Source organism: Triticum dicoccoides, chromosome 1B (genome assembly GCF_002162155.2).
Source record: "Triticum dicoccoides isolate Atlit2015 ecotype Zavitan chromosome 1B, WEW_v2.0, whole genome shotgun sequence".
Lineage (NCBI taxonomy): Eukaryota > Viridiplantae > Streptophyta > Magnoliopsida > Poales > Poaceae > Triticum > Triticum dicoccoides.
This window is the reverse complement of record NC_041381.1, coordinates 301,902,292-302,046,470: the sequence shown is the minus strand read 5'-3', so window position 1 is coordinate 302,046,470 and position 144,179 is coordinate 301,902,292. Positions and strand designations below refer to the sequence as shown.

Genomic DNA, 144,179 nt, shown 5'->3' with positions numbered 1-144,179 from the left:
AAACATAATAACCGCGTTGCGTCCTGTGAAAACCTAGCGCGCAGCAATGCGGTAGCGCGAGGCCGAGCCACATGTGTACTTTGTGTGTATTTGAATTTTGAACTTCTATATTGTTTTTAGGTTGTGTATTTTAGTTAGATGTGGACTTCATCTGTTTTTGTACTTGAACTTCTTCTTTTTGTTTCTTAGTGTTTATTTATTCATATGCCTTTACTTATGTGATTAGTGTACTTGAACTTCTGTTCTTTATTTTTTGAACTTCTTTCTCTTGTTTTTGTACGTGCATATTTGTTTATTTTATTTTTCTTCCCTTGGTAGAGTACTTGACCTTTCTGCTTGCAATCAATTTTTTGTGTGTAGGATACCAACATATTTTTTATGTGATCTTAACTTTCAAAAAATAGATGCATTCAAATGGTGCATTTATTTACCAATAGATGCATTTACTTTTTAAGTTGTTGGGGGGGGGGGTAAAATTGTAATTACCTTGGTGCTGCAACGCCCCACTACAGTAGATGGTGCATTTATTTACCAATAGATGCATTAAGTGTCTGTCTCCCTTGCCACCACCTGTCAGAAAACCCCCTCCCTCTCGCACGCTCTCTCCCCCCTCTTCGTCGCTCCGCTGCCTTCGTCCCCTCCAACTCCCCCTGATTTCTCCGCTGTTGTCCCCTGCCCTCGTGAGTGGAGTAACCGGCGCACGCCCTCGCTCCTATTTCTGGCACACGCCCTGCTCTCCCTCCCTTAGCCCGCTCTGTTTTGCTCTGAAGCGAGGGCGGCAACTACCTGTGCAGTTCCAAGGTGCGTGTGACATCGTGGGGAGTGGAAGAACCGCCGCGGATTTGTGCGCCAGGGTCGTTTGGAGAGGTTCAAATGCTGCCTCCCCCCAATCCTTGCTCTTAGTGTTCGCCAGATCTGAAGAGGCCTCTCTATTTCTTCTGTGTGCTCTCGCATCCACCTCCTACCCGTTCTTCTGATGGTTGGGTTGGGGATTAGGTAGGGTTCTTGTGCGTGTGGTGGGTGGATTCCATTTTCCCCTTCTGTGATTTCCCCCTTTAGACTTGTGTGTATTTCATTTTCCCCTTCTGTGATTTCACCAGTTAGATGCATGTAAGAAGGGTGTGGTGTTACTTTTGATACGGGATCTGATGCATCTAAATGCATTAGTGCTATTGATTTTGTAGTCTAGATTGTGTCCGTCACATGCTTTCATTAGTTTATGAGTACTTTTTGTTGTGCTTGCCTAGATGTGCTTTTGTTCTTCTATCATAATTGTTGGTGTGTTTTAGTTGTTTCAACCTAGGGTTTGATTTAGTTGCTCTTTTGCATTTTTGTATGATTCTGTACTTCCTAACTATATGTAATTTCTCCTCTGTTTTTTGTAGGTTGATCTAGTGTTTGAAGTACCAATCATCAAGGGGGTTGTGTTGTCATGGCTTCAAAACCTTCTCCAAGTATTTTACTGTAGTTGTATATCAGAGGGGGATGTGTGTATTTTAAGTAGAAGTTTTGTTGTATATGTCTGCCCATATCTTCGCTTGGTTGTCTTGTTGGACTGCCCATTCTTAAAAGTGTGAAATTCTAGCAAAGTTGATGTGTATGCATTTTACCCTTAGTTTAAGTTAGTAGAGTGTTGCTTAATTTTTATTTGATGAATTGCTGGTGAACTATGTCACCAAGTGTTGTTGGGCTTCCCACATGTTTTATGTTTTTATAGTGTATATCTTTGTTTTTTGTGTGTGATCATTTTCATGGTATTGATATTTAGTTTGCCTGTGAAATAGTATTTCTGCTCATGCTACATCTTTTTTATGTGGTACTTGCTTGGGCCACATAGTTAAACTTCTGGTTTTAATTATTGTTTGTTTTATAGTGAAATTTGGTTGAACTTCTATTTTGTGTATTTTGTTTTACTGCTTTGTTATATATTGTTGAACTTCTGGACATTCATCTTATATGTAGTACCCTCTCTAGTGTAGATTGTTCTATATTTAGTATGTAAATTGTAAATTGTTCATTTGTGTTTACTTCTTTGTTGGGTATTGTTGAACTTCTTGGTATTATATGTTGATACAGTAGTAGAACCCCCTTTTGGTGTAGGATTGTTGATTAGGACTCAACTTCCTTTTTTTACTTGCATTTTTTGTAGTTGATGATGAATTGAATAGTTCTGAAAAAATGTCTATGATCAAGATGGAGCTTCAGACGTTAATACTGATGCTCCAATATCTGATGCGGCTAAATCACCTGTTATTCCTTTGTCTTTGATTGCTGAGGTTGCTTCGAGCCTTGAGAATAATTCAAGCCTCGAGGAACTTGCTTCTGTAGCTCTTGCTTCACCTAGTATGTGCAACTCCTTTTCTTTTTATTTTAAATTCTCGAGCCATGTTTTTTAACTTATTCCTGTCGTGTGTTTTTTGTTTTTTGTTGCTGACTATTTTTGTTATTTGCTATGCTTTTTGTGTTCTTTGTAGATGTGTCCACAGGAGAGGAAGCTGTGAACACCATCAACGATATTCTATCTGAGATTCGTTTATCAGAAAACACTGTTGCTGCCAAGCTGGGGGCTCCGTTAGTCGAAGGTTCTGATTGCGTTCCGGATCCTTTGTGCTCTGTTCAGATGTCAGAGACGCAGTCGCAGTCTGTTGATGGCACTGAACCTGTCATGCAACCTAAGGATGTGCCTTTTCAGCTTCTTCTGGAGGACCAGCGCAAGAGGAAGAAGCAAGAAGATTTTGACAAGAAGATGGCGGCCCGCCTTCAGAAAGGTTCTGATGTTCCTGAAACTATTAATGTTGTTGAGCTCACTGTTGGGTATTGCTCTATTGTTGAGGAAGATGTGTCGTGTGGCGCTGATGCCGTGGTTGCCCCCGTGAAGAAGAAAATCAAGAAGACCGCTGCCAGGAAGAATTTAGTTGGTGAACTTACTCCTCTGAGGATCCCACGTGTGTCAAAGTCTGCAGAAATACTTGAAGAGGAAGGGCTAGCCCTCGATGGAATGCCATGCTGTAGTCCTCGTGTGCTTGCCACTGCTGCGCCTGCGCCTTCTTCGCTTGGTGCTGGTGCATCTGGTAAGGGGAAGAAATGCGGTGTTAAGCGCAAGGTTGCACCTGCAAAGGTCAATTAGGGTGTGAAGAAGCATTCTCGTGTTAATCCGGAGGACAAGGATGATGCTGATTTCAATGCTGATGACGAGGATGATGAATATGCTACCGCTAATCAGGTATGAATCTCTCATGTTTACTGCTTTTGAGAGCATTTGTAGATTTGTTGTAGTTTTTGTGTTTGTAGCACTGCCTTTGTGTGCATGGTTGAACTTCTGTTATGTACATAGCTGACCTTCTGGTTCATATAGACGAGTAAATTAGCTGAACTGCTTGGCTTATATGGTATTACTGCCTTTGTGTACATAGCTGAACTTCTGGATAAATACATAAGAAATTAGCTTAACTTGTTGTTGTACATGTTTTATTACTACCTTGGTGTACATGGTTGAACTTCTGCTATGTACATTTCTAACATTTTGAAAGCATGCTAACTTATAGTCATACATGGTTGTGCTGCCTATGTAGACATAGTTGGACTTCTGGTCATACATGGTTGTACTGCCTATGTAGACATAGTTGGACTTCTGAAATGTACTTTGTATGTAGGCATTAGTTAAATTTTTTTGTAGTTTGTGTATCTCATTTTTCTTCCTTTTTTTCCTTGTCATTGTATTTTTTCAGTATCAGATTGTGAAGAGGCCTGAGAGGAGGAAGAGAGCAGGCAAAGTGCCCGAAGAAGGTGACGAAGGAGGAGATGCGGCGAAACGTTTTAACAAGACGGTTCGCTGCTCACTGAAAGAGGTCAAGACGTGTGTGAAAATGCTAAAACTTAGGCACAGGAAGAGGGTTATCAATGCTGGTTTTGGTTGTGTGTTTGACTTGATTGTTGATTCCAACATTTCTCGTCCTTTGATGGGCAACATCTACACGAGGATTGACCCTACAACCATGATTCTGGACATGGGTGAGGCGAACAAGGTTCTGCGTATTACAAGTGATGTTATTCACCATCTTTTTGGATTCCCTCAAGGTGATCGTACCCCTCCAAGGCCCTCGAATGAATGGTTTGATGATGCTGTCATGAGGCTGAAGTCCAAACTTGGCTACGGTAGGAGTGACGACATCAAGACAAAGGATCTGTGAAATATCCTTGTGAAACTTGTGGAGGATGAGACGAATGATGATCTGGCTCTGCGGGCATTTTACCTGATTCTATTCATGAAGGTGGTTATCCCTGGTACGTCTACACGAGTGTCCAGGGAGGCAGAAATGGCTGAGAACGTTGTCTCTGAAGATATGGCAGAAATGGACTACTGCCAGTTGGTTGTTGATGACATTCGAAGGGCTGTTATTAGGTATCAGCTAGGGACTAGCAGAGGAAAAGCTGTCACAGGATGTGCCATCACGCCGCTTCTTATGTATTTGGACTGCGTTTTCATTGGCAAGAAGCATGTTGTTGACTTGAGGACCCCTCGCATAAGTTTCATGGATCAGGCCAATCTTCTTGAGCTTGCTGCTGCTGACTTGGTCAGGAAGGGTGATGATGACCCAGCCACCTGACTGTTTGGAAAACTGCATGTGAGTGTTTCTTCTTTCCTGTGTAGTTAGCACTGCCTTTGTGTGCATGGTTGAACTTCTGTTATGTACATAGCTGACCTTCTGGTTCATATAGACGAGTAAATTAGCTGAACTGCTTGGCTTATATGGTATTACCGCCTTTGTGTACATAGGTGAACTTCTGGATAGATACATAAGAAGTTAGCTAAACTTGTTGTTGTACATGGTTGAACTTCCGCTATGTAAATTTATAATAGTTTAAAAGCATGTTAACTTTTGGTCATACATGTTTGTACTACCTATGTAGACATAGTTGGACTTCTGAAATGTATTGCGTGTGTAGGCATTAGTGGAATTTTTGGTGTAGTTTGTGTATATGATTATTCTGCCTTTTTTCCTTGTCATTGTCTTTTTTTCCAGTATCAGCTTGTGGTACTAACTTGAACTTCTGCTACTGTCTTCTGTATTTCTGCTTCCATGTTCTTTCATTTGTTCTTCGACGTGTTGACTTTTGTTTTTGTATATGCAGTGGAAGACACATGCTGAGGTTGTGTTCTTTAGGGTTATTGACCGTCCTGTTCTTACAATGCCTCGTGCCTCCGGCCTAGGGAGTGGAACTTCCCCAAGATTTGAAGATGTTAACATTGGTGCCCCCCTGTAGATCCAGGAGGTTCTTCTGCCCGTGCGAGTGCTGTAGGTGGCGTGTCCTCTGAGGGTTTGTTTGATGCTGCGAATGTTTCCCTTGCTAGGATTGATGGACTTCTGGAAACTGTTTGTGGAGAGATGGCTCGTGTTCTGACAACGGTTGAGCGTCTTAGTCGCGTGGATGGGATTCTTCCTCCCGGCCACAGTTTTGATGTGAGTCTTCGAAGGAGCTTTTGTCGATTGAAGCTAAATATCTTGTTGAGATTCGTGAGAGCACTTCCCACCTCCGTTCTAGCTTTTGGCTGTTCAAGGAAATGCAGGATGTTCGTTGCAAGCCGTTTGAAGATGAGGCAAGTGTTGTTGTGAGTCAGATTCAGAGGCAAGATCCTGTTTGTTTGGGTCGTGAAGGAGGCCATGTGGATCATACCAAAGAGGTTTGTTTGTGTTTGCTTTTTGATATTTTCTGTGCATTGATGTTCATTGTTAGCTTTTCAGTTATTACTGTTTTGTAGTCATAGGTGACCCTTATTGATTTCATGTGTCCTAAACCTTTTCCTGTTAGCACTAATGTTTCCTAGGAGACCTTCTCTGTTTACAGTACCTGAACTTCAGGGGCTACAGCACCTGAACTTCTGTCATTTCCATAAGTGGCCTTTTTTGTTCCCTTTTGCATTATAGTAGTTTGCTATCTGACCTTCTAATTTTACTGTAGTTAGACTTCCACTATGTGTCATTTTGTCATAGCTGACCTTCTTTATTATGTAATGTAAACTTCTGCTGATTAGGCATTTGTGTTTTACATGATTTGTTTGTAGGTTGTTGATGATGATGCTAGGGTTGAGGAGGATGTTTTACCTGAAAGCGCAACTGCTCCTGTGCACGAACCTGTTCCCCCGAGTGATGTATCGGTTGATGAGGTTCATGGCAGTGAAAATAAAGTACCATTTTTCTTGTCCATTTGTCTCATTTTTTTATTGTACTTGTTTTTGCATTTTATCACTGTGTGCCCATTTATAATGACTTTCTGTTCTTTTCTGCAGAATGATGATTCTAGTGTTTCTCCAGAGAAGGTTGAAGACAAGACTGTGTCAAGTACCGACTGCTCTGACGGGGTGGAGCCAACTGAACCTCAGTCGTCCATTGGCGATGTGGTTTCTGATGCTGAGCAGTGCAAGACAGCTGGAGATATCATTTTGGAGACAGATCCCGTCGAGGCTGCTGTTGAGGCTGGTGGTAGTGCTGCTGTAGGCCCGGAGAAGTCTCCTATAGCAGAGCCATCGGTTGTTGTTGATGCTGGTTCTCCAGCTGCTCCAACTGCTCCAACAGTTTTTATTGTTTCAGATTCTCCAGCTGGTCCAACTGTTGCTGCTGTCCTCTTTGATGCTGCTGCAATGTCTACTGGAGTTGACGAGGATGACGAGGAAGAGACCGAAAGTGATAGTGTGGGAGAGGAGGTTGATCATTCTAGTGCTGAGACTGGAATAGGCAAGAATCCATAAAGAGAGGAGCATGCTTCTCTCTTCTTTCCCCATCCCCGTTCCTTTTGTTTTTGGTTTTGGTTCATGATATCCCTGTGAACTGCCTGTGTGGTGCAAGTTGAACTTCTGGTTTGTGCTTTCTCGGTTGGTTTGTAAATAAAGTTAAGTGAACCTGTTTCTATGTGGGGGGAGTTCTGTAATGCATGGGTTGTGATGTTTATAATCCTGTTGTTTTATCTTTTCTGGTGTAGCAGCTGAGATGTGCTTGTGTTTGAATATTGTGCTGGAATGTTGCTCTTATTTTCTGTTTCTTTTGCTGAGGAGATAGTGAACTTGCTGTCGTCAGAAAGAAGGTTGATGACTTTTATTTCAGTGTTACTAGGCTTAAGAATGACCGTTCTAAGAGGTGAGTGCAGCTGGCTAGAATTTACATCCATCCACCACTATGAACTGCCTGTTTTTTCATACCTGAACTTCTTTACACTTTGTTGCTGAACTTCTAATATCTTCTCCGTGCTTAACATCTAGTCTTTTTTTACAGCCTACCACTATGACTCTCTGTTGTTTCATACCTGAACTTCTTTACATTTTGTTGCTGAACTTCTAATTTCTTCATCTGTGCTGAACATGTAGTCTTTTTTACTGCCTATTGTGATGTAGTTGAACTTTTGTGCTTATATGTGTGATGACTTTCTTGAGTTCCTAATGCTTAAGTTCTTTTTTACTTTCTATTGCTTGTTTTAGATCAAAGATCATGTTCCAAAACAATGAGTGTGAAGCTACTATTGAAGATGTAGCAATATCTTTTTCTCCTTGCGGAATGCTTCGATCTAATGTAGCTGAGATTGCACTGTATTGTCTACGTGCGAAGTACCAGAAATCAGATAAACTCATTCTGCCGTATTGGGTTTGTGTAAGTCAACCCTATAGTGATTTCTTTTCTGTTTTGTTCCTTAACCTTTTATTTAAAACTTGTTTGTCTCATTTTGTATTTCCATATGTTGGCGTTGTCTGGATTATTTTAGGACAAGATTTTGAGAGGTCAATTTGATTCCCGTGTGAGGAAATACTTCATGGCGACTAGTCCAGATAGCATGGATGCACATGATTCTATAAGCAATATCTTGTTCTTTGTCTCTGTATTAGTTTGCACTGCGATCCACTCTGTTTACATTGTTTTCTTTTTCTTTGTACTGTTTGATATTAATTTTCAGTTTTCAATGATTCGTGTGTTTATGTTGCTTCAGGTTGTTTTCCCCACTTTTGACCCGCCTGAGATTCCTACTAACCTGGGTGTTGTTGGTCAGTGGGTTTCGATATTTCTTGACCTGAAGGATTCAAGGTTCCAACTTCTCAACTCCCACTATGGACCAGAAGATGACTGTGCGGTACGCCTATTTCGGCGGATGACTAATAACATCAAGAAGCTTTGGAACGATGCCAGGAACGACAGGGAGACACCCTTCAGTCCAGTTACTATTGACCATTTCCAATTGGATTGGATTGATGTCCCCCGGCAGAATAACAAGTATGAGTTCCAGTTTGTCTCTATCACTTTTGTTTATCTGTAGTTGTATGTAAGCTGCGACTTATTTTATTTATTGGCTTTCTTTTTTGTTCTAACACTGTTCTTTTTTGTGTTTGATGGCAATATCGACTACGGATTCTTCATGCTTACGAATGTTAATTCGTTTCATGATGGGGTTCTTGCAAACTACTCCCATCATAATATCGCGGATGTCAGAAAGACGTGGTTGTACTCTATTGCTTCTTCTAACCTGTTTGAAACAGACTTCCAAATCTGTTTGGCTACTATACATGTAAGCCTTGACACTTGGACTGCTTGCCTGTACTTCATCTTTTATTGTACATGAACTTCAGGATATGATGCCTTTTTATGCATTTTAGTTAGCTCTAGTTGATTGTTTTCCATCTTCATCAGTTTATGTTGAACTATGCCTTTGGTTGTGCCTGAACTTCATTTAGTTTTTAAATGCAACACATTTTTTAGGTCGGCTTTAGTAGTGACCATGTCATCTATATTAGTTGGACTGTACAATGTGTTGTACCTGAACTTCAGTTATAACTAATGGTCTTTTTTGTCTTCCTTTTCTTTGACAGTGGATCCGTTGGACTTGACCGATTACCACTATTCATTCCTCGGGTCACAGGAATACCAACCTAGGGAGGAATTGATGAGTGCAACTCCGAGAGAAGATGATAGCGCTCGAATTCTTATTCCTTCCAAGTTGGGGAAGCAGGCTGTCGGTATTTCTGGTGCTCCAAACACCCCTTTCTCCAGGAAGGTTGGTGCAGTCGCAACAGATGAAGCAGAGGTGATTTCGTCGGATGCTGATTTTGAGAAGATTGTTTACCCAAAGAATGGTAAATCTGCTGTTGGTACTGTAGCTGGGAGAGATGGGAAGAATGTTGTCTTCACCAGGACGAAACCAGCAGTTGAGTCTGGCAACGTAACTTCCTCCAAGAGAGCATCGAGATTGCCTTTGAAGTGGCGTTCTGCTGTCGCTCCCCTAAATAAGTACATTTACCCTCATCTATCCAAGGCCCGAAGAGTGAACGAGTTTGTTCTTAGTGATGAAGGTCTGGAGAAGTATTCTGAGTAAGTTTTCTTCTTCTTATTTTTGTTGCTGCCAAAGATGCTATTTTGTTCTGAACTTCTGTTTTATTAGTATGTGAACTTCTGTGAATTTCTCCCTGCCTTTTGGAGTTATAGTTTCTGAACTTCTGTTGTATTAGTGTCTGAACTTCTGTTGTATTAGTGTCTGAACTTCTGTTGTGTTAGTATCTGAACTTCTATTGTATTAGTGTATGAACTTCTAATATATTTTTCCCATCCTTTTAAATCTGCAGCACAAGCTACTGCATGTTTAACATCCCTGGGAATGTGATTGACCTCACAGGGCGTGTCCTTTATACTCTTTTTGGTGAAGGGCAGCAGATGGAAAGAGATATAATGGATTATCTCATAAGCTTGTGGAAGGATAAGCCGGAGACCTCTGATATCTTCTCTTCTCCTGACAGGGTTGTACTTAGTCCCTACTTCAAATAGGTTTCAGTTCTTTGCACCCCTGTCTCCCTTTTTTGCTCTAATTTTGGTGTAGCGGCATTTGGGAGGTTGTTTTAGTTCTATTTTTGTGAATGCACAGTACTGCCTGGAGTATGATTTCTTCGCTGCAACAGTTCCAAAGTTCGATGCAAAAAATTTGGCTAAACTCCTCCCAATGTTTGTTCGCAAGGGAGAAGACCTTCTTAATGCAAAGCTGGTTAGGTTTTGATAACTCTTTGCTTTTTTAATTTTATGTACATCCTTTTGCCGAGTTTGTTGAGAAGTTTGTGTTCACCATGGTTATTCAATACCTATGATTTATAGTTTGTGTTCACCATTTCTTTCATTTTTGGCAGGTTTTTTTATACTATTCAAGCCAATTGACACAATAGCGCACTATAGTGTGTATGTGCTGAATAGATATCGTGGGAGCATTGACATCCTTGATTCACTTCCTTACAGTAATAAAAGAATATCACGAACATCTTTCGATGGAGACTGCCAAAATATCGTGAGTGTTTCTTAGCTTGAACCTCCTTTCATATTTTCTTGTTTGAAACGAAGTTTATTATGCCTTCTATTGATAAAATATCTTTCTGCCTCTGCTTTGGTAATACTTCTTGAACTGTCTGTCATTTGATAGTTGAACTTCTGGTATTTGTTTAGCTGTATCTTATGCAAGTGTCACTTTTACGTACCTGAACTTAACTATTTTTGGTTAACATGTTTCTGATTTCATCTTATTTTGTCATTTCTTGTAGATCAAGAGATTTTTTGGGTTGCTCGAGGAGGTGTATGGCAAGGCTGCGTACAAAGCGAGCAAGCTGCCTAACTAGGTGACTATTGCAAAGAGGCCGACCTTTATCGATGTTCCAAAGCAAGTGAATAATAATTGTGGTTTCTTTGCCGTGAAGTTCTGCTCTACATATGATGGCGATGAGCTTGTTGATGATTTCAGTGATGTGGAGGTATGTTTTGTCTCATCGTCCTTTTCATTTTTGTTGTGTGTTTTTGCCGAGACGCTCCTGTTGTAGTTTTAGTTATCCTTGACAAAAGCATCATTTTTATTTCTTGCTTGCAGGCTGCTGCAAATGACTAGAAGGCCGAGTTCATCCACACTCTAATCTTTAGTGACAAGAATGAAGTATTTCGTACAGAGCTTCCTAAAGAGATCCGGTCCTTGTGCCCATGAATTCATAGCATTAGTTTCAGTGTAGATTTGATTTCGTAAATATTTAGGTTTGATAGTGATTGGAACGATTCAGTAAAGATTTGATTGTTAGAATGGTTTAGTAATTTGTGTATCTATAGCTGCAGAACTATTATTTATGATAGTGAGGACAAATGTATCTAGTGTGAAGAATGATTTGGCTTTATGAATTTCAATGTACTGCATAGTTTGTCAGTATCCATGTGTTGTGTGTTTTTTCCCTGACATATGTACTTGAACGTCTCTCTGGGCTATGGTTGAACTGTTGGGTTTTTTATGTGCCCGAGCATATGATCTTTGACTTGACTTGATGCTTGAGACCTCGCTGGACTGCTGGTTTGAGATGGGAGAGGATTTTCTGTGGCGTGTAATGTATTGTTATTTTTCAATCCAACCAATATGTGGCCTTTTGCAGAGAATCTATATGTGATCTTTTGTGATTTTTCAACTGCAAATGGTTTTCAAATATAACTTCGTGCAAAAATAGTAGTATACACTCCTTTATGTTTCTTTATCTTTTTGTCAGCATTCAACATGAATTTCTGCACGTATCCAAACAGAAACTTCACTTCTGAACGTGTTTTATTAGGCTTGCTAACCTTAGTTCATAGGGCAATACTTTTTTTGTAAACATATATTTTCCTACATCAATTTATATACCAGAACTTCTTCTGCAAGCTGACCTGAACTTCAGACTGTATAATTATTCCTGCTTGCTTGAACTTCTTATGGATTACAACACCAGCACATCATGTCATAATATACCAGAACTTCCATTGTAAGCTTACTTGAACTTCATAGTGTATATTTTTTCATTTGTGTTCCATCTTACACATTTATTGAATACATCACTTCCTCTCATTATATACCAGGACTTCTGCAAAAATATTAGTTGAACTTCACAATGTATTTTTTTCATTTGTATTACTACTTGCTCTTTCATGCAATACTTCACCAGCACCTCCTGTCATACTATAACAGGACTTCTGCTGTAAGCTTACTTGAACTTCTACTGTATAATTTCTTTGAAAGTTCAACAATAGAAGTTCAAGTAAGCTTCTTCTCCCTAAAATATTGTTTGAAAAGTGGAATAACACCGCACATTGACATGACATAATTTTGCTTTGTTTAATTGACCTAGTCTAATTGTTCATCAGCCTTGCGCCCCTCCTAGGCTTTGGTTCTTCTCTGGCTTTTTGCTTGTCTTTTCACCATCAGCACGCTTCGGGCATGTTCTTGCATTATGTGGTTCATACTTCTTGTATATGCTACAATGTCTGCTGCTTGCTTTCTGTGGGTGTGGTCCCTTGTTTTGTTCTATAACTTTGGGTTGTTGTTTTTGAACTTTTGGTTGCTTGACCTCCTCTGTATTGTTTCTTTCTACGAGTGTTGGACAGGTGAGCTTGTTGTGTCCTGCAACCTTTTTGCACACACTACATTGCCTGTGTCCAAGTGGCACTCCGTTCCCATCGAGCATGACGACTCTTCCTGCAGGTGGTGCCTTTATTTGAGCTCTCTCACTTTTCTTTGCTGCAGAAATTTTCTTCCTACCCTTTGTTTCATAGTACAGACGCAGTTTCATCGTCTCTTGCTGCCGCTGCTGCATTAATTGGTCAGCACCCTGCTTGGATTGGTTGGCTTGAGCATCGTCCTGGAGCATTTCAGCTGTATAATAATGAAGTTCATCTTCAATTTCAGCATCCTCTTCAGCCATCCTTTGGTCAGCATCCGCTCGATTTGCTGAATGTATTGCATCAAGCTCTTCCACTAGCCTCTTGAGAACATAGAAGGCTCTGTCATATTGCTGGTCACATCTCATCGCTTTCTTGTTAACCATCAAATTTAACTGCAGCAAGATGTCTTGCTTCGATAATCTTGAGCTACCATCCGATGCAGTCGTGTTGTACGCCCTTATATCAAATGTTGGTTGTGATCTTGCAGTATTTGCGTACCGTTTGAGGATATACTTGTCTAGAAATTTTTTAGGCTTCAGGTGGTCCAGTATGTTCATGATGTGAAGGCAGAAGAGGCCTCCATTTTTGTGATGAATGCAGAATACATAGTTTGTGAGCCAGCAATGAGTTTCATCTATTTGATATGATACTACTAGTTTAGGTATTTAATGAATTTGTTTTTCCGCTCACCTGTGTGTGTCCATAGCTTGCATTCACACTTGTATATTTCATTATTAGGGTCAGCTACAACCTGGAATTCATGCTTTGACCAGGCAAATCTTTCTTCATCATCATGGCCAGCCTTGTTGTGGTAGTACACATGGTACTTAGTGGGCTCTGTTGTAGGCTTTGCGTGAAATAGCGTCGCTTTTCTCATCCTAGTCCTCATCTCGGTGTACACGGCTCTCGTGTACTTGATAGCCATGTCTTCCTCGTAGCCGTAGGTTGTTTTTGTCATAGGATTGGTCTGCAGACATGTCAGGAAATAAGATATTAGTCCAAGCAGAGTCATTTTTTTAATATGGTATGCACATGTTGAAGGAAGTCACAATATGATGGGGGTGTTTTTTGTCTTTAATACCATGTTGGTCATTGTTTGCTCGTTCTCCTTCTGCATCCGAGTTTGTATGCATGCATTTACCTGCCTAGCAAACTTGTGTAGGTTCTGGGTCCCCTTGACAAACCCTCTCTTGAGCACGTGATTCATGCTCTCGCTTCGTTGTGTGGAATTCATTCTAGCACAGAAAATATTCTTGTAGTATGCTGAAATCCACATCTTCCTATCATTCCAGAGCTACATCATCATCTGGTCGTTCTATAGGTTGAACTTCTGCACAAGTGTAGCCCAGGCAGTTTCAAACTCTGTAGGCATTAGCGGCCAGTTCAAGATCGCTCTAATCTCCTGTTTGAATGTGTCATACTTTTTGTACAGCAATGCGAGGTATTCCTTGAACTTCTTTAGGATGTGCCATCGGCATAGCTTGTGGACAGTGTTTGGGAATGATTGAGGTATGGCTTTCACCATCGACGGGCACTGGTCTGCATGAATTAAAAAAAAGTGAAGCTTTGCTTCTTTTTACTGATGGTGAAATTATGCTGTACAAGTACTTGAACTTCACAGGTAGCAGTAGGACAAACAAATAATGTGACATATATTTTTTCTTACAGCAGTGTTGTTGAACTTCTGTGGTACCAGTGCTTGAACTTCACGTACATAACTATATATTTCCTGAACATGTTTCATGTGTTTTTTCTTGCAGCAGTGTCCTTGAACTTGTATGGTCCTCTATTTGAACTTCACATCCTGAACTATATTTTTTCTAAACATGTGACATATAATTCTGCTTCTTATACTGTTTTTGTTGGACTTATGTGCTAACAGTGGTTGAACTGCTTGCTTAACATTTTTTTAGAAAAAACCAGTGTACGCAAATACAGACTCATAGAAAAAACCAGTGTATGCAAGTTGGATGTTTCTTGTTCATGCACCGTACAAATGTATCGAACAGCCACTTGAATGACTTTGCATCTTCGTCTCTAATCAGGGCAACATCAAATATCGTTGACTACAAGTGATGGTTTGTTCCAACAAACACTCCCAAAGGCATATGAAATCTGTTGGTCTTGTAAGTTGTGTCGAATGTGACGCAATTGCCAAAGTCTTGATATGCTCCTCGACAGCTTGCATTGGACCAGAAATTTTTTTAACTGTTTTGTCGTTGTCTACTTGTATGTCATAGAAAAACTTATCATTGATGGCCTTCATGTCTTTAAAGAAATATACAAGTTTCAATATGTCATCCAAATCATCTTTCCTTGCATTCATTGCTTTCCTGCAAATTATATGCAAACATGCATTTTGTTATCTTTGCTAGCAAAGGGTTGTGATTGAGGATGCTATGTACATTGCAGTGTGTGCATTTTTTGAAATACTTACTGGTTTAATAGGTCTCGTCCGGTCATGCTTAGGAAGTAGCTTCCATCTTCATTTCCAGATAGCATGGACATGATTGTTGTATGCTTGACATCGTGGTACTGCAGGCTTTACGTACTCAAGAATAGTGGGTCATAATTCTTGTGTGAGTGCAAGAATACCAGCATGTCATCAGATTGCATGAGGTGGTGATTATGATTGTACTCAATGTCCACTACCACACATGTGTCATCCTCCTGCACCTTCACCCTCATTTTTGCATTGCATCCTGTCCTCTATGATGTTTTTTTTCGTTTCCTGTCAGCCTCTAAAACAGAAGTTGTGTGTTTCCCTTGGAACGCGCAAACAAAATACTTGTGATTTTCATTCCCTCTCGTCTTCCTGATTCCAAAACCTGCGTGTCTAGCGTATCTGTTATAAAACTCCCTTGCTTTCTCTACATTCTGGAATTGCATTTTTAGTCTTGGTATTAGATAATCTGGGAGATCCGCATCTGCAGAAAAAGAAAAAATAATGCAAACGGCACGCTAAAAGTAGTTTATGATCTCGTTATCCTGGAGGGAGTATAAAATTGGCAGATAATACATGATACATATATCAACACCTAAATTTTTGTTTCACTTACGTGCGTGTATGATCGCAACTCCACTGGAGTCTGCTGCTGGCCCTCTGGGATGGGGCACGGCGGAGTTATCATAGCAGGATGCAGGAGTGGGTCACGAGGAGGAAGGAGGGCTGAAGACGGCCTCTCTCTTGTTTGCGTCCTTTTTGCTTGAGGTGGTTGTGGAGGCATTGCGATCCTGGTTTTTGTTTGCTCTCTTGTTTTGTGAAGCAATCCATCTACCTTTCTTCCCGTACAATTTTGAGTTGTAGCAGCAGCAGCATCATCCAACGGTGGTAGTGTGCAGAGCACTCTTCTCTGTGTGTGTGTTCCTGTTGGATTTGTCCTGTGATCCGGTTTAGTTGCTTCCCTTCGGCATTGTCGAGGCACACCAGGATAACCTCCAGAGTTACACGCAGGACTTGAGGTAACCCCCTCCTCCATCAGCGTGCTTGAGAGTCTGCTAGTGAATACAAAGAATCCGCGTGGGATTTCCAGCGTCACCCAATTAGGTGGAGGCACAAAATTGTCTCCATGTGTTTCTGGTGTCATCCAATTTTGGTGTGGAGCAGGTGGTGTGGCCCATTAAGGGGGTGGTGCAACGCGTACAGGCTTAGGATTGTGTATTTGCTGCTAGGAACTTCTAAGCTTCTTCATGCGTCTCTCGTCTTGCTGACATAAAAGGAAACAATGTTTATTAGCACATAGGTTACATCTACCTATAACTTTGTGACTGAACTGAGCATTATTCACACCATGAACTTCTAGTTTGCAAAGGGGAAATATTGTCTACAGCTAAAAAAAGGCTGAACCTTCATAAATTTGAATGCTTGAACCACTAGTGCATACAAACCTGACCTTCATGTGATCACATGTATGTTTTCTTTTCTATTTTATTTTTTCACACAACTAGGTACATATCAACCTGGACTGAGGCTCACTTAATAGTTGAACTTCACATGGCTATTCACATGTGAATGCAGGCAGGGGTTCTTCTCCTTTGTAACCTGGACTGAGCCTCACTTACTAATTGAACTTCACATGCCCTCGCATACTAATTGAAATTCACATGCCCTCACATACTAATTGAACTTCACATGGCCTGACATACTAATTGAACTTCACATGGCCTCACATGGCTTTAAGAAAATAACAACAGAAGGAAGGAAGTTCAACCATACCCTGGCTAGAAGTTCGGCCAACCTTTTTCCGACAGTAGATAGGCCACCTTGAGAGCAATTCGTTGGGGGGCTAGGGGAGGAATTCTGTGTCAATCCATGTATTGCAGAGGGCGTGAAGTTCGTCTGCACGAAGAAAGAAGGTCAGGCAAGGCAAGATTGAAGGAGAAGGCAAGAAGTGGGAGGAAGTTCATCTATCGTTGTTGGATTTGAAGGCGTCGCCGATGCCGCCTCCACCTTGGAGTTGCTCCGTTCGCCGCAGCTTGCGTCGGGGCCATCATCTGCTTTGCGAAGGCGTCGTGATGTGAGGATGGAAGGAGGATGAGGCTTGCGGAAGTCCATGGCGGCTTCGCCGCATCCAGGCGATGCGGTCTCCCTCGCGCCAGCGTCCGCCGTCGCTCGCTCGCCCGCGCTGGTGGTCGGCCAGGAGGTGGGACGGAGGTGTGGTGGCAGATCCGGTCGATCAGGAGCTGGAGAAGGAGGGGAGGCCGCGGATCTGGTCGGCCCAGAGCTGGAGACGGGGGGAGTCTCCGGATCCGGCGAAGTTCTGCGGCGAACCACGACGGGAGGTCGGGGATCGAGGGGAGGAGCAGCGAGGAGGGGGTCGGGAGGGGCAGCTCGATCGGGATCGGTGTCCCAGGTGGATTCTGTCGGGATCGGATCGGGCTGGGCCGGCAGTCCAGGGAAGTTCGGGAACCTGTCTTTCGGGCCCTATATAGGGCGCTGCATGATCCAAATAGTTATTCTAATCCCGGGATTAGAATAGTGTTGTCCTATATATATATATATATATATATATATATATATATATATATATATATATATATTGCTTACAAATGAAGGGTCCAACATGGACAAGAAGAATGACATTGGAGCATGATCAAACGTGGAGACGCGCACAAGGGGAATAAGAACAGAGTTTTTAGTGGAGTTTTCAGCACTTTAAAACCACCATGATAACACACAAGGACATGGACGAAATATACAAAATAACATTTCATAAATTTCGTCCATAGTTTTTTAGACACATTTTGTCCTTAGCATAATATAGGTGTTGCGCCACCTTATTTTTGGGGCAGTGTGACAGCCTGATTTTGGCCCTTTCTTTTTCTTTTGTTTTTCTGAGGTTTTTGCTTGAGTTTTCCTTTTCCATGGCTTTGTGGTCTGGAAACTGAAGAAGATGCCCTCTTCTTTGTTTCCAGAGTGGCTTGTTGAAAGGATCGATATGGTTGACTAGAGGGGGGTGAATAGGCAACTAACAATTTTTAAGCTTTTCTTTACCAAATTAAACTTTGCAACAAAATAGGTTGTCTAGATGTGCAACTAAGTGAGCAACCTATATGATGCAATAACAACTAGCACACAAGCAAGCAAAGGATGTAAAACAAGTAGGCTTGCAAAAGTAAAGGCACGAAATAACCAAGAGTGGAGCCGGTGGAGACGAGGATGTGTTACCGGAGTTCCTTCCTTTTAAAGGGAAGTACATCTCCGTTAGAGCGGTGTGGAGGCACAATGCTCCCCAAGAAGCCACTAGGGCCACCGTATTCTCCTCACGCCCTCACACAATGCGAGATGCCGTGATTCCACTATTGGTGACCTTGAAGGCGGCGACCGAACCTTTACAAGCAAGGTTGGGGCAATCTCCACAACAATCGGAGGCTCCCAACAACAACAACAACACCACGAAGCTTCACCACAATGGAGTATGGCTTCGAGGTGACCTCAACCATCTAGGGTGCTCAACACCCAAGAGTAACAAGATCCACAAGGGATAAGTGGGGGAATCAAATTTCTCTTGGTGGAAGTGTAGATCTGGGCCTTCTCAACCAACCCCGAGCAAATCAACAAGTTTGATTGGCTAGGGAGAGAGATCGGGCGAAAATGGAGCTTTGAGCAACAATGGAGCTTTGGGGGAAAGAGGTAAGTCAACTTAGAGGAAGAAGACACCTTTATATAGTGGGGGAACAAATCCAACCGTTACCCCACTGAGCAGCCCCGCACAGAGCGGTACTACCGCTAGGGCAGGGCGGTATTACCGCTGAGAGCGGTACTAACGCTCCCTACCTAGCGGTACTACCGTGCTGGCGAGGAAGTCAGGCCACTGGCCCCAGAGCGGTACTACCGCGGGAGTAGGAGCGGTACTACTGCTCGGAGCGGTACTACCGCTTCTACTGCCGCTTATAGTGCCGCAAAACCCGACACGAGAAAACACAGTATCGAATCGAGGCAGCAGTAACGCGGTACAGCTGCGGTACTACGGCCGAAGCCCGCGAGCGGTACTACCGCTCTGCGGAACGGTACTACCGCTGAGAGCGGTACTACCGCTTCGTGGAGCGGTACTACCGTTGGAGGGCTTCGGCGGTACTACCGCTGAATACCGTGGTACTACCGCTGGCACAGGGTGAAGCAGGTATGCAAGAGAAGTTGCAGCTCCAAAGATGCGAAAGGAAGACGACGGGTGTGATTGGGATGTGTACGTGTTGATTCCACCCTAGTCTTACCAAAGCGGATCCCCTCTTAATAGTACGATGACTCCTACGAAACTAGTCCACCAACAACGAAACGAAGGAGCTACACCGTCTTGAATAAAACACCGAGGGGAGGAAATCGTCTTGTGCCAATGGATGATTCTCTGAAAGTACTTAACGCACATGATTAGTCCGCAAAAGCATTGTCATCAATCACCAAAACCACTAGGGGATAAATATGCCCTTACAATCTCCCCCTTTTTGGTGGATTGATGACAATACGGGATTTGCACAAGCAAGATATAGAGTAAGCATACAAACCCCACGGTCCTAACATGTAGATGGGCTCCCCCTAGATGTGTGCTATCTAGATAAGTGCTTTGGACTGCACAGCACACATACTAGGATCAATGCTCCCCCTACATTTTAGAGACCAACAATCTAAGCAAGGTATATGAGAGCAGCATAAATGATATAACAAGAAAAGCAAGCAACTCATAAGCTAGATAGTGACATAGATAATGATACTGGAAAGATAAGGTAGCATATGTCTCACACCATATGACTCGAACTTAGGTCTCACTCGAACTTAGGTCTCACAGACAAACCAACCAAAGCAAATGCGAGGAAAACATGAACAAGAGACGAAAGACACAACTCGCAAATCCCTAAACTCTCTCCCCCTTTGGCATCGAGACACCAAAAAGGAGAGGGAGTGTTGCTACGGCTCCAGGGTGAGAGCAAATGAGGGACACATGCATTAGAGCCCAGCGGAATCATCGGCACCACCGTCGTCAGTCTGGAAGTGCTCGGCATCAGAATCGGTCCACGGGCAGTGCTGCTGAATCCACTCCTCCTCCTCAGTAAGCTGGTCCTCAGATCCACTGTTGACTGTAGCACCCAACTGACGCATGAGCTCCTTGTGACGACCTCGAGCCTTCTTCTCAGCCACATGAGTCATGTACTGACCGTGAGCCTCCATGCAGAACAACTTCTTCATCTTAGACTAGAGCTTCTTAGCCCAAGAGGGCTCTGTCTCAGAAGGCATGTAGTCATCATCCTCATCATCATCAGCTCCAGGCTCCTCCTCGGTCTCCATGGCAGTAGCAGACGAAGGAACTCCAGTCCTAGGGGCCTGAGTTCCCCAGTTATCCTTCTTCCTCAGACGCTTGACATCGTGAGAGATAAACTCTCCAGTCTCCAGAGGCACCTTGGGATAGACATGATCCCAGGCCTTCTCAATGAGCAGCATGATGAAAGGGCCATAAATCGGGCACTTGCGCTCGGAGATAGCAGACAGCAGCTCAGACCACATAACATGAGAGATATCCAAGGACTCTTCGGTGTGCTGTCCCTTCTCACGCTGGCAGAAAAGAAGCATGTCCACGAGATCAGAGTGAACCTGGTCCAGATTCCCGATGTGAGGGAAAAGAGTCGCTCTGAAGATGCGGTGAAGGATATCCAGATAAGCAGGCAGCTCATATGTTTCCTTCTTTGTCTCCTGGTTGATCCTCAGAGTGCAGTAGGGCCAGAGAGCTTGCTTGTGAGTGGAATTGGGGCAGCCGTGAGGGCGAAAGCCAACAGGAGACTCAAGACCTAAATCTTGTACCCCAATCAACTGCATGAACGCTTTCCACTTGACTGAAAGCAACTTGCCATTGGTCATCCAGGTGAGTGTCCTGTCCTCATCAGTCCCAAGGTGAACCGTGGCATAGAATTGGGCCACCATGTCAGCATCAAAGTCCTTGTTGAATTTCATAATCCCAAGAATATTCAGTTGAGTGCACATCTAAAGAGCTTCACCAAAATAGTCAGGATCTTGCTCCATATGGTCGGTGTCGATGGAGTGCACGTTGACATAGAGATTCTTCTTGGCTTTGAGAACATCGAAGAAGATGGCAAACTGGAACCTGTTCCAGAACGGACGGTTAACCAAACTGGGCTCTTGGTCTGCCTCATAGGGGTTGCGGCGGCTCCTTGCCTAGAACTCCTTGGGCTGCATTTCTGGCACTATTTTTCCTGGCTTTGGCTTGACCCCAGACTTCTTCTGGAGTTGAGGTGGAGGTGGAGGTGGAGGAGGAGCACTTGAAGATCCTCCGGCAGGCTCGGTGGTGCGGTAGCGCTTGGATGTGGCACGTCCGGGATTGACACGACGAGCCTGATGCTCAGGGACCTCATCACCTAGAACCACACACAAGAACACGCAAACAACCAGAAAGAACGAGCATAAGCCACAAAACACGAACAAAAAGATCACTGAAAGGTAGAAGTACAGTGGAAGTTGGTAGGGAGCGGTAGTACCGCGACCTGCTAGCGGTAGTACCGCCCCGAGCAGTAGTACCGCCCCGAGCAGTAGTACCGCTCCACAGGGAGCGGTAGTACCGCCTTGGAGAGGGCGGTAGTACCGCTCGAGACGGGGAAACAGCCATTTCCTACTACCATGGTCAGATCCGGCACTACCGTCCTACCAAATTCAAAAATACTCTAACCAAACATCAATCTAAACTGCCTAGAAGCATTCTCCATCCTACTCAAGCCTAGATTTGGCCAAAAATCTAGAGATGCAACTGCTACTGTGAAGGAAATATGCCCTAGAGACAATAATAAAGTTATTATTTATTTCCTTATTTCATGATAAATGTTTATTATTCATGCTAGAATTGTATTAACCGGAAACATAATACATGTGTGAATACATAGACAAACATAGTGTCACTAGTATGCCTCTACTTGACTAGCTCGTTTATCAGAGATGGTTATGTTTCCTGGCCATGGACAAAAGAGTTGTCATTTGATTAACGGGATCACATCATTAGGAGAATGATGTGATTGACTTGACCCATTCCGTTAGCTTAGCACTTGATCGTTTAGTATGTTGCTATTGCTTTCTTCATGACTTATACATGTTCCTGTAACTATGAGATTATGCAACTCCCGTTTACCGGAGGAACACTTTGGGTACTACCAAACGTCACAACGTAACTGGGTGATTATAAAGGAGTACTACAGGTGTCTCTGAAGGTACATGTTGAGTTGGTGTATTTCGAGATTAGATTTTGTCACTCCGATTGTCGGAGAGGTATCTCTGGGCCCTCTCGGTAATGCACATCATTATAAGCCTTGCAAGCAGTGTGACCAATGAGTTGGTTACGGGATGATGCATTACAGAACGAGTAAAGAGACTTTTCGGTGACGAGATTGAACTAGGTATTGGATACCGACGATCGAATCTCGGGCAAGTAACATACCGATGACAAAGGGAACAACGTATGTTGTTATGCGGTTTGACCGATAAAGATCTTCGTAGAATATGTAGGATCCAATATGGGCATCTAGGTCCCTCTATTGGTTATTGACCGAGAATAGTTCTAGGTCATGTCTACATAGTTCTCGAACCCGTAGGGTCCGCACGGTTAAGGTTTCGATGACAGTTATATTATGAGTTTATGAGTTTTGATTTACCGAAGGAGTTCAGAGTCCCGGATGAGATCGGGGACATGACGAGGAGTCTCGAAATGGTCGAGACGTATAGATCGATATATTGGACGACTATATTCGGAGTTCGGAAAGGTTCCGAGTGATTCGGGTATTTTTGGAGTACCGGAGAGTTACGGGAATTCGCCGGGGAGAAGTATTGGGCCTTATTGGGCCCTGCGGGAAAGAGAGAGGAGCTGCCTGGGGCAGGCCGCGCGCCCCCCAAGGCCTAGTCCGAATTGGACTAGGGGGAGGGGCCGCACCCCCTCCTTCCTTCCCTTCTCTCTTCCCCTTCCTTGTCTCCTACTCCTACTACATGGAAGGACTCCTAGTTGGACTAGGAAAGGGGAAATCCTACTCCCGGTGGGAGTAGGACTCCCCATGGCGCACCCCTCATAGGGCCGGCCTCCTCCTCTCTCCCTCCTTTATATACGGGGGCGGGGGGCACCCCAAAGACACACAAGTTGATCTACGGATCGTTCCTTAGCCGTGTGCGGTGCCCCCTTCCACCATATTCCACCTCGGTCATATCGTCGCGGAGTTTAGGCGAAGCCTTGCGCCGGTAGAACATCATCATCGTCACCACGCCGTCGTGCTGACGGAACTCATCTCCGGAGCTCGGCTGGATCGGAGGCCGGAGATCGTCATCGAGCTGAACATGTGCTGAACTCGGAGGCTCCGTACGTTCGGTGCTTGGATCGGTCAAATCGTGAAGACGTACGACTACATCAACCGCGTTGTGTTAACGCTTCCGCTTACGGTCTACGAGGGTACGTGGACGAACACTCTCCCCTCTCGTTGCTATGCCATCACCATGATCTTGCATGTGCGTAGGAAAATTTTGCAATTACTACGTTCCCCAACAGTGGCATCCGAGCCTAGGTTTTATGCGTTGATGTTATATGCACGAGTAGAACACAAGTGAGTTGTGGACGATATAAGTCATACTGCCTACCAGCATGTCATACTTTGGTTCGGCGGTATTGTTGGATGAAGCGGCCTGTCACATCCCTAGCTTCTGGTAATGCACTAGGCTAGACCTCTTGCTGCATCATGTTTAAATTCAAATGAAATTTGAATTGAGGAATTTTCAAAGCCTCAGAAACCTCTAAAAATAACCAACAATTAAATCTTCTCAAATGTGTCCAAGAAAATGTTCCTGTTATTCTATAGAAATATTGGTAAGAGGTAACATTCAAACCAATATTTTGGAGTCACAGAAATATTTGTTTTGGCCATTTGAATTAATTCAATAATTAATTGCATTGGATTTATATTTTATATATAATTAATATATGTCCAATAATTCTGGAACATTTTATGTGGTTTGGTATATTTTAGTTCTAGCCACATAATTATTTTCAGGATTTTATAAAATGGTTTAGTATTTTTACTAAACCAAAACAAAACAGAACAAAATAGAAAACAGAAATATAAAACAGAAAGCAGAGAGAGAGAAGGAATCTCACCTGGGCTTACCTGGCGGCCCAAGTGGCCGGCCCAGCCCACCACCACAGCCTCCCTGTCGTCTTCCTCCCTGGACAGAAGGACGAGGGCGTGTGGCCGCCGTGCGCGCACACGCGCCTCGGCCACCTCCTGCTTGCCGCTCCCCCTCGACGCCCTGGCCTTCTCTCGTGGTGCCACGCATCTCCCTGCCTCTCTCCCTCACTCTTCTTCGCTCCTCCCCCTCCTCTGTTCTCCCCACCGAGAGCCGCCGCCGCCGCCGCTCGCAACCACCGCAACCACAGCCACTCCCTCGCCCCCTCTCTGCGTACCTGAGCTCCGCCACGACCCCGTGGAGCAACACACTCGATGCACGCGACCAGAAGAGGCCCCAGCCGACCGGAGCATCGTCGTCTTCACCTCCGGTGCCCGGAGATCGACTCCACCGATTCGGCGCGTCCAGAGCTTCTCCGACTTCGTTGTCTCCTCCGCTAGCCCCTCCGTGAGCTCTCCTACGTTTCCCCTCTCTCCCCGTTGGTTTCCCGTGCAGTAGCCATGCTAGCCATCGTACCGAGCGCCGCCGTCCGCCATGGACGCCGGGCATGGCACTGACGTGCTGTTGCGGCCAGTCCGACGAGCCTAGCGTGCTCCTAGCTGCCCCAGGAGTCCGCATAGCCCCTCAGCCAGCCCCCTAGCGCCCCGTAACCTCGCTCCGGCGGCCGCAAAAGAGCTCGCCGCCGTTAACTCCGGCCACCCCAGCACCAAACACCGCCACCGTTGGATGCGCCACATCGCCAGCTACTCGTAGCACCCACCCGCGCATCAAACCGTGGCCGGAGCAGCGTTTCCGACGCCCTCCGCCATTGCTGGCGTCGCCGGCGACAAGCCGCGGGTCAACTCCGGCGGGTTTGACCCGGGGTTTGACCCCCTGACGTGTGGGCCCAGGCGCCTGCTTAGTTAGTGCTAGGTTAGCTAGTGTTAACTAACTTAGTTAATTAGGTAGGCCACTGACATGCGGGCCCCGCCCGGCTAACTAAGTTAGTTAGGACTAACTAACCTGGTTAGTTGACTGAGACACTGACGTGTGGACCCCACACGTCAGGTTTGACCTGGAGGCGCCCAGTTGACCTGCTGACGTCATGATGACGTCAGGCTGGCGCATTAATTCAATTACTGGATTATTTTTATTCAGAAAATTCCAGAAAATGGTATAAACTTCTAAAATTCATAGAAAATTAACCGTAACTCCAAATTAAATAATTTATATATGAAAAATTATCAGAAAAATTCAAGGAATCCATCTGTACCATTTCCATGCATGTTAGAACAACTTATCACTACTGTTTAGGGCAAATGAAGTGAATGGCATTAAATAACCACATATGGAGTTTGAATTTGAATCTTGGATTCAAACCAACTTCATTTAATCTGGTTTTAGGTGCATTAGCCCAAAACACATTCATATTGCCATGTTATGAGCATGCATCATATTGTGCATTGCATTGATTGTGTTCCTTTCTGTGTTGCCGGTATTTGTCCCCTCTCGATAGACGCGATACCGATGATGTGATCGTTGACACTGATGAAGACTCAATGTTATCTTCAGAAGTGCCAGGCAAGCAAAACCCCCCTTGTTCATTCCGATACAATCCTACTCTCTCGCTCCTGCTCTCTTTTACTGCATTAGGACAACAACGACATATTTGTTATTTGCTGCGGTAGCTGAACCCCTTTATCCTTTGCATGACCTGTCATTCCACAGTAATTAGATGAAACCCACTAGCATGAGTAGGAGTTGTTTGAGCCCTTTTGTGCCTACTTATTCTTGCTTGTTTGTCATGCCTGCTACTGCTTAGAGTTGAGTCAGGTCTGATTCATCGGGGATGAATCAGAGGCGTGTGAACATGACCTACTGTGTGTGAGCTAAGTGTGTGAACACGTTTTGGTAAAGGTAGCGGTGAGAGGCCATGTAGGAGTACATGGTGGGTTGTCTCATTGAAGCCGTCCTCAGGAACTGAGTTCTGTGTTTGTGATCCATGATTCAGCTACTACCATACATTGGGCCCTGAAATATGACCCCGCTCGACTTCTTATTCACCCTAGTCCTCTGTCCAGGAGTTGCAAGTAGTTTCTGGTGTTTGTAGTATGCTGGAGGCTGTGGACAGCGCTGACCATAGGGGTGGGCTGTGATGCGGTAGGCACGTGGCCGGGTAAACCGGGCACCCGTTTGGTGTCACGGAACCCTGTTCACATCGTTTGGGGCTGTGAGCGAAACTCCGGCCGGATCTCCTCATGGATGGAACCCGAATAGGCGATAAACCTGGACTAGAGACTTGAGTGTTTAGGTAGGTCGTGGTCTACACCCACGTCGGCTTTCGCTTGAAGTCTGCCGAGCACATGTCGTGTGCAGACGCTAAGTGGTGGAAACATGTATAAAGAAGTACACCCCTGCAGGGTTAACATCATCTATTCGAATAGCCGTGTCCGCGGAAAAGGACTTCTGGGTTGCTTATATCAGTTCATAGAAAAGTGAAAGTGGATACTCTAAAATACGCAAGATAAGCGTGAGTGCTATGGATGGCGCCCTCGTAGGGAGACGGGAGCGGATCCATAGTGGTGTATTGATATGGTGAATATGTGGACTCGTGTGCGCCACCTCAAAAGAGTTACATTGCAGTCGTAGTTTAGGATAGCCACCGAGTCAAAGCTGGCTTGCTGCAGTCAAACTCCACCATCCCCTTTGTTGATAATGATGCATATGTAGTTAGGTCTGATGTAAGTCTTGCTGGGTACATTTGTACTCACGTTTGCCCATTTTATGTTTTGCAGAGAGACTTCGGTCTCACTAGTAGTTTCGCGTGGACTTCGACGTTTAGCTTGATACCTCAGCTACGATCTTGTGCCCTCGGCAGGATCTGATAGATAGTCAGGCTTCTCAGCCTTTTTCATTTATAGATGTCTGTACTCAGACATGATAGCTTCCGCTTGTGCTTTGATTGTATGCTCTGAGTGTTGGGTCATGAGACCCATGTTTGTAATATCTCGCTCCTCGGAGCCTAATGAATAATTGCTTGAGTCTTAGAGTCATGTTGTGATGCCATGTTGTATTTGCACATATCGAGCATATTGTGTGTATGTTATTGAAATGCTTGGTATGTGTGGGATCTGACCATCTAGTTGTTTATCTTTAGTAGCCTCTCTTACGGGGAAATGTCTCCTAGTGTTTCCACTGAGCCATGGTAGCTTGCTACTGCTCCGGAACACTTAGGCTGGCCGGCATGTGTCCTTCTTCGTTCCTGTGTCTGTCCCTTCGGGGAAATGTCACGCGATGAATACCGGAGTCCTGTTAGCCCGCTACAGCCCGGTTCACCGGAGTCCTGCTAGCCCAGTGCTACAGCCTGGATTCACTCGCTGATGACCGACACGTTCGATGCTGGGTCATGGATGCCTGTCCCTGTAAGTCTGTGCCACTTTGGGTTTACGACTAGTCATGTCAGCCCGGGCTCCTTATCATATGGATGCTAGCGACACTATCATATACGTGAGCCAAAAGGCGTAAACGGTCCCGGGCAAAGGTAAGGCGACACCCGTGGGGATACCGTGCGTGAGGCCGCAAAGTGATATGAGGTGCTACAGGCTAGATCGATGTGACATCGAGTCGGGGTCCTGACAGCGTTGGTATCAGAGCTTGACTGCCTGTAGGATTACCAAGCCAAACTGGTCGAAGTTGAGTCTAGAAATTCTTTAGTTATATAAGGGAATCGATTGTGGGATGGAACGTAAGGCTCTTTTTACTCCTTATACCTCATGGCCTTCTGATCTGAGTCATCATCTTCTCTTCTACGGGGATTAGAAACTAGGCTTTCTCTTCTTTCTATCAGGATCACGTATTACTAGTCCGTAGACTTATAAGATTGTTGGATTTAAGTCTTAGTTCGGTTCCTGCTACTTCCGTATATTAATTGTTGATCCCGAAACCTTGATATTATGCTTCTGAGTGGTTATGCCACCATTTTTGTGAATATCACAAATCTTTTCTGAGCATTTACAACCGTTATGCTGTCCGAGTCATCCCAGGTTTCTAAGTAGTCTGATGCATTTGCAAATCCTTTCTTCCGTTTCAATGTTCCCATGGGCCAGATTAACCACACTAATCAGTGAGTTGAGGTACTCCGTTACCTTGACATTATGTTGGAGTTACTATTATGGCCCTAGGTGTTTAGGGAGTCACCTAGTAATCTAGCAATGTTTTGTGATCCCAGTGTGAGGATTCTGGCTTTTATTCTCGAAAGCATCCCGTGATGCCACTTAGTAGTAGGTATTCTACTCCTTGGGTTTTGAACCCAAGATTCACCCTACTTGCTTCATGTTGATAGTTTTGCTCGTTCCTTTAGGTTATTAGTAACCTTTGCATTAGTCCTCGATGTTCGTGGTATTCCTTTCTTCCAAACACTATGAACCGCTTATGGCAGATGTTCCTCGCTGATCGAAAGATCACAATCAGAGTGCTCTCGATGGGTTCTCGATTCTACATTGTGACTCTGCCAGTTCCACCTTTCTGCATGGGTTATCCGGAAGAAATATGTTGAACTTCGTTCGACATGCTAATCCATGCATCCACAACTCAGAAAATCATATGTTCTTTTGAGTTGTCCCATCTTAGTTGTTTCTGACCCTCGCCTATCAATTGATAGTCAAGAGTATGCGTGCGATCGTTTATCGATGCCTATTACTCTTATGGTCCATCAAGCCATTCTATCGCGGAATGACTAGAAGAAACAAACTCCAGTACCTCATTCATATCTAGGATTGGGTCAAAGTAGTTGTACTCTGCAGATCAAGTTGCTAACCCAACTTTTGTTCTGTTCTACCTTGGAGTATTACCATCTTTATATCAAGAATTTCATGAGAATTGCACCACCTTTTGTGAATTCTTGACGTAGTAATACTTCTCACCATCATTAGTCATTCCTCGGCCATCGTGTTGATGCAACCGGAGTACCGACAAATGAATTGTGATGTGTGAAATCAATACTCCCAGCAACCTCGTTGCTTGGTAGTTAAGGGACAATAATTTCATTCTTAGCGTGTTGGTTTTTGAATCATCCCTCTAAGACTGATCGTGCTACCTAGTCCTTATTTCGGTGCACCCTTCGATTGATGAGTTAGGATCTTGTCAAGTCCTCACTCATTTGATCATATCGTCTTACCCTCAAAAGCGAGATTGTTCTCGAGCTTAGTAACATACCGGTGGTTCGTGATTTTCTGGATGTCTTCTCGGAAGTATTACCAGGTTGTCACCTGACTGTTATGTTGAGCTCGTGATCAAGTTGGTTTCTTGTGAACCACCTTCTCTCCAAGAATCAGTGTTAGATATCCCTGAGCTAGTTGGTTAAGCTAAACGATAACTTGGAGGGTTGGAAGATAAAAGCTTGCCTGACTTAGTTCGTTCCAAAGGGATATTCTTGTGTAGTGTGTGTTGAAGAAAGATGATATCTTCATCGATTGGTCCCTGTGATCAGTTGCTGGACCTATCGTCTTATCAATCCTTTGATTTGAGTGTGGGCTATCGTCAAATCAAGTCGGAACCAACGATGTTCGTAGTGTTGTCTTCCTCGTGGTTGATCCCTCGAGCATACACCATTATATCTTTTGGGTCTGACCAATGCTATCACCGTGTTCACACGATGGTGGAAGTCCAGTGATATGGAAATTCCGGTGAGTTGTTGTTGAGCCCATTGACAACATCCTTATCTCCTCCATGATGTTGTTGAACATTAAGTTAGTGTTAGAAACTTTTGAAAGCATTTTCTTCATGCTAGCTCATGAAGTACTTGTTTGATGAAAGGAGTGACTTCCTTTGATTCACGTGCATTTTGATGTAAGCTGCCGTCGTGAATTCGAGAAAGTTTGTTTTTGCTCCTTTGGAATCATCCCAAGTCGGTCATGCACGTGCGAAGAATTCTGTGGTCTGTTAGACTGATCATCTTCATTCCATATGTGTCCCGAGCACACCAAGCCACTGATTGATTTGTTCAAGGAGAAGAAGTTCCTTTATAAGAGCTAATCATATGACTTATGCAAGGACTTCGTTATCCACGGCGATGGTTCCCAACCAGAACTCGGTAGTGTTTTATTGTAAGACTACCATGTGATCATGTTTGTCTGAGACAACATGTTCACACGTACGTAGCAGAACCAGCTCATGTTTTGGAGCTTGCTATCATAGTTCATTTCCCAAGAATCTCGCAACGTCATCTCGCCGATTTGTGTTGCAAACTTTCATTTTTCTTCCTAGACTCGATGAGTCTGGAATATCCTAACACCAACCAGATCTGAATCTCAGGCAGATATGATGGTTGGAACATTTCCCAAGAACTATAATATCGGTCCCTTGGAAACCGGTAATGTGGATGTCATGGTCAACACACCCAGCCGGAAGACCTGTTATTATAATATCTTGATTGAAGAAGTTGGCCACCTCCCCTAAGGATTTCGTAGGATTTACTCCCTAGTTGCCCCTATGGATTTTTGTGTTCCCGAAGTCCGACCTTTTACTTGATGTTTTAGATATCAAACCATATCTATGAATGGGTTATACTAGCACATCAAGGAGAACATTAGAAGCGGAGTGCTAAATGTCTCTCGGTCGATCATCCAGATTTTATTTGCTTGGCCTCGCTAAGGTGAAATCTGAGAAAGTGTTATCCTCCTTCGCATCTGCATCGTCCATCGTTGTTCATCATGGTGGTATGTTGTGTTGCCAGGATCCTTGACACGGATGTTGGTAAAACCTTGATGAATATGGAAATGCTCAAGTTCTTGAGAGCACGCTCAAGCGCTAGGTGTTATCTTCGGCACTAACTGGGGATCCTCTCCGTTTCCTCGACATGCTATGACCTACTCAAACAGTGAATTCACTCTCTATTGATGGGTTCTTCCCCAGTTACCAGAATCATTCCCAGCATTTGCATTTTGTTCCCAGCTTGCACCGTCAATATGCCATTCTACCATGGGTCTCTTCCATTTCCGATGGTAAGCAAGTTCATCCATTACGTTGTCTTCAACAAGGTAATCCACATCATCCAAGTCCAAGTATGCCATTCTACCGACCCCGCCAATCGATTGCTGTGATTTGCCTTAGGCTGATATAGAGAGTCTCAATGATCTTTATATCAAAGGTAATTCTTTTTGCCACTTAAGATAATAATCTACGAATCACCCTTCTCCAGGATGTTTCGTTATGGTATCATGGCAATTCAACTCCTCGCTACGTTGACAACCGATCACCACATTCTTAAGTCTGGAATTATTGTCCACCTAGTGAACCTTCGTCACCCGTTTCTTTCCACCCCTCTTGATGTGTATCTCGTGTCTCCACCCGAGAGATGATCCTATGTCTCATGCCGTGAGTTGTTCGATCTTCGAGAAGATCGACCCTTCTAGAGTCTCCCTCTTCCCTCCATGTCATGTTGACAGGATTTCTCAGAGCAAGACGACAAGACAATAATGGTGATCGAATCAACGTTCCTATGAAGTGCAACCTGGATCGTGAAGATTGTACCAGTTGCGTTCCCCCTTCACCTTACCCTACGCTTGAATCTCGAGACGAGATTCTTGTTTAGTGGGGGTGAGTTGTCACATCCCTAGCTTCTGGTAATGCACTAGGCTAGACCTCTTGCTGCATCATGTTTAAATTCAAATGAAATTTGAATTGAGGAATTTTCAAAGCCTCAGAAACCTCTAAAAATAACCAACAATTAAATCTTCTCAAATGTGTCCAAGAAAATGTTCCTGTTATTCTATAGAAATATTGGTAAGAGGTAACATTCAAACCAATATTTTGGAGTCACAGAAATATTTGTTTTGGCCATTTGAATTAATTCAATAATTAATTGCATTGGATTTATATTTTATATATAATTAATATATGTCCAATAATTCTGGAACATTTTATGTGGTTTGGTATATTTTAGTTCTAGCCACATAATTATTTTCAGGATTTTATAAAATGGTTTAGTATTTTTACTAAACCAAAACAAAAACAGAACAAAATAGAAAACAGAAATATAAAACAGAAAGCAGAGAGAGAGAAGGAATCTCACCTGGGCTTACCTGGCGGCCCAAGTGGCCGGCCCAGCCCACCACCACAGCCTCCCTGTCGTCTTCCTCCCTGGACAGAAGGACGAGGGCGTGTGGCTGCCGTGCGCGCACACGCGCCTCGGCCACCTCCTGCTTGCCGCTCCCCCTCGACGCCCTGGCCTTCTCTGGTGGTGCCACGCATCTCCCTGCCTCTCTCCCTCACTCTTCTTCGCTCCTCCCCCTCCTCTGTTCTCCCCACCGAGAGCCGCCGCCGCCGCCGCTCGCAACCACAGCCACTCCCTCGCCCCCTCTCTGCGTACCCGAGCTCCGCCATGACCCCGTGGAGCAACACACTCGATGCACGCGACTAGAAGAGGCCCCAGCCGACCGGAGCATCGTCGTCTTCACCTCCGGTGCCCGGAGATCGACTCCACCGATTCGGCGCGTCCAGAGCTTCCCCGACTTCGTCGTCTCCTCCGCTAGCCCCTCCGTGAGCTCTCCTACGTTTCCCCTCTCTCCCCGTTGGTTTCCCGTGCAGTAGCCATGCTAGCCACCGTACCGAGCGCCGCCGTCCGCCATGGACGCCGGGCATGGCACTGACGTGCTGTTGCGGCCAGTCCGACGAGCCTAGCGTGCTCCTAGCTGCCCCAGGAGTCCGCATAGCCCCTCAGCCAGCCCCCTAGCGCCCCGTAACCTCGCTCCGCCCAAACCCGAGCTCCGGCGGCCGCAAAAGAGCTCGCCGCCGTTAACTCCGGCCACCCCAGCACCAAACACCGCCACCGTTGGATGCGCCACATCGCCAGCTACTCGTAGCACCCACCCGCGCATCAAACCGTGGCCGGAGCAGCGTTTCCGACGCCCTCCGCCGTTGCTGGCGTCGCCGGCGACAAGCCGCCGGTCAACTCCGGCGGGTTTGACCCGGGGTTTGACCCCCTGACGTGTGGGCCCAGGCGCCTGCTTAGTTAGTGCTAGGTTAGCTAGTGTTAACTAACTTAGTTAATTAGGTAGGCCACTGACATGCGGGCCCCGCCCGGCTAACTAAGTTAGTTAGGACTAACTAACCTGGTTAGTTGACTGATACACTGACGTGTGGACCCCACACGTCAGGTTTGACCTGGAGGCGCCCAGTTGACCTGCTGACGTCATGATGACGTCAGGCTGCCGCATTAATTCAATTACTGGATTATTTTTATTCAGAAAATTCCAGAAAATGGTATAAACTTCTAAAATTCATAGAAAATTAACCGTAACTCCAAATTAAATAATTTATATATGAAAAATTATCAGAAAAATTCAAGGAATCCATCTGTACCATTTCCATGCATGTTAGAACAACTTATCACTACTGTTTAGGGCAAATGAAGTGAATGGCATTAAATAACCACATATGGAGTTTGAATTTGAATCTTGGATTCAAACCAACTTCATTTAATCTGGTTTTAGGTGCATTAGCCCAAAACACATTCATATTGCCATGTTATGAGCATGCATCATATTGTGCATTGCATTGATTGTGTTCCTTTCTGTGTTGCCGGTATTTGTCCCCTCTCGATAGACGCGATACCGATGATGTGATCGTTGACACTGATGAAGACTCAATGTTATCTTCAGAAGTGCCAGGCAAGCAAAACCCCCCTTGTTCATTCCGATACAATCCTACTCTCTCGCTCCTGCTCTCTTTTACTGCATTAGGACAACAACGACATATTTGTTATTTGCTGCGGTAGCTGAACCCCTTTATCCTTTGCATGCCCTGTCATTCCACAGTAATTAGATGAAACCCACTAGCATGAGTAGGAGTTGTTTGAGCCCTGTTGTGCCTACTCATTCTTGCTTGTTTGTCATGCCTGCTACTGCTTAGAGTTGAGTCAGGTCTGATTCATCGGGGATGAATCAGAGGCGTGTGAACATGACCTACTGTGTGTGAGCTAAGTGTGTGAACACGTTTTGGTAAAGGTAGCGGTGAGAGGCCATGTAGGAGTACATGGTGGGTTGTCTCATTGAAGCCGTCCTCAGGAACTGAGTTCTGTGTTTGTGATCCATGATTCAGCTACTACCATACATTGGGCCCTGAAATATGACCCCGCTCGACTTCTTATTCACCCTAGTCCTCTGTCCAGGAGTTGCAAGTAGTTTCTGGTGTTTGTAGTATGCTGGAGGCCGTGGACAGCGCTGACCGTAGGGGTGGGCTGTGATGCGGTAGGCACGTGGCCGGGTAAACCGGGCACCCGTTTGGTGTCACGGAACCCTGTTCACATCGTTTGGGGCTGTGAGCGAAACTCCGGCCGGATCTCCTCATGGATGGAACCCGAATAGGCGATAAACCTGGACTAGAGACTTGAGTGTTTAGGTAGGTCGTGGTCTACACCCACGTCGGCTTTCGCTTGAAGTCTGCCGAGCACATGTCGTGTGCAGACGCTAAGTGGTGGAAACATGTATGAAGAAGTACACCCCTGCAGGGTTAACATCATCTATTCGAATAGCCGTGTCCGCGGAAAAGGACTTCTGGGTTGCTTATATCAGTTCATAGAAAAGTGAAAGTGGATACTCTAAAATACGCAAGATAAGCGTGAGTGCTATGGATGGCGCCCTCGTAGGGAGACGGGAGCGGATCCATAGTGGTGTATTGATATGGTGAATATGTGGACTCGTGTGCGCCACCTCAAAAGATTTACATTGCAGTCGTAGTTTAGGATAGCCACCGAGTCAAAGCTGGCTTGCTGCAATCAAACTCCACCATCCCCTTTGTTGATAATGATGCATATGTAGTTAGGTCTGATGTAAGTCTTGCTGGGTACATTTGTACTCACGTTTGCCCATTTTATGTTTTGTAGAGAGACTTCGGTATCACTAGTAGTTTCGCGTGGACTTCGACGTTTAGCTTGATACCTCAGCTACGATCTTGTGCCCTCGGCAGGATCTGATAGATAGTCAGGCTTCTCAGCCTTTTTCATTTATAGATGTCTGTACTCAGACATGATAGCTTCCGCTTGTGCTTTGATTGTATGCTCTGAGTGTTGGGTCATGAGACCCATGTTTGTAATATCTCGCTCCTCGGAGCCTAATGAATAATTGCTTGAGTCTTAGAGTCATGTTGTGATGCCATGTTGTATTTGCACATATCGAGCATATTGTGTGTATGTTATTGAAATGCTTGGTATGTGTGGGATCTGACCATCTAGTTGTTTATCTTTAGTAGCCTCTCTTACGGGGAAATGTCTCCTAGTGTTTCCACTGAGCCATGGTAGCTTGCTACTGCTCCGGAACACTTAGGCTGGCCGGCATGTGTCCTTCTTCGTTCCTGTGTCTGTCCCTTCGGGGAAATGTCACGCGATGAATACCGGAGTCCTGTTAGCCCGCTACAGCCCGGTTCACCGGAGTCCTGCTAGCCCAGTGCTACAGCCTGGATTCACTCGCTGATGACCGACACGTTCGATGCTGGGTCATGGATGCCTGTCCCTCTAAGTCTGTGCCACTTTGGGTTTATGACTAGTCATGTCAGCCCGGGCTCCTTATCATATGGATGCTAGCGACACTATCATATACGTGAGCCAAAAGGCGCAAAAGGTCCCGGGCAAAGGTAAGGCGACACCCGTGGGGATACCGTGCGTGAGGCCGCAAAGTGATATGAGGTGCTACAGGCTAGATCGATGTGACATCGAGTCGGGGTCCTGACACGGCCCGGACCGACATTACGCGTACGCTTACGCGAGACTGGTTCTACCGCCGTCCTTTGCACACAGGTGGCTGGCGGGTGTCAGTTTCTCCAACTTTAGTTGAACTAAGTATGGCTACGCCCGGTCCTTGCGAAGGTTAAAACGGAGTCTATTTGACAAACTATCATTGTGGTTTTGATGCGTAGGTGAGATTGGTTCTTGCTTAAGCCCGTAGCAGCCAAGTAAAACTTGCAACGACAAAGTAGAGGACGTCTAACTTGTTTTTGCAGGGCATGTTGTGATGTGATATGGTCCAAACGTGATGAGATATAAGTTGTTGTATGAGATGATCATGTTTTGTTGAAGCTATCGGTGACTGGCAGAAGCTCTATGGTTGTCTCTTTGTTGCATAAGATGCAAGTGCCAAATAATTGCTTTACTTTATCGCTATGCGATAGCAATAGTTGCAAGACCAATAGTTGGTGAGACGATCATGTGATGACACATTGATATAGATCAAGATGATGAAGATCATGGTGTCGTGCCGGTGACCATAGAGATCATGACAGTACTTTGGAGATGGAGATCAAAGGCGCAAGATGATCATGGCCATATCATGTCACATATTTTGATTGCATATGATGTTTATCTGTTATACATCTTATTATGTTTTGTTTGACGGTAGCATTTTAAGATGATCTCTCACTAATTATCAAGAAGTGTTCTCCCTGAGTATGCACCGTTGCGAAAGTTCTTCGTGCTGAGACACCACGTGATGATCGGGTGTGATAGGCTCTACGTTCAAATACAACGGGTGCAAAACAGTTGCACACGCGGAATACTCAGGTTAAACTTAACGAGCCTAGCATATACAGATATGGCCTCGAAACACGGAGACCGAAAGGTCGAGCGTGAATCATATAGTAGATATGATCAACATAGTGATGTTCACCATTGAAACTACTCCATCTCACGTGATGATCGGACATGGTTTAGTTGATTTGGATCACGTGATCACTTAGAGGATTAGAGGGATGTCTATCTAAGTGCGAGTTCTTAAGTAATATGATTAATTGAACTTTAATTTATCATGAACTTAGTCCTAGTAGTATTTTGCAAATTATGTTGTAGATCAATAGCTCACGTTGTTGCTTTCATATGTTTATTTTGATATGTTCCTAGAGAAAACTGTGTTGAAAGATGTTAGTAGCAATGATGCGGATTAGATCCGTGACATGAGGTTTATCCTCATTGCTGCATAGAAGAATTATGTCCCTGATGCACCGCTAGGTGACAGACCTATTGCAGGAGCAGACGCAGACGTTATGAACGTTTAGCTAGCTCAATATGATGACTACTTGATAGTTTAGTGCGCCATGCTTAACGGCTTAGAATCGGGACTTCAAAGACGTTTTTGAACGTCATGGACCATATAAGATGTTCCAGGAGTTGAAGTTAATATTTCAAGCAAATACCCGAGTTGAGAGATATGAAGTCTCCAACAAGTTCTATAGCTAAAAGATGGAGGAGAATCGCTCAACTAGTGAGCATGTGCTCAGATTGTCTGGGTACTTCAATCGCTTGAATCAAGTGGGAGTTAATCTTCCAGATAAGATAGTGATTGACAGAATTCTCTAGTCACCATCACTAAGTTACTAGAACTTTGTGATGAACTATAATATGCAAGGGATGACGAAAGTTATTCCTGAGCTCTTCGCGATGTTGAGATCGGCGAAGGTAGAAATCAAGAAAAGAGCATCAAGTGTTGATGGTTAACAAGATCACTAGTTTCAAGAAAAAGGCAAAGGGAAAAGAAGGGGAACTTCAAGAAAAACGGCAAGCAAGTTGCTGCTCAAGTGAAAAAAAACCAAGTCTGGTCCTAAGCCTGAGACTAAGTGCTTCTACTGCAAAGAGACTGGTCACTGGAAGAGGTACTACCCCAAGTGATTGGCGGATAAGAAGGATGGCAAAGTGAACATAAGTATATTTGATATACATGTTATTGATGTGTATGTTACTAGTGTTTATAGCAACCCCTTAGTATTTGATACTAGTTCAGTTGCTGAGATTAGTAACTCGAAACGGGAGTTGCAGAATAAACAGAGACTAGTTAAGGGTGAAGTGACGATGTGTGTTGGAAATAGTTCCAAGATTGATATGATCATCATCGCACACTCCGTATACTTTCGGGATTAGTGTTAAACCTAAATAAGTGTTATTTGGTGTTTGCGTTGAGCATGAATATGATTTGATCATGTTTATTGCAAAACGGTTATTCATGTAAGTTAGAGAATAATTGTTGTTCTGTTTTCATGAATAAAACCTTCTATGGTCATACACCCAATGAAAATGGTTTGTTGGATCTCGATCGTGTGATACACACATTCATAATATTGAGGCCAAAAGATGCAAAGTTAATAATGATAGTGCAACTTATTTGTGGCACTGCCATTTGGGTCATATCGGTGTAAAGCGCATGAAGAAACTCCATAAAGATGGATTTTCAGAATCACTTGGTTATGAATCATTTGATGCTTGCGAACCGTGCCTTTTGGGCAAGATGACTAAAACTCCGTTCTTCGGAACAATGGAACGAGTTACTGACTTATTGGAAATAATACATACTGATGTATGCAGACCAATGAGTATGAAGGCTCGTGGCAAGTATCGTTATTTTCTGACCTTCACAAGATGATTTGAGCAGATATGGGTATATCTACTTGATGAAACATAAGTCTGAAATAGTTGAAAGGTTCAAAGAATTTCAGAGTGAAGTGGAAAAATCATCGTAACAAGAAAATAAAGTTTCTGCGATCTGATCGCGGAGACGAATATTTGAGTTACGAGTTTGGTCTTCAATTAAAACAATGTGGAATAGTTTCACAGCTCACGCCACCTGGAACACCACAACGTTATGGTGTGTCCGAACGTCGTAACCGCACTTTATTGGATATGGTGCGATCTATGATGTCTCTTACTGATTTACCAATATTGTTTTGGGGTTATGCATTAGAGATAGCTGCATTCACATTAAAAGGGCACCATCTAAATCCGTTGAGACGACAACATATGAATTGTGGTTTAGCAAGAAACCCAAGTTGTAGTTTCTTAAAGTTTGGGGCTGTGATGCTTATGTGAAATTTTTTCATCCTGATAAGCTCGAACCCAAATCGGAGAAGTGCGTCTTCATAGAATACCCAAAGGAAATTGTTGGGTACACCTTCTATCACAGATCCGAAGGCAAGATATTTGTTGCTAAAAATGGATCCTTTCTAGAGAAGGAGTTTTCTCTCGAAAGAAGTGAGTGGGAGGAAAGTAGAGCTTGATAAGGTAATTTGTACCTTCTCCCGAATTGGAAAGTAGTTCATCACGGAAATCAGTTCCAGTGATTCCTACACCAATTAGTGAGGAAGCTAATGATGATGATCATGAAACTTCTGATCAAGTTGCTATAGAACCTCGTAGATCTTCCAGAGTACGGTCCGCACCAGAGTGGTACGGTAATCCTGTTCTGAAAGTCATGTTACTAGACCATGATAAACCTACGAACTATGAGGAAGCGATGATGAGCCCAGATTCCGCGAAATGGCTCGAGGCCATAAAATCTGAGATATGACCATGTATGAGAACAAAGTATGGACTTTGATTGACTTGCTCGATGATCAGCAAGCCATGTTAAATGAATGGATCTTCAAGAGGAAGACGGACACTGATAGTAGTATTACTATCTTCCAAGCTCGACTTGTTGCGAAAGGTTTTCAACAAGTTCAAGGTGTTGAATACGATGAGATTTTCTCACTCATATCGATGCTTAAGTCTGTCTGAATCATGTTAGAAATTGCCACATTTTATGAAATCTGGCAAATGGATGTCAAAACTGCATTCCTTAATGGATTTATTAAAGAAGAGTTGTATATGATGCAACCAGAAGGTTTTGTCAATCTTAAAGGTGCTAACAAAATGTGCAAGCTCCAGCGATCCATCTATGGACTGGTGCAAGCATCTCGGAGTTGGAATATACGCTTTGATAAGTTGATCAAAGCATATAGTTTTATATGGACTTACGATGAAGCCTGTATTTACAATAAAGTGAGTGGGAGCACTACAACCTTTCTGATTAGTATATGTGAGTGACATATTGTTGATCAGAAATGATGTAGAATTTTTCTACAAAGCATAAAGGAGTGTTTTAAAGGAGTTCTTTAAAAAGAAAAGACCTCAGTAAAAGCTACTTACATATTGAGCATCAAGATCTATTGGGATAGATCAAGACGCTTGATAAGATTTTCAATGAGTACATACCTTGGCAAGATTTTGAAATAGTTCAAAATGGAACAGTCAAAGAAAGAGTTCTTGCCTGTGTTGCAAAGGTATGAAATTGAGTAAGACTCAAATTCCGACCACAGCAGAAAATAGAAAGAGAATGAAAAGTCATTCCCTATGCCTCAGTCATAGGTTCTATAAAGTATGCTATGCTATGTACCAGACCTATTGTATACCTTGCTCTGAATTTGGCAAGGGAGTACAATAGTGATCTAGGAGTAGATCACTGGACATTGGTCAAGAATATCCTTAGTAAGGACTAAGGAGATGTTTCTCGATTATGGAGGTGATAAAAGAGTTTGTTGTAAAAGTTACATCAGTGCAAACTTTTACACTGATCCAGATGACTTTAAGTCTCAACCTGGATACATATTGAAAGTGGGAGCAATTAGCTAGAGTAGCTCCGTGCAGAGCATTGTGGACATAAAATATTTGCAAAATACATACGGCTCTGAATGTGACAGACCCGTTGACTAAGCTTCTCTCACGAGCAAAACATGATCACACCTTAGTACTCTTTGGGTGTTAATCACATAGCGATGTGAACTAGATTATTGACTCTAGTAAACCCTTTGGATGTTGGTCACATGATGATGTGAACTATGGGTGTTAATCATATACAGATATGAATATTGGTGTTAAATCACATGGCGATGTGAACTAGATTATTGACTCTAGTGCAAGTGGGAGACTGAAGGAAATATACCCTAGAGACAATAATAAAGTTATTATTTATTTCCTTATTTCATGATAAATGTTTATTATTCATGCTAGAATTGTATTAACCGGAAACATAATACATGTGTGAATACATAGACAAACATAGTGTCACTAGTATGCCTCTACTTGACTAGCTCGTTTATCAGAGATGGTTATGTTTCCTGGCCATGGACAAAAGAGTTGTCATTTGATTAACGGGATCACATCATTAGGAGAATGATGTGATTGACTTGACCCATTCCGTTAGCTTAGCACTTGATCGTTTAGTATGTTGCTATTGCTTTCTTCATGACTTATACATGTTCCTGTAACTATGAGATTATGCAACTCCCGTTTACCGGAGGAACACTTTGGGTACTACCAAATGTCACAACGTAACTGGGTGATTATAAAGGAGTACTACAGGTGTCTCTGAAGGTACATGTTGAGTTGGTATATTTCGAGATTAGATTTTGTCACTCCGATTGTCGGAGAGGTATCTCTGGGCCCTCTCGGTAATGCACATCATTATAAGCCTTGCAAGCAATGTGACCAATGAGTTGGTTACGGGATGATGCATTACAGAACGAGTAAAGAGACTTGCCAGTGACGAGATTGAACTAGGTATTGGATACCGACGATCGAATCTCGGGCAAGTAACATACCGATGACAAAGGGAACAACGTATGTTGTTATGCGGTTTGACCGATAAAGATCTTCGTAGAATATGTAGGAGCCAATATGGGCATCCAGGTCCCGCTATTGGTTATTGACCGAGAATAGTTCTAGGTCATGTCTACATAGTTCTCGAACCCGTAGGGTCCGCACGCTTAAGGTTTCGATGACAGTTATATTATGAGTTTATGAGTTTTGATGTACCGAAGGAGTTCGGAGTTCCGGATGAGATCGGGGACATGACGAGGAGTCTCGAAATGGTCGAGACGTAAAGATCGATATATTGGATGACTATGTTCGGAGTTCGGAAAGGTTCCGAGTGATTCGGGTATTTTTCGGAGTACCGGAGAGTTACGGGAATTCGCCGGGGAGAAGTATTGGGCCTTATTGGGCCCTGCGGGAAAGAGAGAGGAGCTGTCTGGGGCAGGCCGCGCGCCCCCCCAAGGCCTAGTCCGAATTGGACTAGGGGGAGGGGCCGCACCCCCTCCTTCCTTCCCTTATCTCTTCCCCTTCCTTGTCTCCTACTCCTACTACATGGAAGGACTCCTAGTTGGACTAGGAAAGGGGGAATCCTACTCCCGGTGGGAGTAGGACTCCCCATGGCGCGCCCCTCCTAGGGCCGGCCTCCTCCTCCCTCCCTCCTTTATATATGGGGGCGGGGGGCACCCCAAAGACACACAAGTTGATCTACGGATCGTTCCTTAGCCGTGTGCGGTGCCCCCTTCCACCATATTCCACCTCGGTCATATCATCGCGGAGTTTAGGCGAAGCCCTGCACCGGTAGAACAGCATCATCGTCACCACGCCATCATGCTGACGGAACTCATCTCCGGAGCTCAGCTGGATCGGAGGCCGGAGATCGTCATCGAGCTGAACGTGTGCTGAACTCGGAGGCTCCGTACGTTCGGTGCTTGGATCGGTCGAATCGTGAAGACGTACGACTACATCAACCGCGTTGTGTTAACGCTTCCGCTTACGGTCTACGAGGGTACATGGACGAACACTCTCCCCTCTCGTTGCTATGCCATCACCATGATCTTGCGTGTGCGTAGGAAAATTTTGAAATTACTACGTTCCCCAACATACTGCCCCTAAGATGCTAGGTTGGAAATCTAGACAAAATGAACGAGAGAACGGGGGCAATACCGGCATCCATGGCAAGAGGACAAGGTGGGGATCGTCTCCACCGAAGGGAATGGAGAGGGACGCCCCGGAGAGGGAGATCCGCCAGAGCCCTCCCGCGGCGCCGGTTGCTGGAGAGAGAGAGGAACAGACGAGGGGGCGTGCGAATGGGTATGGGGGAGAAGAAACTTCCCCTGCCCCCGATATAACCCCTGCCCGCGCCTCTCAGCGGTAGTACCGCGCTGGAGGGCGGTAGTACCGCTTGGAGCGGTAGTACCGCTCGCCAGCGGCGGTAGTACAGCCAGCAACCATAAAAATGCTTCTAGAATAAAAACTCAAACACACCAAGAAGAACGGTAAGGCAAAGACAAGAAAAAGACCAACAAGACAACACACACACGAACAACGAACTGGAACCCACTCCTTAAAAGCAACCAAACGAAAGAAGAGCGAGCTCTGGCATCTCTCAAGAGAGGGCGGTGGCCGGAGCAACCTATGTTTGAGTCAATTGGTATGGCAGCGCGAAGAATTATCCTTGGGCCCATGACCAGAACTCGTCTTTGAAGCACAAGTACCATAAAAAATGGCTAATGTGAAAGAGTTGATCGTTTTATGCATAATGGGGGGAGGGAGAGTTCATTGAGAGAACAACACTCCCCCTATGTCCATGCCTACACCTAAACTAGACAACAAGTTGAGTGTGATGGGTGGTGCACGGGTTCAAGTCACATTGCTCAAATCAATGATATTTAGCTCATGCCTTAACTCGCGAAATCTTGCTTCATCCAAGGGCTTCGTGAAAATATCTGCAAGGTTATCATGAGTGTTGACATACTTGAGCTCGATCTCCCCTCTCCTAATGTGATCCCGGATGAAGTGATACCGAATCTCAATGTGCTTCGTCTTGAAGTGTTGCACCGGGTTGAGAGAAATCTTGATGGCACTTTCATTATCACACCAAAGAGGCACTTTGTCTCAAATGACGCCGTACTCCTTTAAAGTTTGCCTCATCCATAAGAGTTGAGCACAAAAACTACCGGCCGCCACATACTCCGCTTCGGTGGACGAGAGAGATACATAACTTTGCTTCTTGGAAGACCAACTTACCAAAGAGCAGCCAAGAAATTTGCACCCTCCGGAAGTGGACTTCCTATCCACTTTATCTCCCGCCCAATCGGAATCCGTGAAACCTTCAAGCTTGAAGTTTGCTCCTCTTGGGTACCATAAGCCAAAGTTTGGGGTATGAGCCAAATATTGAAAGATTCGCTTGACCGCCACAAAGTGACTTTCCTTTGGTGCGGCTTGAAAACGTGCACACATCCCAACACTCAACATGATATCCGGTCTAGATGCACAAAGGTAAAGCAAGGAGCTAATCATGGAGCGATATACCTTTTGATCCACCGCTTTACCATTGGGATCAATGTCAAGTTGGCACTTGGTAGGCATTGGAGTAGTATCCGGCTTGACATCACTTAGCTTGAATCTCTTAAGCATGTCTTGAGTGTATTTGGCTTGGTTGATGAAGGTTCCTTCTCTTCTTTGTTTGATGTCAAAACCAAGGAAGAACTTCAACTCTCCCATCGAATACATCTTAAACTTGGAGGTCATGAGAGCGGCAAATTCCTCATTGAAAGCTTTGTTAGGAGAAAACCAAAGATAATATCATCAACATATAGTTGGCATACAAACAACTCCCTGTTGACCTTCTTAGTAAAAAGAGTGGGATCGATTTGTCCTACTTCAAATCCACGATCTTGTAGCAACTCGGTAAGGTGGTCATACCATGCACGTGGGGCTTGTTTAAGGCCATAGAGTGCCTTATCGAGTTGATACACATGATCCGGGAAGTAGGGGTCCTCGAACCCGGGGGGTTGCTTGACATAAACCAACTCATTAATAGGACCATTAAGAAAAGCACATTTCACATCCATTTGTTGCAACTTAAAGTTGTGATGGGAAGCATAGGCAATCAACAAACGTATGGATTCAAGACGAGCAACGGGTGCAAAGGTTTCACCGTAGTCGATACCCTCGACTTGGGAGTAGCCTTGTGCTACCAATCTTGCCTTGTTGCGAAAGATGTTCCCATGAGCATCTTGCTTGTTCTTGAAGATCCACTTGGTTCCAATGACATTGTGGTCCCCCGATGGCCTTGGCACCAATCTCCATACTTTGTTGTACTCGAAGTTGTTGAGTTCTTCATGCATGGCATTGAGCCAATCCGAGTCTTCGAGCGCTTCATAGACCTTTTGGGGTTCAACACAAGAGACAAACGTGTGATGTTCACAATAGTTTGCTAATTGTCTATGAGTGCTTACCCCCTTTCTTAGGCTTCCAACCACATTTTCCATGAGATGGCCTTGGGTGGTGAGCTTGGAAGCAATCTTCGCGGCACGACGCTCTAATTCCTCCTCGGATGTGGAGGGAGGAGGGTTGACTTGATCATCTTGAGCGCCGTCTTGAGCTTGTTCTTGATCTTGAGCTTGCTCTTGATCTTGAGATTGCTCTTGATCTTGAACTTGCTCGAGGGGGAGAACTTGACCTTGGGCATCATTTAGAGGTTCACCACCATCTTGAGGTTGATCTTGCCCTTGGTCTTGTTCACAAGGTTGAGGGCCTTCACTTTGTTCTTCGGAAGCATGTGGGTCTTGATGAGGTGATGGCTCTACTTGAGTAGAGCATTGTCCTTCTCCTTCGGTCACAAGGGGTTCCTCAATGGGTAGAATTTGACCAATACCCATTCTTCTTATGGCTTGGGGAGGAATTTCATCACCTACATCACAAGTACCCCTTTTCTCCACTTGGGAGCCGTTATTTTCGTCAAACTCCACGTTACACGTCTCCTCAATGAGTACGGTGGACTTGTTGAGGACACGGTAAGCATGAGAGTTTGTAGCATAACCAACAAATATGCCCTCATGAGCTCTAGCCTCAAATTTTGACAAACGAACACCTTTCTTGAGAATGAAACACTTACAACCAAACACCCGGAAGTACTTGAGGTTGGGCTTGTTGCCGGTGAGTATCTCATACTGAGTCTTGTTCAAGCCTTTGCGGAGATAGAGCCGATTGGATGCATGACATGCGGTGTTGATGGCTTCGGCCCAAAAGTTGTATGGAGACTTGAACTCCGCCATCATGGTCCTAGCCGCATCCATCAACGTCCGGTTCTTCCTCTCTGCCACACCATTTTGTTGAGGGGTATAAGGAGCAGCATATTGATGCTTGATCCCCTCATCACTGAGAAACTCATCCAAGGTGTAGTTCTTGAACTCGGTGCCGTTGTCACTTCTTATTGTCAAGATCTTTGCATCATGTTGACGTTGAGCTTCATTTGCAAAGTTGATGACGGTTTGTTGAGTCTCACTCTTCCTCTTGAAGAAGTATACCCAAGTGTATCTTGAATAGTCATCCACAATCACCAAGCAATACTTTCTTCCTCCAAGACTATCAAAAGATGGAGGCCCAAAGAGATCCATGTGAAGGAGCTCCAAGGGTCTCTTCGAATAGATGATGGTTGAAGGAGGGTGAGCCTTTTCATGAAGCTTTCCTTTGATACAAGCACTGCAAGCACGATCTTTGGCAAAACTAACATTTGTTAGTCCACGGACATGGTCCCCCTTGAGAAGACTTTGCAAAGATCTCATATTGACGTGGGCTAAACGGCGATGCCAAAGCCATCCCATGTCAACTTTAGCCATTAGGCATGTCGCGGTCTTAGTGGGTCGCTCTGAAAAGTTAATCACGTAGAGATCGTTCTCGACATGCCCAACAAAGGCTACTTTAAGAGTCTTGCTCCACAAGAGGGCCACGGTATCAATGTCAAAGAATGTGGCAAAACCCATGAGTGCAAGTTGACGAACAGAAAGCAAATTGTATGCAAGGGACTCAACAAGCATGACTTTCTCGATCATTAGATCATGAGAAATGACAACCTTGCCGAGACCCAATACCTTAGAATGTGATGCATCACCCCACTCGACATTGGTGGGCATAGATGGAATCTCTTGCACGTCCACCACCAAGTCTTTTCTCCCGGTCATATGATTTGTTGCTCCACTATCAAGCAACCATGATCCTCCACCGAAAGCAAACACCTACAAGAGATCAATGCTTGGTTTTAGGTACCCATTTAGTAATGGGTCCTTTGATGTTAGTAACAAGGGTCTTGGGAACCCAAATGGACCATTCAATGTACTCATAAGGAGAACCAACAAATTTAGCAAAGACATGTCCATCACTAGCACGGCACAACACATATGACGGGTTAAAGTCGCCGGCTTTGTTTGAGGAAATGCCTTTGCCCCTTTTGGCATCAACTCCCTTTACTTTTTCCTTCTTCTCCTTAGGAGCACCCTCTCCCTCTTTCACAAATGTTTGTTTGAGAGGAGGACGTTTGGTCTTGTTGTTCTTCTTCTTCTTGCTCTTGGACTTGGGTGCAAACCCAATTCCTTCTTTGGCCACAACTTCCTTTTGATTGCTCAAAAGGTCGTTGAGATTCTTCTCACCTTGAATGCAAGTCACAAGGCCTTTCTCAAGTTGATCCTTCAACTTGGCATTCTCCTCCACAAGATGCACATTCTCACAACACGGGTTAGTAGCACATGCATTATCAATAAATACCATATGAGGAAAGGTAGCCTTTTCCTTGATTAGCTTGACTTGGAGTTGAGCATGAGACTCTTTGAGGTTAGCACGAGTACCCTTCAAGACTTTGTGGGCCTTGTCAAGTATCTCAATCTCCTCTTTGAGTCTAGCATGATCAATCCCAAGTTTAGCCTTCTCGGAGGTTAGCACACGAGACACGACAAGAGCATGATCAAGATCTTTCTTTAACTTAGCATGGTCATCATTGTGTGACTCCTCAAGAGTCAAACTATGCACACGCTCTTCCTCGAGAGCATTAGAGAGATCCGATATTTCATCGGCATAGTCGGGACTATGACCTTCCATCTTGGAGATGGTTTCTTCATGAGCCTCGATCAAGTCATTGGCCTCACCAAGTTGTTCCAAGAGAGCAACAAAGTGCCTCTTGGACTTACCCTTAAGCTTGTTCATAAAAGACTCAAGTTCATTCACTTCCTCATTAGACTCGACATGTTCATCAATGCAATCCTCCAAGGAGGGATTAGTAATGATGGTGGTTGTGATGTTGGGGGTTACCTTGTTTGAAGCTTTAGCCATGAGGCATTTGGCGGTGATGTTTTCGTTGGGTGAATCAAAGAGAGACACCCGGGAAGGAGTAGCAATGGCAACGGATGCCATGGCCATAGCTTCTTCATTTTCATCATCATTGTCATCCTCTTGGTATTCTTCTTGAACCACCAACCCACGAGTGGGAGTCTTCTTGGCGAAGTTGTTCTTGTTTGGGAAGGACTTGAATTTGTCTTTTCTGATGAACTTGCCACCATTGTCTTCCCGCTTCTCGTAAGGACAATCCGCAACAAAATGGCTCACATTGCCACAGTTGAAGCAAGTTCTAACTCGTTGCTTGCCCTTGACGCCACTTGAGTTGTTCTTGTTGAAGTTGGGTCTTGAACTCTTCTTGCTCCAAAATTGTCTTGAAGCAAGGGCCATGTGCTCATGGTAGTCAAATTTGGTGTCTTCGGGGTTGCTTTCCTCATCTTCCACTTCTTCCTCTTCTTCCATAATAACCTTGGCCTTCAAAGTAAGGTTGGGCTTCTTTGCCCTTTGAGAACGGAGCACCGCATTGTCGGCGGTCTTGTCCAAGATGCTCATTGCAACGAACTCATCCAACACTTCACTTGAGGTCATGGAGTGGAAGTCCGGTCGTTGACGAATGACGGAGGACATGGCCTTGTTGTAAGGCATCATGGCCTTGAGGAACTTCCGCTTGATCCAATTGTCATCCGTGTCCTTGCTTCCATGATCTCGGAGTGCGACCGCGAGTTTGGTCACTCTTCGAAAGAGATCACGAGGTTCTTCATCTTCTTTCATTGCAAACTCATTGGCTTCATCTTGCACCACTTCATAGTTGGAACGTTGAATGCTAGCACTTCCACGATAGAGACCCTCAACACATTTCCATGCTTCCTTAGCCATGACATGTGGTCAAAGGTGAGGAAGATCTTCGGGAAGGATAGCATCTTGGATGATCAAGAGAGCACTCTCATTGAATTGATTGTCCACGCCTTCTCGAGGGGTGAAGTTGCTTGGGTCATGAGGATAAAAACTTTCTTCAATGATTCTCCAAAGGTTAGTGTTCACATGTTTTAAATGACGCTTAAAGCGATAGACCCAAGAATCAAAATCTTCATGTTTCTCATATTTAGTAGGAGGACCGGCATGATTCAAATGAGTGGATGGGATTGGCCCTCCATAAATTGGAGGTTCCACATGGGCAAAGATGTCGGTACCATTTCTACCACTAATAGAAGGACTCTTATCAATGTTAGCTTCCCCCTTGTCGGAGGGAGCATCCGTCACCTTGTTGGTGGGATCACCCACTTTCATCGGCGAGGTAGATTGTTTAAGTCCTTCTAGGAATTCCTTAAACATGTCCTTGACCTCGGTCGTCATGGAGGTTTTCGATGTTTCCAAAGCCACATTGAATTCCTCACAAGAGATCGAGTTACCCCCATCTCCCGTAGATGAGATCGGATTCGCACCGGAGTGCTCTCCCACCTCATCTACGACATCAACCATACTCTTTGGACGGTAAAGTCCTTAAAAAGAGACGAGGCTCTGATACCAATTGAAAGGATCGATATGGTTGACTAGGGGGGTGAATAGGCAACTAACAATTTTTAAGCTTTTCTTTACCAAATTAAAATTTGCAACAAAATAGGTTGTCTAGATGTGAAACTAAGTGAGCAACCTATATGATGCAATAACAACTAGCACACAAGCAAGCAAAGGATGTAAAACAAGTAGGCTTGCAAAAGTAAAGGCACGAAATAACCAAGAGTGGAGCCGGTGGAGACGAGGATGTGTTACCGGAGTTCCTTCCTTTTAAAGGGAAGTACGTCTCTGTTAGAGCGGTGTGGAGGCACAATGCTCCCCAAGAAGCCACTAGGGCCACCGTATTCTCCTCACGCCCTCACACAATGCGAGATGTCGTGATTCCACTATTGGTGCCCTTGAAGGCAGCGACCGAACCTTTATAAGCAAGGTTGGGGCAATCTCCACAACAATCGGAGGCTCCCAACAACAACAACAACAACAACAACAACAACACGAAGCTTCACCACAATGGAGTATGGCTTCGAGGTGACCTCAACCGTCTAGGGTGCTCAACACCCAAGAGTAACAAGATCCGCAAGGGATAAGTGGGGGGAATCAAATTTCTCTTGGTGGAAATGTAAATCTGGGCCTTCTCAACCAACCCCGAGCAAATCAACAAGTTTGATTGGCTAGGGAGAGAGATCGGGCGAAAATTGAGCTTTGAGCAACAATGGAGCTTTGGGGGAAAGAGGTAAGTCAACTTAGAGGAAGAAGACACCTTTATATAGTGGGGGAACAAATCCAACCGTTACCCCACTGAGCAGCCCCGCACAGAGCGGTACTACCGCTAGGGCAGGGCGGTACTACCGCTGAGAGCGGTACTACCGCTCCCTACCTAGCGGTACTACCGTGCTGGCGAGGAAGTCAGGCCACTGGCCCCAGACCGGTACTACCGCGGGAGTAGGAGCGGTACTACCGCTCGGAGCGGTACTACCGCTTCTACTGCCGCTTCTAGTGCCGCAAAACCCGACATGAGAAAACACAGTCTCGAATCAAGGCAGCAGTAGCGCGGTACATCTGCGGTACTACGGCCGAAGCCCGCGAGCGGTACTACCGCTCTGCGGAGCGGTACTACCGCTGAGAGCGGTACTGCCGCTTCGTGGAGCGGTACTAGCGCTGGAGGGCTTCGGCGGTACTATCGCTGAAGACCGCGGTACTACCGCTGGCACAGGGTGAAGCAGGTATGGAAGAGAAGTTGCAGCTCCAAAGATGCGAAAGGAAGACGACGGGTGTGATTGGGATGTGTACGTGTTGATTCCACCCTAGTCTTACCAAAGCGGATCCCCTCTTAATAGTACGGTGACTCCTACGAAACTAGTCCACCAACAACAAAACGAAGGAGCTACACCGTCTTGAATAAAACACCGAGGGGAGGAAATCGTCTCGTGCCAATGGATGATTCTCTGAAAGAACTTAACGCACACGATTAGTCCGCAAAAGCATTGTCATCAATCACCAAAACCACTAGGGGATAAATATGCCCTTACACTTGTCCTATCCAAATCCTTCCCTAGACCTTTCCATTTTCACATTGGACCAAATCTCAATATTCTTTTTATTGGGAATATTCCTTTTCTATTAAAGGAATAACTCAAATTGCCCTAGGTTGTGAAGCAACCTATATTTCCATCACTCCTAAAATTCCCAAATAATTCTCATAAATTGTTTGGGTCATATCTTCATCAAATATGGAAAAATATTTCATTTGTCATGTTTATCATCATCCTCCAATAATTCATTTCCTATTCTTCCCTAAATGGCACATTGTGAAGCAAGTGCTATTTTCCTTTTCCCAATTGACCTCAAACTCCTTGGACATCTTTTCTTGCCCATATCATTGCCACATGCCAAAAGGCAACCTCATTTGCCTAGTAATTATTTAAATATGATTTTCCAAAGTTTCTGTCTAGAAAGAAGCTTTGTGAAGGAGGTGCAAGCTAGGCATATCCCAATGAGTTGCAATTTTGCATGGCCCTTAATATCATCATTTTTATAGCCCTCCACCAAAGTAGAGCTCATGTCATGCCTCCATGTGATCTCATCTTCTATTCTTAGATTCTGCCCAAAATTTTAGTTTGTTAAACAAGTATATTTTATCTTACTCCATTATGGCTGCAAATTTTTCTAGGCCTTCTAGTATCCTTATAACCTCTCTCCACCCATTTTTGGGCACAATTCATCAAGCCATTATTCCTCTAGAATTTTTGCAAGTTTCTGTCCAAAGGGGATGTTTGCGAAGCAAGTACCAGTTTGGCTTGGCCAATTGGTGTGAGACTTTTTGAGCATCTTCATAGGACCAAATGACTCTGCCTTCACCAATTTGAGCTCAATTTGACACTCCATGTGAGTGCACCTTCCTGAAGAGGTTTCTGGACCAGATTATGCAGTTACAAAGCAAGTACATTAAATCTTGGTCCATTTCCTGCCAAACTCCCCAGGACTGTAGTCCTTCCTAAGCTAATCACCCAGACAACTCCATTGACCACAATCACTTCCCTGATGATCACCAGTGCACGGCCAAGTTTACTGCAGTAAACTTCAGACGATGACTACCATTTAACTGTTGGGGAACGTAGTAATTTCAAAAAAATTCCTACGCACACGCAAGATCATGGTGATGGCATAGCAACGAGAGAGGAGAGTGTATGTCCACGTACCCTCGTAGACCGTAAGCGGAAGCGTTAGAACAACGCGGTTGATGTAGTCGTACATCTTCACGATCCGACCGATCCAAGCACCGAATGTACGGAGCCTCCGAGTTCAGCACACGTTCAGCTCGATGACGTCCCTCGAACTCCGATCCAGCCGAGTGTCGAGGGAGAGTTCCGTCAGCATGACGGCGTGGTGACGATCTTGATGTTCTACCGGCGCAGGGCTTCGCCTAAGCTTCGCGACGATATGACCGAGGTGGAATATGGTGGAAGGGGGCACCGCACACGGCTAAGGAACGATCCGTAGATCAACTTGTGTGTCTATGGGGTGCCCCCTGCCCCCGTATATAAAGGAGGGAGGGAGGAGGAGGCCGGCCCTAGGAGGGGCGCGCCATGGGGAGTCCTACTCCCACCGGGAGTAGGATTCCCCCTTTCCTAGTCCAACTAGGGGTCCTTCCATGTAGTAGGAGTAGGAGACTAGGAAGGGGAAGAGAGAAGGGAAGGAAGGAGGGGGTGCGGCCCCTCCCCCTAGTCCAATTCGGACTAGGCCTTGGGGGGCGCGCGGCCTGCCCTAGGCAGCCCCTCTCTCTTTCCCGCAGGGCCCAATAAGGCCCAATACTTCTCCCCGGCGAATTCCCGTAACTCTCCGGTACTCCGAAAAATACCCGAATCACTCGGAACCTTTCCGAACTCCAAATATAGTCGTCCAATATATCGATCTTTACGTCTCGACCATTTAGAGACTCCTCGTCATGTCCCCGATCTCATCCGGGACTCTGAACTCCTTCGATACTTCAAAACTCATAAACTCATAATATAACTGTCATCGAAACCTTAAGCGTGCGGACCCTACGGGTTCGAGAACTATGTAGACATGACCTAGAACTATTCTCGGTCAATAACCAATAGCGGGACCTGGATGCCCATATTGGCTCCTACATATTCTACGAAGATCTTTATCGGTCAAACCGCATAACAACATACGTTGTTCCCTTTGTCATCGGTATGTTACTTGCCCGAGATTCGATCGTCGGTATCCAATACCTAGTTCAATCTCGTCACCGGCAAGTCCCTTTACTCGTTCTATAATGCATCATCCCGTAACCAACTCATTGGTTACATTGCTTGCAAGGCTTATAATGATGTGCATTACCGAGAGGGCCCAGAGATACCTCTCCGACAATCGGAGTGACAAAACCTAATCTCGAAATACGCCAACTCAACATGTACCTTCGGAGACACCTGTAGTACTCCTTTATAATCACCCAGTTACGTTGTGACGTTTGGTAGTACCCAAAGTGTTCCTCCGGTAAACGGGAGTTGCATAATCTCATAGTTACAGGAACATGTATAAGTCATGAAGAAAGCAATAGCAACATACTAAACGATCAAGTGCTAAGCTAACGGAATGGGTCAAGTCAATCACATCATTCTCCTAATGATGTGATCCCGTTAATCAAATGACAACTCTTTTGTCCATGGCTAGGAAACATAACCATCTCTGATAAACGAGCTAGTCAAGTAGAGGCATACTAGTGACACTATGTTTGTCTATGTATTCACACATGTATTATGTTTCCGGTTAATACAATTCTAGCATGAATAATAAACATTTATCATGAAATAAGGAAATAAATAATAACTTTATTATTGCTTCTAGGGCATATTTCCTTCAGTCTCCCACTTGCACTAGAGTCAATAATCTAGTTCACATCGCCATGTGATTTAACACCAATATTCATATCTGTATATGATTAACACCCATAGTTCACATCATCATGTGACCAACATCAAAAGGGTTTACTAGAGTCAATAATCTAGTTCACATCGCTATGTGAATAACACCCAAAGAGTACTAAGGTGTGATCATGTTTTGCTCGTGAGAGAAGCTTAGTCAACGGGTCTGTCACATTCAGAACCGTATGTATTTGCAAATATTTTATGTTCACAATGCTCTGCACGGAGCTACTCTAGCTAATTGCTCCCACTTTCAATATGTATCCAGGTTGAGACTTAGAGTCATCTGGATCAGTGTAAAAGTTTGCACTGATTTAACTTTTACAACAAACTCTTTTGTCACCTCCATAATCGAGAAACATCTCCTTAGTCCTTACTAAGGATATTCTTGACCAATGTCCAGTGATCTACTCCTAGATCACTATTGTACTCCCTTGCCAAATACAAAGCAAGGTATACAATAGGTCTGGTACATAGCATAGCACACTTTATAGAACCTATGACTGAGGCATAGGGAATGACTTTTCATTCTCTTTCTATTTTATGCTGTGGTCGGGATTTGAGTCTTACTCAATTTCATACCTTTGCAACACAGGCAAGAACTCTTTCTTTGACTGTTCCATTTTGAACTACTTCAAAATCTTGTCAAGGTATGTACTCATTGAAAATCTTATCAAGCGTCTTGATCTATCTCAATAGATCTTGATGCTCAATATGTAAGCAGCTTCACTTAGGTCTTTCTTTGAAAAACTCTTATTCAAGTATCCTTTCATGCTTTGCAGAATAATTCTACATTATTTCCGATCAATAATATGTCATTCATATATACTTATCAGAAATGCTGTAGTGCTCCCACTCACTTTCTTGTAAATACAGGCTTCACCGCAAGTCTGTATAAAACAATATGCTTTGATCAACTTATGAAAGCGTATATTCCAACTCCGAGATGCTCGCACCAGTCCATAGATGGATTGCTGGAGCTTGCACACTTTGTTAGCATCTTTAGGATTGACAAAACCTTCTGGTTGCATCATATACCACTCTTCTTTAATGAATCCATTAAGGAATGTAGTTTTGACATCCATTTGCCAGATTTCATAAAATGTGGCAATTGCTAACATGATTCAGACAGACTTAAGCATCGTACGAGTGAGAAAATCTCATCGTATTCATTACCTTGAACTTGTTGAAAACCTTTTGCAACAAGTCGAGCTTGGTAGATAGTAACACTACTATCAGTGTCCGTCTTCCTCTTGAAGATCCATTTATTTAACATGGCTTGCTGATCATCGAGCAAGTCAATCAAAGTCCATACTTTGTTCTCATACATGGATCATATCTCAGATTTTATGGCCTCAAGCCATTTCGCGGAATCTAGGCTCATCATCGCTTCCTCATAGTTCGTAGGTTCATCATGGTCAAGTAACATGACTTCCAGAATAGGATTGCCGTACCACTCTAGTGCGGATCTTACTCTGGTAGACCTACGAGGTTCAGTAGAAACTTGATCTGAAGTTTCATGATCAATATCATTAGCTTCCTCACTAATTGGTGTAGTTGTCACAGGAACCGGTTCTTGTGTTGAACTACCTTCCAATAAGGGAGTAGATATAATTATCTCATCAAGTTCTACTTTCCTCCCACTCACTTCTTTCGAGAGAAACTCCTTCTCTAGAAAGGATCCAAATTTAGCAACGAAAATCTTGCCTTCAGATCTGTGATAGAAGGTGTACCCAATAGTCTCCTTTGGGTATCCTATGAAGACACATTTCTCCGATTTGGGTTCGAGCTTATCTGGTTGAAGTTTCTTCACATAAGCATCGCAGCCCCAAACTTTAAGAAATGACAACTTTGGTTTCTTGCCAAACCACAGTTCATAAGGCGTCGTCTCAACGGATTTTGATGGTGCCCTATTTAACGTGAATGCGGCCGTCTCTAAAGCATAACCCCAAAACGATAGCGGTAAATCGGTAAGAGACATCATAGATCGTACCATATCCAATAAAGTGCGGTTACGATGTTCGGACACACCATAACGTTGTGGTGTTCCAGGTGGCGTGAGCTGTGAAACTATTCCACATTGTTTTAATTGAAGACCAAACTCGTAACTCAAATATTCGTCTCCGTGATCAAATCGCAGAAACTTTATTTTCTTGTTACGATGATTTTTCCACTTCACTCTGAAATTCTTTGAACCTTTCAACTATTTCAGACTTATGTTTCATCAAGTAGATATACCCATATCTTCTCAAATCATCTTGTGAAGGTCAGAAAATAACGATACTTGCCACGAGCCTTCATACTCATTGGTCTGCATACATCAGTATGTATTATTTCCAATAAGTCGGTAGCTCGTTCCATTGTTCCGAAGAACGGAGTTTTATTCATCTTGCCCAAAAGGCACGGTTCGCAAGCATCAAATGATTCATAACCAAGTGATTCTGAAAATCCATCTTTATGGAGTTTCTTCATGCGCTTTACACCGATATGACCCAAACAGCAGTGCCACAAATAAGTTGCACTATCATTATTAACTTTGCATCTTTTGGCATCAATATTATGAATATGTGTATCACTACGATCGAGATCCAACAAACTATGTTCATTGGGTGTATGACCATCGAAGGTCTTATTCATATAAACAGAACAACAATTATTCTCTGACTTTAAATGAATAACCGTATTGCAATAAACATGATCAAATCATATTCATGCTCAACGCAAACGCCAAATAACATTTATTTAGGTTTAACACTAATCCCGAAAGTGTAGGGAGTGTGCGATGATGATCATATCAATCTTGGAACTATTTCCAACACACATCGTCACTTCACCCTTAACTAGTCTCTGTTTATTCTGCAACTCCCGTTTCGAGTTACTAATCTTAGCAACTGAACTAGTATCAAATACTGAGGGGTTGCTATAAACACTAGTAACGTACACATCAATAACATGTATATCAAATATACTTATGTTCACTTTGCCATCCTTCTTATCCGCCAATCACTTGGGGTAGTACCTCTTCCAGTGACCAGTCTCTTTGCAATAGAAGCACTTAGTCTCAGGATTAGGACCAGACTTGGGTTTTTTCACTTGAGCAGCAACTTGCTTGCCGTTCTTCTTGAAGTTCCCCTTCTTTTCCCTTTGCCTTTTTCTTGAAACTAGTGATCTTGTTAACCATCAACACTTGATGCTCTTTTCTTGATTTCTACCTTCGCCGATCTCAACATCGCGAAGAGCTCAGGAATAACTTTCGTCATCCCTTGCATATTATAGTTCATCACAAAGTTCTAGTAACTTAGTGATGGTGACTAGAGAATTATGTCAATCACTATCTTATCTGGAAGATTAACTCCCACTTGATTCAAGTGATTGAAGTACCCAGACAATCTGAGCACATGCTCACTAGTTGAGCGATTCTCCTCCATCTTTTAGCTATAGAACTTGTTGGAGACTTCATATCTCTCAACTCAGGTATTTGCTTGAAATATTAACTTCAACTCCTGGAACATCTTATATGGTCCATGACGTTCAAAAACGTCTTTGAAGTCCCGATTCTAAGCCGTTAAGCATGGTGCACTTAAACTATCAAGTAGTCATCATATTGAGCTAGCTAAACGTTCATAACGTCTGCATATGCTCCTGCCATAGGTCTGTCACCTAGCGGTGCATCAGGGACATAATTCTTCTGTGCAGCAATGAGGATAAACCTCATGTCACGGATCTAATCCACATCATTGCTACTAACATCTTTCAACACAGTTTTCTCTAGGAACATATCAAAATAAACATATGAAAGCAACAACGTGAGCTATTGATCTACAATATAATTTGCAAAATACTACTAGGACTAAGTTCATGATAAATTAAAGTTCAATTAATCATATTACTTAAGAACTCCCACTTAGATAGACATCCCTCTAATCCTCTAAGTGATCACGTGATCCAAATCAACTAAACCATGTCCGATCATCACGTGAGATGGAGTAGTTTCAATGGTGAACATCACTATGTTGATCATATCTACTATATGATTCACGCTCGACCTTTCGATCTCCGTGTTCCGAGGCCATATCTGTATATGCTAGGATCGTCAAGTTTAACCTGAGTATTCCGCGTGTGCAACTGTTTTGCACCCGTTGTATTTGAACGTAGAGCCTATCACACCCGATCATCACGTGGTGTCTCAGCACGAAGAACTTTCGCAACGGTGCATACTCAGGGAGAACACTTCTTGATAATTAGTGAGAGATCATCTTAAAATGCTACCATCAATCAAAGCAAGATAAGATGCATAAAGGATAAACATCACATGCAATCAATATAAGTGATATGATATGGCCATCATCATCTTGTGCTTGTGATCTCCATCTTCGAAGCACCGTCATGATCACCATCGTCACCGTCGCGACACCTTGATCTCCATCGTAGCATCATTGTCGTTTACGCCATCTATTGCTTCTACGACTATCGCTACCGCTTAGTGATAAAGTAAAGCAATTACAGGACGTTTGCATTTCATACAATAAAGCGACAACCATATGGCTCCTGCCAGTTGCCGATAACTTAAGTTACAAAACATGATCATCTCATACAATAAAATATAGCATCACGTCTTAACCATATCACATCACAACATGCCCTGCAAAAATAAGTTAGACGTCCTCTACTTTGTTGTTGCAAATTTTACGTGGCTGCTACGGGCTTAGCAAGAACCGTTCTTACCTACGCATCAAAACCACAATGATAGTTTGTCAAATAGACTCCGTTTTAACCTTCACAAGGACCGGGCGTAGCCACACTCGGTTCAACTAAAGTGAGAGAGACAGACACCCGCCAGTCACCTTTAAGCACGAGTGCTCGTAACGGTGAAACCAGTCTTGCGAAAGCGTACGCGTAATGTCGGTCCGGGCCGCTTCATCTCACAATACCACTGAACCAAAGTATGACATGCTGGTAGGCAGTATGACTTATATCATCCACAACTCACTTGTGTTCTACTCGTGCATATAACATCAACACATAAAACCTAGGCTCGGATGCCACTGTTGGGGAACGTAGTAATTTCAAAAAATTTCCTACGCACACGCAAGATCATGGTGATGGCATAGCAACAAGAGAGGAGAGTGTATGTCCACGTACCCTCGTAGACCGTAAGCGGAAGCGTTAGCACAACGCGGTTGATGTAGTCGTACATCTTCACGATCCGACCGATCCATGCACCGAATGTACGGAGCCTCCGAGTTCAGCACACCTTCAGCTCGATGACGTCCCTCGAACTCCGATCCAGCCGAGTGTCGAGGGAGAGTTCCGTCAGCATGACGGTGTGGTGACGATCTTGATGTTCTACCGGCGCAGGGCTTCGCCTATGCTTCGTGACGATATGATCGAGGTGGAATATGGTGGAAGGGGGCACCGCACACGGCTAAGGAACGATCCGTAGATCAACTTGTGTGTCTATGGGGTGCCCCCTGCCCCCGTATATAAAGGAGGGAGGGAGGAGGAGGCCGGCCCTAGGAGGGGCGCCCCATGGGGAGTCCTACTCCCACCGGGAGTAGGATTCCCCCTTTCCTAGTCCAACTAGGGGTCCTTCCATGTAGTAGGAGTAGGAGACTAGGAAGGGGAAGAGAGAAGGGAAGGAAGGAGGGGGTGCGGCCCCTCCCCCTAGTCCAATTCGGACTAGGCCTTGGGGGGGCGCGCGGCCTACCCTAGGCAGCCCCTCTCTCTTTCCCGCAGGGCCCAATAAGGCCCAATACTCCTCCCCGGCGAATTCCCGCAACTCTCCGGTACTCCGAAAAATACCCGAATCACTCGGAACCTTTCCGAACTCCGAATATAGTCGTCCAATATATCGATCTTTACGTCTCGACCATTTCGAGACTCCTCGTCATGTCCCCGATCTCATCCGGGACTCCAAACTCTTTCGGTACATCAAAACTCATAAACTCATAATATAACTGTCATCGAAACCTTAAGCGTGCGGACCCTACGGGTTCGAGAACTATGTAGACATGACCTAGAACTATTCTCGGTCAATAACCAATAGCGGGACCTGGATGCCCATATTGGCTCCTACATATTCTATGAAGATCTTTATCGGTCAAACCGCATAACAACATACATTGTTCCCTTTGTCATCGGTATGTTACTTGCCCGAGATTCGATCGTCGGTATCCAATACCTAGTTCAATCTCGTCACCGGCAAGTCTCTTTACTCGTTCTATAATGCATCATCCCGTAACCAACTCATTGGTTACATTGCTTGCAAGGCTTATAATGATGTGCATTACCGAGAGGGTCCAGAGATACCTCTCCGACAATCGGAGTGACAAAACCTAATCTCGAAATATGCCAACTCAACATGTACCTTCGGAGACACCTGTAGTACTCCTTTATAATCACCCAGTTACGTTGTGATGTTTGGTAGTACCCAAAGTGTTCCTCCGGTAAACGGGAGTTGCATAATCTCATAGTTACAGGAACATGTATAAGTCATGAAGAAAGCAATAGCAACATACTAAACGATCAAGTGCTAAGCTAACGGAATGGGTCAAGTCAATCACATCATTCTACTAATGATGTGATCCCGTTAATCAAATGACAACTCTTTTGTCCATGGCTAGGAAACATAACCATCTCTGATAAACGAGCTAGTCAAGTAGAGGCATACTAGTGACACTATGTTTGTCTATGTATTCACACATGTATTATGTTTCCGGTTAATACAATTCTAGCATGAATAATAAACATTTATCATGAAATAAGGAAATAAATAATAACTTTATTATTGCCTCTAGGGCATATTTCCTTCATTAACCACTGCGTATTTAACCAAGTTAGAATTTCAGTTGTAACCTACCCAGGAAGGACTCCACCCCAGACATCGTTTGGCATCGCTTATGGCACTGTGTGCACCAGTGCGCACGGTGACCACCTCTCTGGCATGCCATGGACGCGAGTTGGATGGCTTCTTGCTCGGGCCCCTCCCCCTCTCGTCGTCTTCACGCGCTTGAGCATGTCCAGCAGCTTCACCGCGTCGTCGCTGCCCTCCTAGAACCATCTCCCCATCTGTTAGCCCCTTCGTCAGCGCTTGTCGCCGCGCGCCCACGGGAAACCTGTAGCCGACCGTCTCTGTTCGCGTCGTGGCTTCTTCCTTCTCTTGTCCCTGAGCTCTGCTCGTCTCCGTGACCTCTGCGGCTCGTCCGTTGCCTCCATCATCGCCTTCCTGCGCCCTCCCGTGATTGCAGGTCGTCGCCGGAGTGTTGGTCGGATCCCCACGGCGACACCTGAGCCGGCCTCCCTCGCCCAGCTATAAATAGCCATCCCCGGCCTCGTCCGAGCACCTCACCAGCCTCGCCTTGCTCCTCTAGTCTTTCCTAGTGCCTTGCCCGAGCTCGAGCCGCTCTCCTCGACCCCCATCGCCACCATGGCCGCCGCAGCCTCCCTCCTAAATTAGCTCAACTCCGAGCCTGCCTCTCCCTCTTTCCACCTCCAGTAGACAACCCGGAGCATCCCGAACCTCCCCACGTCTTCTCCTCCTCCTCGGGTGGCCTGGAATGCCAAGTCCATCATTGCCCATAGCCACCGTCCGTCGTCCTCGAAACTGCCATCGCCTCGACCTATCCCTCAGGATGCGGCTCTCCTCGACGAGCTCATCCATGGGCGGAGCCTCGCCGGAGGTGCCCTGTAGCCCCGGCGACCGTTGCCGGAGCGCTCGGCCTCCTCTTCTCTACGGGCGCGCATCGGGGTAGAAGAAGGAGAAGGCAAGGAGGAGAGAGAGAGTGCGGTGGGACCCCTTGGTCAGCCACCCGCGCGTTGACCCGCCCGGTCCAGCGTGGATAAGTGACGGGCCCCACCCGCGTGGGACCCGCACGTCAGTGTTTACCAGCTCCGGCCCCGCCTTGCCATGTCAGATAAGTGGAGACGCATTTGGGGTGTGCGTTTTCATCTTCAGAAAGCGTATTTCTAAAAATATGTTTCTGTCCTATCCACTCGAGGACTTGTTTGTGATGATACTTTTGCAGAAAAGTCCCTGATCTTCCACACCTCATAACTCCGCAATCGTAACTCCGTTTGAGGTGAATCCAACGCTCACTTCTTCCTTTCGTCGAGCCCGTTCTCCTGGTCACACTTTCACCATGTGTTAACATTCTTAAAATGACCATTTTGCCCTTGCACGTAAACAGCCCCTCCGGGAGAGGACTGTTTCCGGTGAATCTTTCCGTGGCTTTACCGCACTTTTCCCTAGTGCCTTCTTCATCCCCAGGCAAGCCACAATACCCACTTGCATGATAGTCATGCAGTAGCCATGGTTTTCAACTTGAATCTTTATTAAATGTTTGCTTGTTGAAAAGATGGTTACCGTTGTTCCGGTAATGCTTAGAGTTGCATGTTCCCTTTTGTGCTATGTTGTCTTACACTCTATTATCATGTTCTACCTGCTAGTATTCCTTTCATATGCTTATGCTTGCTAGTAGTACATGTTGATATTAGTGATGGTTTCGGTGCATGACTATCGTCTGTTCTGAGTGTCGTCGTATGCATGTTCCATTGCATTCAGTTGGTTAAATGCTTGAATGGTAGCATCATTGATATGTTCTTGCTAGGTTTCTATGAGTAGTGTTGTACTTGTGATATTTATGCACGTCATTATGCCATGCTCAGTTGGATATGATTCGTTGTTGATATGGTCGATAGTTATGTTGTACCCTCATGCTTATGTTGATATCATGCTCATGCATTGTAATTGCATCATGTTATTTTATCATGGCTCAGCATATTTGCATTCAAGTTTAATCAGATTAAATTGAACTTGAACAACTGTTGGCTGAGTCATGGTGCCACCATATCGAGCTGACCAGTGCAACCACACTTACCTTTATGGGAGGGTCCTAACTAGGTATATTGTCATGCCTCTCACCGGTGCCTCCAACGAGGGAAGGTTATGGGCATGCGGTACCCTGGCCCGGTAAGTAGACATAACCTTGTGTGCCCGTAGTTGGATGATAAGCACTTTTGTCCCCATTTGGGACCGTTCTGCCACGATGTGGCCGTTTTGCCACAACGGTGGTCGTTAGTGTCTGGGGTAGACACGGGGCCACCCATGACTTAGCCCAGTGGGGAGTGAGTCGGAGTGGCCGGGAGAGTGTCATGGCAGTAGGACGGTTTTTCCGGAACGCCATTGGTCCACCCGAATGGGAGTGCGAGGCCATGGGTTCCATGGTGTGGGTACAGTGTGCTAATCTCTGCAGAGTGTGTGTTAAATCTATCGATAGCCGTGCACGTGGATAAGGGCCCAGTTCGTTGTCGGTCACACTATGGGTCAACAGTAATAATGATGATGTGCTTAATAACAACCCGGGTTCGATGATGGGATAAGTTGGTTATGTGATCCGTGAATGATCACCGTTTGGTTACGAGGTAACCCGTTGAACCAAGAGTGGTTCTGTTTGTGATCCGTGAATGATCACCGTTTGGTTACAAGGTAACCCGTTGAACCAATTGTGGTTTCGTTTCTGATCCGCGAGTGATCATTGTGGTATCGAGGATACCGAGTTGTTGGATATTCATGATGTTGTGCGAGAATCGTGGGTAAAGATCAAGCTCCTTGTGGTCATTTGATGATTACTGCAGTATTGTTTATACCAAGCTTGATTTGATCCTAAGATGATCATGTGATGTCCGAGGATGGTAAGTGATGCATGTGTTGGTTATGAGGTAGCCCGAGCAGAATAAGTGGTGCATATAGTGTCATCATGTTGCATGCTAGTATCGTCAGATTCATATGTTCATGCCATGCTCATATTGTGCTAGCTGTATCATGCTCATGTTGCTCATGCCATGTTATTCTGTTGATATCATGTTAATTCCTGATTAACCTGTAATTGCCATGCTGTTGTTTTCCTTGAATGCTTCTGGTTATTGTGAGCTTGCAAGTACATTCAATGTACTGACCTGGCGTGTCATGCCAGTTTGCAGGTCATGCCGGATTTGATTGCTTGTTTGTTGTGGATCCCTTGTTTGCGAGCTAGGATAAGCGTTCCAGCCAGAGTCCCTGCGGAGTAGAGTTCACCATCGTCGTCGTTGTTCCGCTGCTAGAGTTATTCCGTTGCTTCGAGTTGTCTGCTACTTGCATAGAGCAACAGTGGCAGGCGTAGTGTCGCCGTGCCGATGTAACCCTTGTACCCAAATAGATTGTAATAAAGAGCTAGTTTGTTCTATGCTAAGCAGTGTCATATTCCAGAAGACTTCATATCGATCTCTAGGCTGGAATACGAGGCGTTCTGGTTTTCTCTGAGCCGGGGTGCCATAGGCAGACACATGTATTTTTGAAATACACATAATAGGTTGTTTTTAGAGTCTGTATTAACAGGGAAATGACTTAGGACATAATTTAGTTCCACTTTGCCAAAGGTGGACGAAATTCCCATCTGTCTCAAGTACAGCTCTTAGGGCGTCGTTTTAGACTTGGGTTTTGTTTAGACGAAAGTTCACCATAGTTGCAACTTGCGTCCTTCGTTTATGTTCAACGACCAGACAAAGATGTCACAGAACTTCACTTGGATCAATAATTTTTTTCTCTTAAATTCGCAATATCCTGATTGCAACCTCAATTTTTTACTTGCTCCAGCACGGACAATGACTTCTCAAGGTTAGTTTAGCGATTGCTAAGACGCGATGATCATATGTTCACCGTCGAATCGTCCAAGTCGACTTCCACCAAAAATGATAGTTACCATCTCATCGAAAGACGAGAAACTTCCACCTCTATCAAGAGCACTGCCCCTGCTTGGCCGCCATCATGGAGGCTCCTCCTCGCGTGCCTCCCCATCCGCCTCCTCCCACTAGAACTCCGACACCGTAGTGTACAGGCCATTCAACGCCGCAAGATCGGTTCCTGCTGAATTTTCACTCGCGCCAACCATTTTCGTGTGATAGAGGAAACCAAAAGGAGTGGGCAAAAACCAAAAGGTACGAGGTTTTTTTAGGGGGAGCAGACTGTTCTGCGGGATCTGAAATGAACCTTTTTTTCAAAACCATAAAGCAGGGGTTATTTTACAGATTGAAGCCTTTTACAAGGGATCTGGCTAGGCAAGATTTCTTGCAGACGACTCTCAGCCGTGGCTATCTGGAAGGGACTCGAAAGAAGTCAATAAAATTTATTATTTTACCAAATATTAAAGAGTTGAATCTGAAAACTTGAAATGTTGGAAGGGGTAAACTGAAGAGTACTACCCTTTACCCATGGCGTTATTATCCACTAGCAAATGTGCCCGTGTGTTGCAACGGGAAAAAATTGGTGTGCTTCGTTCTGAAGAAAACGCCATTCAGGCTGGACATGTAGATGATAAGTTTGATGATTACGAAAATGATGGATCATTTAACAATAGGATTCTTTGGAGGCCTAGTTTGAAACTTATGACATGAATCGTAGTCAACTATTTTTCTTTTTCTTTTCTTACTTCATTGGCCATCCATCATCTACTGCTCTATATTTCTTTTCGCCCTTTGTTCCTTAGCATCCATGACTGGGGATTACGATCCAATTGCTGGCCTTCATGAGAGTTTTCTACAATGTAGGAATTCGTTGTTGATTAAAAAAGAAATTGATTAGATTCTACATCATAAGTAAAGCATACATAGCTGCTCATAAACTAATTTAATTAGCCTGGAGATAAGCATAAAAAACATGTTCTTTATATGGTAATGTTTTACTTCCTCTCGGCAATCCTTTTTTAAAATTGTGCAACCATTTTGGCTTGCAGTATAAGTTTATATTAGCCAACTATGATATTCTGTCTATCTCGTTTTAGATGGTTATCACCAAGTAAAAGTTAATTCCTTTTTTAGAATAAGTAAAGTTAATTCTCTCATGCATAGAAGTATTAATGTCTTCAAATCATGGTGTAGGATATAACAACTTCTGTAATTACCTTTGTTTAAGAAAGTAAGCTATTTTTGTTTACTATATTCTTTTGTTTAAATAATACTCCCTCCGTTTCTAAATATTTGTCTTTCTAGATATTTCAACAAGTGACTACATACGGAGCAAAATAAATGAATCTACACTCTAAAATATGTCTACATACATCCGTATGTGGTAGTCCATTTGAAATGTCTAGAAAGACAAATATTTAGGAATGGAGGGAGTACTTTATTACCATGGTATCCCTAAACATAGTTTCAGATAAGCATGAGGGAGTTAATTAATGATGTTTGGAGACAATTTATTTTGAATTTAGTTTACTGGATGTGTAAGCATAGATGTTTTCGCCATATATACCCTAACATGTGTATATATGTTAGTCAAACATTACTTAATCATTATCCTTTTATGTATGATGTTTGTTTTCTTTCCAGTTTTCGTGTTCTAATAGCTAGTAAGTATGAGTTTGTGAGGGATATAAACAGGGACGCGTCTAGCCGGTGGCCGTTGGCCCGCTAGCGCTCCGTAGTGGCCGGCCAAAACAGGAAATATTTTGTCCCCTAATCCATATTAGGAAAAGTAAACAAGTGTGAACATGATATAAATACAAATTAATTGCAAAGCACCCGCGTGAAATGTGAACGCACTTAATTCGGGTTTTCAAATTTTTAAAAAACCATAACTTTCAGACCGCGTATCGAAATTAAGATCCGTTTTCACTTTTGGAACCCACGTGGCGTGCTCTTCAAAACTAGATCCCGCATGGCTATGTTTTGAAGAAAATTTTGTTGTGCAATTTTCTCCCCGTTTTGTGCAACTGTCTAGCCGTCGGTGTGCAACTAACTGACAGGGATGTACAACTTTTCTCCTATACCTTAAACGCGCAGTTTTCAATGATGGTGCCAAACTACCTCCTTCCAATGAGATGTGCAACTCCGTCTGTTGCCCAGGCCAACTGCATAGTAGTTGATCGGCAACTTTCCCCTGCCCGTGGATGTGTTTGCTGCATCGGCCAACAACCTAATAGTGGATGTGCATCTTCGTATACTGCCATGGCCAACTGTCTAACTGCGATTTGCAACTTTCTCTCATACCCCATGGATGTGTAGTTTCCCTGCTAGCACATGGCTCAAACCATCCCCCTAGTGGGTTTTGCAACTTTAGCACTCTGTTTATATGCAACTTTTTACCACCCTCATGAATGTCAATGTTTTACCATTCAACTGTCCCTACCTATGAGATGTGCAACTTTGTATATTGTCCCTGGCCAACTACCTAGCAGACTATGTGCAACTCTGTTTGTTGCCCCCGCCAACTAAAAATACATGTCCACAAAATAGAGAGGGGGAGGAGTTACACATTGACTAATAGGCAGTTGGCTTGAACAATAGACTAAGTTGCACATATCGCTTGCAGGGGAGGTGGGGGTAGGGTGTGCCAACAGTGAAAAACTACATATCCATGAGTAGGGAGCATGGTTGCACAACGACTACTAGGTAGTTGGTCGGGACAGTAGACTAGTTGCACCATACTGCACGAAAGTTGGCATCAAAAAAATTTCAATGAAACATACCCATGTGGGATCTAGTTTCAAATATCTCGTCATGAGAAATCCAATGGTGAAGACGGATCTGAATTTCGACGCATGGTTTGAAAGATATAACTTTTTAAAAATTTGAAAAACCGAAATAAATAGACGTGGATCTGTTTCTTCCTCACATGTGACAAGTCTGACCGCATTTAATGCTAGTACTCACATGCACTAGCAGACAAAACATGTATATACGCACGCGAGTGACAAAGCGGCCGCTCCTTCTCTCCAACGAGCGCGCGTGCACTTTTAAGATTTCAGGTATAAACAGAGTCAAATTCAACTTCTCTTTTTTGAGATGAGTCAAAGTTCAACCTTGAAATAAAAAGGTGTGAACCAACCTGTGATTGGATGGTTCGAAGGATCGATCGTGTTATGCCCAGGCCATAAGGTTTAAGTTTTGGTGCTCGCATTTTTCTGGATTTATTTTTCGATTTTCGGTGATGCGAATTCAGTGGAGAAGATGTTTCCGTTGAATATGAGCCGCCCACGGTGACTTTGTAAATCATCTAGATGATATATCAGCTCATTTCTTGCATGTGCTCGTAGGGATAGGGTATCGTGTGTCCATAAAGATGAGTATATGCGTGTATATATGAGCGTATGCGTTTGTACTGTGTTAAAAAAAGCAATGTGAAAACGGAGAACAAACAGATCACGCTAACACGTCCGTGTAAAGTTTTTTTATCCGTGCACGCTAGCCTCACACCCGACTGGTCTACAAGAAACGAGCCACCTCGCTGGCGCTCGTCCAGCCGCATACGGGCTCGTCGGTCACAACCATCCATGTTGACCGCGGTTCGTTCTCTTCCGAACGGCTCGGCTCTCGCAACATCCCGACCCAGATCCACGACCACTGGGACACGCTGCCGCTCGTGGCTTGCGCCCACGGCAGCCGGGATCACCCCCAAGCTCCACCCACCGCCGGATCCCCCCGCCCCCAAGCTCCACCGCCGCTGGATCCGCCACTCCACCGGCCATGGTACGGGCTACACACCCGCGCGCCATCAGGACGCCGCTCCCCCGTATCCCGTGCGCCACCGGGGAATCCCACGACAGCCCATGAGGAGTTGGCTCAGGCCGTGCGCTCGAGGCCGCCTTCGCTCTAGCACCGACGGCTGTCTCGTACTCGGGCGGCCATGCTCATGTGCCACCACAACGCCCCCTCCCCGCCACCAGCTCTGGATCCAGATGGCATCAAGGCCACCACCGAGCCTCGCGAGTGTCTCCTCTTTCCTCCACGGGCTCAGCGCCCGCCCAATCCCTCGCGCACGCCGACCCACACCGGAGCTCCAGCGCCTGTCCTTCTCCTTGTTCATGTCTCCTCCTCACCTGCATCTTAGCCTTTTCTTTTTCCCTTGGTCATGCAGGGAGCACACAAGGAGCCTCGTCGCTGCCGCCAGCACCCGGACGTCGTCGCGCCGCCGCCACCTCCGAGTTAGCCGGACGCTGAGGCCCGTCCTCCCCTGCGTCCGGCACCGCCACTCTCTGGCTTGCCTCCAAGCGGATCCGGCCGCCCTTGACCGTCCCCAACCTTGTCTACTCTTCTCGTTGTCGTTGCCGGACCAGCAAGATCGAGAGAGATCGGACGAGAGGAAGACGAACGAGAAGTCTACGAGAGAGTTTTGTGCTGCCTAACTGTCGCAGCATTTTCCGTTTTTCTCTTTCCTTTTATCTGAATACAAAACGAGCTACGCTACCCTCCCGGTCTGGCCGCCATGATCCGCGCAGATCGCGCTGCCCCGCGATCACGTCCATAGCTAGATCCCAACGACCAGGAGGAGTAACAGAAAAGGAAACGGGAGTGCGCTCTAGGCAGGGACTCCACGATCTACGTGCATGCATGGGTCACATCCGATCCTGCTGCCAATTATTCAAAACGGAAAAGAAAAACTTCCTAGTCTTGTTGCGTGGACTTGAGCTTATATGGGCTAACACCCGTCGCCGGATTTGACACGCGCCGCCAGATCTGCCTCCATCGGACCGGATCCGTTCGGATCAGGCTGCCCTCAACCGTCCCCGGCCTCGTCTGCTCTTCCCGTCGAACTGAAATACGGAGTACGAAACATTTTTTTCCACATATATAATGGACTGCGGGTTAATTACTTAAAACCACAGGGGGCTTTTCGCAAAAAGTGCATGACGACGGACTATTAATACTAGCAAAAATGCCCGTGTGTTGCAACGGAAGAAAAACAATATCATAGGACATAGTGCAATAAACATGACCCAATAAATATGTGCATGCCCTAATATTTGAACATAGGTAGCCATATGTATCGTTCACTTCAAAAAAAAACGTGTTATAGCACTGCTAATAGAACATTATAACATTCTGAGTAATGTCTCGCTAATAGCATGCTATTGTTGCTTATCCTCCTTGTCTCGCCTCCTTGTCTCGCTGACCAATGGTCATGATATACACTTGCAAATATAACAAATGTACCTCACTACATGTACGGTGAATCAAGGAACTTCTGCAATTGACATGAGCAGATGAACAATATATGCTCACCTCAAGGAACAAAGTCAGGTCCATTTAGATGCTACCTCCAGGTTAATATGTCATAGCGTCACACCTTGTGAAAGGAACATCGCGTTAAACCGTGAGCCACAAACAATCTAGTTTATTGACATAATTAAAGTAATTAATTATATTATTTGTTCCAGAACCAATGCAAGGTAGCCAACCGTTGCAGACCTCTCTTCCTTATAAATAATTCAAAGTAGAATGAATTTTTGGGCAAAAAGTCTAGTTTATTGACATAATTAGAGTAAATTAATTATTTACTTGATCCAGAACCTATGCAAGGTAGCCATCCGTCGCAAACCATTCCTATAAATAATCCGAAGAAGACAAATTACCAAGTTTTGGGCAAGCAAATTACCGTTGAAACGGTGCCGTTATAAATAACTCTCAAGTGGTTGCTTGTTTATTTTTGATGAAATGCAACAGGCACTGCTTTTCATTCGTTAAGAGCGAAACGGACAGGTTACAGGGTATATAGGCCATTGTAAAGTGACCGAAACAGAAGGGAAAAAGCAAACACTATTAGTTACAAGCTAGAAGGTTCACTACAGACCATAAGACGACTACCCATTCCATTTCACTCCTTTCATTATCTGCATGATGGAAGGCTCAGAGCTCTTCCGAGATTAAGGTGAATCATTAACCCACATGTCACTGCTATCTAAAATGAAGATCAATGGAACCAATGTTTTGTTAGGCTTGGCACTAATTTTAAAAATTATTAACATGCATGATAATAGCATATTTGGAATCTACACATTTTTCTGATGGGTTTTCATATATGACATGTTAGATTTGGAGCTAGGATTTAAAAGGTATGAATATTTAAGTATTTGATCTTCTTAAAAAAAGAAAAGAAAAAGGTTGCAAGGGGGTTCGAACCCGCGATCGCCAGCATAGTAGCCAAAGGCCCCAACCACTGGGCTACATGCATGGTTGTTTTACTAGATAGGATTCGGCCCTATTGACCTAAGCTGACCGCGGCAAAATAAATATAAGAAACGAAACGTTTTTTTCTACTTACCGGTGGCATGGTTGGTAATTATTCACAACTTCAGGGGTAATTTAGATGACGGATGACCAAAAATACTATTTGCTTTATTATTAGGTAGAGATTAATATTAATATCAATATTATATATATATAATACTAGCAAAAAAGCCCGTGCATTGCAACGGAAGAAAAAGATAGGTTCACCCACCCACCCTTCTCTCCCTCTCCTTCTTTCTCTGTTTCTTCCCCACAATGCCGGCGCGTGCGACCTCGTCCAGTTACGTCGGACCCGCACCACAACGTGCATCCTCAGCCGGTGATTCAGCTCCGGCTCGAGCTGTCGCATCTCCGCGTCATCGTAGTCGTCGTCGAGCCGGGGGTTGGCGTCCAAAACCACCCCGCCTTGGTTGAACACTGAAGGAAATATGCCCTAGAGGCAATAGTAAAGTTATTATTTATTTCCTTATTTCATGATAAATGTTTATTATTCATGCTAGAATTGTATTAACCGGAAACATAATACATGTGTGAATACATAGACAAACATAGTGTCACTAGTATGCCTCTACTTGACTAGCTCATTAATCAAAGATGGTTAAGTTTCCTAACCATAGACATGAGTTGTCATTTGATTAACGGGATCACATCATTAGGAGAATGATGTGATTGACTTGACCCATTCCGTTAGCTTAGCACTTGATCGTTTAGTATGTTGCTATTGCTTTCTTCATGACTTATACATGTTCCTATAACTATGAGATTATGCAACTCCCGTTTACCGGAGGAACACTTTGTGTGCTACCAAACATCACAATGTAACTGGGTGATTATAAAGGTGCTCTACAGGTGTCTCCGAAGGTACTTGTTGGGTTGGCGTATTTCGAGATTAGGATTTGTCACTCCGATTGTCGGAGAGGTATCTCTCGGGCCACTCGGTAATGCACATCACTATAAGCCTTGCAAGCATTGTAACTAATGAGTTAGTTGCAGGATGATGTATTACGGAACGAGTAAAGAGACTTGCTGGTAACGAGATTGAACTAGGTATTGAGATACCGATGATCGAATCTCGGGCAAGTAAGATACCGATGACAAAGGGAACAGCGTATGTTGTTATGCGGTTTGACCGATAAAGATCTTCGTAGAATATGTGGGAGCCAATATGAGCATCCAGGTTCTGGTATTGGTTATTGACCGGAGACGTGTCTCGGTCATGTCTACATAGTTCTCGAACCCGTAGGGTCCGCACGCTTAAAGTTCGATAACGGTTATATTACGAGTTTATGTGTTTTGATGTACCGAAGGTAGTTCGGAGTCCCAGATGAGACCGGGGACATAACGAGGAGTCTCGAAATGGTCGAGACGTAAAGATCGATATATTGTACGACTATATTCGGACTTCAGAAAGGTTCCGAGTGATTCGGGTATTTTTCGGAGTACCAGAGAGTTACGGGAATTCGCCGGGGAGTATATGGGCCTTATTGGGTTTTAGGGGAAAGAGAGAGGGGAGGCTGCACGCCCCCCAAGGCTTAGTCCGAATTGGACTAAGGGGAGGGGCGGTGCCCCCTCCTTCCTTCTCTTCTCTTTTCCCCTTCTCTTCTACTCCTACTACTTGGAAGGGCTCCTAGTTCTACTAGGAAAGGGGGAATCCTACTTCCGGTGGGAGTAGGACTCCCCTAGGGCGTGCCATAGAGAGGGACGGCCCTCCCCCTCCTCCACTCCTTTATATACGGGGAGGGGGCACCCCTTGGAGACACAACAATTGATCATTGATCTCTTAGCTGTGTGCGGTGCCCCCCTCCACCATAGTCCTCCTTGATATTATCGTAGCGGTGCTTAGGTGAAGCCCTGCGACGGTAGAACATCATCATCGTCACCACGCCGTCGTGCTGATGGAACTCTCCCTCGACACTCGGCTGGATCAGAATTCGAGGGACGTCATCGAGCTGGACGTGTGCAAGAACTCGGAGGTGTCGTGCTTTCGGTGCTTGATCGGTCGAGCCGTGAAGACGTACGACTACATCAACCGTGTTGCGCTAACGCTTCCACTTACGGTCTATGAGGGTACGTAGACAACAGTCTCCCCTCTCGTTGCTATGCATCACCATGATCTTGCGTGTGCATAGGAATTTTTTTGAAATTACTACGTTCCCCAACAGTGGCATCCGAGCCAGGTTTTTATGCGTTGATGTTATATGCACGAGTAGAACACAAGTGAGTTGTGGGCGATACAACTCATACTGCTTCCCAGCATGTCATACTTTGGTTCGGCGGTATTGTTGGATGAAGCGGCCCGGACCGACATTACGCGTACGCTTACGCGAGACTGGTTCTACCGACATGCTTTGCACACAGGTGGCTGGCTGGTGTCAGTTTCTCCAACTTTAGTTGAACCGAGTGTGGCTACGCTCGGTTCTTGAGAAGGTTAAAACAGCACTAACTTGACGAACTATCGTTGTGGTTTTGATGCGTAGATAAGAACGATTCTTGCTAAGCCCGTAGCAGCCACGTAAAACTTGCAACAACAAAAGAGAGGATGTCTAACATGTTTTTGCAGGGCATGTTGTGATGTGATATGGTCAAGACGTGATGCTATATTTTATTGTTTGAGATGATCATGTTTTGTAACCGAGTTATCGGCAACTGGCAGGAGCGATATGGTTGTCACTTTATTGTATGCAATGCAATCGCCCAGTAATTGCTTTACTTTATCACTAAGCGGTAGCGATAGTCGTAGAAGCAATAGGTGGCGAGACGACAACGATGCTGCGATGGAGATCACGCCGGTGATGATGGTGATCATGACGGTGCCTCGGAGATGGAGATCACAAGCACAAGATGATGATGGCCATATCATATCACTTATATCGATTGCATGTGATGTTTATCTTTTATGCATCTTATCTTGCTTTGATTGACGGTAGCATTATAAGATGATCTCTCACTAAATTTCAAGATAAAAGTGTTCTCCCTGAGTATGCACTGTTGCTAAAGTTCGTCGTTCCCAGACACCACGTGATGATCGGGTGTGATAAGCTCTACGTCCATCTACAACGGTTGCAAGCCAGTTTTGCACACGCAGAATACTCAGGTTAAACTTGACGAGCCTAGCATATGCAGATATGGACTCGAAACACTGAGACCGAAAGGTCGAGCGTGAATCATATAGTAGATATGATCAACATAGTGATGTTCACCATTGGAAACTACTCCATTTCACGTGATGATCGGTTATGGTTTAGTTGATTTGGATCACGTGATCACTTAGATGATTAGAGAGATGTCTATCTAAGTGGGAGTTCTTAAGTAATATGATTAATTGAACTTAAAATTTATCATGAACTTAGTCCTGGTAGTATTTTGCAAATTATGTTGTAGATCAATAGCTCACGTTTGTTGCTTTCATATGTTTATTTTGATATGTTCCTAGAGAAAACTGTGTTGAAAGATGTTAGTAGCAATGATGCGGATTGGATCCGTGATCTGAGGATTGTCCTCATTGCTGCACAGAAGAATTATGTCCTTGATGCACCGCTAGGTGACGGACCTATTGTAGGAGCAGATGCAGACGTTATGAACATTTGGCTAGCTCAATATGATGACTACTTGATAGTTTAGTGCACCATGCTTAACATCTTAGAATCGGGACTTCAAAGACGTTTTGAACGTCATGGGCCATATGAGATGTTCCAGGAGTTAAAGTTAATATTTCAAGCAAATACCCGAGTTGAGAGATATGAAGTCTCCAACAAGTTCTATAGCTAAAAGATGGAGGAGAATTGCTCAACTAGTGAGCATGTGCTCAGATTATCTGGGTACTACAATCGCTTGAATCAAGTGGGAGTTGATCTTCCAGATAAGATAGTGATTGACAGAGTTCTCTATTCACCATCACCAAGTTAATAGAACTTCGTGATGAACTATAGTATGCAAAGGATGACGAAAACGATTCTCGAGCTCTTCGCGATGTTGAATTCAACGAAGTAGAAATCAAGAAAGAGCATCAAGTGTTGATGATTGACAAGACCACTAGTTTCAAGAAAAGGGCAAAGGGAAAGAAAGGGAACTTCAAGTAGAATGACAAGCAAGTTGTTACTCCCACGAAGAAGCCCAAAGGTGGACCAAAGCCTAAAACTGATTGCTTACGCTGCAAAGGAAATGGTCACTGGAAGCGGAAATGCCCTGAATATTTGGTAGATATGTAGGATGGCAAAGTGAACAAGGGTATATTTGATATGCAAGTTATTGATGTGTACCTTACTAGTGTTTATAGTAGCCCCTCGGTATTTGATACTTGTTCGGTTGCTAAGATTAGTAACTCGAAACAGGAGTTACATAATAAACAGAGACTAGTTGAGGGGAAGTGACGATGAGTGTTGGAAGTAGTTCCAAGATTGATATGATCATCATCACACACTCCCTATACTTTCGGGATTAGTGTTAAACCGAAATAAATGTTATTTGGCGTTTGCGTTGAGCATGAATATGATTTTATCATGTTTATAGCAATATGGTTATTCATTTAAAGTCAAAGAATAATTGTTGTTCTATTTACATGAATAAAGCCTTCAATGGTCATACACCCAATGAAAATAGTTTGTTGGATCTCGATCGTAGTGATACACATATTCATAATATTGATGCCAAAAGATGCAAAGTTAGTAATGATAGTGCAACTTATTTGTGGCACTGCCGTTTGGGTCATATCGGTGTAAAGCGCATGAAGAAACTCCATAAAGATGGACTTTTGGAATCACTTGGTTATGAATCATTTTATGCTTGCGAACCGTGCCTTTTGGGCAAGATGACTAAACTCCGTTCTCCGAAACAATGGAACGAGCTACTGATTTGTTGGAAATAATGCATACTGATGTATGCACACCAATGATTATTAAGGCTCGTGGCGGGTATCGTTATTTTCTGACCTTGACAGATGATTTGAGCAGATATGGGTATATCTACTTGATGAAACATAAGTCTGAAATAGTTGAAAGGTTCAAAGAATTTCAGAATGAAGTGGAAAATAATCGTAACAAGAAAATAAAGTTTCTGCGATCTGATCGTGGAGATGAATATTTGAGTTACGAGTTTGGTCTTCAATTAAAACAATGTGGAATAGTTTCACAAACTAATGCCACCTGGAACACCACAGCATAATTTTGACCAATGTCCAGTGATCTACTCGTAGATCACTATTGTACTCCCTTGCCAAACCAGGGTAGGGTATACAATAGGTCTGGTCCATAACATGGCATACTTTTATAGAACCTATGCCTGAGGAATAGGGAATGACTTTCATTCTCTTTCTATTTTCTGCTGTGGTCGGGATTTGAGTCTTACTCAATTTCATACCTTTGCAACACAAGCAAGAACTCTTTCTTTGACTGTTCCATTTTGAACTATTTCAAAATCTTGCCAAGGTATGTACTCATTGAAAATCTTATCAAGCGTCTTGATCTATCTCAGTAGATCTTGATGCTCAATATGTAAGTAGCTTTACTGAGGTCTTTCTTCGAAAAACTCCTTTCAAATACTCCTTTATGCTTTGCAGAAAAATTCTACATCATTTCTGATCAACAATATGTCACCCACATATACTAATCAGAAAGGCTGTAGTGCTCCCACTCACTTTATTGTAAATACAGGCTTCATCGTAAGTCCATATAAAACTATATGCTTTGATCAACTTATCAAAGCATATATTCCAACTCCGAGATGCTTGCACCAGTCCATAGATGGATCGCTGGAGCTTGCACATTTTGTTAGCACCTTTAGGATTGACAAAACTTTCTGGTTGCATCATATACAACTCTTCTTCAATAAATCCATTAAGGAATGCAGTTTTGACATCCATTTGTCAGATTTCATAAAATGTGGCAATTGCTAACATGATTCAGACAGACTTAAGCATCGATACGAGTGAGAAAATCTCATCGTATTCAATACTTTGAACTTGTTTGAAAACCTTTCACAACAATCGAGCTTGGTAGATAGTAACACTACTATCAACGTCCGTCTTCCTCTTGAAGATCCATTTATTTAACATGGCTTGCTGATCATCGAGCAAGTCAATCAAAGTCATACTTTGTTCTCATACATGGATCATATCTCAGATTTTATGGCCTCGAGCCATTTCGCGGAATCTGGGCTCATCATCGCTTCCTCATAGTTCGTAGGTTTATCATGGTCTAGTAACATGACTTCCAGAACATGATTACTACACCACTCTGGTGCGGATCTTATTCTGGAAGACCTACGAGGTTCTATAGTAACTTGATCTGAAGTTTCATGATCAATATCATTAGCTTCCTCACTAATTGGTGTATTTGTCACAGTAACTGATTTCTGTGATGAACTACTTTCCAATAAGGGTACAGGTACAGTTACCTCATCAAGTTCTACTTTCCTCCCACTCACTTCTTTAGAGAGAAACTCCTTCTCTAGAAAGGATCCATTTTTAGCAACGAATATCTTGCCTTCGGATCTGTGATAGAAGGTGTACCCAACTATTTCCTTTGGGTATTCTATGAAGACGCACTTCTCCGATTTGGGTTCGAGCTTATCAGGATGAAACTTTTCACATAAGCATCGCAGCCCCAAACTTTAAGAAACGACAACTTGGGTTTCTTGCTAAACCACAGTTCATATGTTGTCGCCTCAACGGATTTAGATGGTGCCCTTTTAATGTGAACGCAGCTGTCTCTAATGCATAACCCCAAAACTATATTGGTAAATCAGTAAGAGACATCATAGATCGCACCATATCCAATAAAGTGCGGTTACGACGTTCGGACACACCATAACATTGTGGTGTTCCAGGTGGCGTGAGCTGTGAAACTATTCCACATTGTTTTAATTGAAGACCAAACTCGTAACTCAAATATTCCTCTCCGCGATCAGATCGAAGAAACTTTATTTTCTTGTTACGATGATTTTCCACTTCACTCTAAAATTCTTTGAACCTTTCAACTATTTCAGACTTATGTTTCATCAAGTAGATATACCCATATCTGCTCAAATCATCTTGTGAAGGTCAGAAAATAACGATACTTGCCACGAGCCTTCATACTCATTGGTCTGCATACATCAGTATGTATTATTTCCAATAAGTCGGTAGCTCGTTCCATTGTTCCGAAGAACGGAGTTTTAGTCATCTTGCCCAAAAGGCACGATTCGCAAGCATCAAATGATTCATAACCAAGTGATTCTGAAAATCCATCTTTATGGAGTTTCTTCATGCGCTTTACACCGATATGACCCAAACGGCAGTGCCACAAATAAGTTGCACTATCATTATTAACTTTGCATCTTTTGGCCTCAATATTATGAATATGTGTATCACTACGATCGAGATCCAACAAACTATTTTCATTGGGTGTATGACCATTGAAGGTTTTATTCATGTAAACAGAACAACAATTATTCTCTGATTTTAAATGAATAATCGTATTGCAATAAACATGATCAAATCATATTCATGCTCAACGCAAACGCCAAATAACATTTATTTAGGTTTAACACTAATCCCGAAAATATAGGGAGTGTGCGATGATGATCATATCAATCTTGGAACTACTTCCAACACTCATCGTTACTTTCCCTTCAACTAGTCTCTGTTTATTCTGTAACTCCTGTTTCGAGTTACTAATCTTAGCAACCGAACAAGTATCAAATACTCAAGGGCTACTATAAACACTAGTAAGGCACACATCAATAATCTGTATATCAAATATACCCTTGTTCACTTTGCCATCCTTTTTATCCACCAAATATTCAGGGCATTTCCGCTTCCAGTGACCATTTCCTTTGCAGTGTAAACACTCAGTTTTAGGCTATGGTCCAGCTTTGGGCTTCTTCGCAGGAGTGACAACTTGCTTGTCTTTCCACTTGAAGTTCCCTTTCTTTCCCTTTGCCCTTCTCTTGAAACTAGTGGTCTTGTCAATCATCAACACTTGATGGTCTTTTCTTGATCTCTACCTTCGTCGATTTCAACATCACGAAGAGCTCGGGAATCATTTTCGTCATCCCTTGCGTACTATAGATCATCAGGAAGTTCTAGTAATTTAGTGATGGTGACTAGAGAATTCTGTCAATCACTATCTTATCTGGAAGATTAACTCCCACTTGATTCAAGTGATTGAAGTACCCAGACAATCTGAGCACATGCTCACTAGTTGAGCGATTCTCCTCCATCTTTTAGCTTTAGAACTTGATGGAGACTTCATATCTCTCAACTCGGGTATTTGCTGGAAATATTAACTTCAACTCCTGGAACATCTCATATGGTCCATGACGTTCAAAACGTCTTTGAAGTCCCAATTCTAAGCCGTTTAAGCATGGTGCACTAAACTATCAAGTAGTCATCCTTTTGAGCTCGCTAAACGTTCATAACGTCTGCATTTGCTCCTGCAATAGGTTTGTCACCTAGCGGTGCATTAAGGACATAATTCTTCTGTGCAGCAATGAGGATAAACCTCAGATCACGGATCCAATCCGCATCATTGCTACTAACACAATTTTCTCTAGGAACATATCAAAATAAACATATGAAAGCAACAACGCAAGCTATTGATCTACAACATAATTTGCAAAATACTACCAGGACTAAGTTCATGATAAATTTAAGTTCAATTAATCATATTACTTAAGAACTCCCACTTAGACAGACATCTCTCTAATCATCTAAGTGATCACGTGATCCAAATCAACTAAACCATAACCGATCATCACGTGAGATGGAGTAGTTTTCAATGGTGAACATCATTATGTTGATCATATCTACTATATGATTCACGCTCGACCTTTCGGTCTCCGTGTTCCGAGGCCATATCTGCATATGCTAGGCTCGTCAAGTTTAACCTGAGTATTCTGCGTGTGCAAAACTGGCTTGCACCCGTTGTAGATGGACGTAGAGCTTATCACACCCGATCATCACGTGGTGTCTCGGCACGACGAACTTTGGCAACGGTGCATACTCAGGGAGAACACTACTTGATAATTTTAGTGAGAGATCATCTTAAAATGCTACCGTCAATCAAAGCAAGATAAGATGCATAAAGGATAAACATCACATGCAATCAATATAAGTGATATGATATGGCCATCATCATCTTGTGCTTGTGATCTCCATCTTCGAAGCACCGTCATGACCACCATCGTCACCGGCGCGACACCTTGATCTCCATCGTAGCATCGTTGTCATTTACGCCATCTATTGCTTCTACGACTATCGCTACCGCTTAGTGATAAAGTAAAGCAATTACAGGGCGTTTGCATTTCATACAATAAAGCGACAACCATATGGCTCCTGCCAGTTGCCGATAACTTCGGTTACAAAACATGATCATCTCATGCAATAAAATATAGCATCACGTCTTGACCATATCACATCACAACATGCCCTGCAAAAACAAGTTAGACGTCCTCTACTTTGTTGTTGCAAATTTTACGTGGCTGCTACGGGCTTAGCAAGAACCGTTCTTACCTACGCATCAAAACCACAACGATAGTTTGTCAAATAGACTCTGTTTTAACCTTCACAAGGACTGGGCGTAGCCACACTCGGTTCAACTAAAGTGAGAGAGACAGACACCCACCAGCCACCTTTAAGCACAAGTGCTCGTAACGGTGAAACCAGTCTCGCGTAAGCGTACGCGTAATGTCGGTCCGGGCCGCTTCATCTCACAATACCGCTGAACCAAAGTATGACATGCTGGTAGGCAGTATGACTTATATCGTCCACAACTCACTTGTGTTCTACTCGTGCATATAACATCAACGCATAAAACCTAGGCTCGGATGCCACTGTTGGGGAACGTACTAATTTCAAAAAAAATCCTACGCACACGCAAGATCATGGTGATGATATAGCAACGAGAGGGGAGAGTGTATGTCCACGTACCCTCGTAGACCGTAAGAGGAAGCGTTATGACAACGCGGTTGATGTAGTCGTACGTCTTCACGATCCGACCGATCCAAGTACCGAACGTACGGCACCTCTGAGTTCAGCACACGTTCAGCTCGATGACGTCTCTCGAACTCCGATCCAGCCGAGTGTCGAGGGAGAGTTCCGTCAGCACGACGGCGTGGTGACGATCTTGATGTTCTACCGGCGCAGGGCTTCGCCTAAGCTTCGCTACGATATGACCGAGGTGGAATATGGTGGAAGGGGGCACCGCACACGGCTAAGGAACGATCCGTAGATCAACTTGTGTCATGGGGTGCCCCCTGCCCCCGTATATAAAGGAGCAAGGGAGGAGGAGGCCGGCCCTAGGGGAGGGCGCGCCATGATGTGGAGTCCTACTAGGACTCCAAGTCCTAGTAGGAGTCCACCAAGAGGGGAGGAAGGGAGAAGGAAGTGGAGGAGAAGGAAAGGTGGCCGGCCCCCTTTTCCCTAGTCCAATTCGGACTAGAGGGGAAGGGGGCTCTGCAGCCCCTTGGCCTTTTTCTCCTCTTCCCACTAAAGCCCATCAAGGCCCAATACTCTTCCCCGTATTCCCGTAACTCCCCGGTACTCCCGAAAATACCCGAATCACTCGGAACCTTTCCGAACTCCGAATATAGTCGTCCAATATATCGATCTTTACGTCTCGACCATTTCGAGACTCCTCGTCATGTCCCCGATCTCATCCGGGACTCCGAACTCCTTCGGTACATCAAAACTCATAAACTCATAATATAAATGTCATCGTAACGTTAAGCGTGCGGACCCTACGGGTTTGAGAACTATGTAGACATGACCTAGAACTATTCTCGGTCAATAACCAATAGCGGGACCTAGATGCCCATATTGGTTCCTACATATTCTACGAAGATCTTTATCGGTCAAACCGCATAACAACATACTTTGTTCCCTTTGTCATCGGTATGTTACTTGCCCGAGATTTGATCGTCGGTATCCAATACCTAGTTCAATCTCGTTACCGGCAAGTCTCTTTACTCGTTCCGTAATACATCATCTCATAACTAACTCATTAGTTACATGCTTGCAAGGCTTAGGTGATGAGTATTACCGAGAGGGCCCAGAGATACCTCCCCGACAATCGGAGTGACAAATCCTAATCTCGAATTATGCCAACCCAACATGTACCTTCGGAAACACCTGTAGTACTCCTTTATAATCACCCAGTTACGTTGTGACGTTTGGTAGTACCCAAAGTGTTCCTCCGGTAAACGGGAGTTGCATACTCTCATAGTTACAGGAACATGTATAAGTCATGAAGAAAGCAATAGCAACATACTAAATGATCAAGTGCTAGGCTAACGGAATGGGTCATGTCAATCACATCATTCTCCTAATGATGTGATCTCGTTAATCAAATGACAACTCTTTTGTCCATGGCTAGGAAACATAACCATCTTTGATAAACAAGCTAGTCAAGTAGAGGCATACTAGTGACACTATGTTTGTCTATGTATTCACACATATATTATGTTTCCGGTTAATACAATTCTAGCATGAATAATAAACATTTATCATGAAATAAGGAAATAAATAATAACTTTATTATTGTCTCTAGGGCATATTTCCTTCAAGTTCTACTAGGAAAGGGGGAATCCTACTCCCGGTGGGAGTAGGACTCCCCTAGGGCGCGCCATAGAGAGGGCCGGCCCTCCCCCTCCTCCACTCCTTTATATACGGGGAGGGGGGCACCCCATGGAGACACAACAATTGATCATTGATCTCTTAGCCGTGTGTGGTGCCCCCCTCCACCATAGTCCTCCTCGATAATATCGTAGCGGTGCTTAGGTGAAGCCCTGCGACGGTAGAACATCATCATCGTCACCATGCTGTCGTGCTGACGAAACTCTCCCTCGACACTCGGCTGGATCGGAGTTCGAGGGACGTCATCGAGCTGAACGTGTGCAAGAACTCAGAGGTGTCATGCTTTCGGTGCTTGATCGGTCGGGCCGTGAAGAAGTACTACTACATCAACCGCGTTATGCTAACGCTTCCGTTTATGGTCTACGAGGGTACGTAGACAACACTCTCCCCTCTCGTTGCTATGCATCACCATGATCTTGGTGTGCGTAGGAAATTTTTTCAAATTACTACGTTCCCCAACTAACACGTTGATGGCCTTTGTGGAATGGCCAATCAGTGTGTGGTGGCGGGCGTGCGGGTGTGTTGGTTGGCGAGCATGTCGGCCCGGGGGGCAGGCATTGTGGCAGGCGAGCTATGACGGCTCCGGAGCTCGGCGCTCTGGGGAGGGGGGGGCTCGCCGCGCTCGCGGCTATGCGGAGGTGGGCGCTGCTGGGGCGAGCGTGGGGCTGCCGGAGCGTGGGGGGAGGGGGGAGCACAGGGCCCGGTGATACGTCTCCAATGTATCTATAATTTTTGATTGCTCCATGCTACTTTATCTACTGTTTTGGACTATATTGGGCTTTATTTTCCACTTTTATATTATTTTTGGGACTAACCTATTAACCGGAGGCCCAGCCCAGAATTGTTGTTTTTTGCCTATTTCAGTGTTTTGAAGAAACGGAATATCAAACGAAGTCCAAACGGAATAAAACCTTCGGGAACGTGATTTTCTCACCAAACGTGATCTAGGAGACTTGGTCCCTAGTCCAAGAAGTGCAAGAGGCGGTCACGAGGGTGGAGGGCGCGCCCCCCTACCTCGTGGGCCCCCTGATGCTCCACCGACGTACTCCTTCCTCCTTGTCGGTGTCAAAACCGGCGGATCTCGGGTAGGGGGTCCCGAACTGTGCGTCTATGCGAATGGTAACAGGAGACAAGGGACACGATGTTTTTACCCAGGTTCGGGCCCTCTCGATGGAGGTAAAACCCTACTCCTGCTTGATTGATATTGATGATATGGGTAGTACAAGAGTGGATCTACCACGAGATCGAGGAGGCTAAACCCTAGAAGCTAGCCTATGGTATGATTGTTGTAATGGTTGTTGTCCTACGGATTAAAACCCTCCGGTTTATATAGACACCGGAGAGGGCTAGGGTTACACAGAGTCGGTTACAATGGTAGGAGATCTACATATCCGTATTGCCAAGCTTGCCTTCCATGCCAAGGAAAGTCCCATCCGGACACGGGAAGAAGTCTTCAATCTTGTATCTTCATAGTCTTGGAGTCCGGCCGATAATGATAGTTCGGCTATCTGGACACCCCCTAGTCCAGGACTCCCTCAGTAGCCCCTGAACCAGGCTTCAATGACGACGAGTACGGCGCGCATATTGTCTTCGGCATTGCAAGGCGGGTTCTTCTTCCGAATAATCCATAGAAGATTGTGAACGCCAGGATAGTGTCCGGCTCTCCAAAATAAATTCCACATGCCACCGTAGAGAGAATAATATTCACACAAGTTCAATCTGCTGACGTATTTTGTGGCGTGACGTCACACCACTACCAAGCCTTTACTTGAATCGTTTTTATTATACCACCTCAGCGCGTTTAGCGAAGCGGTTTCCTTGGCACGTCTTGTCGAAGCAGAGATCGTGTTCCCCTTATTCCGGGATTCCCATCAATACGGACGTGGGTAACCCAACCGTGCCATCGATTGCGGCGCTTGGGAGATAAGCGAGTTTTACCAGGCCGGTGGGGACGTATAGTTTCGTCCGCCCATATATAACAGGATAAGGATCCACCTCTTTTACCTACGCCTTCTTCCTCCTTTCCTTATCCATCTCCGCGCACTCGAGCTCCAGTGCCCAAGTCCGCACATCTCACCTCAACCTTCTCCAGCCATGTCCGGAGCAGGAGGCAAGTGGATGGCCTCCTCCATTACGGAGCGGCACATCGAGAAGCTGCGCAACGCCGGATACCTGTCCAGCGACATCGCGCACCGGCTGCCCGACGAGGGGCAGCTCATCCCCACCCCCAGACCCCATGAGAGGGTCGTATTCCTTCCTCACTTCCTCCGCGGACTGGGCTTTCCACTCCACCCCTTCGTCCGAGGGCTCATGTATTACTACGGCCTGGACTTCCACGATCTGGCTCCAAATTTCATCCTCAATATCTCGGCGTTTATCATCGTGTGTGAGGCCTTCCTCTACATCCAGCCCCACTTCGGCTTGTGGCTAAAGACCTTCAATGTCAAGCCGAAGGTTGTGAAGGGCAGCCAAGCGGAGTGCGGAGGCGCCATGTTGGGCAAAATGCCCAACGTCACCTGGCTCGAGGGCGCCTTCGTGGAGTCCATCAAAGGGTGGCAATCGGGGTGGTTCTACATCACCGAGCCGCGTGACCCTAAATGGGCAGCGGCCCCCGAATTCAGATCTGGCATCCCCATGCAGCTCACCTCCTGGAAAGAGAAGGGCTTGCTTTGGGGTAGTTCGGAGGAGCTGACCGGACTCCAGTCCTGTCTCCAGACCCTGGTGAACAAGAAGCTCAAGCTTGTCAACGTGATCCAGGTCATGCTCGTCCGCCGGATTCTCCCCTGCCAGCAACGGGATTTCAATTTGTGGGAGTTTGATCCGGCACAGCACCAGACTTTGAGCGGCCTCTCCGACACTACGTAAAAAGAGGCCTGGAGGGTGCTGTTCAAGGGCGCCGAAGCTCCCGCATCCGCTACCGAAGATCGCGGATTCAGCTCGCAGTGTCCAGCTGGCGAGGTAAGCTACGTTATCCTTTATGGGACATTCGTTTTTCATAGTTTGACTCTATGCGGGATCTAAACTCCCAATGCCTTTAACAGGACTGGCAGAAGACGTCCGGATAGGTTAAATGTCCAGCTCACCTTCCAGAAGACCCAGTGGACGCCCGTTTAACAGGGCTGCTGGTCCTGGCACTTTACGTGGTGCCGGAGAAGAAGGCCAAGAAGAAAGCCACGGGGACCCGAAGGAGTTCCCAATGCCTGGTGGTATCGGACTCATCGTCTGATGACTCAGAGGCGGACTCCTCCCCTGAAGACGAGGAGGAGAAAGAGGCCTCTCCCCAAGAGGGGGAGAGAAGAAGAGGAAGGCTTCCCCAGCGAGGGAGGCCGAAGGGTCCAAGAAGGGAAGGACCCTTCCTCCGGACTGCTCCGCCAACGCCGGCGACGGCGACGAGGAGTGGCCCTCAAGGGCCAAGCCCCTGGCAAGATCGTAAGTATCCGGATTCCTAGATGATTTATAATTTTTCTTTTTGCCACGCGGTGTCTTTCTAATGCCGCATACAACCTGTAGTCCGGCGAAGGACGATCTTCCCGCTTCGTCGAGCGGGTCCTTGGGCACGTCGGATATGGATTCCCTTCCGACCTCCTCCACTCCTCGTGATGTTGACGACGCCGAGGTGGGATCCCAGGAGGGGACCCACCAGGAGGAGGAGGCTCCGGAGGTGCCGCAAGGCAACCTCCTGGACTTCGCACCGGACTCTGCACCGGAACCTGCAGTGGTTCCGGAGTATGGTAGGCGGCCCCTTCGTAAGAAGGGCAAGACTGTGACACCGGCAGCCTCCGTCCAACCGGAGGCGCCGGATAACTTGCTGGAGGCGCTCAACGGCGCTTCCATCAAAGAAGAACACCGCATTGTCATGAGTGCGGTGATTCAGAAGGTTCAGCTCGTCAAGAGCAGGCTGACCGAAGCCTGCAGCAACCTTCTAACAGGCTTTGAGGTAAGAATTTTAAGACGTGTAATATAATACCGCATAGACAGTAGCCCCTGATGCTCGGTTCGGTGTTCGGAAAGAAAAGTCGGACTGAGGATCTAAAAAGATAAACGCAGGAGTTCTAAAAAATATGTCAATATGGGATTGCAGGCTGCGCTGCTGACCTCTGCCGCACTGACTACGAAGGTCGATGCTTTGAAGCAGAACCTCGAGCGGCCCGAGAGCGAGCTCGGGCGTGCCAAGAAGCAGCTCGAGGACAAGGAAGGTGAGTAACACCGTATTAAATTGTACCTTACAGAAAAGGATTTTGGTTGCAAGAGAAATAACAAGGATAACGTGGGTACACCAGGGGCCACGAACGAGGTGGCTACCCTGAAGGAGGTTGTGTCCGCGGCCGAATGCAATGCGGCCGTGGAACGAGCCGAGCGAGAGAAGCAGGAGGCCGGGTGGCGGAGGTGCAGCAAGAGCTCCAGGCTCTCGTGGAAAAATATGAGAGTTTGGAGCGCGACTCAAAGACTCGAGAGTCCGAGCTTGCATCGGCTCTTTAGAGTGCCAAAGCCGCTAAGGCTGAAGCCCACAAGGCCCTCCAGGAAATCGAGGCGGTGAAGAAAATAGCGGCGGGTAAGGCATTTTTCATGCAAAGCAAGCATGTGAATGTGAATTACCTATTACTTACCCGAATTCGGAGCTCTCCAGGAGCGTTCGCAGATCTACCTCGCGGCGTGTCCGATGCTGCCGCTTTCTATCGGGCCGAGGATGGGAGCTCAACGGAGAAGGTCTTCTGGTCTCAGTATGCTGAGGCCGCACATCCGGTGCCCCTTAGCGACCAGCTGAAGCAGTTGGTCGAGCTCCACAAGGTAGCCGAACAGGCCATGAAGGGCCTCATAGTTCGGCTGTGGCCCAAAGAGGCCATGCCTGGGAGCTACTTCGGCCTGGTGCGGCGGCTGGTGGATGCGTGTCCCTGGGTGGAAGTCGTCAAGCACTCCGCCTGCATTGAAGGTGCCCGTCGGGCCCTTGCCCGTGCAAAAGTGCACTAGGGCAGGATGGACGCTGAGAAGCTTCTGACGGACGCGTCGCCGGCGGGCAAGGATTATCGCACGCCCGAAATGTATTATAAGAGTGTCCTGAAGGGTGCCCGCATGATTGCGGATGAGTGCTCCAAAGATGTAATATTTGAGTAGAATCGCATTGTGTTATCCTGTGCGCTGAAAACTGTGTTCATATGCGCTAAGCAGTGCTTATTAATTTAAAATATTATCTTCTGTGCGGACGTTTATCAAACCTGAGAGATGGCAAGTCGTTGGGTTCAGCCCCCAGTCCACGAGTGCTGGGGTGTTCGGGATAAACTTAACGCTCTTGTTCCCATTGTTGGGTCCATCTAGGGAGGTGCTCAACACAACGAACGAGGCAACCGGACTTATAATGCTTGAACACTCTCACTTAGCCATAGAATTCTATAATTTTAAATTTCAGCGAAGCCCCTAGTGTTCGGAAGACCGAGTTCGGGGCGCTATCCACGCCTGGGCCGGACAAAGTCGGTTCCTCGCTCTAAGCGGCATAAGTCTTTAGGGACTCGAAAAGATCTCTCGAACAGCGACCAGCTCTCGCCTTATCATGACGGTCAGTTTTAGCTTTCTCCACTGAGGCGCTCGCCCAGCTCAACCGGGGCGCAATCGCAGTGGTTCTCCCAGTGCTACCTTAGTCGATAAAACGGAACGTAAGGTACCAAAACATGGGAGCCGGGCAAACCCAACTATTGGCCCAAGACATGATTCGGAGCCGATGCATATAATGCTATAAGTTCGGGGTGCCGCACTTGTGAAAGTGTTCGGACTTGTCACACCATAATGCGGGGAACTTAAGCCCCTGGTGTATTCGGCCGTACCAAAGTGTACAGATGCAAGATGTCATAAATGAACATATATATAAGAAAGAAATGCAATTATAAGCAAAAAGCGATGCATTGTTTATTCAAGGAATTCTGCGATGAATGCAGAACGATACAAATAGTGCGGTAAGCAAGGGGTAAGACTATTAAACATGTCCCCCTCCAGGGGTGGGCTGCGGAATGGTGTATGAAATGGATTTAATGCTCGTAATGGAGACCACATGGATACTCGTCGTAGCCCTTCTCCTCCCCTGGCTGTTCCATCATGTGTTCGGCAGGTCTACTGCCGGACAGGGCCTCTGGTGAACGGAGTCCTGTGCGTAAGAAAAAAGAAAAATAAAAAGAGTCACACACTTGGGAGCCCCTGGTGCGGTTAAGCCGCATTCTAGGCCTGTGGTGGCCGTGCCCCTCCTCCTATGCCCATGGTATCTCCAGAGCGTAATGATGTACGCGAAGGACCAGTCTTGCAATTTGGCAAGGGCTGGGGTTGGGGCCGCATTGCTACGCGTGCTCGGAACGTGCCAGGTGGTCTTGTTGTAGGTTACTCCGGGCGCGTTTTGCCGTGTCCGGTCGCTAAAACGGTCGGACTCCAAAATTGCCTTAAGAGGCTGCTCTGTACTTCTGCCGTGAGAGCCGCTGTGTGTTCCTCCGTTCGGAGGGAGCGTTCAGTGTTTCCGTTGACCGTGATGACTCCTCGAGGGCCTGGCATCTCTGGGGAGTTATTATCTCCGGTGCCGGAATCTCCATTCTTGCTGTGGCGGGATTTAGAGCGGCGCCGCTGACGTCGGCGCTTGGGCTGTTTCTTGGAGGAGTCTTCCTCCGCTTCATCCTCGCCATTCCCATCCTTTGGGATGTCCACCATGTATATGTCGTATCACGAGGTGGTCTTCCAGTGCCCAGTAGGCGCTGGTTCTTGGTCGTCTCCGGCATCGTCGTCCATACCGTCGATGTCTTCGGAGTTGTAGTCTAGCATGTCGGTTAGATCGTCGACAGTGGCTACAAAGTGGGTGGTGGGTGGGCTTTGAATTTCTTCGTCGTTCGCATCCCAACCGTCCTGACCGCAATTCGGCCAGGGCTCTCCTGATAACGAGAGATACTTTAGCGAATTCAGAATATCGCCAAAAGGCGAGTGCTGAAAGATGTCTGCGGCGGTGAACTCCATGATCGGCGCCCAATCGGATTCGATTGGTAGGGGCGCAGGAGGTTCGGAGTCCGGCGAGGAGTCCGGCACCTCGGAGTCACGAGCTTCACAAGGGACAAGGTCAGTATTCGGCTCCATCGCCGTAGAGGTTGCAGCCCCCGAGGCGGTGTCTAGCCACCCATCCTCGATCTGCACGGTCGGCTCCAAATTATGTGTCGGAGCGGACTCATGTGCGGCCTCCAGGGCACTGTCTGGCAGCACAGCTAAATCATGCCCATCTTGACAGTGCAGCGCGCTCGGCTGTGGCTCGGATCCGTCGAAGATTAAGTCTCCGCGGATGTCAGCCGTGAAGTTTAGACTTCCAAATCTGACCTGATGGCCAGGGGCGTAACTTTCAATATGCTCCAGATGGCCAAGCGAATTGGCCTGCAGTGCAAAGCCGCCGAATACGAAGATCTGTCCGGGGAGAAAAGTCTCACCCTGGACTGCGTCGTTGTTGATGATCGAAGGAGCCATCAAGCCTATCAGTGACGACACAGAGGAACTCTCAATGAAAGCACCAATGTCGGTGTCAAAACCGGTGGATCTCGGGTAGGGGGTCCCGAACTGTGCGTCTAGGCGGATGGTAACAGGAGACAAGGGACACGATGTTTTTACCCAGGTTCGTGCTCTCTCGATGGAGGCAAAACCCTACTCCTGCTTGATTGATATTGATGATATGGGTAGTACAAGAGTGGATCTACCATGAGATCGAGGAGGCTAAACCCTAGAAGCTAGCCTATGGTATGATTGCTGTAATGATTGTTGTCCTACGGACTAAAACCCTTCGGTTTATATAGACACCGGAGAGGGCTAGGGTTACACAGAGTCGGTTACAATGGTAGGAGATCTACATATCCGTATTGCCAAGCTTGCCTTCCACGCCAAGGAAAGTCCCATCCGGACACGGGACGAAGTCTTCAATCTTGTATCTTCATAGTCTTGGAGTCCGGCCGATAATGATAGTTCGGCTATCCGGACACCCCCTAGTCCAGGACTCCCTCACTCCTATATATACCTACGTATCCCCAAACAATCAGAACGATAGCCAAAAACCTAATCCCACCGCCGCAACCTTCTGTATCCACGAGATCCCATCTTGGGGCCTGTTTTGGAGCTCCACCGGAGGGGGCATCCACCACGGAGGGCTTCTACATCAACACCATAGCCCCTCCGATGAAGTGTCAGTAGTTTACTTCAGACCTTCGGGTCCGTAGCTAGTAGCTAGATGGCTTCTTCTCTCTTTTTGGATCTCAATACAATGTTCTCCCCCTCTCTCGTGGAGATCTATTCGATGTAATCTTCTTTTTGCGGTGTGTTTGTTGAGACCGATGAATTGTGGGTTTATCATCCAGTATTATCTATGGAAAATATTTGATTCTTCTCTGAATTCTTTTATGTATGATTGAGTTATCTTTGCAAGTCTCTTTGAATTATCCTTTTTGGTTTGGCCAACTAGATTGGTAGTTCTTGCAATGGGAGAAGTGCTTAGCTTTGGGTTCAATCTTGCGGTGTCCTTACCCAGTGACAGAAAGGGTTGCAAGGCGCGTATTGTATTGTTGCCATCGAGGATAACAAGATGGGTTTTTTATCATATTGCATGAATTTATCCCTCTACATCATGTCATCTTGCTTAAAGCGTTACTCTGTTTTTACTTAATACTCTAGATGCATGCTGGATAGCGGTCGATGAGTGGAGTAATAGTAGTAGATGCAGAATCGTTTCGATCTACTTGTCTTGGACGTGATGCCTATAAACATGATCATTGCCTAGATATGCTCATAACTATGCTCAATTCTGTCAATTTCTCAACAGCAATTTGTTCACCCACCGTAGAATACTTATGCTCTTGAGAGAAGCCACTAGTGAAACATATGGCCCCCGGGTCTATTCTCATCATATCAATCTCTATCGCTCTATTACTTGCTTTGCTTTTACTTTGCCTTTTACTTTTTACTTTGCATCTATCTATCAAAAATACCAAAAATATTATCTATCAGATCTCACTTTCGTAAGTGACCGTGAAGGGATTGACAACCCCTAATCGCGTTGGTTGCGAGTTGCTATCGTTTTGTGTAGATACGAGGGACTTGTGTGTGGTCTCCTACTGGATTGATACCTTGGTTCTCAAAAACTGAGGGAAATACTTACGCTACTTTACTGCATCATCCTCTCCTCTTCGGAGAAATCCAACGCAGTGCTCAAGAGGTAGCAAGAAGAATTTCTGGCGCCATTACCAGGGAGGCTCACACAAGCAAGTCAACTATACCAAGTACCCATCGCAATCCCTATCTCTCGCATTACATTATTTGCCATTTGCCTCTCGTTTTCCTCTCCCCCCACTTCACCCTTCCCGTTTTATTTGCCCTCTCTTTCCCGTTTGCCTTTTTCCCGTTGCCTTTTTGTTTGCTTGTGTGTTGGATTACTTGTTGCCATGGCGGAAGATAATACCAAATTGTGTGATTTCTCGAATACCAATAATAATGATTTCCTTAGCACTCCGATTGCTCCTCTTAATAATGATGAGTCTTGTGAAATCAGTACCGCTTTGCTGAATCTTGTTATGAAAGATCAATTCGCCGGCCTTCCTAGTGAAGATGCCGCTACTCATCTAAATAATTTTCTTGATTTGTGTGTTATGCAAAAGAAGAAAGATACGGATAACAATATTGTCAAATTGAAGTTATTTACGTTTTCACTTAGAGATCGCGCTAAAGTTTGGTTTTCGTCTTTGCCTAAAAATAGTATTGATTCTTGGAACAAGTGCAAAGATGCTTTTATCTCTAAGTATTTTCCTCCCGCTAAGATCATCACTCTTAGGACGATATCATGAATTTTAAACAACTTGATCATGAGCATGTTGCCCAAGCTTGGGAAATAATGAAATTAATGCTCCGCAATTGCCCTACTCATGGTTTGAATTTATGGATGATCATACAAAATTTTTATGCCGGATTGAATTTTGCTTCTAGAAATCTTTTAGATTCAGCCGCGGGAGGCACGTTTATGGAAATTACATTAGGAGATGCTACCAAATTGCTTGATAATATTATGGCTAATTATTCTCAATGGCACACCGAAAGATCTTCTAATAAAAAAGTGCATGCTATAGAAGAAATCAATGTTTTGAGTGAAAAGATGGATGAACTTATGAAGATGTTTGCTCCTAAAAATACTCCTCTTGATCCCAATGATATGCCTTTATCTACTTTGCTTGAGAATAATAATGAATCTATGGATGCGAATTTTGTTGGTAGGAATAGTTTTGGAAACAACGCGTATAGAGGGAATTTTAATCCTAGGCCTTATCCTAGTAATCCTTCTAATAATTATGGAAATTCCTACAACAACTCTTATGGAAATTTTAATAAGATGCCCTCTGAATTTGAGAGTAGTGTTAAAGAGTTTATGAATACACAAAAGAATTTTAATGCCTTGCTTGAAGAGAAATTGCTTAAAGTTGATGATTTGGCTAGGAACGTTGATAGAATTTCTCTTGAAATTGATTCTTTAAAGCTTAGATCTATTCCTCCTAAGCATGATATCAATGAGTCTCTCAAAGTCATGAGAATTTCCATTGATGAGTGTAAGGAAAGAACCGCTAGGATGTGTGCTTCCAAAGATGCCTTTATTAAAGCGTGTTCTTCCAATTCCTATGAAAATCAAGATGAAGATCTAAAAGTTATTGATGTGTCCCCTATTAAATCTTTGTTTTGAAATATGAATCTTGATGAAACTGAATATGATTTTCCTTTACCTAGACGGCATTCTAAGAACTCAGAGTTTCTAGATCTTGATGATGAAATTGATGAAAGTGGGATTGAAATAAATAAAAAACTAGATGTTGCTAAACCCACTATTTTGGATCTCAAGGAATTTAATTATGAAAATTGCTCTTTTATTGGTTGTATTTCCTTGTTGCAATCCGTGCTAGATTCTCCTCATGCTTATGATCAAAATAAGGCCTTTACCGAACACATTGTTGATGCTTTGATGCAATCTTATGAAGAAAAACTTGAGTTGAAAGTTTCTATCCCTAGAAAACTCTATGATGAGTGGGAACCAACTATTAAAATTAAAATTAAAGATTATGAGTTTCATGCTTTGTGTGATTTGGGTGCTAGTGTCTCTACTATTCCCAAATCTTTATGTGATTTGCTAGATTTCGTGACTTTGATGATTGCTCTCTAAACTTGCATCTTGCGGATTCCACTATTAAAAATCCTATGGGAAGAATTAATGATGTTCTTATTGTAGCAAATAGGAATTATGTGCCCGTAGACATTATCGTTCTTGATATAGATTGCAATCCTTCATGTCCTATTATTCTTGGTAGACCTTACCTTAGAACGATTGGTGCAATTATTGATATGAAGGAAGGGAATATTAGATTCCAATTTCACTTAAAGAAGAGTATGGAACACTTCCCTAGAAAGAAAATAAAATTACCATATGAATCTATCATGAGAGCCACTTATGGATTTCCTACCAAAGATGGCAATACCTAGATCTATCCTTGCTTTTATGCCTAGCTAGGGGCATTAAAGGATAGCGCTTGTTGGGAGGCAACCCAATTTTATTTTGTGTTTTTTGTTTTTGCTTCTGTTTAGGAATAAATAATCCATCTACCTTCTGTTTGGATGTGGTTTTATCTTTTAATTAGTGTTTGTGCCAAGTAGAACCTATAGGATAACCTACGAATGATAGTTGATTTGATTCTGCTGAAAAACAGAAACTTTGCGCGCACGAATATAGTTATGTTAAATCACAGAAACGTGCTTTTGCGTTGATTCTTTATGATGATGTTCAATAAACAAATTTTCCAGGACTTCCTATTTTGGTAGAATTTTTAGAGTTCCAGAAGTTTGCGTTAGTTACAGATTGCTACAGACTGTTCTGTTTTTGACAGATTCTGTTTTTCATGTGTTGTTTGCTTATTTTGATGAATCTATGGCTAGTAAAATAATTTATAATCCATAGATAAGTTGGAATACAGTAGGTTTAACACCAATATTAATAAAGAATTAGTTCATTACAGTACCTTAAGTAGTTCTTTGTTTTCTTTCTCTAACGGAGCTCACGAGATTTCTGTTGAGTTTTGTGTTGTGAAGTTTTCAAGTTTTGGGTGAATTCTTTTGATGGATTATGGAACAAGGAGTGGCAAGAGCCTAAGCTTGGGGATGCCCATGGCACCCCCAAGATAATCCAAGGACACCAAAAAGTCAAAGCTTGGGGATGCCCCGGAAGGCATCCCCTCTTTCGTCCACTTCCATCGGTAATTTACTTGGAGCTATATTTTTATTCACCACATGATATGTGTTTTGCTTGGAGCGTCTTGTATTATTTGCGTATTTGCTTTTTAGTTTACCACAATCATCCTTACTGTACACACTTTTTGAGAGAGCCATATATGAATTGGAATTTGTTAGAATACTCTATGTGCTTCACTTATATCTTTTGAGCGTAATAATTTTTGCTCTAGTGCTTCACTTATATCTTTTAGAGCACGGTGGTGGATTTGTTTTAAAGAAACTATTGATCTCTCATGCTTCACTTAGATTCTTTTGAGAGTCGTTAATAGCATGGTAATTCACTTAAAGTTAATATACTTGGTGTTCAAGATATGTGAAACTTTCTTTTGAGTGCGTTCAATACTAAGATAAGTTTGATGCTTGATAATTGTTTTGAGATATGAAGATGGTGATATTAGAGTCATGCTAGTTAAGTAGTTATGAATTCAAAGAATACTTGTGTTGAAGTTTGTGATTCCCGTAGCATGCACGTAAGGTGAACCGTGATGCGATGAACTCGGAGCATGGTTTATTTATTGATTGTCTTCCTTATGAGTGGCGGTCGGGGACGAGCGATGGTCTTTCCTACTAATCTATCCCCCTAGGAGCATGCGCGTAATACTTTGCTTTGATAACTTCTAGATTTTTGCAACAAGTATATGAGTTCTTTATGACTAATGTTGAGTCCATGGATTATACGCACTTTTTCCCATCCTTCCACCATTGCTAGCCTCTCTAATACCGCGCACTTTTCGCCGGTATCATACACCCACCATATACCTTCCTCAAAACAGCCACCATACCTACCTATTATGGCATTTCCATAGCCATTCCGAGATATATTGCCATGCAACTTTTCACCGTTCCGTCTATTATGACACGCTCCATCATTGTCATATTGCTAGCACGATCATGTAGTTGACATCGTATTTGTGGCAAAGCCACTGTTCATAATTCTTTCATACATGTCACTCATGATTCATTGCATATCCCGGCACACCGCTGGAGGCATTCATATAGAGCCATACTTTGTTCTAAGTATCGAGTTGTAATTGTTGAGTTGTAAGAAAAATATAAGTGTGATGATCATCATTATTAGAGCATTGTCCCAAGTGAGGAAAGGATGATGGAGACTATGATTCCCCCACAAGTCGGGATGAGACTCCGGACTTTACAAAAAAAAAGAGGCCATAAAAAAAGAGAAGAGAAAGGCCCAAATAAAAAAATGAGAGAAAAAGAGAGAAGGGACAATGCTACTATCCTTTTACCACACTGGTGCTTCAAAGTAGCACCAAGATCTTCATGATAGAGAGTCTCTCATTTTGTCACTTTCATATACTAGTGGGAATTTTTCATTATAGAACTTGGCTTGTATATTCCAATGATGGGCTTCCTCAAAATGCCCTAGGTCTTCGTGAGCAAGCAAGTTGGATGCACACCCACTTAGTTTCTTTTGTAGAGCTTTCATATACTTATAGCTCTAGTGCATCCGTTGCATGGCAATCCCTATTCACTCATATTGATATCTATTGATGGGCATCTCCATAGCCCGTTGATATGCCTAGTGTGACGCCCGGATAATTAAGCTACAGTAACCCTCTCCTAATGATGCCATGTCACCGCTGTCACTTTAGTTAATCTCGCGATGGTTCAAAAACGATTCAAATTCAAATTTAAAATAAAGACAAACAACAAAAGTTTTCAAATTTTAAAACTAAAATGTTCGAGTCGTGCTAAATAATGGAAAGGTGATTGTGGTGAAGAAACCCCACTTTTATAAAATGTTTAAATACTATCAGATGAATAAAACAGCAGCATTAATAGTTATTTAAATACCTTTTGTAATTAATAAAATGTCAAACTAAATTATTTGAGGACTAGACTTTTTGTGACAATGGCCTAAATTGAATTGCTAAATTAGATGCCAAGTATGTATCTTACAAAAAAATAAAACAACAGGAAACAAAGACAAAACAGAAAAGAAAACTAACAAAAAGAAAAGAACCCCCCAGGGCTCCGGCCCAGCAAGCCATCAACCCCACTGGGCCAACCCACCAGGCCCAGCCGGCCACCCCACTTAATCCCCTCGGTCCACTGACCGAAACCCTAACCCACACTGCTCCCCCGATCCCCCCACTCGCACCCACTCGTCGCACTCCTCCCTCTCGCCCTTCCTCGATCTGGATCGAGGCAACCCCCCGATCCCATCGCCCGACGCCGCGCCTCGACGGACCGCCGTCGCCGGAGCCGCCCACCGGACCGCACCCGCTCGTCATCGCCGTGCGCCACCACCACCGCCGAAGGCCCCGCCGTTGTCGCTCGGATCGACCGCCTCCTTGCCGGGCCTCGCGTCCTCGTCCTCCTCCCCGAGCTCCGCAGGACGTCGTGCTCGTCGCACCGACGCCAACCGCCGCTGCTTGGGACCGTCGTCCTCATCCCTACCTCGCCGGACGGCCTCGACCTCCCCCGGCTTCACCGAGCCCTCCACGAGCTCCGCTGTGAGCCTCTCCGACGACCCCCACCTCCTCCCTCAATCTCGTTGTCGTAACCACCATCCGCGTCCTCCTGTTGCCGCGCCCGGTGCCCCGCTCCGCGCATGACCTGGCCGTGCCCTCGCGCGCGCACGTCCGCCCGAGGCGCGCCTCTGTCGTTGCCGCACCATGTCGCTGCTCACCTGCCTACTGCCTTGGCCGCTCCCCTGCGCGCGCGTCGCACCACAGCTAACGCTCGCCCCCTGCTGCTCGACGCCCCTCGCCGCCGGCTACGACGCCCCGGCGCCTCCACTAGTCTGGGCGGGCGCCCAAACGGGCAGCCTCACCTGCGCCCGTTAACCTGCCCTGTTAGGCCCCCGTGCCTATGACAGATGGGTCCCACGCCCAAAAATAAAACATAAATATAAATTAAATAAATAAATATTGTTAAATTAATTAATAAATTAATTAGCTAGTAAGTTAATTAGATAACTTAATTAACCTGCTTAATAACCTAACCAACCAGATTAGTTAATCAAGTGTTGTTTAGTAAAACATGTATCAATGACACATGGGTCCATTGACCAGTCAAACCGCTGACTGGGATAACCCGTTCAATGACATTCGGGTCCCATGGGCCCCCTTTGACCAGTCAACGGTCCAGTCAAACGCTGACTGGACATTTAACCAGGGCCCCACCTGTCAGCCCCTTAGACACAATCTGGGTACACTTCCTGTGTACCCATAGCATTTAAATACAAATTTAATTTCGAATTAAATTAAATCATGAAATTAGAAAATCATTTTAAATCTTTAAATTTTAATATAAAATAAATCGTAACTCGGATTAAAATAATTTATACATGAAAGTTGCTCAGAACGACGAGACGAATCCAGATACGCAGCCCGTTCATCCGCCACGCGTCCCTAGCATAGTGAACCTGCAACATTTCACCTCCGGTTCACCGGTCCGAAAACGAGGAACACCGAGGATACTTTCCCGGATGTTTCCCCCCTTCACCGGTATCACCTCATACCGCGTTAGTACACGTCTAGCTCTGCTTGTTGTCCTGTTATGCTTATGTTTGCATTGTATTTATTGTTTCTTCCCCCTCTTCTCTCCGGTAGACTACGAGACCGACGTTGCTGCTGCCCAGTTCGACTACGGAGTTGACGACCCCTCTCTCTTGCCAGAGAAACCAGGCAAGCCCCCCCCCCTTGATCACCAGATATCGCCTATTCTCCTCTATACTGCTTGCATTAGAGTAGTGTAGCATGTTACTGCTTTTCGTTGATCCTATTCTGATGCATAGCCTGACATTGTTGCTACATCTGTTGATACCTTACCTGCAATCCTAAATGCTTAGTATAGGATGCTAGTTTATCATTGGCCCTACATTCTTGTCAGTCTGCCTTGCTATACTATCGGGCCATGATCACTTGGGAGGTGATCACGGGTATATACTATACATACATACATACTATACAGATGGTGACTAAAGTCGGGTCCGCTCGAAGAGTACCCGCGAGTGATTCACGGATTGGGGGCTGAAAGGACCTTTGTCCCGACGGCCCTCTGTGTGGATCTTTGTGGTGGAGTGACAGGGCAGGTTGAGACCACCTAGGCGAGAGGTGGGCCTGGCCCTGGTCGGCGTCCGCGGTTGCTTCATAATAACACGCTTAACGAGATCTTGGTATTTGATCTGAGTCTGGCCATTTGGTCTATACGCACTAACCATCTACGCGGGAGTAGTTATGGGTATCCCGACGTCGTGGTATCAGCCGAAGCCTTCTTGACGTCAATGACTTAGTGGCGCGCGCCGGATTGGAACGTAAGCCTGCACTTGTATTAAGGGGGCTAGTTCTGCTTCCGGTCGCATTCGCAACATGCAGTTGTGCAAAGGGCGATGGGCCCAGACCCCTGCGCCATAGGAGTTAGACCGGCGTGTTGACCTCTCTGTTGTGCCTAGGTGGGGCTGCGACGTGTTGATCTTCCAAGGGCGGGCATGACCCAGGAATGTGTGTCCGGCCAAATGGGATCGAGCGTGTTGGGTTATGTGGTGCACCCCTGCAGGGAAGTTAATCTATTCGAATAGCCGTGTCCCTCGATAAAAGGACGACCCAGAGTTGTACCTTGACCTTATGACAACTAGAATCGGATACTTAATAAAACACACCCTTCTAAGTGCCAGATACAACCCGGTGATCGCTCTCTAACAGGGCGACGAGGAGAGGATCGCCGGGTAGGATTATGCTATGCGATGCTACTGGAGATGCTACTTGGAGATGCTACTTGGAGATGCTACTTGGAGGACTTCAATCTACTCTCTTCTACATGCTGCAAGACGGAGGCTGCCAGAAGCGTAGTCTTCGATAGGACTAGCTATCCCCCTCTTATTCTGGCATTCTGTAGTTCAGTCCACTGATATGGCCTCCTTACACATATACCCATGCATATGTAGTGTAGTTCCTTGCTTGCGAGTACTTTGGATGAGTACTCACGGTTGCTTTCTCCCCCCTTTTCCCCATTTCCTTTCTTTCTGGTTGTCGCAACCAGATGCTGGAGTCCAGGAGCCAGACGCCACCGTCGACGGCGACTCCTACTACACCGGAGGTGCCTACTACTACGTGCAGCCCGCTGACGACAACCAGGAGTAGTTTAGGAGGATCCCAGGCAGGAGGCCTGCGCCTCTTTCGATCTGTATCCCAGTTTGTGCTAGCCTTCTTAAAGCAAACTTGTTTAACTTATGTCTGTACTCAGATATTGTTGCTTTCGCTGACTCGTCTATGATCGAGCACTTGTATTCGAGCCCTCGAGGCCCCTGGCTTGTATTATGATGCTTGTATGACTTATTTATGTTTTTAGAGTTGTGTTGTGATATCTTCCCGTGAGTCCCTAATCTTGATCGTACACGTTTGCGTGCATGATTAGTGTACGATTGAATCGGGGGCGTCACAAGTTGGTATCAGAGCCGACTGCCTGTAGGAATCCCCTTTCCAACTCCTTGGCCGAAGTTGAGTCTAGTCATTGCAAAACCTTTACTAACATGGCTGTGTGGCCTATGGGCCCACGTCGCCATTGGGTGGTATTAGGATCTTTTACTCCTTGTCTATACTCTGGGCTCTGATCTCTCTTCTATTCGGGTTAAATGAATTTTGCTAAATCTAACATTAGAATCTCGTTATCACTTTCACCCGGAGAGCCCCTTATTACTGAGGATCGTCTGCTGCACGTGAAGACCCTGAAGATACTCTCCGCTGTTAACCCGAGAACTTGTGTTCATCGCATTTGCAATTCCCCTTCCACAGTCAACCCTTATGGATAACTACTTGCAGTTGTTAATCTTACATTCATCCCCAGTTGGTCTTGTTATTACAAGATACCCCGAAACACTCGTCGTTGTTTCGATAGTCCTTTGAGCTTACTGCCTTGCTGTTCGTTGTCACCTGAATACCCCTATGGATAATTCTCGCACTTATCGAGTATCCGCTCATCCCCCAATTGTTCATGTGTTTCACAATGGTCTTCGAAATACTATTCGATCCTCCAAAAATCCTTAGTAGCTTATTGCTCTGCCATACTTGTCTACTTGCATGATGGATGCTTTCCATATGTCTGGCAATATTCGTTAGTATCCTTAGGCATCGTCATTTTGATCCTTTTGATTCAACATGAGTGCGAATGCATGCAATCATCAGTTGATCCTTTTAATTTATCTTTCCGGCTCAGACGTCATTTTAAACATGAGCTGGTTCTCAACCAATCCAAATGCCGTCCATAGTACCCCTAAGGCTATTCAACTTATCCACCCCTAATCAGAACATTGATTCTAATCCCTTGAATTTGAAATCATAATTCCTTTGCATTGAGCTTTGAATTATCCAGTTGCTTCTATAATCCAATACCTTCGCATTGTTTCTTCCTCTGGTTGTGTGCCAATACTCACATCAGCTTCGCTATGGACCGTCGGATCCTTTGTTGAAATATCATCCGACAGTGTCCTTCGTATACAAAACCTCGAGAAGTTCTTTCCCTGATACATAATGCCTTCGGTTAATTGCATCATCTCATTTTGTCACCCATGCTCTACTATCGAGCTTGTGTTATTTACTATTGAAACTTGTGGTATATGATTTTAAGATGCCCTAATGGGTTGAACCTATACCTTTTTCTAATCTGTGTAAACCCGGAAACTTCTACGGGTCATACCCTACTGGTGTTATGCCAGGTAATACTTTCAACACTAATGCCTTCATCAAAGCGAGAAGCGAATGGAAGGTTATACATTGATGAAGTGGGAGTTGACCTTGAACCTTGCGTTCATGCCCATGGACACGATGTAGATCGTATCATTAAAGCTTCTCTTCAATGAATTACTCCTTGGTATAAGTTTATCTTATATCTGGGATCCGGCATTTTGCAATTGTGGTTCCGACCATGTTCTCCTTTTAATACCATTTCTCATGCAAGTGTAAGCACTTGTCTGCTGCGGAGCAATACCCCATTCCAACCTCTACTTTGATCTGTCGTCGAGTATTACCCCCTGGTATCTCGAGATTATCATGGAACTGCATAACTTCTCATCAGATCTTCATCAAGTGCTACATTTTCACTGATTCCAATTTTTCACGGGCTCTGAGTTATGAAACACTCAAAGACACCGAGAATTGAACCGAGTCCGCATTACGGTTCAACAACTCCTACTGATATTATTTACTTATGAGTTTGTACCCGATCATGTCATTCCTAGCCTGTTTGGCTATATCCTTGTCGTGATGATTCTAACTGTGCTACCTGGTCCTTATTCTCGTAGCACCAATTTCCGAGGATAGCTAAGCTTACGTCAATTTTCCTCGTCATACCCTTTCACCTTAAACAACAAACTTGAGCTCGAGTTTGTGCCGTAACTGTGGTTCCAATAACCATTCGCTTCACCATTCATTTGACTTGATGTCATCGCCGATCGATTACATCTTGAAATCTCTTGACAAAGTGTGTCGTGATCATCATCAACCTTATGAGCTCTTCCAGGATATCAATTGAATTCATGAAGAGAAATACCATCCTTGCCTCGATGATTTGTGTTATCTCGACCACTTTATTACCTTCCGTTCAACACAAACTTGTTAGTGTTTTGTGTTTTACCTTGAGATCCATGCTACCCAGCAATTGATCTTCTTTACCTTGGAGTATTACCATCTTTTGTGTCAATAATGTCACGAGAATTTCACCACCTCTTGAGAAATTCTTGTTGCAGCGATGCTTCTCGCCATCACCATTCTTTCTTGGTCCCCGTGTTGGTTCTAACCAGGATACCAACAGATGAACGGTGTTGTTTGGATTCTGCCCTTCTAGCAACCCTATTGCCTTGAAGTTAATGGTCGGACGTTCACTCTTAGACTATTGATTATTGAATCACCATTCTGACATTGGTCGTGCAACCCAGCCCATATTCGGGTGCACCTTTCAACCAATGTTTAATTGTGTATGTTTTCCTCGAGCATACATCATTACACCATTTGATCTGACAAATGTTATCTCCTTGTTCACATAATTGTGGAAATCCATCTTTTGTTAATCTCGATGAATTGTCGCTGATTCCATCAGCCACCTCCTCATCCTCTCATTGGTTTACCGATGAACTCCTATTTCGGAACTGGCTTCCATGGTTCATCTCCCGAGAATCTTCGATGTCATCTCGTCAATTTGTATCGCACCTTTTCTACTCAAGCATCGTGAGTTTGAGGTGTCCTGACACCATTCAGATTTGAAGCTTGTCAAATATGATGGTTGGAACATTTTCCAAGAGTCATAGCATTGATCTTTATATAACCCAGTAAGGTGATGTCATGCCTAGCACACCTGGCCGGAGGACCGAGTGTTATAGTTTCCTTTTTAACAAGGTTATCCATTTTTCCATGAGGAAACTGTAAGAGTTATTCTATAAGTTGTTTTCGATGGATCCTTTGTATCCAAAGCCTGACCTTTGCTTGAAGACCATGTCAATGCCATCTCGAAGCATGTCTGTGGTACTCTGATTTTCAATAAGAACATTTGAAGCACAATGCTAAATGTTTCTTGCTCAATTATCCAAACACCGTTGTATGGGTAATGTCATGAAATTTCTATCCCCTTACCTAAAGTGTTTTCTACTTTATATCCTATCATGGATATCTTGCTCTGCTTGTCCTTAGGGAAGGATATTCCCCTGAAGTATGTGTTTAAACACATTTTCCTTCCCATTGTTCTGTTTAATCTGATAGCCATATTTTCCATTCCATTGATTGGTTTAACGTTTCTTGTGATCTATATGATCTCAGCAATAATATTCTCCTGCTTAGGAAAACACCTCGGTTTACAACTCTATCAGTCTGACCCTGTTACTATTGCTGACGACATCCTAGTAACCCCTGATGGATGAGAACTTTTCCTATTGGTCCGCCTCGTTCAACGAGCAGGAAAATGGTTCTCTTCGTCCCTCGCCCTTGGTACCAACGTTGTTGCCAACATAACTGACAGACTATCCTCTGCCATGCCTTGCTACCATGACCGTGCAATATGTCGGCGTCCTTCCTACTTTTGAAACACATGGTGGGCCCATAACCCACAGTTCCACAGGATCAAAACCCGACTCTCCTGCACCCCCCTGTTCCCAAGGTTGCTCCTCGCGTGTGGCCTTGTAGGTAATTCACGAGCCATCTTCCGAGGGATCATCAAATCTGATGCCGTACGCAATACTTATTCCTGATTTCTTTGAGCCCTTTCATGCCCTGTTTCAGGCATCGAATGGTTGCCTGCTCGCTCGAAACTTCCCATGAAACCTCATTACTTTGCTCTCGATATTTTCTTAAGTTTCAATTCGAGAGTTACTTTCTGCCACCTTCCCCGATGATATCGACCAGATAGTCAACCTTGTAGAGGTTCGTTCTCCCGGAATACCCCTTATTCTTTCGTAAGTATGGTGGAACCCCCGAAGAAACGACAACACTTCATCATGGTGCATTGATGCATAGGAATGGAAACATCAACGGCATGGATCGACCTCTTCGAGAAGAGCAACCAAGACCGAGAAGATTCGTTAGAATTTTGTAATTAGAACTTTCCCCCTTACTCCCCTCTTAAATCTCGGGACGAGATTTTTTGTAGTGGAGGAGAATTGTGACGCCCGGATAATTAAGCTACAGTAACCCTCTCCTAATGATGCCATGTCACCGCTATCACTTTAGTTAATCTCGCGATGGTTCAAAAACAATTCAAATTCAAATTTAAAATAAAGACAAACAACAAAAGTTTTCAAACTTTAAAACTAAAATGTTCGAGTCGTGCTAAATAATGCAAAGGTGATTGTGGTGAAGAAACCCCACTTTTATAAAATGTTTAAATACTATCAGATGAATAAAACAGCAGCATTAATAGTTATTTAAATACCTTTTGTAATTAATAAAATGTCAAACTAAATTATTTGAGGACTAGACTTTTTGTGACAATGGCCTAAATTGAATTACTAAATTAGATGCCAAGTATGTATCTTACAAAAAAATAAAACAATAGGAAACAAAGACAAAACAGAAAAGAAAACTAACAAAAAGAAAAGAACCCCCCAGGGCTCCGGCCCAGCAGGCCATCAACCCCACTGGGCCAACCCATCAGACCCAGCCGGCCACCCCACTTAATCCCCTCGGTCCACTGACCGAAACCCTAACCCCCACTGCTCCCCCGATCCCCGCACTCGCACCCACTCGTCCCACTCCTCCCTCTCGCCCTTCCTCGATCTGGATCGGGGCAACCCCCCGATCCCATCGCCCGACGCCGCGCCTCGACGGACCGCCGTCGCCGGAGCCGCCCACCGGACCGCACCCGCTCGTCATCGTCGTGCGCCACCACCACCGCCGAAGGCCCCGCCGTCGTCGCTCGGATCGACCGCCTCCTTGCCGGGCCTCGCGTCCTCGTCCTCCTCCCCGAGCTCCGCAGGACGTCGTGCTCGTCGCACCGATGCCAACCGCCGCTGCTTGGGACCGTCGTCCTCATCCCTACCTCGCCGGACGGCCTCGACCTCCCCCGGCTTCACCGAGCCCTCCACGAGCTCTGATGTGAGCCTCTCCGACGACCCCCACCTCCTCCCTCAATCTCGTTGTCGTAACCACTGTCCGCGTCCTCCCGTTGCCGCACCCGGTGCCCCGCTCCGCGCATGACCTGGTCGTGCCATCGCGCGCGCACGTCCGCCCGAGGCGCGCCTCTGTCATTGCCGCACCATGTCGCTGCTCACCTGCCTACTGCCTTGGCCGCTCCCCTGCGCGCGCGTCGCACCACAGCTAACGCTCGCCCCCTGCTGCCCGACGCCCCTCGCCGCCGGCTACGACGCCCCGGCGCCTCCAGTAGTCTGGGCGGGCGCCCAAACGGGCAGCCTCGCCTGCGCCCGTTAACCTGCCATGTTAGGCCCCTGTGCCTATGACAGATGGGTCCCACGCCCAAAAATAAAACATAAAAATAAATTAAATAAATAAATATTGTTAAATTAATTAATTAATTAATTAGCTAGTAAGTTAATTAGATAACTTAATTAACCTGCTTAATAACCTAACCAACCAGATTAGTTAATCAAGTGTTGTTTAGTAAAACATGTATCAATGACACATGGGTCCATTGACCAGTCAAACCGCTGACTCGGATAACCCAGTCAATGACATTCGGGTCCCATGGGCCCCCTTTGACCAGTCAACGGTCCAGTCAAACGCTGACTGGACATTTGACCAGGGCCCCACCTGTCAGCCCCTTAGACACAATCTGGGTACACTTCCTGTGTACCCATAGCATTTAAATACAAATTTAATTTCGAATTAAATTAAATCATGAAATTAGAAAATCATTTTAAATCTTTAAATTTTAATATAAAATAAACCGTAACTCGGATTAAAATAATTTATACATGAAAGTTGCTCAGAACGACGAGACGAATCCAGATACGCAGCCCGTTCATCCGCCACGCGTCCCTAGCATAGTGAACCTGCAACATTTCACCTCCGGTTCACCGGTCCGAAAACGCGGAACACCGGGGATACTTTCCCGGATGTTTCCCCCCTTCACCGGTATCACCTCATACCGCGTTAGTACACGTCTAGCTCTGCTTGTTGTCCTGTTATGCTTATGTTTGCATTGTATTTACTATTTCTTCCCCCTCTTCTCTCCGGTAGACTACGAGACCGACGTTGCTGCTGCCCAGTTCGACTACCGGGTTGATGACCCCTCTCTCTTGCCAGAGCAACCAGGCAAGCCCTCCCCCCTTGATCACCAGATATCGCCTATTCTCCTCTGTACTGCTTGCATTAGAGTAGTGTAGCATGTTACTGCTTTTCGTTGATTCTATTCTGATGCATAGCCTGACATTGTTGCTACATCTGTTGATACCTTACCTGCAATCCTAAATGCTTAGTATAGGATGCTAGTTTATCATTGGCCCTACATTCTTGTCAGTCTGCCTTGCTATACTATCGGCCCGTGATCACTTGGGAGGTGATCACGGGTATATACTATACATACATACATACTATACAGATGGTGACTAAAGTCGGGTCCACTCGAAGAGTACCCGCGAGTGATTCATGGATTGGGGGCTGAAAGGACCTTTGTCCCGACGGTCATCAGTGTGGATCTTTGTGGCGGAGCGACAGGGCAGGTTGAGACCACCTAGGCGAGAGGTGGGCCTGGCCCTGGTCGGCGTCCGCGGTTGCTTCATAATAACACGCTTAACGAGATCTTGGTATTTGATCTGAGTCTGGCCATTTGGTCTATACGCACTAACCATCTACGCGGGAGTAGTTATGGGTATCCCGACGTCGTGGTATCAGCCGAAGCCTTCTTGACGTCAATGACTTAGTGGCGCGCGCCGGATTGGAACGTAAGCCTGCACTTGTATTAAGGGGGCTAGTTCTGCTTCCGGTCGCATTCGCAACATGCAGTTGTGCAAAGGGCGATGGGCCCATACCCCTGCGCCATAGGAGTTAGACCGGCGTGCTGACCTCTCTGTTGTGCCTAGGTGGGGCTGCGACGTGTTGATCTTCCGAGGCCGGGCATGACCCAGGAAAGTGTGTCCGGCCAAATGGGATCGAGCGTGTTGGGTTATGTGGTGCACCCCTGCAGGGAAGTTAATCTATTCGAATAGCCGTGTCCCTCGGTAAAAGGACGACCCGGAGTTGTACCTTGACCTTATGACAACTAGAACCGGATACTTAATAAAACACACCCTTCCAAGTGCCAGATACAACCCGGTGATCGCTCTCTAACAGGGCGACGAGGAGAGGATCGCCGGCTAGGATTATGCTATGCGATGCTACTGGAGATGCTACTTGGAGATGCTACTTGGAGATGCTACTTGGAGGACTTCAATCTACTCTCTTCTACATGCTGCAAGACGGAGGCTGCCAGAAGCGTAGTCTTCGATAGGACTAGCTATCCCCCTCTTATTCTGGCATTCTGCAGTTCAGTCCACTGATATGGCCTCCTTACACATATACCCATGCATATGTAGTGTAGTTCCTTGCTTGCGAGTACTTTGGATGAGTACTCACGGTTGCTTTCTCCCCCCTTTTCCCCATTTCCTTTCTTTCTGGTTGTCGCAACCAGATGCTGGAGTCCAGGAGCCAGACGCCACCGTCGACGACGACTCCTACTACACCGGAGGTGCCTACTACTACGTGCAGCCCGCTGATGACGACCAGGAGTAGTTTAGGAGGATCCCAGGCAGGAGGCCTGCGCCTCTTTCGATCTGTATCCCAGTTTGTGCTAGCCTTCTTAAGGCAAACTTGTTTAACTTATGTCTGTACTCAGATATTGTTGCTTCCGCTGACTCGTCTATGATCGAGCACTTGTATTCGAGCCCTCGAGGCCCCTGGCTTGTATTATGATGCTTGTATGACTTATTTATGTTTTTAGAGTTGTGTTGTGATATCTTCCCGTGAGTCCCTGATCTTGATCGTACACGTTTGCGTGCATGATTAGTGTACGATTGAATCGGGGGCATCACACCTAGTTGATGTGAGACTATCTTCCCTCTTTTTGTCTTCTCCACAACCACCCTTCCATTCCACCTATAAGTGCTATATCCATGGCTCACGCTCATGTATTGCGTGAAGATTGGAAAAGTTTTGAGAATATCATAAGTATGAAACAATTGCTTGGCTTGTCACCGGGGTTGTGCATGATTTAAATATTTTGTGTGGGGAAGATGGAGCATAGCCAGACTATATGATTTTGTAGGGATAACTTTCTTTGGCCATGTTATTTTGAGAAGACATGATTGCTTTGATTAGTATGCTTGAAGTATTATTATCTTTATGTCAATATGAAATTTTGCCTTGAATCTTTCAGATCTAAATATTCATATCACAATTAAGAAGATTTGCATTGAAATTATCCCAAAGTATCAATCCGCATCAAAAATTCTTTTTTATCATTTACCTACTCGAGGACGAGCAGGAATTAAGCTTGGGGATGCCTGATACGTCTCCAACATATCTATAATTTTTGATTGCTCCATGCTACTTTATCTACTGTTTTGGACTATATTGGGCTCTATTTTCCACTTTTATATTATTTTTGGGACTAACCTATTAACCGGAGGCCCAGCCCAGAATTGCTGTTTTTTGCCTGTTTCAGTGTTTCGAAGAAACAGAATATCAAACGGAGTCCAAACGGAATAAAACCTTCGGGAACGTGATTTTCTCACCGAACGTGATCCAGGAGACTTGGACCCTACTCCAAGAAGTGCCAGAGGCGGTCACGAGGGTGGAGGGCGCCCCCTGGGCACGCCCCCTACCTCATGGGCCCCCTGACGCTCCACCGACGTACTCCTTCCTCCTATATATACCTATGTATCCCCAAACGATCAGAACAGGAGCCAAAAACCTAATTCCACCGCCACAACCTTCTGTATCCACGAGATCCCATCTTGGGGCCTGTTCCGGAGCTCCGCCGGAGGGGGTATCCACCACGGAGGGCTTCTACATCAACACCATAGCCCCTCCGATGAAGTGTGAGTAGTTTACTTCAGACCTTCGGGTCCATAGCTAGTAGCTAGATGGCTTCTTCTCTCTTTTTGGATCTCAATACAATGTTCTCCCCCTCTCTCGTGGAGATCTATTCGATGTAATCTTCTTTTTGCGGTGCGTTTGTTGAGATCGATGAATTGTGGGTTTATGATCCAGTATTATCTATGGAAAATATTTGATTCTTCTCTGAATTCTTTTATGTATGATTGAGTTATCTTTGCAAGTCTCTTCGAATTATCCTTTTTGGTTTGGCCAACTAGATTGGTAGTTCTTGCAATGGGAGAAGTGCTTAGCTTTGGGTTCATTCTTGCGGTGTCCTTACCCAGTGACAGAAAGGGTTGCAAGGCACGTATTGTATTGTTGCCATCGAGGATAACAAGATGGGTTTTTATCATATTGCATGAATTTATCCCTCTACATCATGTCATCTTGCTTAAAGCATTACTCTGTTTTTACTTAATACTCTAGATGCATGCTGGATAGCGGTCGATGAGTGGAGTAATAGTAGTAGATGCAGAATCGTTTCGATCTACTTGTCTTGGACGTGATGCCTATATACATGATCATTGCCTAGATATGCTCATAACTATGCTCAATTCTGTTAATTGCTCAACAGTAATTTGTTCACCCACCGTAGAATACTTATGCTCTTGAGAGAAGCCACTAGTGAAACCTATGGCCCCGGGTCTATTCTCATCATATCAATCTCTATCGCTCTATTACTTGCTTTGCTTTACTTTGCCTTTTACTTTTTACTTTGCATCTATCTATCAAAAATACCAAAAATATTATCTATCAGATCTCACTTTCGTAAGTGACCGTGAAGGGATTGACAACCCCTAATCACGTTGGTTGCGAGTTGCTATCGTTTTGTGTAGGTACGAGGGACTTGTGCGTGGTCTCCTACTGGATTGATACCTTGGTTCTCAAAACCTGAGGAAATACTTACGCTACTTTACTGCATCATCCTCTCCTCTTCTGGGAAATCCAACGCAGTGCTCAAGAAGTAGCACCCGGCAGCAGCGACAACTGTGGGGCATGGCTGGTCGGCGCGAACCGCATGTCGGTTGCTACAGGGCAGGATGGCTCGAGTCCCGAGCGCTGCGGGTCAACTGCTGCAGAGCCGGCCGACGAGAGCCATGGGTCGACGACTACAACGGGAGGGCGCTACGGCGGCAGCTGCAGGGTGGGGCGGCGCCTCGCTCTCGGTGGACGAAGTGGTGCAGAGAGCATAGACGAGTTTCGGGACAAGCGTGTGTGGACACACAGCTTGAGCGCACAGCGGGCGCGACCGGCGCGGCGGGCACGGTGGGGCCGTGGTTGGACATTTTTTGAGATAGTCTGTAGCGTTGGGCGCCTCTAACAAAAGATGGACATGGACGTCTGGTTTCTAGACACAAACAAACAAATTCGAACAAAACGGACATTCATTTATGGTATAGCATATAGTCCGCACACACAAAAGACACACCGTCCTACCAACCACCATTCGTTTCTATCCCCTTCTCATACCCCAAAACCAAATCCCCCCTTTCTCTTCATACTAGTTGACCCGTTGCGCCGTTGCGCCAAATGGTGCAGAGACCTGCTGAAGACATGTTGTCGATGAAAATAGTTTCATTCTGCAAGAACCTTCAACTAAAGCCATGTTCGCGATGAAAATAGTTTCCTTTACTAAGGACATGCCATGTATATACAGTCGGTTTAGTTGTGGTCTGCTAAATCCATATGCACCTTGAAAAAAAACATGGTTTAATTTGCAGAGCCTCACGTGTTTCATGTATGAATAAGAACTACGAACTCTTTTTGTGCAATTCAAATACATTTCCAGAGTTTTTATTTGTTAGTACATGTTGTCTAAAGTAACATTTGCCCAGAGAGAGAAGCATGCGCCTCTCTTATTATTATTATTATTATTATTATTATTATTATTATTATTATTATTATTATTATTATTATTATTATTATTAGAAGGCATTAAATTCGAAATAAACAATTTCATTTACTTGAAGCACTTGAAGAAAGAGAACTTAGACATACTTTTACGCAATGCTCATTTAACCTGTGAAGGACTACACAATGCTCATTTAACCTGTGAAGGACAAAAATATTCCACCATCTCTGAATGATGAACTAAACTAAATAAGAAATATATGCAGTAAATTCATTCAAAGTAGAAAAGGGATCTTACATCAAATAAGGCATTACAACAAACATGGTGTTATCTTAGTAAAAGAAATTACATCATTAGAAGAGAAAAGGGAAGAAAACCAAACATGAGATTGAGATTAATACATCTAGGAGGAGGTCGTAGACATCACTGTGATCATTTTGCGAACTGGGGAGCAAGGATCCATGGTTTTTATATGCCTTGTACGGCTGTTGGAGTAATGACATGGAAACGTCATCTCTACCATCTCGATGGCTTAGACCCAGGGAGCCGGATGTTCATCTCAGCCCTCCCCAGCTTCCGTCAATGGATTTTTATAGTCAGGGTTAAAGAATGAGAGGCCCTATGCATGTTCAAATATACGAGTAGCATATACAATACAAATCAAGAAAAAGAAAAGAGAAGACCACAAACATCACAAAAACACAATTTTGACAAATTATCTCTATTGTAAAATTGAGGGAGTAACTCATTATTCGAGAGAACTGGTCGTACATGAAGCATCAAGAACACACGAGCAAGAATCTAATTCTAACTGAATTTAGCTTTCAGTTGGCATTTCCTCAAACAGTCAAGTGCACCTATTTTTATTTGGCTGACAAAAATATGAACACCAAACATGCCATCATCGTTAAGCAATTCAAGGATGTCTATGAATCGGACATGAAATATTTGGAGCATGGAATAAAAAACAGCACTTCTGGCATAGATGCACAATAAATGCACTCCTTCAAATAGAGATCAATTTTCAGCTGAAACAATAGATGCACTCTTTCAAATATGCATCATAGTAGGTCCTGCAAAAATCACGAGAAATTAGAGGATGCAACTTGACTGCCTTCTATATCATTTGGAGGACAAAAGAAGCTAGAAAAATTGTGATGAACCACCAATCCCTGTTAAAAGTAACTATCATTCCCCTGTGATATATGGATATATCAATCAAGAGAGAGAGAGGGGGGGTTATCCCAGGAAACACTTTGCAAACATAAGCTTTTAAACTGGTAGTCAACTTACTGTCAACATGTAAGGTTGCCTCATTTCTGAAAAACACAAATCCACCCTAAATTTTTACATGAATAAAATGTAGATTTTCTCTTCTATCAAGATATTACATGTCTGGTATCTTCTTGTAGGAACTGCTACCATCATTTGCTTGTTCTCACAAAGAATTCAATCCATAGTATGCCAAGAAGCTATGAAAAAATTGTAATTTTTTCAAAGAATATAATACATTGTAGAAATAAAATACTCTATCAAAGAGTTGGCAGGCGAGGTAGTAGTGACAAGAAGAGCAAGAACTAACTTTGAGAGGAGATGGGCAGACTCCTGCGTCGTGCCCTGGCTGACCCCTACGCTTACGCCATGCCTCCTGTATCCATTCCTCATTCCTCTGTGTTGTGATAGAAATTCAGAATGGCAAATAAAAGTATTCTTAGATTGCAGCCTTAATTTCTTATCCTTTAGTAGATGCACATTTGATTCTATTCTTAGATTGCAGCCTTAATTTCTTATCCTTTAGTAGACGCACATTTGATTCTGAAGAAAGAAGATGGATAATATGAATATAGCAAGAAATAGTAAAAATATGTTCTTTCAAACTTGCATGGCTATTTGTTTTTTCTGTAAACATGCCAATCTACTGCCATCTCACTGGCCTTAATTTCTTACCTTTTCATAGATGCAAATTTGATTTTGAGCAAGTAGAGAAGCAATATACGACAGCATACATCAAGAAAGAGTAGAAGAATGTACATTGATGTACTACCATCTCATTACAAATTATGTATCGTGCCAAGGAAAAATCGTTTTACTTTTCAGCATATATATACGATCACACGGTAGTCACACATATAAGCAGCACCACAAAAACAAACACACAAACACGATACCTGGAAAAATCAGGAACAAAGGAATTAACACGACAATAAGCAGTAAACAAATAGGGTAGAAAAGTGCAGTGCTTAGAAAAGAATGACAAGAACAAACCTTGACCAAAGGAACAGAGAAGGAGCAACCTTAGTGATTCTAGAGCCTGCAAAATAAAAGGAAAGGAAGGTTAGCCAAACAAGCCAGTCTGTTCAATACCTAACACACAACAAATCAAAGACAACCTAGCTTTACATGGCAGAAATTTCAAGTAAGAGGAAAAATATATAATATGATATCTAACTGTGCAAATACATTAGGAAATACCACTTCCAAATTAGAGCGCACCATTCCCCAAAACTCGAGGACTCAATATTCAGAAACTACAGATCATGATAGTCAGTTGTTCTACAGCAGCAAGCTAAATAACACCTAGGTTGTGTATTATCTCATCACACAAAGAATGTAAATCATCACTCCATAAGATCAAGATTTACTATTTATTCTACTTCTGCCCCCAACGCATGAAAATGCAGCTCCATTTGGAATCTACTCTCCAGTCAAGTATTTTCTTAAGCAAATAGGCACATAGCAAAAAACCAAACCAGACTCCTGCCTCCATATATGCTTCACAGATAGTTGTTTACCAATTCTAGTTCTGCTTGAAACATCAAGCATAATTGGCTACTGATTCATTTCTAAAATAGAAGTGCATCAAAAATAACTATTTGAAATTATAAATAGGGATAGGCCAATAGATGACCTCTTAATTCCATAGTAATCGCAAAATCCCAAAAAATCGGTACAATTATCATTTTATAAAGTAGCATCGATCTATCAGCCTGCTTAAGTGAGTTTCATAGTGGAGTGTTCCTTGCAGTTCAGGAGCACACCACGGATTCTTGGTCATTCAAATAAAGAACTTTTTCTCGCTTACTCTATTATAATGTGATTGCTAGATCACGTACTAAGTGTGTTGGAAAGAGAAGTTATTTTGCAGTCAAAATAAGAAAAACACGAGTAATCCAAACCAAACCAAGAGCTGAGGCGATGACGAACACTCACCTCGACCTTGTCGAGCTTGCCCTTATTCAGAACCTTGAAAAGGGTGAATCCAGCGGGCGTCTCGAACGACATCAAGATCTCCAACCAAGCAGCAACTCAACTCACCTAGATAAAAGCACACCACACAATGAAATCAAAACAAAGACCAAAAATGCAAAGACATGAGACCAATATTGTTCAGCAGTCAAACAGTGCCAAAATGATACATTGAGAAATCTATATTGGCCTATACCACATGAATATTCCAACGTTAGTCCTGGGACTGCATCGACCACAATACAAAAAACATTGAATAAATTTGACACATCTTGTCAGTGGAATAAATTTAGAACATATTGTACAATAAATTTGACACATCTCGTCAGTGGAATAAAGTTAGAAGTTATTGTACACCTTTTGTTAGTTCTCTAGCACATATACCTTGAGCAGAACTCTTAATCTGAATCATTTGAGGCAATTATCATTCTATATAACCAGCCTAATTAATCCCCCACGCAAAAAAAACATACTCTTAGCAACAAAGAAAGCAGATAATGGAATAGGAAAAACACTAAAATGTCTACTTCCAGATTTTTTTTTTGCGGATTACTTCCATATTCATGGGCGTGCGAGCACTATGGAGTAAAATTGAACAAGCTTTCGATGAACAGCATATGGGGAGGCACCTCGCTGGTTGTTCCGATTTTTTGACAAATAGGGCGACAGGGAGGCATGGTGCTACTGATAGGATATAAGTAATCAGGAGGCTATAGAACATTAAATAGAGACTACATCATCAGATCAACAAAAGCTTCAACAACACGGCACACTGGTAGTTGTAGAGGACTATCATCGATAGCACAAAAATGAATATTTACATGTACATGTCATCTGAAATTTCCATTTTTATTCAAGCTACATTTATAGGCTGGTTTTTAGTTACAGAAAGTTGGGAGACACATAATCAAAGCAAGCCCGCAGATAGTGATAGATGAGGCAGAACAACTACTATAGTGAAAGTATCCAAGCAATCAACCAATGATAGAAATACCATGCAAATCTTATCCAAAAACACAAACAATAAAAGTTATTAGCACTCTGCCGCAGAAATCAAATAGGGGAGGTATTGACCTCAGGTTTGCATTATCAATTTGTGTGTTGATTCCATGGACGATCGAAGATCGGCTACGAAGCTGAGGCACAATCAATGGTACCTATGACATCGAGGAATCAAAATCATTAGTTTTCCAAAAATGAAGTATGGAGGCGGGGAGGATATGAGCACACTGCCACAGATAACCACATAATCGTCCTGCAAATGCTTGTCGTCGGCATAAGAATATACTGCCACCAAAAGTCCCAAGGCCAACCATTCCAGGACAAACCTCAACATCTGCAGAGTGGTCAAGTACAAAATAATTAGTTCTCTAGCATATATATCTTGAGCAGAACTCTTAATCTAAATCATTTGAGGCAATTATCATCTATATAACCAGCCTAATTAATCCCCCATACAAAAAAAACTGTACTCTTAGCAACAAAAAAGCAGATAATGGAATAGGAAAAACACTAAAATGTCTACTTCCAGATTCTTTTTTTTGCGGGTTACTTCCAGATTCATGGGCGTGCAAGCACTATGGAGTAAAATTGAACAAACAAATCTAAAATACATGGGATGAGAAGGAGGAGGTGAAGGAGCAGGAAGATAGGGAGGAGCTCACATAGGGAGGTGCCACCAGGCGAGAGGGAGATAGCGGTGTGCCCCCATGATGACCTTTCCCGCTGACCTTCGCTATCCCTGCAATGGCGGCATGCAGGTGGATCTGCCGCTTCTTGTCGATGGATGCAACCTCGTCCTCCCTGGCCTTGGCCGCCGCCGCCCCGCCCACGGCCGCCGCATCGGCCCTCTCCGCGCCTGCCCCGGCCGCCGCCGGCCGGCTTTCTTGGCCCTCCCCTGCTCCTCTACCCCCACCGCCAGCTTCTTGGCCCTCCTGGCTGCTCCACCCCCACCGCCGGCTTCTTGGCCCTCCTGGCTGCCCCACCCCCACCGCGGGCTTCTTGGCCCTCCCCTGCTCCTCTACCCCGGTTTGAAGACCCAGTCGTCCATGCGAGAGGCCCCCTCATCGGCGCCAGTAGGAAGGAGGAAGGAGGAGGAAGGGGGAGAAGGGATGCGGCGGCCGACGGCTATCCGGACGAGCAGGAAGGAGGGAGGAGGTGCGACGCTGTCGAGGGAGGGAAGGAGGAGGTGCGGCACTGTCGAGGGAGGGAGGGAGGAGGTGTGTGGCGGCTAGGGTTGGTGTGGGTGTGGGCTCTGGCGCAGCAACCCCGCGACCAGAATTGGGAGCGGAGCGCGCGCGGGGATTGGGCGAAAGCCTTTTCCACCCGAGATCGATCCACCCAGCCAATAAACACGCGGCGCGAGCCCACCAGTCATTGGACAGCAAGAACGACCGCGAGGTGAAATCGGGTCTAACAGCAGGTAAAGATCCGACGGCTCAGATATTCTAGATGGCCAGATCAGACGGCCGACAAAGACCGAATCGGGGAAGCCTCCTAAGGTGAGTTGGCTAGCTTCTGTTTTGTTTTAAATTCTTCGCCATAGGAGCAGCCACAGCAACAGAGCACAGGGCGGCGCCTTAAACTCTCCAAGGCCAGCCTGCAGCTCCCCCCACAGCAGGAGATCACGGCCGTGCGTGCGCACGCAAGGCCGCCCCCTGCCTCCTCCAACCGCGCAAGCAGGCCAAGCCGACTCCCGCCCTCCTCTCCTATCCTGTCGTCCCCTTCTCTTAATCTCTAACGTGGTTTCTCCAGGGAGCCCGCGATCGATACACCACCTCCCCGTCTCGATCCGTCAACTGGCGTGGGTCGGATCTGTCGGCCGCTACCGGTGTCCTCAAGGAGCCCGCCATGGAGATCGCCGCCTCTCCCTCTCATCCGTCCACCGCTGGTTTCCTTCAGGGACCCGCCATGGAGGTTGCCGCCTCTCCCCTCTCGATTCGTCCGCCGCCGGATCCACGGTGGAGCAGCCGAGATCCGCCGCCCAGGCGAGCGCCCATCGATGCTCCGCCCGCACCTCATCTTCTCTTGTCCGCTGCGTCTGGAAAGGAAGAGAGAGCATTTGGATAAACGTAGTTTTTTAACAAACCGTTATTAGTAAAAGGAGTGCGGGTTGTATTACTGAAAATCACAGGGGGGTTAGCAAAAGCGCGATGACGGTGAGGGGGCAGGTATAAGCGATAATCGCTTTATTATAGCGCGACTATGTTCTTGTCGCGCTATTCGTCACCCTTGGTGAGAAATAGTTATTCTTCACCACCTCTCTATTTTGACATCAATGCACCGTATTTTTGCGCTTCGTAAATTTTGTCTTATTTCATGCATAAAACGAGAATGTAAGACAATATATACTCGTCGTAAAATATATTTTATGTTACGTAAAATTACGAATGTAAAACATAGTGTAAAACATACATAAAATGTGATTTTTCTGGTCTTATAACCTATGTTTTTGTTTTTCTATACGAAATTTTACCTATTGAATCAATATGCATGTAACTATTTATTTAGGAAGCGACCGTAAGATTACCTCGGGTGAAGAATAACTTATTCTGCACCCTGGGTGATGAATAGTAACACTATATATATATATATATATATATATATATATATATATATGTATGTATGTGTGTGTGTGTGTATATATATATATATACTACTAGATGACCCGTTGCGCCAAATGGCACAGAGACCCGTTTAAAATCATGTGCTCGTTGAAAATTTTTGCATTTTTTTAATAACATTGTGTTTGTGCATATGTTAAGAACTTGGCCTTTTGTATATAAGTGTAATTGATTGTACAGAGCTAAGCTCTCGTAAAAAGCAAGATGGCAACAACAGAGTAGAATTGTATTGTGTGCAAAGACATTCAAAATTTGTTAGCTAATAAATGGTTTGAAAGAAACCAAACATTTCAGAGTGTGTATCCCACATCTCACTCTACTAGAAAATGAGTGACGAAGTCATGTACCTAGGGTAGGGTCATGGACCTGTCCAAGGTACCCTCCCCAAGGACATCTTTATAGGAAGCTGCCTTCCAGTCGATCAAGAGGGATTCCACTCGACGGACTCGAAGACACTCGACCATGAAGACTCACTCGACCACTAGGAGATCAAGAGCCACTCTGTATCCAAATTGTCTATAATTAAGTAGTCTTTATGGCCATGATGACACTTTATGTAAGGCGTTACAGGTAACACCTGGCCTTAATGTACTTTAAACCCTCCGCTGCGTGGGCTGGCTGGGGTCCTGGCAGACACTATATAAGCCACCCCCCTCCACTGGCAGAGGGGTTCGCACCCCTGTAACTCATACGCTTATAATCCAGTCGACCGCCTCCGGGCTCCGAGACGTAGGGCTGTTACTTCCTCCGAGAAGGGCCTGAACTCGTAAATCCCTCGCGTATACAACTACTCCATAGCTAAGATCTTGCCTCTTCATACCTACCCCCCATTCTACTGTCAGTCTTAGTACCACGACAGTTGGCGCCCACCATGGGGTAGGTGTCTTAGCGACTTATTGGAGAAGTTGCATTTGTTCCGATCGCCTTCATCATGGTTTCTGGCGGAGTTCTGGTTGAGGCCCGCGAGATCCGTCTCGGTGCGCTCACGTTCATCGCCGACGACTCCGCTTGGCTCCAGGAGGCTCCGCTCGACATCGACGCGCTTCCCGTCCGCGGGGCGACACACTTTCGTGCGTGCGTCCGTGGCGTCCTGCTGCGGCAACCATCGGCTCCGTATCGGTCGACTCCTGTGTCGTCCTCCCTCCCTGTCTCCCGCCAGCGCAAGCGCTCTGGTCGGTCGAGGCTCCAGCGGTGGGTGAGACACACAGTGGCTCGCCAATTGGCCACCACCCAAGTCGCGGCAATCGAGCCTGACGAATCTCTCTACGGCCTGTTTGATCTGTCGACTGGCTCCGTAGAGACTGCATCCGAGTGCGATAGCAGTGATCCAGCGGCGGAGGTTCTGATGGTCAATGGGCCTCGTAGTCCTCTCGGCTTCCCTCGCACTGACGGGATAGACGGTGGAGGCGACCCCGCTCAGGTCCACGAGGAATATCAACCCGAGCCACTCACTTCTCTGCAAAGGGAAGATCTTCGCCGCCGGAACATGGATGCTCTGCATACTCCCATCACAGGAGAAACTCCCAAGGCTCGTGCCTTGGAGGAGGCGCGTTTGGCCAACTTGGCTGAACGCACTTGACTGGAGAACCTCCAGCGAGCACTCGACGAACGCGCGCGGCAACGAGTACCCGACTCCAGTCGACGTCAACTCTTTCCGCAACCAACTCAGGTATATCGAACCCTGATTCAGAATCTAGCAGCTGCAGCCCGTATAGCAGAGTCAATTCAGCCCTCTCAGTCGGAGGCTGGCAGAGGCTTGATGCAGATCCAAGATTTGCTCCGGGGAGCAGGAGATCAGAATCCAGCTGTGTCACAGTCACGCAATAGGATGCACAATCGATCCGTCGCTGCGAATACAGTCCAGTCGACTCATAGCCCAAGATCGCCTCTGCGGCGTGAGGGACGTGGAGGTCGACGTGACCAGTACGATGACCGATTCGATCATGATGATCGGCGTCGAGTGCCCACTCCTTCCCCAAGGGGTGGGTCTTACGCCCCTCGGCAGCAAAATGACAGGCGCCAGCTCAGTGTTGGGCGGAGAGCTCCGGTCAACCCCAGGGAGCCAGGCTTTGACGCGAGATCCATCATCGTGCAAGGTTTGATCGACCGGAATAGAGCTCATCGAGAAGGCCACGACAGAGATGCGCCCACCAGCAGCCGAGTCCATGTTGCAGGTCCAGAATGTTTTAGCAGAGCCATCAGAGCCGCGGTGATTCCTCCCAACTTCAGGTTGGTGACTGGGGTAAGTAAGTTCACTGATGAGTCCAAGCCCGAAACCTGGCTCGAAGACTACCGAGTGGCTGTACAGATTGGCGGTGGCAATGATGAGGTGGCCATGAAACACCTACCACTCATGTTGGAGGGTTCAGCCAGGGCCTGGTTGAATCAGTCAGCTCCTAGCAGCATTTACACTTGGAAAGATCTTTCCCGGGTGTTCGTCAGGACATTTGAGGGAACTTGCAAGCGACCAGCAGGACTGACAGAGCTGCAGGTCTGCGTGCAGAAGTCGAATGAGACCCTGAGAGATTACATCTAGAGATGGATCACCTTGCATCATACCGTGGAGAATGTATCTGATCATCAAGCAGTCTGTGCCTTCAAGGATGGTGTTAAGAACAGAGAGTTAAGTTTGAAGTTTGGTCGGGCCGGGGATATGACCCTGAGTCAAATGATGGAGATTGCCACCAAATATGCCAATGGTGAAGAAGAGGATCGACTCCAGAGTGGAAAGTACAAGCCGAGTTAGTCGGAAAAAGGAAACTCCGGTCGGAAGCAGAAGCGGAAAGCCGAGCCAGCTGCTCCTGGAGAGGCTCTGGCCGTGACTCAGGGCAAATTCAAAGGGAAGCCCAAAGGATCATGGAATCCCAAGAAGGTAAAGGATAAGGAAGGAAACGACGTGATGGATCTGCCGTGTCACATTCACACAAAGAAAGACGAAGAGGGTAACTTCATCTACCCGAAACATACCACTCGCCAGTGCCGGCTCTTAATCCAGCACTTTCAAGGAAAACAGCCCAAGGACAAGGAAAAGGAGTCGGATAAGGCTGAGGACAAAGAGGATAGTGATGAAGGATACCCTCATGTCAATTCCACCCTGATGATTTTTGCTGATGTGGAGAGCAAAAGTCGATTGAAAGTTATCAATCGTGAGGTAAATATGGTCACTCCGGTGACACCAAGCTATCTGAGATGGTCTCAGACTGCCATTACGTTTGACCAGTCCGATCATCCGACTCACATAGCCACCCCTGGGAGGCAAGCTTTGGTGGTCGACCCAGTCGTCGAAGGCACTCGACTGACTAAGGTGCTGATGGATGGTGGCAGTGGACTGAATATATTGTATGCGGAGACGCTAAAGGGAATGGGCATTCCGATGTCCAGACTCAGCTCCAGCAACATGAGTTTTCATGGAGTCATTCCTGGAAAGAAGTCTGAGTCACTCAGCCAAATAGCTCTAGATGTGGTGTTAGGCGACTCGAAGCATTTCCGCAAAGAGAAGCTGACATTTGAAGTTGTGGATTTCCAGAGCGCTTATCACGCTATTTTGGGCAGGCCAGCTTATGCACGGTTCATGGCTCGATCATGTTACGTATACCTCAAACTGAAGATGCCTGGCCCCAAAGGTGTGATCACCATCACTGGCAATCGGAAAAAGGCAGAAGAGTGTTTTCAGAAAGGCTCAAAGATTGCCGATTCCCAGATAACAGTGGTAGAACTGGAGCAATATAAGAAAAATCCAGATCCGAGTGATTTATTGCGGGCCAAGAAACCCGCCACAGAGTCAGCGTTCCAGTTGTCTAGTGAGACGAAGCCCGTTCACATTCACCCGACCGACCCCAGCGCGGCTCCGACTCATATTTCCACAACACTCGACTCTAAATAGGAAGAAGCGCTCATCCAGTTCCTCCGTGAGAACTGGGACATCTTTGCATGGAAGCCTGCTGACATGCCGGGTGTTCCCAGGGGGCTGGCTGAGCATCGTTTACGGGTCGACCCAAAAGCAAAACCCGTCAAAGAACATCTTCGACGGTCCGCCGTCCAGAAGAGAAAGGCCATTGGCGAGGAGGTGGCTCGGCTCCTGGCAGCAGAGTTTATCCGAGAGATATACCACTCCGAGTGGCTCGCCAATGTGGTCATGGTCCCCAAGAAGGACAAGTCACTTCGCATGTGCATTGATTTCAAACATATCAATCGGGCCTGCCCGAAAGATCATTTTCCTCTCCCTCGCATCGACCAAGTTGTCGACTCGACTGCGGGATGTGAGAGATTGTCTTTTTTAGACGCCTATTCCGGGTACCATCAGATCCGTCTGTATGGACCCGACGAGATCAAAACAGCTTTCATCACTCCATTCGGGTGCTTCTGCTATGTCACCATGCCATTCGGTCTCAAGAATGCCGGAGCCACGTTCATGAGGATGATTCAAAAGTGTTTACTCACTCAAATCAGTCGGAATGTGGAAGCGTACATGGATGATATTGTGGTCAAGTCACGAAAGGGTTCCGACCTGTTGACTGACCTCGCTGAAACATTTGCCAATCTCAGGAGGTATGATATCAAGCTTAATCCATCAAAGTGCACATTCGGAGTTCCTGGTGGAAAGTTACTCAGTTTTCTCGTTTCAGAATGAGGAATCAACGCTAACCCAGAAAAAGTTGGCACCATACTCCGAATGTGCGTGTGCACGATGTCCAGAAGCTTACTGGATGCTTGGCCGCGTTAAGTCGATTCATCTCTCGCCTCGGCGAAAAGGCATTGCCTCTTTACCGACTGATGAAGAAGTCAGACAAGTTCGAGTCGACCCCAGAAGCTGATGCAGCATTTGCCGAGCTAAAAGCTCTACTCTCCACCCCGTCGGTGCTTGCTGTTCGAATCATCAAAGAGCCTCTGTTGCTTTACATTGCAGCCACAGGACAAGTCGTCAGTACAGTACTTACGGTCAAGCGGGAAGAAGAAGGGAAAGCCTTTAAAGTTCAGCGCCCAGTGTATTATCTTTCCGAAGTTTTGACCCCATCGAAGCAAAGATACCCTCATTATCAGAAGCTTGTGTATGGGATCTACATGACCACGAAGAAGGTTGCTCATTATTTCTCTGATCATTCCATTATAGTCGTCAGCAACGCCCCACTGTCAGAGATTCTGCACAACAGAGATGCAACTGGTCGAGTGGCGAAATGGGCGATTGAACTCCTTCCCCTTGATATCAAGTTTGAGGCAAAGAAAGCCATTAAGTCCCAAGCAATAGCAGATTTCCTTGCCGAGTGGATTGAACAACAGCAGCCGACTCAAGTTCACTCGGAACACTGGACCATGTTCTTTGACGACTCTAAGATGCTAAATGGTTCCGGTGCTGGGGTAGTTTTGGTTTCCCCCAGAGGAGATAAGCTCAGATATGTGCTCCAGATTCACTTTGATTCCTCCAGCAATGAAGCAGAATACGAGGCACTTTTATATGGGTTGCGCATGGCCATTTCACTCGGCGTCCGTCGCCTTATGGTTTATGGCGACTCGGATTTGGTGGTCAATCAGATGATGAAGGAGTGAGACGTTAGAAGCCCAGCCATGACTGGATACTGCAATGCAGTGAGAAAGCTTGAAAAGAAATTCGAAGGGTTAGAGCTCCATCATATACCCCGACTGAAGAACCAAGCGGCTGATGATTTGGCGAAGATAGGTTCCAAGAGAGAATCCATTCCTGGTGATGTGTTCCTGGAGCATATCCATACCCCATCAGTTAAGGAAGATCCTTTTACCGAAGAAGCTCTTCAGCCTAAAAGTGTCACGGATCCGACTGTAGTTGAAGTTCCAGCAGTGGTCGACCTGATCATGGAAGTGTTGGTGATCACTCCCGATTGGACAGTGCCGTATATCGCGTATATCTTAAGGAAAGAGCTCCCAGAGGATGAAGAAGAGGCTCGACAGATCGTCCGCCGATCTAAAGCCTTTACCGTGATAAGGGGACAGTTGTACAGAGAAAGTGCGACTGGAGTTGGTCAGAAGTGCATAACGCCAGAAGAAGGTCGAATAATCCTTGACGACATCCACTCGGGGACCTGTGGCCATCATGCGTCCTCTCGGACCATTGTAGCCAAAGCATACCGAGCCGGATTTTACTGGCCAAGAGCGAATGAAATGGCAAAGGAGATAGTCGACAAGTGTGAAGGATGTCAATTTTACTTCAATATGTCACACAAGCCTGCCTCGGCCTTAAAGACCATACCACTCATCTGCCCTTTCGCTGTATGGGGATTGGATATGGTTGGACCTCTGAGAACAGGCAGAAGCGGTTTCACCCATGTGCTGGTAGCAGTCGACAAGTTCACCAAGTGGATTGAGGCTAAACCCATCAAGAATCTTGATGCCGGCACTGCTGTCAGCTTCATCAGAGAGTTGATATTCAGATATGGAGTCCCACACAGCATCATCACTGACAACGGGTCAAACTTTGATTCCGAGGAATTCAGAGCGTTCTGCACATCTCAGGGCACACGAGTCGACTATGCTTCAGTCGCTCATCCTCAGTCAAATGGACAGGCAGAACAAGCAAGTGGCTTGACTCTCAAAGGGTTGAAACCCCGATTGATGCGTGATCTCAAGCATGCAGCTGGTGCATGGGTCGACGAGCTTCCGTCGGTGCTTTGGGGATTAAGGACCACACCTAACCGGTCGACTGGGAGAACTCCATTCTTCTTGGTCTACGGAGCTGAAGCGGTCTTGCCGAGTGACCTGCTTCACAACGCTCCCCGAGTCGAGCTCTACACCGAAGCTGAAGCAGAACAAGCCCGGCAGGACGCAGTCGACCTTCTAGAGGAAGAAAGGGAGATGGCCTTGATCCGATCGACCATTTACCAGCAGGACTTGCGTCGCTTCCACGCCAAAAACATGAGGAGTCGAGCCTTCGAGGAAGGAGATTTGGTTCTCCGAGTGGATCAGCAAAAACCACACAAGCTTGCTCCTTCTTGGGAAGGCCCCTTCATCGTCACCAAGGTTCTCCACAATGGAGCGTACTGTCTTTACAATGTCGAGCATCAGATCGACGAGCCCTGAGCTTGGAACGCGGAGCTGCTCCACCCCTTTTACACTTAAGTATGCACTTGGAAATGTAATAAAAGTACTTCTGTAGTTCATTTTTCAAAGACAATAGTGTTATAATTTTCCCAGTGATTGTTGTTACTTTTGTTTGTTCAATAAAATCCCCCCCCCAGTGGGTGGCTTAGCTGCGAATCCGTTTCGCCTAAGTTTGTAAAAATCCTACCGAGTGGTGAGCCAGCCTCTCACTCGGAGGCTTAGCTGCGAATCAATTTCGCCTAAGTTCAATAAAATCCTACCAAGTGGTGAGCCAGCCTCCCACTTGGGGGCTTAGCTGCAGTCCAAGTACTCGCCTAAGTTTAAATAAAATCCTATCGAGTGGTGAGCTAGCCTCCCACTCAGAGGCTTAGCTGCAGTCCAAGTACTCGCCTAAGCTCAATAAAATCCTACCGAGTGATGAGCCAGTCTCCCACTCGGGGGCTTAGCTGCAGTCCAAGTACTCGCCTAAGTTTCAACGAAATCCTACCGAGTGGTGTGCTAGCCTCCCACTCGGGGGCTTAGCTGCAGCATAGCGCTCGCCTAAGTACAAGTATAACGTACGCTCTGCAAGGAAGACGAGGTACATGTCGATTGCTACCCTCCTCTTCCGAGCTACGCCACAAGTATAATGTGCTCTCCGCAAGGAGGACGAGGTACAGGTCGACTGCCACTTCTCCTTCCGAGCTACGCCACAAGTATAATGTGCGCTCCGCAAGGAAGACAAGGTGCAGGACGATTGATGCCTTCTTCTTCAGAGGTACGCCGCAAATATCCTTCCGAGTGGAGAGCAGACCTCCCACTCGGAGGCTTAGCTGCAGCCCAGTGCTCGCCTAAGTTTTTTGAAAATCCTACCGAGTGGAGAGCAGACCTCCCACTCGGGGGCTTAGCTGCAGCCCAGTGCTCGCCTAAGGTTTTGAAACTCCTACCGAGTGGAGAGCAGACCTCCCACTCGGGGGCTTAGCTGGAGCCCAGTGCTCGCCTAAGTTTTTGAAAATCCTACTGAGTGGAGAGCAGACCTCCCACTCGGGGGCTTAGCTGCAGCCCAGTGCTCGCCTAAGTTTTTGAAAATCCTACCGAGTGGAGAGCAGACCTCCCACTCGGGGGCTTAGATGCAGCCCAATGCTCGCCTAACTTTTTGAAAATCCTACCGAGTGGAGAGCAGACCTCCCACTCGGGGGCTTAGCTGCAGCTCAGTGCTCACCTAAGGGTATTGAGGAACAAGTCGATTGCAATAAGTGCTTCATCCTAGCCTGCAAAAGACACCTCAAACCAGATGCAAATATATTCAACGTTGAATCGAAGTTCAGATAACGTCTTATGGAACCATAAGTGCTCAGGCACTAAGCCTGTTAAAGTTTATCGGTTACAAAAACCACTCGGCATACCGAGGCAAATTTAAAGTATCAAGCATAGAAGTTTTTTACCCCTCCCGCGGAGGGCTGGAAGGCACAACGAATTCGTCCAGGTCGATTCCATCTGCGATCCAAGTGGCAGCGGCAATGAAGGTCTCCATGAAGGATCGGAAATCATGCTTCTTGGTATTGGCCACCTTGAGAGCTGCCAGCTTGTCCTCTCGTGCTTCCTTGCAGTGAACACGGGCCAGAGATAGAGCAACGTCCGCACCACACCTGGCAGAAGACTTCTTCCATTCTTGCACTCGACTTGGAACATCGTTCAGTCGAGTCATCAGAGACTCGAGGTCATTCTGAAGTGTTTCTCCTGGCCAGAGTGTTGTGTCAATGCGGGAAGTTGCGACCTTCAGCCTTGCGAGATAATCGACAACAGCAGCAACGCGAGACTCAAGTCGGAGCACATTCATGGCGGCTTCATCCTTCACAGGGGAGTTGATGGGATCTAGGCTCGTCTCCAGTCGACCAGTCTCCTCTTCAAAATTCTGGCAGAACTCTGCGGACACAACCCCAAAGTTAAGACAGCAGTTTGATGGCAAGATCATAATAAAAAGGGCTGTCTGGTACAAAGGATTACCTTCGAGCATGAGGAATAGCTTCTTAGCGAGTCCTCCCAAATAAACCTCCAGATCATTATTCTTTCCCGCCAACTCACTGGCCTTGTCACTCAAAGCAATCTTGTCATTCTTCAGTCGACTAACCTCCTTGTTGGCCGCATCAAGAGCAACTTTCAGATTGGTATTTTCCTCTTCAAGCTTGGTGATTGAAGCCAGCTTTTCTTCTACGAGCTTGGTTTTCTCTGAAGTTGCTTTATGCGCTTTAGCGAGGTCAAGATCCTTCTTCTTCAGATAATCCCTCAGTTTATCTGCAAAATCACAGTGAGATCAGACTCAGGAAAGAACAGGAAACAAAGGCAGTCGTCAAGGTTCTCACCAAACATACCTTTTGCTTCCTCCTTTGCCTTCGTGAAGTTCTCCTGCACAAGTTTCAGATCAAGTTCGAGCTGGATATGCTTGTTCTCCAACTCAGTATAACGAGCTGTAACCTCGCAAGATTTCTGCGAAGAACCAATCGACAGATGTCAAAGATAGGTCACTTCCGAGTGACTAAGGAAAAATCGTAGCATTTCTAAGACTACAACCGAATATAAACATTCGACCGTAGTCTCGGGGACTACACCCAGTGGGTGCACTCAGCGTGCCCCCACTAGTTCTATCAGTTATAGTCGATCATTCGACCAAAAAAGACAGAAAGGCTAATCACCAGCAGATAGCCACAAAAAAGAGAGAGAGAGAGAGGGGGGGTGTTAGGTGTTCTTCAGACTCTAGTCGACTACCAGCAGTTGACCACAGTCTCGGGGACTACACCCAGTGGGTGCACTCAGCGTGCCCCCACCGGTCTGTGATTCCATTCGACCTGATCGAATAAAGAAAAAGCTTAAGACATAAAGACTATGGTCGACTGCCAGCAGTCCACCATAGCCTTGGGGACTACACCTAGTGGGTGCACTCAGCGTGCCCCCACCAATCCAGAATTTCAATCGGCGCACCTAGTGGGTGTACGACAGACACTAAGATTTTCAGAAAGAAAGATTTTCAGGTATCATATCCTAACAGAACAGGCGGTGATCGACTAACATGAACATTGCTCTGAAGAGCTGAACTGGCGTCATAAGCCGCCTGACTAGCGTCTCGGATCGCCTTCACTTGCTCCATCAAGACCCCTGCCTGGCGTATTGCTTCTTTAGTAGCGCTTGCTTGGTCTTCTGGGACGTGGTGGGTCGAGAAAAGTGAAGGCTGAGCAGCACTCGACGACGAAGGGCGAGCACTTGTCAGCGGCACCGCAAAGGATACGGTAGGCTGAGTGACGCTGTCCCCCTCCACAACCAACGTCTCAGGTGCTGACGCGTCCTGAGTCGCCTTGCCAGCAGACGCTTTCCTATTCCTCCTCTGCCTCAGTGGTTCCTCGTCATCGTCGTCAGGAAGGTCAATAACAATGTTAGGTGGAGCTGCAGAAAAGAGTCAAAGTTAAAGACAAAGATCCAACCGACTGAAGACGGAACTACAAAAGTCGTACCAGGTTTTGAAGTGACAGCATCTTCCATTTCATGGTCTTCAGGTCTGGTCGAGATATCAGAAGTAGCAACACTACAGTTTCAGAATTCAGTCAATCAGCTAACGAATCGACCAAGAGTAAATCCATGAGAAACAAAGAGACCCAAGTTATCTCATTACCCAAAAATAGTGGGAATCACCATCTTCATCTTCGGCAAGGCCTTCGTCGGCTTTGACGGCGCCACTCGAGATTGCTTCGGCGCTTTTTCAGTCGGCACCGGAGAGGTCGTCCGAGGACGCTTGGTCGACTGAACAACAGGCGCGACTCCTTTGCCATGCTCGACTGCAGGATCATGGACAAGTTTGGATCTCCTCTCGGAACTAGGAGGCGCGACTTCCTCCTCCTCTTCCTCCTCCTCTTCCTCGTCGGAGCCAGCATCTTCATCACCCTCATCGCCATCCGATTCCCACTCTTCTTGACTTTCACCTCCACTCCCTTCCTCCTCCTCAGTCGGTGCCTGCGCCCCGTTGGGCATCGAATACAACTTAGTGGTAGCCTGGAAGACAACAAAACAAGACAAGAGTCAATCGACCGATTTGCAGTGAAATAGAATGAATGAAACAGGATCACAACCGAGGATAGGTGGTCATACCATGTCTGAATAGTAAGACTGGTCGAGCGGTGGGATCCTCCTAGCCCCACGAGGGTTGTCCTTGTTCCATGTGATGGCGGTCATCCACCTCTCCAGTGTGGCGTCATCAACCTCCTCTCGGTGGACCCGAGTGGTGTCCTCTGTACCAGAGTACAGCCACATCGGGTGACCTTGGTACTGGAGTGGCTGAATGCGCCGTCGAAGAAAAACCTCCAAAAGATCCATGCCAGTGACCCCGTCGCGGATGAGTTGAACTACACGCTCCATCAACATTTTTACCTGAGCTTTTTCCTCCGGAAGTACCTTCAGGGAAGATGGCTTGTTCACTCGGTCCATGGAGAATGGAGGGAGACCAGTCGACTGCCCCGGCGTCGACTCATCTTGGCAGTAGAACCAGGTCGACTGCCACCCTCTAACCGACTCGGGAAGGGTCATGGCTGTAAAAGCACTCTTACTCCTCATTTGGACCCCAAGACCCCCACACATCTGGATTACCTTGGTCCTCTCGTCATTCGGACTCGCCTTTTTCACCGTCTGAGAGCGACAAGTGAATATGTGCTTAAAGAGACCCCAGTGCGGCCGACAACCCAGGAAGTTTTCGCACAGAGACACGAAAGCGGCGAGATAAGCAATGGAATTGGGAGTGAAGTGGTGGAGTTGTGCCCCAAAGAAGTTCAGAAACCCTCGGAAGAAAAGATTCGACAGCAAAGAAAATCCGCGATCTACGTGAGTGGCTAAGAGGACACACTCACCCTCTTGTGGCTGCGGTTGCCACTCCGTCCCCGGAAGTCTTGCTGACCCACGGGAGATCAGTCCTTCATTGGCCAGATCGTCGAGATCCCTCTGGGTGATGGTCGAGCGGATCCAGTCTCCTTGGACCCAGCCTTGCGGCAGGCGGGACCGCGACGAAGATCCACCCCGACTGGTCGCTCTTCCCTTCGCTTTCGCCATCGCCGTCGCCTACTTCGTCCGCTCCAAGGCCGCCGTCTTCTCCTTCACCATCATCGCCGGCAAGGCGCACGAGGAACAGTTGGGTGGAGATCAAAGCGGGCGCAGCGGGCGAGGTTGAGGAAGGGGGAGAGGAGAATGGAGATGCACTGTTCAAAAAAAACCCGTCTGACGCTTTATATAAGGTCACTTCCGAGTGACTAACCGGTAGGCCCGGACGATCCTGTCAAATCCCGAAACAGTCGCGCGCGCGATACGTGGCAAAAAAGGTGGCGCGGAAATCGAGGCGTCTCTGCATTATCCCATCTGAGTACCGCGGTCTTCTCCGCTTCGCGCGCTTCCCAAAATTCGGATCCCGCTAAATCCGTCAATAGCAGAGCAACTTGTCAGACGGTAGATTTCCTACGATCCGTCGCTCGGAAATCCTCCAAGTTCAAAAGTTCACTCGACAGAGGAAAATAATGGATCAAGGCGACTGAAAGAAAAGTTGATGCCATCGCTAAAAACAGTCATTGATCCAGAATGTGACATACTCAGAACATGGAAAACAGGTCGGAAAAATTATCAACTCCTTCCTCACTCAAACCTCGATCCATTCGGGGGCTAATGACGAAGTCATGTACCTAGGGTAGGGTCATGGACCTGTCCAAGGTACCCTCCCCAAGGACATATTTATAGGAAGCTGCCTTCCAGTCGACCAAGAGGGATTCCACTCGACGGACTCGAAGACACTCAACCAGGAAGACTCACTCGACCACTAGGAGATCAAGAGCCACTCTGTATCCAAACGGTCTGTAATTAAGTAGTCTTTATGGCCATGATGACACTTTATGTAAGGCGTTACAGGTAACGCCTGGCCTTAATGTACTTTAAACCCTCCGCTGCGTAGGCTGGCTGGGGTCCTGGCAGACACTATATAAGCCACCCCCCTCCAATGGCAGAGGGGTTCGCACCCCTGTAACTCATACGCTTATAATCCAGTCGACCGCCTCTGGGCTCCGAGACGTAGGGCTATTACTTCCTCCGAGAAGGGCCTGAACTCGTAAATCCCTCGCGTATACAACTACTCCATAGCTAAGATCTTGCCTCTTCATACCTACCCCCCATTCTACTGTCAGTCTTAGTACCACGACAATGAGCTCACAGAAAAAACAAGCGGCCATCAACTCAGCAAAAATACAATTAATTTGATTCAATAACGGTAAGAGAAAATCAAAACTGGCAAAGAAACAAAACGTTTAAATTAGTATTTTTAACCATACAAGAGAGTTGCATGTAACTTTATACAAGAAGAAAAGGGCCAAAACCACAGAGTACAATGACTAAAAGTAGTAAATACATATGTTTAAATACATATGATTATTGTATAATTTTAAAATAATTATTGAATATGAATTACATAATAGATTGAAATTCTTATGCATGTTTGCATGTTGAGCTGTAATTTTTTCTGCATGGCTGTATGTTGAGGTGGACCTTTTTCCATCCATGTTATTTGATGAGACGACATACTTACATGTTAAGAAAATTAGATTAATGAAGGCTAGCTATTTAAAAAAAAGAATAGGTGAGAACCCACGATAAATGACTTACTCACATACAGGACCCTGGTGGGCATTTTCAAACTTATAAAACCTGCTAACACACCCATAATACTCTTAGGATCGATGGTGTACACTTCATCCAAGTGAATGTAGTTTGACTATAGACCTTTTAGGCTTGATGGATGCAATGTAAAGCATACTTTGATTTCAGCTCAATTCCAGCAGTAGGTTAACGCACCAGTAATAGCCTTTTTGGGCAAATGTTACTTTAGACAACATGTAGTAAGAAATAAGAACTCTAAGAGGTAAGATTGCTTCTGGATGTTAGCTCATGTATAAACAATGGATGAAAGTAAAATCACGGTTCATCATAGATGGGAGGAGCATTTGTTTGAGCACGTCCGTCCTGCACTTTCTCCAAGATGTCTTCAGCTGATACTGAGCCTGATCTCATAGCATCAGCCAGCGTCCTTTGCAGTATCAACATGCCAATACGTCTTGAGACAATGTACAGAACCACCAAGGAGAACACGAGGAACCCAATGGTCAGGATGGTCCTGGAACAGATGATAGCTAGAAACTGGACGACCCAGACAGTATTGTTGTTACACAAGCAGAAACTTGTCTTGCAGATGGAAACCAAATGCTTATCGCAACAGGAGTATGCATACAAGTTAAACCCATTTGTTCCACTTCTTTTGTTCGACTGAAAGACAAGAACGACCACATCATAAATGATTGGTACTAATAAGGCTGGTTTTGAACTCTACAAGAGATTCCTGCAACATACCCATCGAGAACATCTTGTCGTTGCATCGTTGTGAGCAAACCATGGGTGCACATCATCAAAGAGCGGTGCCCTTGATATTCACCTTTAGCCTTTCAGAGAACACTTATTGATTCATCTGCATAAAAAGAAATTAAAATTAGCTAGCAGCTTGGCCTTGATAGGTCTGGAAATGCGTTCGTACCATAGAAAAAGAGTATGTAGTTCTTATTCATATGGAAACTTGAAGCACATGAGGCTCTGCAGTGGATTTCGTCCCAGCCTTTCTCCCAGAGCATTTAGCAGGTTCGTTTTCATTGTAAACATAAATTATAGAATGAAATGACAAATATAGCAGGCGATTCTTTAATTAGTGCAATGCGATTTCATTCGGTCATTTGAAAGAGTTATATCACCACAATGATTTCTAATTTCGTGACCACATTTCATAGTTCAAGGAAAGTTATCTTTTTCTCTGTTCTCTCCATATCAGTGGTGAACATCACCATGCATGTCACCCATTGGGACACAGCCCTCCATCACTGCACACATCCCCAGTGAGTACCACACTGTCTGCATATAGAAAGGAGGTGAGATCATGATTGATAAACTATGAGCGAGAAATCTATATATGACTTCCAGTTTATAGAAGAATAAGAAAGAGAACTTAGACAGACTTTTACGCAATGCTCATTTAACCTGTGAATGACAAAAATATTCCACCATCTCTGAATGATTAACTAAACTAAATAAGAGATATACACGATAAATTCATTCAAAGTAGAAAAGGGATCTTCACATAAGCTTCTTGCTGAGGACATTTCTTGACTGGAAGGTCACACTTGAACCCATTACACTTATAAAACCCAGACTTGTTGTCATTTCAATTGCAAATTAATCATCAATAATGCAAAATAATTTATGACCAACAAATTATTTGGAGAAAAATATTAATAATGCAAATAAATACACACACGTAGGAAGATGCATCGCAATAGTCGTATTACCTGAATTTCTAACCTGGCCAGCAAAATCAGATCATCATGGATAGTACACAAAAGAGACAAAGCTTTTAACCATAATTGGTGCTTAACCTTCTTGTTGCTGCTAATGATTTTGGCTATGAAGGCATCAGAGTAAGGGGAGGAAGAACGGGACGGCGCCTGCCGGAAGTTGCTGATTGGTGTTGACGGCCTGGCAAAGCCATCTCCCTCCTCCATGATAGGTGCCAGTCGGTGGAGAGGTGTAAATATGACCAGATGTAAAAACTGTTGGGGAACATAGTAATTTCAAAAAAATTCATACGCACACGCAAGATCATGGTGATGGTATAGCAACGAGAGGGGGAGTGTATCTTCATACCCTTGAAGATCGCTAAGCGGAAGCGTTTATCAACGCGGTTGATGTAGTCGTACGTCTTCACGATCCGATCGATCCAAGTACCGAACGCACGGCACCTCCGAGTTCTGCACACGTTCAGCTCGATGACGTCCTCGCCTTCTTGATCCAGCAAGACGGGCGAAGTAGTAGAAGAGTTCCGGCAGCACGTCGGCGTGGTGACGGTGTTGGTGAAGAACAATCTCCGCAGGGCTTCGCCTAAGCGCTACGGAAACTATGACGGAGGATAAACTAGAGGGGACGGGGTTGCCGGCACACGGCTTGGTGTTTTTTGATGTGTCTTTGGTGCTAGCCCTGCCCCTCTATTTATATGTTGAGCCTTGGGGTCGAAACTTGGAGTAAAAGCCTCCACAAAGTCGGTTTCACCCGAAAGGCAAGAGTCCTTCCAGGACTCCAGGGCCAGACGCCAGAGTTCCCGGCATCTGGACCCAGACGCCAGGGACCCTGGCGTCTGGCCCCTGGACTCCGCAAAACTTCCTTTTGCGCTTTCCAAAAACCTTGTGGGCTTTCCCTTTTGGCCCAAATAACGTGTCCTCGTACCCAAACATTTCGGGAAACATCCGGAACCCCTTCCGGTGAATTCCGGAACCCTTCCGGAGATCAAACACTGTTATCCCATATATCAAACTTTATCTCCGGACCATTCCGGAGTTCCTCGTCATGTCCATGATCTCATCCGGGACTCCGAATAATCATTCGGTTACCAACATGTATAACTCATATAATACTATATCGTCAACGAAACGTTAAGCGTGCGGACCCTACGGGTTCGAGAACTATGTAAACATGACCGAGACACGTTTCCGGTCAATAACCAATAGCGGGACCTGGATGCCCATATTGGCTCCCACATATTCTACGAAGATCTTTATCGGTCAAACCGCATAACAACATACGTTGTTCCCTTTGTCATCGGTATGTTACTTACCCGAGATTCGATCGTCGGTATCCAGTACCTAGTTCAATCTCGTTACCGGCAAGTCTCTTTACTCGTTACGTAATGCATAATTCCGTAACCAACTCATTGGTCACATTGCTTGCAAGGCTTATAGTGATGTGCATTACCGAGAGGGCCCAGAGATACCTCTCCGACAATCGGAGTGACAAAACCTAATCTCGAAATACGCCAACTCAACATGTACCTTCGAAGACACTTGTAGTACTCCTTTATAATCACTCGGTTACGTTGTGATGTTTGGTAGTACCCAAAGTGTTCCTCCGGTAAACGGGAGTTGCATAATTCTCATAGTTACAGGAACATGTATAAGTCATGAAGAAAGCAATAGCAGCATACTAAACGATCAAGTGCTAGGCTAACGGAATGGGTCATGTCAATCACATCATTCTCCTAATGATGTGATCCCGTTAATCAAATGACAACTCTTTTGTCCATGGCTAGGAATCATAACCATCTTTGATAAACGAGCTAGTCAAGTAGAGGCATACTAGTGACACTATGTTTTGTCTATGTATTCACACATGTATTATGTTTCCGGTTAATACAATTCTAGCATGAATAATAAACATTTATCATGATATGAGGAAATAAATAATAACTTTATTATTGCCTCTAGGGCATATTTCCTTCAGTCTCCCACTTGCACTAGAGTCAATAATCTAGTTCACATCGCCATGTGATTTAACACCAATATTCACATCTGTATGTGATTAATACCCATAGTTCACATCATCATGTGATCAACACCCAAAGGGTTTGTTCACATCGCTATGTGATTAACACCCAAAGAGTACTAAGGTATGATCATGTTTTGCTTGTGAGAGAAGTTTAGTCAACGGGTCTGTCATATTCAGAGCCGTATGTATTTCGCAAATATTCTATGTTCACAATGCTCTGCACGGAGCTACTCTAGCTAATTGCTCCCACTTTCAATATGTATCCAGATTGAGACTTAGAGTCATCTGGATTGGTGTAAAAGCTTGCATCGTTGTAACTTTTTACGACGGGCTCTTTTATCACCTCCATAATCGAGAAACATCTCCTTAGTCCTCACTAAGGATATTCTTGACCGCTGTCCAGTGATCTACTCTTAGATCAAAATTGTATTTCCTTTGTCAAACTTAGAGCAAGGTATACAATAGGTCTGGTTCACATCATAGCATACTTTATAGAACCTATGACTGAGGCATAGGGAATGACTTTTCATTCTCTTTCTATTTTCTGCCATGGTCGGGTCTTGAGTCTTACTCAACTTCACACCTTTGCATCACAGGCAAGAACTCCTTCTTTGACTGTTCTATTTTGAACTATTTCAAAACTTATCAAGGTATGTACTCATTGGAAAAATCTTATCAAGCGTCTTGATCTATCTATATAGATCTTGATGCTCAATGTGTAAGCAGCTTCACCGAGGTCTTTCATTGAAAAACTTTTATTCAAGTATCCCTTTATGCTATCCAGAAAATCTATATCATTTCTGATCAACAATATGTCATCTACATATAGTATCAGAAATGCTACAGAGCTCCCACTCACTTTCTTGTAAATATAGGCTTGACCGCAAGTCTGTATAATACTATATGCTTTGATCAACTTATCAAAGCGTATATTCCAACTCTGAGATGCTTGCACCAGTCCATAAATGGATCGCTGGAGCTTGCACATTTTGTTAGCACCTTTAGGATTGACAAAACCTTCTGGTTGCATCATATACAACTCTTTGTTAAGAAAACCATTAAGGAATGCAGTTTTGACATCCATTTGCCAGATTTCATAAAATGTGGCAATTGCTAACATGATTCGGACAGACTTAAGCATCGCTACAGTTGAGAAAATCTCATTGTAGTCAACACCTTGTCGAAAACTTGTCGAAAACTCTTTTGTGACAAGTCGAGCTTTGTAGATAGTAACACTACTATCAGCATCTGTCTTCCTCTTGAAGATCCATTTATACAATATGGCTTGCCGATCATCGGGCAACTCCACCAAAGTCCACACTTTGTTCTCATACATGGATCCTATCTCAGATTTCATGGCCTCCAGCCATTTTGCGGAATCTGGGCTCATCATCGCTTCCTCATAGTTCGTAGGTTTATCATGGTCTAGTAACATGACTTTCAGAACAGGATTACCATACCACTCTAGTGCGGATCTTACTCTGGAAGACCTATGAGGTTTGGTAGCAACTTGATCTGAAGTTTCATGATCATCATCATTAACTTCCTCACTAATTGGTGTAGGAATCACTGGAACTGATTTCTGTGATGAACTACTTTCCAATAAGGGAGAAGGTACAATTACCTCATCAAGTTCTACTTTCCTCCCACTCACTTCTTTCGAGAGAAACTTCTTCTCTAGAAAGGATCCATCTTAGCAACGAATAATTTGCCTTTGGATCTGTGATAGAAGGTGTACCCAATAGTTTCCTTTGGGTATTCTATGAAGACGCATTTCTCCGATTTGGGTTTGAGCTTATCAGGATGAAACTTTTTCACATAAGCATCGCAGCCCCAAACTTTAAGAAACGACAACTTGGGTTTCTTGCTAAACCACAGTTCATATGGTGTCGTCTCAACGGATTTAGATGGTGCCCTTTTAACGTGAATGCAGCTGTCTCTAATGCATAACCCCAAAACGACAATGGTAAATCAATAAGTGACATCATAGATCGCACCATATCCAATAAAGTGCAGTTACGACGTTAGGACGCACCATAACTTTGTGGTGTTCCAGGTGGCGTGAGCTGTGAAACTATTCCACATTGTTTTAATTGAAGACCAAACTCGTAACTCAAATATTCGTCTCCGCGATCAAATCGCAGAAACTTTATTTTCTTGTTACGATGATTTTTCTACTTCACTCTGAAATTCTTTGAACCTTTCAACTATTTCAGACTTATGTTTCATCAAGTAGATATACCCACATCTGCTCAAATCATCTTGTGAAGGTCAGAAAATAACGATACTTGCCATGAGCCTTCATACTCATTGGTCTGCATACATCAGTATGTATTATTTCCAACAAGTCAGTAGCTCATTCCATTGTTCCGAAGAACGGAGTTTTAGTCATCTTGCCCAAAAGGCACGGTTCGCAAGCATAAAATGATTCATAACCAAGTGATTCCGAAAATCCATCTTTATGGAGTTTCTTCATGCGTTTTACACCGATATGACCCAAACGGCAGTGCCACAAATAAGTTGCACTATCATTATTAACTTTGCATCTTTTGGCATCAATATTATGAATATGTGTATCACTACGATCGAGATCCAATGAACTATTTTCATTGGGTGTATGACCATTGAAGGTTTTATTCATGTAAACAGAACAACAATTATTCTCTGACTTTAAATGAATAACCGTATTGCAATAAACATGATCAAATCATATTCATGCTCAAAGCAAACGCTAAATAACATTTATTTAGGTTTAACACTTATCCCGAAAGTTTAGGGAGTGTGTGATGATGATCATATCAATCTTGGAACTACTTTCAACACTCATCGTCACTTTCCCTTCAACTAGTCTCTATTTATTCTGTAACTCCTGTTTCAAGTTACTAATCTTAGCAACCAAACAAGTATCAAATACTCAGGGGCTACTATAAACACTAGTAAGGCACATATCAAGAACCTGTATATCAAATATACCTTTGTTCACTTTGCCATCCTTCTTATCCACCAAATGTTCAGGGCATTTCCGCTTCCCGTGACCATTTCCTTTGCAGTGTAAGCACTCAGTTTCAGGCTATGGTCCAGCTTTGGGCTTCTTCGCAGGAGTGACAACTTGCTTGTCTTTTCCACTTGAAGTTCCCTTTCTTTCCCTTTGCCCTTTTCTTGAAACTAGTGGTCTTGTCAATCATTAACACTTGATGCTCTTTCTTGATTTCTACCTTCGTCGATTTCAATATCACGAAGAGCTCGGGAATCGTTTTCGTCATCCCTTGCATACTATAGTTCATCACGAAGTTCTAGTAACTTAGTGATGGTGACTAGAGAATTCTGTCAATCACTATCTTATCTGGAAGATTAACTCCCACTTGATTCAAGCGATTGAAGTACCCAGACAATCTGAGCACATGCTCACTAGTTGAGCGATTCTCCTTCATCTTTTAGCTATAGAACTTGTTGGAGACTTCATATCTCTCAATTCGGGTATTTACTTGAAATTTTAACTTCAACCCTGGAACATCTCATATGGTCCATGACGTTCAAAACGTCATTGAAGTCCCGATTCTAAACCGTTAAGCATGGTGCACTAAACTATCAAGTAGTCATCATATTGAGCTAGCCAAACGTTCATAACGTCTGCATCTACTCCTGCAATAGGTCTGTCACCTAGCGGTGCATTAAGGACATAATTCTTCTGTGCAGCAATGAGGATAAACCTCAGATCACGGATCCAATCCGCATCATTGCTACTAACATCTTTCAACACAATTTTCTCTAGGAACACATCAAAATAAACATATGAAAGCAACAACGCAAGCTATTGATCTACAACATAATTTGCAAAATACTACCAGGACTAAGTTCATGATAAATTTAAGTTCAATTAATCATATTACTTAAGAACTCCCACTTAGACAGACATCTCTCTAGTCATCTAAGTGATCACGTGATCCAAATCAACTAAACCATGTTCGATCATCACGTGAGATGGAGTAGTTTCAATGGTGAACATCACTATGTTGATCATATCTACTATATGATTCACGCTCGACCTTTCGGTCTCCGTGTTCCGAGGCCATATCTGTATATGCTAGGCTCGTCAAGTTTAACCTGAGTACTCCGCATGTGCAACTGTTTTGCACCCGTTGTATTTGAACGTAGAGCCTATCACACCCGATCATCACGTGGTGTCTTAGCATGAAGAACTTTCGCAACGGTGCATACTCAGGGAGAACACTTCTTGATAATTAGTGAGAGATCATCTTAAAATGCTACCGTCAAACAAAACAGAATAAGATGTATAATAGATAAACATCATATGCAATCAAAATATGTAACATGATATGGCCATGATCATCTTGCGCCTTTGATCTCCATCTCCAAAGTACTGTCATGATCTCTATCGTCACCGGCACGACACCATGATCTTCATCATCTTGATCTATATCAATGTGTCGTCACATGGTCGTCTCACCAACTATTGCTCTTGCAACTATTGCTATCGCATAGCGATAAAGTAGAGCAATTATTTGGCACTTGCATCTTATGCAACAAAGAGACAACCATAGGGCTTCTGCCAGTTGCCGATAACTTCAACAAAACATGATCATCTCATACAACAACTTATATCTCATCACGTCTTGATCATATCACATCACAACATGCCCTGCAAAAACAAGTTAGACGTCCTCTACTTTGTTGTTGCAAGTTTTACGTGGCTGCTACGGGCTGAGCAAGAACCGTTCTTACCTATGCATCAAAACCACAACGATAGTTCGTCAAGTTAGTGCTGTTTTAACCTTCGCAAGGACCGGGCGTAGCCACACTCGATTCAACTAAAGTTGGAGAAACAGACACCCGCTAGTCACCTGTGTGCAAAGCACGGCGGTAAAACCAGTCTCGCGTAAGCGTACGCGTAATGTCGGTCCGGGCCGCTTCATCCAACAATACCGCTGAACCAAAGTATGACATGCTGGTAAGCAGTATGACTTATATCGTCCACAACTCACTTGTCTTCTACTCGTGCATATAACATCAACGGATAAAACCTAGGCTCGGATGCCACTGTTGGGGAACATAGTAATTTCAAAAAAATTCCTACGCACACGCAAGATCATGGTGATGGTATAGCAACGAGAGGGGGAGTGTATCTTCATACCCTTGAAGATCGCTAAGCGGAAGTGTTTATCAACGCGGTTGATGTAGTCGTACGTCTTCACGATCCGACCGATCCAAGTACCGAACGCACGGCACCTCCAAGTTCTGCACACGTTCAGCTCGATGACGTCCTCGCCTGCTCGATCCAGCAAGACGGGCGAAGTAGTAGATGAGTTCCGGCAGCACGACGGCGTGGTGACGGTGTTGGTGAAGAACAATCTCCGCAGGGCTTCGCCTAAGCGCTACGGAAACTATGACGGAGGATAAACTAGAGGGGACGGGGTTGCCGGCACACGGCTTGGTGTTTCTTGATGTGTCTTTGGTGCTAGCCATGCCCCTCTATTTATATGTTGAGCCTTGGGGTCGAAACTTGGAGTAAAAGCCTCCACAAAGTCGGTTTCACCCAAAAGTCAAAAGTCCTTCTCGGACTCCAGGGCCAGACGCCAGGGTTCCCGGCGTCTGGACCCAGACGCCAGGGACCCTGGCGTCTGGCCCCTGGACTCCGCAAAACTTCCTTTTGCGCTTTCCAAAAACCTTGTGGGCTTTCCCTTTTGGCCCAAATAACGTGTTCTCGTACCCAAACATTTCGGGAAACATCCGGAACCCCTTCCGGTGAATTCCAAAACCCTTCCGGAGATCAAACACTATTATCCCATATATCAAACTTTATCTCCGGACCATTCCGGAGTTCCTCGTCATGTCCATGATCTCATCCGGGACTCCGAACAATCATTCGGTTACCAACATGTATAACTCATATAATACTATATCGTCAACGAAACGTTAAGCGTGCGGACCCTACGGATTCGAGAACTATGTAGACATGACTGAGACATGTTTCCGGTCAATAACCAATAGCGGGACCTGGATGCCCATATTGGCTCCCACATATTCTACGAAGATCTTTATCGGTCAAACCGCATAACGACATACGTTGTTCCCTTTGTCATCGGTATGTTACTTACCCGAGATTCAATCGTCGGTATCCAATACCTAGTTCAATCTCGTTACCGGCAAGTCTCTTTACTCGTTACGTAATGCATCATTCCGTAACCAACTCATTGATCACATTGCTTGCAAGGCTTATAGTGATGTGCATTACCGAGAGGGCCCAGAGATACCTCTCCGACAATCGGAGTGACAAAACCTAATCTCGAAATACGCCAACTCAATATGTACCTTCGGAGACACCTGTAGTACTCCTTTATAATCACCCAGTTATGTTGTGACGTTTGGTAGTACCCAAAGTGTTCCTCCGGTAAACGGGAGTTGCATAATTCTCATAGTTACAGGAACATGTATAAGTCATGAAGAAAGCAATAGCAGCATACTAAACGATCAAGTGCTAGGCTAACAGAATGGGTCATGTCAATCACATCATTCTCCTAATGATGTGATCCCGTTAATCAAATGACAACTCTTTTGTCCATGGCTAGGAAACATAACCATCTTTGATAAACGAGCTAGTCAAGTAGAGGCATACTAGTGACACTATGTTTTGTCTATGTATTCACACATGTATTATGTTTCCGGTTAATACAATTCTAGCATGAATAATAAACATTTATCATGATATGAGGAAATAAATAATAACTTTATTATTGCCTCTAGGGCATATTTCCTTCAAAAACAAGCTCGAGCAAGCTAATATGGACCAAAAAACTGACAAAAGCAGAATATAATATAATTATATTGCAGAGTGTACTAACATAATTATATTCCGGATTAAACTCAATAGCACAACAATTTAGAGGGTTAGAACGTAGTGCACATATATATCTAAGTAGCGCAAAAACTATTTAGCCAACTTCACTGATGATGTACTCCCGCTGTCCTAAAATAAGTGTCTCAACTTTAAACTAAGCTTGAGACTTGGGACGGAGGGAATAGAAATTAACTTCAGTGTATTAACATAATTATTTTGGATATAAGCAATCGACCATGAATAAAACATGAGAGATATCCGACCATTTTAAGAAAACAAAAAAGAGCCCAATAGCAACATAGCACAACATCGAGCTGTATTGACCAGTCCCTTTTAAAGAAAGGCTTTAGGATCAAAAGTTGTGTAGTTGATCAACTTGGAAATATAAAAGCCTTTCCGACAAATCATTACAGCACCTCCGACAAAAGCTAATGGGAGTTTTATACCAAGGTAATTCAGTTCAGTTACCAAATAATGAACATATATACTTCTCCACATTTAGCTTTGTATGTAATAAGAAAGCCAGTGCCACATGATTTTTTTTGGATCACAGAAACCTGGCCTGAATACATCTGAATGATATAATCAATTTGTCGAAACGCTTGGCAGACACATGAAAAACACACGAGTAAAGAAAATTATATGATCGGTATCTGTATTTGATCCACCTGGGTACATGTACATCCTAAAAGCAACAAACAAGCTGCCATGCTACCTTATGTGCAGCTTGTCACGTGATACACAGAACTTCACAAATCATCAGGACATCATGTATTAGAATGCATGAACAAGCAGACAAACAAGCTGACCACAATATAATGCCGGTGACTGTACCGATCCTCACCACTACATCATTGTAATTTGTTCAAACCAGCACCTAAATTCCACACACTGCCTCGCATATGCAGGTGAAAGGGCATAAACCAGAAAGCGACTGAACAAGCGATAACAAGATTTGCATACCTAGTTTGTACCTTGTATGCAGAGCCGGGGAAATGAGAAAGTTGGAGGCAGTGTTATTGTGGAAATCAGCATAGACCTGAAAAGTAGTTATCCAACTAATTATCATGCACCCAAACCTTTCATTAACAATCGTTTTGTTGTTGCTCTTATGAACCCAAAGTAAGTTTACCCTTTTACTTTTGTTTTTTCATGCAAATGTGTAACAGAGAGAGGGTCTGAAAAGAGAGATGGTTCAGAAGAAAGAGAGGGCACAGAGGGGAAAGGGATTACCTGTGAGTGGAGGCGAGGATGGAGTCGCAGGGTTCGTCCAGTACGGAGGGGCTCTGTACTGGCTGGGCTTCTCCGGGATCTCGCGGTGCATGTTGCTGCCGGCGTACTCCGAGGCATACCTCGTGTGCGCCGGGCGCGCGTGTTCCGAGCCGTCGGGCACTCCATCCTGAAATGCCTGCAGGCAGGCCGCGCCCATCTTACCGGACTTCGCGCACCGTGCGTGTTGCCGTTGCTGCCGACGCCATCTGCTCGTGGTCGCCTGTCCGTGCTTCCGCACACATGCTGCTATGTGGAGCAAGGTGGATGCAGAGGCTGCGGCGGCGCTCACGGCGCGGCGGAGGCGAGCCGATCCGCCTCCCTGGCTGGCATCCACGCCTCTCCTCCTTCTCCGACCTGCGAATGCCCGGTCGATCTCCTCCTCCCGCGGCTTCCTCGTGAGATGGGGTGGATAAGGACCTCGGGAGACGGTGGATCTCATTGATGACAGAACTCCCGGGGCCGCACAACTCTCTCCAACACCAGAGGCGAATGCAAACGACCACGCGGCGACCCCGACGAGACGCCCATCCAGTGCAGCCGAGAGCGGGACCACGAGCAGCGCCGGCCCACCCGTCATCGCGGCAGGCCAAAGAGGGTTGCAGAAGCCGGGTGC

General features: G+C 45.1%; 1 protein-coding gene across 1 annotated transcript; it reads right to left on the bottom strand.

The window, feature by feature from the left end:
- Positions 1–142,387: 142,387 nt before the first annotated feature.
- LOC119304315 lies at positions 142,388–144,104 on the bottom strand. The gene is made up of 2 exons (XM_037581495.1): positions 143,528–144,104; positions 142,388–143,333 (listed from the first exon to the last, which is right to left on the bottom strand). Exons 1-2 carry the CDS (start codon positions 144,003–144,005, stop codon positions 143,323–143,325), a joined length of 489 nt encoding a protein of 162 aa, XP_037437392.1. The 5' UTR covers positions 144,006–144,104; the 3' UTR covers positions 142,388–143,322.
- Between the last annotated feature and the right edge of the window lie 75 nt (positions 144,105–144,179).

Coding starts and splice junctions, on each gene's coding strand:
- LOC119304315 (XM_037581495.1), bottom strand. CDS start 144,005: ATGAGATCCACCGTCTCCCGAGGTCCTTATCCACCCCATCTCACGAGG.